The sequence below is a fragment of the Bubalus bubalis genome, chromosome X (assembly GCF_019923935.1).
Source record: "Bubalus bubalis isolate 160015118507 breed Murrah chromosome X, NDDB_SH_1, whole genome shotgun sequence".
Classification (NCBI taxonomy): Eukaryota; Metazoa; Chordata; class Mammalia; order Artiodactyla; family Bovidae; genus Bubalus; species Bubalus bubalis.
In genome coordinates, this window is record NC_059181.1 from 137524039 (window position 1) to 137652948 (window position 128910).

The window sequence follows — 128910 nt, forward strand, 5'->3', positions numbered from 1 at the left end:
CTAGAGGAAGATAAAAGAGCAGCAGCCAGAATGATCCAACTTCAACTTGGATGTTGAAGCATTGATCTGATGGGCTTTTCTTGGTCAGAATCAACCCATGAGCTTAAGATCAAGAACCAAAGCCCCCAGCAGAAAGTTGTGCTCTATTTGGTGGGCCTTGAGGTCATCTCTGGCCAAATTAGCATCAGTCTTATAGGAGGCCAGTCATGAAGAAAGGGACTCTCCCTAAGATTTGATTTCTTAAGGCCAAAATCTAGAGGAGGTCTCACAGTCAAATAATTCACATTCCTTGGAAAGAGAGGACAGGCATCAGACGTGTCCATCGAAGGGGGACACGGACCAGGAATACCCTGGACTTTATTTGAAATTTCTGTGTTGCTTCTGCATCTGAAAGATATGAAAAATAGAACAATGACAGACAAGGAATGAAGAAAAAGATAACTATCTGACCTAAAAATGCAATGCAATCTCCTAAGAAACTAACTAAGAAACCAGACAAAAGAGACAAAAAAGATGAACAGTCACATCATTTGGAATGCAGTATTCTGAAAGCAAGTATAGCGGAGAAAAACACGAATTATTTTAAGCAAAGCAAGAAAAGACCATAGCAACAAAAGTTATTTCTGAAGAGAGCCAACAGGAAAAAAGGTTATGTTAAGGTATGTTAACCTGACACAAAGATAAGGTGGAATAAGATTCTAGTGCCATCCGACAGCTGAAAAGAGCTGAATAACGAGAACTAGTGTCATGAACTTTGCTGTTTAATTGCTTTTTTATGAGAAAACACATCAGAACTTTGAACTTAGGAAATTCCAACTTTTCTTGCACCAGGTTGCACGAGCTCCATAGAGCAGGAATCTATTTCAACAAGAGGCTTTAAAAACAAAAACAGAAACAAAATATTTAATATTTTTCATTTCTATTAGTGATACATTCAATAAATGCAATACTGCTAAAATCCATCAAAGAAAAATGCACTGAATGAATATTAAACTTACGCAGAAATGGGTTCACAGCTGAGGTACCTTCAGGAACTGAAATTAGAAAAAGTTCTACATTTAAAATAGAATATATGAGGAATGAGAAGGGGAAAGGGAAGGAAAGGATAAATTAGGAGTTCGGGATTAGCAAATATAAACTACCATATACAAAATAGATAAAGAACAAGGTTCCAACTGTATAGCACTGGGAACTATATTTATATCTTGCAATAAACTGTAATGAAAAGAATCTCTCTCTCTCTATATATATATATGTATAATTAAATCAGTCAATTATATATGTGTATGTATAATATATGTGTATATATATGTATAATTAAATCATTAATTATATATGTATAATTAAATCACCAGAGACTACTATAACATTGTAAATTAACTATACTTCAATATAAAATAAAATGTTTTTAAAGAATGTATGAGGAATGAAACTATTAATATGTAAGAGCCTGTTCTGTGGTTGATCAAAACCACTGGAATAAATATCAGAAATCTAAAGTAACACAATTATATATACTTACGAGTCTCTATAATAACTTGGCAAGTGTGAGTTTTACGTTGACTTAAGTGTTTAGCCATACGATCCAGAGTAGAAGAATCAGCCAGGAAATCACATTTAAGGCACACTAGAGTAATGCCCCTATTAAAAAAAATAAGACAGAAAGAAAAGGTTTTTGTTTTTAAAAAAAATCCATACACAAATTCAATTATTATTTTTCCACATAATAACTTTTTTGTGTGTGTGTTGTGACCACCACTTCCAAATTTTGTTATATAAGCCCAATACATATGAAAGGGTATAACTATGTCTCTAGAAAATGGCATAGCTATGTCTATATTATGTGAACATTTAATGCTCTATATGCTGTTCCCTCTCCTCGCTGTTGTTTAGTTGCTCTGTTGTGTCCAACTCTTTGCAACCCTATGGACTATAGCCCGCCAGGCTCCTCTGTCCATGGGATCTCCCAGGCAAGAGTACTGGAGTGGGTTGCCATTTCCTTCTCCAGTTCCCTCTCATGTGGTTTCTAAAAGCTATGAGTGAAGAGAGAACTAAAACCCAGTCAGGACTCCACTAACAACTTGTATAACTTGTGCAAGGCACAATCTTTCTCTGCCTTTGCCCATCAGCAAAGCAAGATTCATCCATTCACTATACATTTGCTGAGAACCTTCTTTATATACTCTGTACCACTAGAATGTATTTGTGTTACAAGCATAAGAATGAACAAAAAAGGATACTCTGTGAAGCCTACAATCTAACGTCCTATTTAAATGATAAAATCAGAGAAGAAATGAGGTCTTAAAAATAAATTATGTAAACATAAATCATGCAATTATCAGCTTATTAACAAAGCATAAATATACTTTTGCAGTTCGTTTTAAACTTAAATACTTTAAAATTAAGTACTTTACCTGTATAGGAATAAATTCATAGCATAGTTTAGACTAACTTCTCCCTTGCAGCTCTACTCTTAACAGCCTGCTGGATATTTACACTTGAGTTGTCACATTAGAAATGATCTTCATGAAAACTAAAGTCATGTACTTTCCTCCTTACCTGGGAAAAGTCATTCCTCCTGACTGGTCTCCTTAACGATGCCATGCCCCTGACATAAATGCTCAAAACTGTAGCTATTTCTGACTCTTTTTTCCTTAAGACAGTCACTATTTGAAAAATTTTATAATATTCAATATTAGCAGTTTATTGAGCACTTACTCTGTGTAGGCTGAGGGTTTTAGATATATCATCTCACCTATATCATGTAACAACCCAAAGAGGTAGGTGCTGTAATTTTAACTTTTTTTTATAGAGGACAGGTTCAGGTTTAATAACTTACCAAGGTCAGGACCAGGTCTGAAACTGAACCTTTTGATTCTAGAGCCCATATTCTTAAATGTGGTGTGATACCACTTCAACCCAGATTATCTTATTGAATCAGTCTTAACTACTGCAATAGTCTTAATCAGTCTATGTGCCTCACATGGGCTTCCCAGGTGGCTTAGTGGTAAAGAATCTGCCTGGCAAGGCAGGAGACGCAGGAGACGGGTTTGATCCCTGGGTGGGGAAGATCCATGGAGAAGGGAATGGCAACCCACTCCAGTACTCCTGCCTGGAAAATTCCGTGGACAGAGGAGCCTGGCAGGCCAATGGGGTTGTAAAGAGTTGGACACGACTGAGCGACGAAGAATGCACATGCCTCATGTAGCTACAACTCACCTTGTATACCCCTCCAAATTGATCTTCCTTTAGTATCCTTGATTCCACATGAAGTACCAATGGCTTTCCCAACATCTTCAAATTAAGTCCAAATTCCCTAGGCTTTTTCAAGGATTCCACAATCTGGATCTAAGCTCTAAACTATTCCCAGACTCTGAACTTAGTACTATGTTATATGAACTTCATGCTTCATCCAAACTGTACTACTTGTCATTCACTGTGTTTATCATTTGCTTTTTTCCTTTCTTAATTTTCATTCATGCTGTTTTTCAAACCAAAATGCCCCTGTGCCTGTTCTTAAAAGTAGAAACGTCTCTTTCTCTTCAAATCAGTAACTCTCATTACACTTATTACAAACCTCCCTGTATTAATTTTTGTAGTTACTTATGTTCACATCTTATAAATTGTACATTCCTTTAAGGTTGGTACCAAGCCTACTTCATCACTGTCATCTTCACAGAATTTGCTACCTTGTGTTATACATGATAGATGTACAATGAATTTAAAAATGAACACTGAATTTTAATAAAATAATTATAAATTGACTATTCTTAAAATCTTAAGTATGAAAATTCCCATACACAGAAAATCATCAATTTTCTATTTATATTTGAGACCCACCCTATGTGAGAAAAAAAGTCATACAATTCAATCTAAGAACCAAGCACACAACTCAGTTTGACAATAGTGAGATAAAAATCAAATTAAATTCTCATCTTTAGAATAAATCCTTTTCATTATTATAAAAATTTTTTAGTAAATGTTAACATCTAGATAAAGTTAATTGGTATTTCCTAATTCCTTGAATTTAGCAATAGTTTTAAAATTTCACTGATATATTTTTAAAAAATGGAATAAAACTTTTCTCTTCCTATGAGCTATTATTGGTCTATCATCTACACACTCCACATATGTCACTTTCAATATTAATTTACTCAGTAAATATTCACAGAAGCCTACTATATGCCAGGCCACTACTGAATGCCCAGCAAATGTCTGGCATAGCCAAATATCCAAATCATACACATTCTAGTGAGAAGATACAGACAGTAAACAAGAGGATGAAATATACAATCTATTGAACAGTAAAAAGTTGCCATGAAGTAAAAACAAAGCAAGAAAGGGAGATAGGGAGTGTCAGGAGTGGGGCTGGGGAAAGGATGGTATTTTAAATGGGGTGGTCTAGGAGAGACCTAAAGGAGGCGACAGAGCTAGCTACCCATGCAGATATCTGGGGAAGAGCAAATGAGGCAGAAGAGATCAAAATATAAGATCCTGAGTCACAGCATCCCCTCTTCTCCTTTTCCACTAACCCAAAGCATTAAAACAAGTGTTGGCTAAACTTAAGTCTATGTCTTAGCCTGATGCTATCAATATAAAGACTTTGACACTGGTATCTCAAATAGCAATGATAGCAATAACAAAATAATTAACCAAAGGAAAATGGAGTGAAAAGGAATTAGAAGAATGTGAAAAAACGGTCCTTAGTGAATTCTGAGCTAATTGTGTGTGGTAGCACCAACATTAATTATCAATCCTTTCAGAAATGTTCACAATTCCTCAGAATAGTAAACAAGTTGTGTATTTTTATTTCAAAAATAAAAGTGTGTTAGTCACTTTGTCAACTATCTTAAAAGTCTTTTAAATATTCAAATATTTCTGGAGAGCCTTATTTTTAAATCTTATAATGCAAATTCATGAAAGTTTCATCTTAATGCCTAATATCACTGAAACAAAGTTTAGCTGGAGAATATTAGGTAATCCGCTCTTTGATCTAAGGATATAATGAATAGAACTCTATTATATCCATTAGCAATCATTTTCCCAACTAGGCACTCCAGCATCAGGTTAAAAAGTTACTATAGAGAGAATTAAAAAAAAAATTACTTACCTGAGAGTTCTACAACGCTTCTTAAAAATAGAGACTCGTTTAGCTGGCTGGCTGGTATGATAGCTAGAAAGACAAGAAACAAATGAAATTTTATTATACAGTAAGTCATTAATTAATTTCATAATTTTTCAAGCCTATGCTTAGTTTCCTAGTTTTGAATAAAAGACCACAATTTAAATTATAAAATTCTATTAGCATTTGTTTAATTCAAGATTTTTATCTTACATTTCATGTTATCATTGTATTTAAATATTTTAACATATTTCCCTGAGAATAATCTTAAATTATACTTCCCTGCTATAAAAAAAATAACTTGAGTTAAACATGCAAAGAGCATCAAATTAATTTTTTCACTTAAGAGTTGAGAACAATTTAAAAGTTACTTGCTAATGATATATTTTGCTGTAATATAAACTGTTAGGAATAATTATTATTTATTACTTTCTAATCAATATACTTAGCCTGGGGACCCTGGAAGAAACTGTTTCTTAGGCCAAGTGACACTACCATCAGTAAAATTAAACACTTAAAGAATCTTCTGCAATTACTGGAAGAGCTTTTAAAGAACATCAATTAAAGGAAGCAGAACTCGAGTTAAAACAATACTTCCTCTATGCACAGAACAGAAAACCACTAACAAAATTTTGCAGTCAATGTTAACAGCTTCTATATTGCCTTTTAAGTTGATAAGGAAAGCTTTCCTGTATTAGAAAGTCAGGCAGAATTAGCCAGGATCCTTGGTGGCTCAGAAGGCAAAGAATCTGCCTGCAAATGCAGATCTGGGTTTGATCCCTGGGTTGGAAAGATCCCCTGGAGAAGGGAGTGGCTTCCCACCCTAGTATTTTTGCCTGGAGAAGTCCATAGACAGACCCTGGCAGGCTACAATCCATGGGGTTGCAAAGAGTCGCATATGCCTAAGCGACTAACACTTTCATTTTCTTTCGGCATAGCACAGTATTACTCAAAGTGTGGTCCATAGGACCAGCAGCATCTGCATCACCTGGGAGCTTATTAGAAATACTGAATACAAAGTCTCAGCTCCCACTCCAGACCTACTGAATTAATCTCTGGCGGTGGTGCCCAGAAATCAGTTTCAATAAGTTTTTCAGATGATTCTTACACAAACTAATCATCTGAAAAACTTACTGAAATTGTACTAACCCTAGTTTGCACTGACAGACCCAAACTAGGCAACACATCAATTCAATGGATATCCTTAAACACATGTTAACTATCCATCAACATACCATGTATACATGGGAAAAGAATGACTACCTATCCCCCCAAGAAAAAGTCCTCAGAATAGATGCCATGGTGAATACAAAGAACCACTCTCTCAGGTAGGTAAGACAGACACATATTTAATATGAGGCAGAATAGCTGAATAGTATAGAACTTAAAAAATAACAACTGATTCCTATGAGGGGCCACAGTGATCAGATACTTCACAGAAGGTAAAATGAGAGGGAAGGAGAGGAGCATGCCAAACAACAATGAAGAATAAGAAAAAGTCACTCTATGGAATATGGGACAAACTATACATTGGAGAAGATCAATTATTTTGAGGGGCTTGACTTCTGAGGGGGCCCTGTATGAGGGGCCCATACAGAGTTGGTATGGGCTGAGAATAAAGGTACTTGACCTCTGAGAAAACGAAGCTTCTGTATGTACAGGGCTCAATCTTATGACAAAAGTCCACACTGAGGCAGAGTGAGGGTATCCAGTTAAGGGGAGGTACCTGAGGCAACCAAGGAAGCAAGGCATGAATGAAGTAGGGGGGAAACACAGAGAGACTTACAAAGCCCTTAGAAGAGTAGAAGTGGACAATTTCAGTTCTATATGAGCCGAACGATGAGGAAGTGTGCCTGATGATGATGCAGTACAGGCTTGGGGCTCACTGGAAATTAGTAAGTTTATGAAGGAAGCCTAGGGCCAGTTGGGGATATTTTGGGGGTAGAATGGGGCCAGAGGTCCCACAATACAGTTGAGGACCCTATGGCAAATGGGAGAGGACAGAATGATCCACGAACTTAAGGAACACCAAAGATAATTTTCAATTTAATCTCCTATAAATTCAGGGCAGAATTAAAGCCCTGTTGGAGCAGCCATGTGTTTGGCACAGAATAAGAGACCAGCATTCCCCCCAGCAGTATACTCAGAGAAAGGGTGGCTGGAGTCTGGTTTGGAACAACTGAGGCATAGGTGCAGAACCACTGCAGTAGTCGTGAGGCAGAGTGGTAAATTATGGAAAGATAGATTTTCAGGAAGCCATGATGAATGGTGCCACATCAAGAGAACACCATAGGCTTCAGAAACTTAAAAGTGTATTATTTCCAGGTGATGCTCCACATTTATGCAAATGATGCACTGAGATAGATTGAGCTTAAAGGGGAGGGGGTAATAATAGCTTGGATCCTAGACAGACAAAAAATGTTTGACCATTTGTGTCCCGTGATCTATCCAATAGTTTTAGATGAAGAGTTGGATCTCAGGAAAACTCAGCATTGACACTGGAGGATTTACAGTTGAAAAGTAGAATATGAAACTCTCAGAGTGGTTAAGGTACCAAGAAAAGAAATGCAAAGAGGCAAGAAGAGCTGAAGAAAGAAAAAGTAATGAAATAGAGGAGCAGCAAAAAAGAAAAAAAACTGTGGTAATCATTTAGGAGAACTTGAGAAGAGTTTCAAAAGTGAGTGATCAAAAGTATCAAATACTCAAAGAAGTCATAGAAAAGTATTCTTGAAAAGCAGTGAATACATTTAGTGATTAGGACATGATTGATAATCTTGAAAGGGGCAGCTTGAACTGATTAAGATGGGGGTGATACTCAAATTACAACAGGTAAAGAAATGACAACATAAGATATAAAAAAATACGTTTTACAAATGTTGACAGTGAAAGGAAGACAAGAAAATATGCAAATTAAAGGCAACTCTCCCTCATACTAAAAAAAAAAAAAAAAAAACCTGAAAAAATTTGTAGGCAGAAGGAATGTGGTACAGAGAAAAAGATGAAATGAGGGTGCATAAGATTATGGAGGAAATAGAGGAGATGAGGGGCAAAACAAACTTTGAAAAAGTGGGCATGTCTTTTTCTGAGATTAATGTCTGGATGAAGGGGAAAAGATTTGAGGTAGAAAAAGGTTAACCTTGGGAAAAATGAAGAAGATGACCTCTGAGTAATTAGTAATTAAACCACTAGACCATTCAGGTATGACCTAAATCAAATCCTTTATGATTATACAGTGGAAGTGAGAAATAGATTTAAGGGCCTAGATCTGATAGATAGAGTGTCTGATGAACTATGGAATGAAGTTCATGACATTGTACAGGAGACAGGGATCAAGACCATCCCCATGGAAGAGAAATGCAAAAAAGCAAAATGGCTGTCTGGGGAGGCCTTACAAATAGCTGTGAAAAGAAGAGAAGCAAAAAGCAAAGGAGAAAAGGAAAGATATAAGCATCTGAATGCAGAGTTCCAAAGAATAGCAAGGAGAGATAAGAAACCCTTCCTCAGCGATCAATGCAAAGAAATAGAGGAAAACTATAGAATGGGAAAGACTAGAGATCTCTTCCAGAAAACTAGAGACACCAAGGGAACATTTCATGCAAAGATGGGCTCGATAAAGGACAGAAATGGTATGGACCTAACAGAAGCAGAAGATATTAAGAAGAGGTGGCAAGAATACACAGAAGAACTGTACAAAAAAGATCTTCACAACCCAGATAATCACGATGGTGTGATCACTGAACCTAGAGCCAGACATCCTGGAATGTGAAGTGGGCCTTAGGAAGCATCACTATGAACAAAGCTAGTGGAGGTGATGGAATTCCAGTGGAGCTATTTCAAATCCTCAAAGATGATGTCGTGAAAGTGCTGCACTCAATATGCCAGCAAATTTGGAAAACTCAGCAGTGGCCACAGGACTGGAAAAGGTCAGTTTTTATTCCAATCCCAAAGAAAGGCAATGCCAAAGAATGCTCAAGCTACCGCACAATTGCATTCATCTCACACGCTAGTAAAATAATGCTCAAAATTCTCCAAGCCAGGCTTCAACAATACATGAACCATGAACTTCCAGATGTTCAAGCTGGTTTTAGAAAAGGCAGAGGAACCAGAGATCAAATTGCCAACATCTGCTGGATCATGGAAAAAGCAAGAGAGTTCCAGAAAAACATCTATTTCTGCTTTATTGACTATGCCAAAGCCTTTGACTGTGTGGATCTCAATAAACTGTGGACAATTCTTCAAGAGATGGGAATACCCGACCACCTGACCTGCCTCTTGAGAAATCTGTATGTAGGTCAAGAAGCAACAGTTAGAACTGGACATGGAACAACAGACTGGTTCCAAATAGGAAAAGGAGTACGTCAAGGCTGTATATTGTCACCCTGCTTATTTAACTTATATGCAGAGTACATCATGAGAAATGCTGGGCTGGAAGCAGCACAAGCTGGAATCAAGATTGCCAGGAGAATATCAATAACCTCAGATATGCAGATGACACCACCCTTATGGCAGAAAGTGAAGAGGAACTCAAAAGCCTCTTGATGAAAGTGAAAGTGGAGAGTGAAAAAGTTGGCTTAAAGCTCAACATTCAGAAAACGAAGATCATGGCATCCGGTCCCACCACTTCATGGGAAATAGATGGGGAAACAGTGGAAACAGTGTCAGACTTTATTTTTTGGGACTCCAAAATCACTGCAGATGGTGACTGCAGCCATGAAATTAAAAGATGCTTACTCCTTGGAAGAAAAGTTATGACCAACCTAGATAGCATATTCAAAAGCACAGACATTACTTTGCCACAAAGGTCCGACTAGTCAAGGCTATGGTTTTTCCTGTGGTCATGTATGGATGTGAGAGTTGGACTGTGAAGAAGGCTGAGCGCCAATGAATTGATGCTTTTGAACTGTTGTGTTGGAGAAGACTCTTGAGAGTCCCTTGAAGACTCCAAGGAGATCCAACCAGTCCATCCTGAAGGAGATCAGCCCTGGGATTTCTTTGGAAGGAATGATGCTGAAGCTGAAACTCCAGTACTTTGGCCACCTCATGCGAAGAGTTGACTCATTGGAAAAGACTCTGATGCTGGGAGGGATTGGGGGCAGGAGGAGAAGGGAACGACAGAGGATGAGATGGCTGGATGGCATCACTGACTCGATGGACGTGAGTCTCAGTGAACTCCAGGAGTTGGTGATGGACAGGGAGGCCTGGCATGCTGCGATTCATGGGGTCGCAAAGAGTCAGACGACTGAGCGACTGAACTGAACTGCACTGAAGGTTAACAACTGAGAGACTAGAATAAAATCCTGAAAGTACTGAAAAGCATCTACACAGATGTTGTAGACAAAACCAAGTAAGTAGTCTTGAGAGATGACCACATTAAAATTAAAGGTCATAAATTCAAAGCTGACTAAATCAAGCGCAGTCTAGAACTGAGCAAAGAGAGAGATCAAAGAGGGTAAGAGTGTCAAGGATAGCAAGGTAAGCATGGCTGTATATATGAAGGATTCTAGAAGAAAAAACAAAGCAAGATTCACAACAGATGACTTTGAGGCTAAAGTTAACTATAAGATTAGATTTAGTGATACTGGACTGAAAAGTGGAGCCAAGACTAAAAGTAATGAGATTTCAAAATGAATGAATATTGTATACGTACAAGGTAATATTGGATGGTGGCATTTTTTAATGCCTTACAGATGGATGTGAAGTGCTGGCAGTAAAGTCAAGGTACAATGAAGTTGGGCTGGGGAATCATCAAGGGGAAAAAATCACTGAGAGTTAAGTGCTGAAGGCATTAAAAAATGTGGGCAAATTCTTGAAAGTGGTAGCTAACTATGACCATAAAGTAAGACAGGCAGAATAAAGGTACTTGACCTTTATTATAAGCTCCAAGAAACCACTTTTATTGGTTTTATCTTATTTCTGACTGAAAATAAATGGACCTACCTCCATTTGAATAATCAACTTAGCATATTTGTATCTGAACAATTTTTGTTTATTTAGAAAGAAGGAATAAAGTACTAATAAGATTCAAACGCAAGTAATGTGGGCTTTGAAGTCTTTCTCTAGCATAGAGTACATGGTAGGTGCTCAAATAATGTAAAATAATTGACATATGAAAAAGAATTCCAACAGTAATGTCATGACTGGACTATTCCTACAGTCTCATTTCACATTTCATCAAATGAACGAAAAGATGGAGGCCTTGAAAAACAAATGGACAGAGGGTTAGAGGGAGAATGAGAGATAAAGAACACAAGAGAGTGAGCATGTGAGCACTGATGATGTTCCTAGCATTTCTGACAAAGCTGAGGTCTCTAAGAGAGATTGCTTTGAAGTGGGGAACACTGCATAGTTACATGCACTTATTTGATAAGATATTTTGGAACATTTGAAATTTTATGGATCACTTTTTGAAAGACTTAGAAAAATAACTTCCCTACCAAACCTATTCTAATTTCATTAGCCTAACTGTTCCTAAAAAATTTTGTCCCACTAATTTCATGAGTTATTATGCTGGAAAATAGTATTGGGTAATATCCTAGAAGTTCCCTGTTGCTAGATCTATTTAGATCCTTGATGTGACAAAGTGGCTTTGTTTTCAAAAACCAAGTTATCTTGAATGGTAGTTTTGACTGGCCGTGTACATGTTTAACTCACCTCAGCATATGATTAACAAAGGCTTTGTTACAGTTAGTGCTGTATTTGCAAAAATTACAGCGCGTAAATAATGAAAAGTGGCTTGCAAAATCTTTTATTTTGGTATGACATTCAATGCACGTGTATACTCCCCGACACCTTATGGAGACAGAAAAAAATTATTAAAATATATTGTAAAACCAAAAAATAAGGTAAAGACTTATTCATGTTGTATTAATTGGAGTCAAGATGTTTAAACTAAATCTTTAAATAGAGACTTGGAATTTGAAAATCTGCTTTGAAACAATAAGCTAGAGTAAGTAAAAACTCTAATATCAATTAACGTTTCCTTGGAATAAAAAGGATCACATAAACCAATTCAACTATCATAAGATATAAGCACAAATTATAAGATTAGTGTAGAAGATGGCAATTATAAAATAAGTACAGTAATTCAAGTTCTGTTCAGGACTAGTAAAAAGTATCTTTTTATTTATTTTCTTGGCCTTTATGCCAGATAAGTGATTATCATGTAAATGTGCATTATCTGGTGATATGGTAAGCTATATTAAAATAACCTTGAATATTTAATATTGAAATAGGAATGTATATCAGGAATAGAAGATATTACCTTAAGTTCTTCAAAGCTACGCTGATTTTATTTCTCCTGTTGCGCTTTTTCTTTGGCTTGTAAGAGGTTCTTGCTCTGCCTTTACCTGCACCTTCCTTACTTGTACTAGGCTTACTTTCAGTGGATGTAGTTGCACGAAACTTTCTTGTCTTATATTCATTTGCATTAGATCTTGGAGAACTTCCAGTAATTGTAGTTTTAGACGTTGAAGGTGAGACCTGAAGAGACGTTCTTGAAGAAGTACTGGAAGATAGAATACTCTTGGAAGTTGATGGTCCTGAATGAAGAGATTCAATTGAAGCTCGGATAGTGACCTATAAAAATAAAGGTAATATATACTTTTAGAAAATTAATCATCACATTAATATTAAAAAATCACACTTTATGCAAAGCATAATTGGTTTTTGACAAGGGTGCCAAAAGAATTCAAGGGGGAAAACAATAGTCTTACCAACAAATGGTGCTAGGACTGCTGGATATCTACCTGCAAAAGAATGAATTTGGACCCTACCTCATTCTAAATACAAAAATTAATCCAAAATGTATCAAAGACCAGATTGTAAGAGCTAAAACTGCAAAACTCTTAGAAGAAAACATAGGAGTAAATCTTCATGACCTTGGGTTAGGCAATGATTTCTTAGGTATGATACTAAAAGCACAAGAAACCAAAGAAAGAACAGATGAATGGACTTCATAAAAATGAAAACTTTTGTACTTCAAAGGACATTGTTAAGAAAGTGAAAAGATGACCACAGAATGAGAGGAAATATTTGCAAATCGTATCTCTAATAAGGGACATGTATACAGCATAACTTACAACTCAATAAAAGACAACCCAATTAACACATGGGCAAATGATCTGAATAGGCATTTCTTCAAAGAAAATATACATATGAAACAAGCATGTGAAAAGATGCTCAACATCATTAGTCAGTAAAGAAATGGAAATCAAAACTCCAGTAATATACATCACTTTAGACCAACTAAATGGCTATAATGAAAAAGACAGGTAGCAACATGTGCTGACAGGAGGGTGGAGAAATTTCAGCCTGCATATATTGCTGGTGGGAATGTACAATGGTACAGCAGCTTTGGAAAACAGTTTGGCAGTTCTTTAAAATGTTAAACATAAGAATCATTATATAACCCTTAGGTATTCCACTTCCAGCAATTTCACTCAAAGGAAATGTCCATACAAAAATTTGCACATGAAATTTCCCGACAGCATTATTCATTATAGCCAAAAAATAGAGACAAACCAAATGCTCGCCAATTGATGAGTGAATAAATAAAATATGGTATACACATACAATGGAATAATATTCAGCCATAAACGTACTGATACGTAAGTACTAATACAGCCTTAAAAGAGAATGAAGCACTGATACAAGCTACAGGATGAACCTCATGGATGAACCTCAGAAACATTATACTAAGTGAAAGAAATCAGCCATAAAGGACCTCATATTGTAGATATTATGATTCCATTTATATGAAATGTCCAGAACAGGAAAATTCATAGGGACAGAAAACAGGTTAAAGTTTGTCTGTTGTTGTGGAGGGGAAATTGGGAGTGACTGCTAATGGGTATGGGGTGACAAAATGTTCTCAAATAGATTGTAGTGATGTTTTCACAACTCTGTGAATATGCTAAAAACTAATGTATTGTATACTTTAAATGGGTAAATTGTATGCATGGTATATGAATTACATGTTAACAAAGCTGTTACCGGAAAAAAAAATCACAGCCATACAAAAAGTTAAATATCTAAGTATAAAGTGAAGTCGCTCAGTCGTGTCCGACTCTTTGCGACCCCATGGACTGCAGCCTACCAGGCTCCTCTGTCCATGGGATTTTCCAGACAATAGTACTGGAGTGGATTGCCATTTCCTTCTCCAGGGGATCTTCCCAACCCAGGGATTGAACCCGGGTCTCCCGCATTGTAGACAGACACTTTATCGTCTGAGCCACCAGGGAAGTCCTAAGTATAAACTACAATCAAAGAAGTCTCCCATTCACTTTAAATTTTTGTTGTTGTTCAGTCACTGAATCATGTCTGACTCTTTGCAACCCCATGGACTCCAGCATGCCAGGCTTCCCTGTCCTTCACTCATCTCCTGGAGTTTGCCCAAACTCATGTCCAATGATTCGATGATGCCATTCAACCATCTCCTCCTCTGTAGCCCCCTTCTCCTGCCCTCAATCTTTCCCAGCATCAGAGTCTTTTCCAATGAGTTAGCTCTTATTCTATAGTCATACCAATTAAATGAAATTCACCTCAGTATTTATTTACTGCTGTAATACTGGTTTTGTATTGATGGCATTTATATGTTAACAGAAATTTTAATAGGTCAAAAGAGCTCATCCTATGGCTATTTTATGTTCTGATATAACTGAATAACTAGAGGTCAAATTTTACATCTCAAATCCTGAGATAACTCTGGAAAGGCCTGCATTATTCCTTGGTAACTATAAAACAGATCTCCAGAATCACTGTCACACTTGAAACAGATAATATTGTACATCAATTATACTTCAATTAAAAAAAAAAGTACCTACACCCCTCTAAAAACAAATGAACAGATCTCCAGTAAATGTGACCTGCTCTCTCTGGGAGTTCATCGAGCAGGATTTATGGTTCCAAAGGTTACTGTGGTAGTTACAGCAATTCATCATACAGCATGGAGAGTTTAATTAATACTCAATTTTCTTGGAGCTAATAAAAAATTTATCATTTAATATTCAGAAAAATAAATGTTTGATTATACCCATTTGATTAATAGTGAAAAACAGTTACCTATTAACATTTTCTTTAATAACTTGATTATACCACTGCCATGTACTTAAGGAACAGCAAATGAGGAAGGCCTATGAAATACTTGTGGCTTAGTATCATACAAAAAGCGCTGAAATAGGAGTCAAAAAACCTGAGGTTAACTTTCAATACTACCTCTTCCTAGCCATGTGACCTTGAGTAAGTAACTTATCCTAAGCCTCCTCATCTGTACTATGGGAATAATACCTGCCTTCTCTACCTCATTGGTTTGTTACAGGGATTAAATCACGAATGAATGAAAAAGCACACTGAAAACGCAATTCTGAAGTGCTAACAAGTGGGGCACCGAAGAATTGATGCTCTTGATCTGTGGTGTTGGAGAAGGGACTCTTGAGAGTCCCTTGGACAGCAAGGAGATCCAAGCAGTCCATCCTAAAGGGAATCAGTCCTGCCGAAGCTCCAATACTTTGGCCACCTGATGTGAAGAACTGCCTCATTGGAAAAGACCCTGATGCTGGGAAAGACTGAAGGTGGGAGAAAAAAGGGACAACAGAGGATGAGATGATTGGATGGCATCACTGACTCGATGGACAGGAGTTTGAGCAAGCTCCGGGAGTTGGTGATGGACAGGGAGGCCTGGCATGGTATAGTCCATGGGGTCACAAAGACTGGTACACTACTGAGTGACCAAACTCAACAAGACACTTAGTATCATTTTTAATATTATTATACTATACTAATTATTACTATTATTATTAATAAGGGAAGATATGAGAGAGGATTTCACTGCTTATACTAATATTAGAATTCTGCATGTCTTCTTCCAGCATGGAATGAATGGCCTATAGGGAAAGATACTGGATAGCTTCTCTCCCTCTAGAGCTTCAGAGCCCTGCTTTCCATTATTTTAATGAACTCAAACAACAGACATACTCACATTCAAAGGTTAGTACTCAAAATACGTAAAGGTTTGGGAATTATTTCACTTTGGATTATGTATCTCTCCACTGGAGCAAACAGTCAAAAGCTGACTTTATATAAAGAAGTGAGAGAAAACAGATGTACATAAGGCAAATAGGGAAAATGAAATTTGTAGTTAGATGTATGTTTGCTCACTTAACACAGCAATGTTAATCAAGAGAACTTGCTTCTCTAAGAGTAGTTTCAGTAATACTAACTTCAACAAACCGTGGCATTCCAGGCATTATAACAGATGTTGGAGACACAAAGATAAATTAAACATGATTCCTCACCAGCTGAAGCAGACATATAAGCTGCCAACTGGAAAAGCTCAAAAACAGACTATGGAATATTGAAACAACACACTGACTCAGTCTACAGTTAATCTAGTTGCACTCACTACAAATGAATATGCTCCAATATAGCACATTTCAATCAACTCAGAAAACAATGGGTAGAAAATTTTCTAAGCATAAGAATGATAAAACCTAAAAAAATTTTTTGATGACAACCAGAAGTCAATTTTTAATATTATAAGGGGTTTATTTCTATTGTCATATAACGTTAGAATACAACCTATTTAAAATTCACTTTTTGGGGGATGCAGACATAGAGAACAGACTTGCAGACACTGGAGAAAGGAGAAGGTGGGACAAACGGAGAGAGCAGCATCTGTGGCTGATTCATGTTGATGTATGGCAGAAACCAACACAGTATTGTAAAGCAATTATCCTTCAATTAAAAATAAAGAAGCCAAAAATAAACATTATAAAAAAAGAACACCAGGGGGGAAAAAACACAACTTACTTTTGTACCAGGAGGCAATCCCTCCAGCTCTTTAGGCTTTATAAATGTCCGATGTTCGAGCTTGTGAACCAGTTTCTCCTTGTAGGTCAAAAATTGTAGTCTGCACTGTGAGCAACGATGAATTCCTTTCTTCTGTTTACAGAAAATATTAGAAATAATATTAGAAAGAATAATTTCTACCACCACAAATTCCAGGATCAGAAATTGCTCTTAATTCTAAGAGCTTAAGAATTTAAAAGCCAGAATTTTACCACTTTGTATCATAATACCAAAACATTTCATTTTTAAAAAGTACTTCTTTTAAAGTACTTCTTTAAAAAGTCCTAGTATTTTGGTTTCAAAGTATTTGTTATCATACAGGTAATCAATATGATAATTATATCAATTAGATTACAATGGGATAAGTCCTATGCTATTTGTAGTATGAGTTTATTTAAATATAAATGTGAAGTATAAACTATTCAAACATATGACATGTGAAAATGAGCTAGCTATATTACATTTTATTTTTGAAAAGATCAACAATGTTATTTCCATTTGTTTTGCAAGTTGGTAAAATAAAGTGAACTTTCTAAAATTAAGCAAATTTAACCAGATAACTCCCAAAAAAGTTACGTTATAGAAATGGTTGTATAAAGCAATGTTTGTCCAACAGAACTTTAAACAGTGATGTTTTACAGCTGCACTATCTAAAGTGGTATCCACTGCCACATGTGGTTATTGAGCACTTGAAATGTGGCAAGTGCAACAGAGAATGGAGTTTTACATTTTATTAAATTTTAAATTTAAACTAATTTAAATTTAAATAGACACATGTGGCTAGTGATATTGGACAGCATGGCTATAGAAGCATAAATCAGAACTACTGATCTGAGTCTACTCTTTGAGAACTCCTTGACCATGTTCCTTCTCAAAGCTGGTCCTTTTATTATTTTACCAATAGGAAACAGGACCCGAGAGAGATGTAAGACGCTTGCTCATAGCTACTTAGTGGTTTTTCTACTACATATTAGCAATTCCAATTTTTATGTACATGCGCTTGTCCATTAAAAGATGCATTTTATATTTATTTGTAAATTTGGAACAACATAAAAATACAAAAGAATGTTTTCTCTAGAAGTGTGTTTCCACAGGCTCATCATTTCCACTTAAAGCACAAGTAACCATTTACGAAAATCCAATGAAATCACATATATGAAAGTATCTAGACATTACTGGTGCATTGGAGAAATACAAATTCTTTACTAAGTTCAAAGCACTATGTAACTATAATGCATCTGTATTACTATTTTGGTTTCGTCTTATTTAGAAGTAATGTTAATTGGATCATATCACAGGTACAGCCAACATAAATTCACCTGTATGTGCTCAAGAGAGGGGAAAGAGGGAAAAAAAAGTGAAGCAGATGGCAAGACAACATGACAGAAAACTGCTCAGATATAGCTGCCGGAAATCTCTTCTCTGCTTGTACTTATATCTCATCTAATTTCATGATTTCAAATAGCATTCATCCAACTGCCTACTCAACATCACTATTTGATATCTAGCATGCATTTCATTCACATGGACAGAATTAAACTCCAGATTTCCCCCCATCCACCCTGCAAAAAATCTGTTCCTTCCCTAGTCTCTCCAATATTTCAATATATGGGAACATCACTCTTTTGCAGCTGCTCAGGATGAAAGAAATTGGTCACTCAACTCTTTCTCTCATGCCCCACACCCACCCCATTGATAAAACCATAGTCTTTCCACTTTTCATCACCTCCTACCACTGCCACCAGATCAGTTCAAGTCACTCACCTGGACTCTCATGGCAGTCTCCTACCTTCTCCTGGTTTCTACTCTTTTCTCCCAACAATCTCTTCTCTCCACGGCTGCCAGAATGATCTCTCATGTGCTTAAACACTCTAACGGCTTTCCGTAACACCCCCAAATCCTGACTGTGGCTTCCAAGGACCTACAATATCTTCCCCACATTCTCTCGCTACAACCTCATTTCCTACTACTCTTCCTCTCACTTGTTTACCATGTGCCAGACACACTGGCCTCCTTGTTGCTCCTTGAACATCTAGATATATGCTCACCTCACTGCCGACTGGTTCCTCTGCCTGCAACATTCACTTCCAGATGGCCACATGGCTTACTCCCTTATTTCCTCTGGTGAGACTTCTTTGACCACCCCATATATACATTAAAAAAAAAAAAAAAAAACAACCCAAGAAACTGCTCTTTCACCTCTTAAGCCCTGGTATTCCCTCGCCTCCTGTATTTCCTTCCTATGGTACTTATCACGTGCTTGAATACACATACATTCAGACATAATATGCATTCTCTTTTTGTCTGTCTTTCCCCCCCATAATGCAAATTTCAGAAGGCACAAACTGTTTTGGTCACTTCTGTAAAACAGTCCTTGGCATGTATTAGGCACTAAATAAATATCTGTTAAATAAACAGTGAGGCAGGCAGCAAGAGAATGACAGTACATACGAGAAGCAGGCACAATTAAACTAGTTTGAAATATCTGCCATTCCATTCATTGAGCATTTACCCAGAGCCCTGAGATGAGGACAGTGACGATTCCCTTAGTTGGACTCAAGTCTTTCATATCTCTTATTACATGTATGCTTGTGATGTGCTAAGAATAATACAGTACATTTTTAAAATAACATGATGTTCAACCAAAAAATGGTGACCTATCCCAAGGAAGAGAGAAAAAACTGTATTGAACTTTTTGACAAAGATATTATATTGTCTGGGTGATCTGAGGGTCTTCAAGGCTAATTCTGACTATCTGACTATCTGTAATAGATAATAATTAGATCTAATGCCAGTCAAGAATGACTCTTCAGTAGAAGTTTGGGACATAGGTCAATTTTTGGCTTTGCCAATTATTAGAGAATGTGACATTGGGCAAATTAACTTACTCTCTATAAAGCTTTGTTTCCTTATATGTGAAATGGAAATGATTACATACCTGCTTCATAAAGTGGTCGTGAGGATTAAACAAGATAAGCCAAGTAAAAGCACTAGTGACGGTCACACAGCAAGTGATAATGTTAACTGCTTGTTATTACTATAAAGACCTAATGAGGCTATTTAACACAAGTGAAATCCTTCAGTATTTCTTACAAGTTGTACAAACTATTGCTAGCTCTAAAATCACTCAATACGTAACAACATATTATTTTAAGGAAAAGGTTACAACCAAAGTCTTCAAAAAGAACAAACTGATCCATATTTATGTCAAGAATTCAACAATTTTTATTGTCTAAAATTGCCCTAATAGTATCTTAATTACAAGCTTATAAACTTGCTCAGCTATAATTTTCAAGTCTTTCATGAACAATTATACAAACTGCAAATACTTGGAAGGATGTCTGATGATCCTTCTTATTAAAATATATTCTTTCCTCTACTGACTGCTGACCACCTACCTGGTAGGTATGCCAAACTTACAAAACAAATGGGCACCTGTGGTGTGTCAGTACTCCCTGGTTTGATGATTCAGTAGAAGGACTTATAGGGCTTAAAAGTTGTTATACTCACAGCTATGATTTATTACAGTGACAGGATACAGAACAGGATTAATACAGGAAAAAAGTGCATGAGGTGAAATCTGGTGGATACTGATACCAGTTTCCAAGTGCCCTCTCCTAGTGGAGTTGCACAGGACATGCTCATCAATCCTCCAGCAAATAATTGTAGTAACAAGTGTGAATTTTTTTGGGTTTTGTTTTGTTTTCTAAGGAAGGTATTTTGAGTCTAAAAGTCCAGGTTTTTTATAAGCTTCAGTCACCAAATCTTCAGACTCCCAGAAGAAAAGCAGGAATTCACCACAATCATATTCTTGCACAAATGATCTAGAAAAGCTGGTACAACATGGCTCAAGGTTTCAGGCATGTAAAATACTTATCAGTTAATAACAAAGGCTCAGTTTCCAGGAGTTAGCCAAGGGCCAGTTATACAAGTAGGCCCTTCCGAAAATGTGCATGATTTGAGCAACTCAGACTTGTTGGGTTAACACTTTCCTATTTACGTGGCAAGTTAAGACACACAACTCACACTACGAAGACTGATTACAGATCAGGTTAAACCACTTGGGAGACATAGTCCACATAGCAGGCCTATCCATCTCTTTACCTTTCTAAGCATCTATTACTCTTTTCACATCCACACCTCACTCTGGAGCTTAGTAAATGACAGGAAAAACAGTTATGTTAAAAGTTTCACAATAAAATAAAGCTACTGCTTTACATCTCTTTGTTGTTGAGTCTCTAAGTTGTTTTTGACTCCTTGAGACCCCATGGGCAGCACCCCAGGCTTTTGTGTCCTTCACTATCTCCCAGAATATGCTCAAACTCATGTTCGTTGAGTCTTTCTTTCAAAATCAAAGGTCAAAAGATAAAATAGCACCAAGATCAGTGTTTCACAAGCTCTATTCCTCAAGAGATATTAAAATGTATTGTGCAAATAAAGGATTTAATGGTTATATAAGTTTTGGAAACAATATATACCGTATTCTTTGCTTGGAAATTTATGATCTTTTAAGTATTTTTTAGCATGTGAAAAGCTCTGAAAAATTCTATTAAAAATAAAAAGCTATTTTTTAAGTTCAGCCATTGACTGAATTTCTTTTTCAAGGATCAGTTTTAGAGTAGACCATCTATCTACTTGGTATCTGACGGAACACTGCTGGGGAAACTTGAATAGAAAGATTTTGCTATAGGTTTGTAACAGTATTGGAATATATGTGTATATTCCATTATTTTAATTATTATTTGCGTGACAGTGTAACTGTCATTTGTCTGGGGTTAACCTTTGGTTTCTCTTTTTTGGATATTTATTTTAATCTAACTTAATGCCATAACAAAGCACCTGTTGTAACACTGTTCCTGGCCAGTGATCCAGCCCTGAGCCTTTGGAGTGGGAGCACTGACTCCAAGACCCTACACAACCAGAGAACTCCTAACCCTGCTGCTGCTGCTGCTAAGTCACGTCAGTCGTGTCCGACTCTATGTGACCCCCGAGACAGCGGGCCATCAGGCTCCCGTCCCTGGGATTCTCCAGGCAAGCATATTGGAGTGGGTTGCCATTTCCTTCTCCAGTGCAGGAAAGTGAAAAGTCAAAGTGAAGTCGCTCAGTCGTGTCAGACTCTTCGCAACCCCATGGACTGTAGCCTACCATGCTCCTCTGTCCATGGGATTTCCCAGGCAAGAGTACTGGAGTGGGGTGTCACTGCCTTCTCCACTCCTAACCCTAGGGAGTATCAAATAGTAAGAACTCACTCACACAAAGTAAACCACTTGAATACAAGACCTGGAATCACCCAACTACCAGTCACACCCAGTGTAGGACACCTTATCCAAACAGCAAATAACAGTGAGGTGAAATACCAGGACAAAAAAACCCAAAAAAACAAAAAGCACCACACACACACACAAAACCAAGCGTGTTGACAGAACAAAGGTGATCCTGAATGTATCTGGATACTCTGTTTTTATGATTTTTTTTTCCAATTAACACCTATAAGTTGATTTCATGATCATCTAATGACTGGAACTGAAAGCAACATTAGCACAAGTGCTGAAAAAAATGACCATGGATAATGCATTTGATAATAAGAAAATGTGATGAACTGATCAGTGAGAAGACAAAAACTTGATTATATTATCAGATTCAGTAAATTCACTGACTTCTGATTTTGGCAAATGTGTGACTGCTCTTTCAGACACTTAAGAATAGGCTCACTGTTTTATCAAAGTTTTCAGCCCACATAAAAGATAGTCTAATTGCGTCAGGAAAAAGAACCAGCAAGCATAAAATGAAAATTTAAGGGAAAGGAGCAAGCACTAGTACCAATATCCCAGAAATTACCAAACAGAAGTGTCCAAAGTCATCCAAGAAACAAGTTACAAGCTAAACACAGTTCTTTGTTATAGTTCACATCTACAAATGTGTCACTGCTGTTTCCTTTGTCACTGGCTGCTGCAAGAGACCATTCTGGATCTCTGATGACAACCACATGTCTTCTCATAATAAAAAATGAGTTAGAAAGTGGAAATGAAGTTTGAAAAGAGGAAAACAGAATATTATGAATCCTCAATATTACCTCAGTTAAAAACTTATCCTTTTCCTTGATCTTGATTGTACTGTGCTTAATCGCTCAGTCATGTCTAACTCTTTGCAACCCCATGGACTATAGGCTGCCAGGCTCCTCTGTCCATGGGGTTCTCCAAACCAAGAATACTGGAGTGGGTTGCCATGCCCTCCTCCAGGGGATCTTCCCAACCCAGGCATCGAACCCAGGTCTCCCACATTGCAGGTGGTGTCTTTACCGTCTGAGTAACCAGGGAAGCCCGTGATCTTGATTAACTACCTTTAAAATCATTCCTATTCTTACCATTCTTAAACCCTTGAAATATCCAACATAAATATTCCATTCATCTTTCCTCTTCCCCTCCACTTTAGGCTGCTTACTTCTACTTACCTTTTATAAATTTCACTATTAGTGAGCCTCATCATGACCAGGAAGCAGACAAGGAAAAGAAGTGGAAGCTTCACAAGTATTTCAGCATAAATTGTAAATTGTGTTATTTGGAACAACTTTGCTTTCCTTCTGCTTCCCTGGTGGCTCAGACAGTAAAGAATCTTCCTGCAATTCAGGAGACCTGAGTTTGATCTCTGGGTTGGGAAGATTCCCTGGCGAAGGGAACCCACTCCAGTATTCTTGCCTGGAGGATCCCATGGACAGAGGAGCCTGGCAGCCTCTACAGTCCATGGGGTCGCAAAGAGTTGGACACCTGAGCGACTAACACTTTCACTTCACTTTCACTTGCTTTCCTTCTAGAATGAATCTAACCAATGTTCTAAGTTTTAGATATATAACCTTTTCACTAAGGCAAAATGAACAAATAAGAACTGCTGCATCTTACCTGATGCTTCATGTAATGATTCATGTAGGGAGTTGCCATCCTACTAACTTTGAGGCAAAATGGACACAGCAAGTTCTTAGTATTTTCATGGGACACTCTAAAATGAGTTTCTACATCAGTAAATGATGATGATCTAAACTGGCAAACCTAGAAATATAAAGAAGAGTTAATTTAAGTTGAAAAATTATAAATGATATGCAATTATATAAAAGCAGGAACAATAACTCATTTGTTTAGAATAATATTATGTACTACAAATTCAGCTCTGCTGCTTATACAACCACGGATCCCGATACTACAAGTAATACAGATGATTTCTGAAACAGAAAAATTGTCTTGCAAAGTTTAGGAATATATTTCTAAACATCCATAGATTCCCTCCTCCTTTTCAAATCTACTATCCCCCAGCTTGACTTGAATTTTCAAGCTCTGATACCCCTTGATCTATACAGTTTTTCCTGTTAACATGAAATGGAGCATTCTCTTCTTTGGATTTTAAATAGCATACAGATTATAACACAGGCAGTTTATCTTTATCTTGCTATCTTATTAGGAACCACTTCAAATTTTGGAAAAATACTGGCCTAAAAGCCTTTACTTGAGTTTCTCATAACTAACAGTAATTCCTATTTCTCTATCATATCTATAGTCTTCCCTACAGGGGTAAGAAAGCCTATATGTTTGTCTTTCTCCAGCAGGGCTTTTTGTCTGCCTAGTACAGGGGTCAGCAAACTATGGTCCAACGATCAAATCCAACCCACCACCACACATACATGGGTTAAACCAAGAGTTTCAAATACTAAAGAGGTTCTTCATTTTGGTAACTCATTTTTATTTAAATGGTTAAAAAAAATCAAAAGAACAGTACTATTTCACGAAAATTAAACAAATACCTAGATATACAATAAAATGTCTGTGTACCTGGCAAATATATGGCATTTCACCAGGTTTATGAGTGTCCTTCATATGTTGCAGAAGAATATGTTCAGTGTCAAATGATAATTCACAGATTTTACAAATAGCTGCAAGTGGAAAAACACACATTACACGTTTTAAAGATGTATATAAATCAAAGATTCAATTTGTACATCCACAGCAACAGCAACAACAAATAATAATAGTAGTGTTGACGGTGGTTCCAACCATTTTACAGTTGTTAACTTTGTGATGCTGTTCTGAAGACTTTACTTATTATTAGTTTGCTTTATTCTCATACCATCACTGAGAGCAGTACTGTTAACCTTATCCCCTTTTGTCAGATAAGGGACTTGAGGCCCAGAAAGATTAAGTAACTTGCCTGTCATCTCACAGCCGTTTTAAGAGGCAGAGCTGAGATTTGAATTCAAGCTAAGTCCAGACTCTGTGATTTTAACTATCGCAATAGGCAGTTACTTTTCTTATTAGAATATAAATGAAAATCACCTATTTCATATCCCCACGAAGTAGAGGATCTGAGTTTTCTAATTTGCCACCTATGTACAATGCATGAGTTATGCCAAGGATATTACAAGCAGGACTTCAACTTCAGTAAGTAATTGTATTGAAAAGTTTATACAAGTTAAAATATGCTTTCAAGCTTTCCCCAAATTACCAAATCTATTTCTTATTCTTATTTTTCCATCAGAATTCTTAAGGATGCCGATAGGTTAGCTAATCAAAATCATTCATGTTCAAGAGTTAAGAAAACTGTGACTTACTAGAAAACTCAAGGGGAGTATGTGTACTCTCAATATGACACTGCAGTTGGAATGGCGTCGGGTACTGGCGGTAGCAGTGCTGGCAGGTGGTGTGGTTTTCCCAACTCTCAGTGTTTTGCTTCTCAAGTTCCAAATGATGCTTCATGTGGTTCATAAACCTACACACGATAGTCAACAGGTACAAATATTCAAATGTATAACCAAAGACAAATCTCACAAGTAAGTATCTGAACTTACATGTTAAAAATGCAGGTGCATTACTCAAAATAACACCTCCAAAGCCATCAATCCTCTCGATATTTTTTTCACACTTGCTATTCAAATTATTTGCTTTTACAATTCATAATTCCAAAAGCTTTACAATCTCACATTTTCTTCACTTGTTTTTTGACATAATGCTTTAGCAGTTCAATCAAGAGAGATCACATATGATTTAGCTCTTCCTTGAAGCGGGAACTCAAGCAATTTGTTTCCTCTAGAGCTGCTGGATATTTTCTACCCTTTATAACATCTGACTCCGGTCTCTGTTAATTTGTAAGGGACCTTGGTTTTTGATCTCTCAGTTACATTCCACTGATTTGTGAGAGGCTCTCCTGGACTGCAGTCTCTTCGGCTTGGCCATGGTGGGTTTACTTCGGAGCCTGACACCAGTGCTTTAACAGCCATCCTGTCGTTTATACTGGTAAACTGCAGGGACTCACTCATATTCACCACGAGTTAGTAATAACTTGCACTTGTTTCTGGTGGGCCACTAAGTTGGGGAGGGACAGAGCTCTCAGGTGGCACCCTGATTATGTAAGACCTTTCTTTGGAAGATGTCAGAGGGCTCTGGGGACTCACTTCGAGTCCTCTCAAAGTGTGCACTTCAAATAATCACTTTCATTAAGTGCATCAGTAAACAGTTTGCATCTTTTGTTTTAGAATAACCCCCTGAAACTCCAATACTTTGGATTTGTTGACTCATTGGAAAAGACCCTGATGCTGGGAAGGATTGGGGGCAGGAGGAGAAGGGGACGACAGAGGATGAGATGGCTGGATGGCATCACCGACTCGACGGACCTGAGTTTGAGTGAACTCCGGGAGTTGGTGATGGACAGGGAGGCCTGGCGTGCTGCGATTCATGGGGTCGCCAAGAGTCGGACACGACTGAGCGACTGAACTGAACTGAACCACTAATTAGCTTCACCATTATTTCAGATTAAATTTTTTTTTGTAAAGAAAAACAGGCCTCTTTTCTGTACATGAAATACTATCTACATTTTAAAATAAATACTTAAAAGATGGAAACTTTACCACCAAAAGCAGCTACAGAATCATGAGATGGCTTCAGCAATATACAATAGCTTTCAGATGCTTAGAAGACAAATTATTAGTGTTTTTATTTGTGTCTTGGTTTCTAAATGCATGTTAATAGCGATTTTAACACCTATAATTACAAGAATCTTTTTATTTAATGACACATTTACTGTTAGAACAAATGGTTCTTTCTAACTCGCAGATTGTTCCCTCTGTAGCACCTACTGTCCATTTTTCAGTTCTACATTCTGCTCTGTCAGATTCCCTAAAAGGTTTCTTATGACAACTATGACCTTCAATGGCACAGAGTACAATATAAACAGGCTTATCTATTTCAAAGGGCTTACTGAAATGTTTTATTGAATTTCAAAGTAAAGTTATTTAATCAAAATTACAATCTTTAGTCTGGGTCAAATATTAACAGCTAGTCACCGAGTCCCCAAAGGAAATAATCATGAAATGAAGTAATAATGTCTGTAACCTAGACAATAATCATTACGGAGGTTTTAACATTTATCTCGTCACATCTATAAAACATCACTTCTGTTTAGTTGCTCATGGTTTGCTTTGAAGTATCGTTTAGTCCTCCTTTCATTTTAACATAATCTCTATTTAAATATTTTTTAAAAATCCTAGTCTTGCCTAAAAATTTACATTTAAAGATCATTAGCCATTAACTTTTCAGCTCATAACTTCAGTAAAATTTATTCGTATAAATAATGTTAGGAAGTCTCTGATGGTCCAGTGGTTAGGACTCTGACTTTCACTGCAGGGGGCACAGGTTCAATACTTGGTCAGGGAATTAAGATCTTGCTTGTTTCACAGCACACCCAGAAAAAAAAATTCTGTTAACCAGTTAGCTATCCCTTAGTTATTACCCTGCCCTTATCAGCAGCTCACACTTCTTAAACCAGCAGGTGGAGATATGAAAAAAAGAAAACCCCTCATGAGTCTATTCTCAGAATAAAATAGCTCTAACTGGTTTTGGTGACACTCATTGTAGGAAAAAATATCCTACCATTTTTCGACAGGGCTGAGAAAATCTTGAGCTGTTAGCATCTACCATCTTTTAAAACCATCAATTTGCCATCCTAGTTTTTATCATTAAGGTAAATAATGTTACTTAATACATATAGCATCTTTGGTTATCCAGTGTTTACTGGTTCAGTTTCATTTACTAAAAGTATGTCCAAAATGCCACAACATTCCTAGGTTTTACAAAATATGCTTAGTTTAAAATTTCCAGATATTCTGATAATCTAGAAATCTGTAGTCAGTCTTTTGAAATGAAAATAAAAAAACAAAGCAAACTTCATGTTAATATTAAATGGGCTAATCTCATTAAAGAAAAGCCAAAAAGCTAACAATGGAAGAACTTCTAATATCAGATACATAATATTTCAGCTTTGCAGGTGGCGCTAGTGATCAAGAATCCACCTGCCAGAGCAGGAGGTGCAAGAGACACAGGTTCGATCCCTGGGTTGGAAAGATCCCCTGGAGAAGGAAATGGCAATCTGCTCCAGTATTCTTGCCTGGGAAATCCCATGGACAGGACAGACTGGCAGGATACAGTCCATGGGGCTGCAAAGAGCCAGACATGACTGAGTATACACATACACATAACAAGGAACTTAACTAGTGAACCACTTTTCTATGCATTTTGCCAGATCTACTAATATTATTTTCTAATGTATTTTACTATAAGAGTGATAATATGGAAGGAGGTCAGAAAGTTCTATCATAATATTGTTTCAGTGTTATATCTCAAACCACAACTTCTCTTCTATTAAAGCTACTGGGACCCTTAACAACTGATAGCTGGTACGGCTTGATAAAAGGAGGTAAAGAAGTATGAAAATGCATATGAATAATATATGTCAAAGGTCTCTCAAAACTATAAAGTGCTATCATAAATGTAGCATTCATAATTGTTCTAGGCTTATATCGTGAAAGATGATGCTGTGAAAGTGCTGCACTCAATATGCCAGCAAATTTGGAAAACTCAGCAGTGGCCACAGGACTGGAAAAGGTCAGTTTTCATTCCAATCCCAAAGAAAGGCAATGCCAAAGAATGCTCAAACTACTGCACAATTGCACTCATCTCACATGCTAGTAAAGTAATGCTCAAAATTCTCCAAGCCAGGCTTCAGCAATATGTGAACCGTGAACTTCCTGATGTTCAAGCTTGTTTTAGAAAAGGCAGAGAAACCAGAGATCAAATTGCCAACATCCGCTGGATCATGGAAAAAGCAAGAGGGTTTCAGAAAAACATCTATTTCTGCTTTATTGACTATGCCAAAGCCTTTGACTGTGTGGATCACAATAAACTGTGGACAATTCTGAAAGAGATGGGAATACCAGACCAGCTGACCTGCCTCTTGAGAAATCTGTACGCAGGTCAGGAAGCAAGTTAGAACTGGACATGGAACAACCGACTGGTTCCAAATAGGAAAAGGAGTAAGTCAAGGCTGTATATTGTCACCCTGCTTATTTAACTTATATGCAGAGTACATCATGAGAAACGCTGGACTGGAAGAAGCACGAGCTGGAATCAAGATTGCCGGGAGAAATATCAATCACCTCAGATACGCAGATGACACCACCCTTATGGCAGAAAGTGAAGAGGAACTCAAAAGCCTCTTGATGAAAGTGAAAGTGGAGAGTGAAAAAGTTGGCTTGAAGCTCAACATTCAGAAAATGAAGATCATGGCATCCAGTCCCATCACTTCATGGGGAATAGATGGGGAAACAGAAGAAACAGTGTCAGACTTTTATTTTTTTGGGCTCCAAAATCACTGCAGATGGTGACTGCAGCCATGAAATTAAAAGATGCTTACTCCTTGTAAGGGAAGTTATGACCAACCTAGATAGCATATTCAAAAACACAGACATTACTTTGCCAACAAAGGTCCGTCTAGTCAAGGCTATGGTTTTTCCTGTGGTCATGTATGGATGTGAGAGTTGGACTGTGAAGAAGGCTGAGCACCGAAGAATTGATGCTTTTGAACTGTGGTGTTGGAGAAGACTCTTGAGAGTCCCTTGGACTGCAAGGAGATCCAAGCAGTCCATTCTGAAGGAGATCAGCCCTGGGATTTCTTTGGAGGGAATGATGCTAAAGCTGAAACTCCAGTATTTTGGCCACCTCATGCGAAGAGTTGACTCACTGGAAAAGACTCTGATGCTGGAAGGGATTTGGGGCAGGAGGAGAAGGGGACGACAGAGGATGAGATGGCTGGATGGCATCACTGACTCGATGGACGTGAGTCTGAGTGAACTCTGGGAGTTGGTGATGGACAGGGAGGCCTGGCGTGCTGCGATTCATGGGGTTGGAAGAGTCGGACACAACTGAGCGACTGAATTGAACAGTGTATTCCAGTGTTTTTATAAGTACTTCATTTTGGACCCAAGAATTCAGCAGAAAATAAATGCTAGGCTTAGAAATTACCTACCTATAGAATACTTAGGGATGCTAGTTATAAATTATGGTTTTCAAGGGTAAATATTTTTAAAAGTTTATATGCATGTGTGTCACAATAGAGGTACCGACATACGTATACATGTATGCATCTCACCTAAGGGAAGTGCATTGATGTCTGCAATTCACTCTGAAAATTATAAAAAATCAGATGGGTCTATTGATAAATAGATATGTAGCAATGTACATATAGTAAAATGTTAATGGTAGAATTGAGTTGGTAAATATACAGGTATGTTCATTAAATTTTTTCCATTTTGCTACCTGAATTTTTTATAATATTGGAAAAATGTCAGGATATATAGCCAATTAAAAAATGCTAATCAATAAGCCTTGTTACTATCTCACTTAGGATAACAGATATGTAATATGCCATATAACTCAAAGACTGTAATGTACAAGTTTCTAAAATTTAAAGCAAACATGTATAATTTCAGAATTCCATTGAGAGTTAAATCTCTACTTTTAAAATGTGTTAAATTATAAAATCAAAGCAGACATGCTACTTAGAACTAGTACTTCTTTAAAGAAGATTTTAAAAAATCACTGTTTCTCAAGGCAAATGTACTAAAAATTATAAATATGAATTGTAAAATTAGAATATTAAATAAGACAGACATGGAGAGGTCAAGTTGGATAAAGTAGTTCTTCCTTTGATAGGAAAAGTAAGACCAGAAGCATTTAAAAAATAAATAGAATTTCCCCTAGCTTAAAATAAATTTTGTCCTTTCTTAAGGTATCTGAAAGAAATACAACCAAATGGATCCAAGTGTCAAACTCCTAAACATGGAAGAAAGGATGAGCTTTTCAACATGAAAATCTCCCTTTATTCTTAGTAAAAAGTTAAAATTGCTTTCCTAAGATGGCACAGAAGAGGAAATACAATATTTACATCTGTAGCACTCAATTTTCAAGTCGAAATAGAAATATTTACGTACCTAATATTATTTTTAAGAACTTTCAAGCAACTGAAGCATTTAAAGGTTGTGTAAGTCTTTTCGTCATCAAAATTTCCTTCATGTCTTCCATAGTAAAAGTCACTAACTAACATAATCAATTTTCCTGTCTCTGCACCAGTCGTATTTTTTTCAATGTTTGAAAGCTCTACTTTAATCATTTCCATAAATACATCTACCATGTCTGGGCAACAAACCTGAAAGAGAAAAAAAAAGCCTCATTTATATTTCTTTTAAAAGTGAGATACAGGCTTGCTCATGTGGAAATATAGTCTCCCATAGTTTTAATAATAAACAAACAAACAATAAATAAAAGCTACAAGTTAGAGAATGTTTCCCACTTTCCCTAGGTGCAGAAGTATATATAATATGCTAGGATTTCTGTATAACAACAAATGAAAAATAAGAACATTCACGTGTGCCTGTATGTGCAGAGAAAATCAAAGAAAATACAAAACAAGTTAATATTTCCTTTGTGAGCTATACTGGGAACTAGGCAAACAGGAGTCATGGGTAATGTTTTTCACTGTATTCCCTCTTATGCTTTTTGAATCATGTGACCATATTACTTCCAAATTAAATAAAGATAACAAACTTCTTTTCTCTATTTATTATGAAAAACATAAAAACACCAAGTGTCTCCACACAATATTGCATAAATAGAAAATCTGAAAACATTGTAGAAGTTACTTCTTTACTTAAAAAACCAAAGCCCAAAGTCCAGTTAACAGAGGTCATACTCAGGGAGTTAGGAACAGTGGTAGAAACCAAATACAGTTCTGCCCAAGAATAAAGAGACTGTATTTGGAATTCTAGGATGTTTCTTTTCTACATTTTTTTGGCAAAATGTTGAATTTGAACGAAAAGTGAGCAACAACTTTTCCTACATAGCTTCCTTTGCCTTGCTTTCTTCTCAATTTTCTTTCCTGCATTATTTTCTACACTGCCATTTTTCTTCCTTCCTTTTCCGCTTCCTGCCATTTATACTGGGCATACAAAAAGAATACAGACTGTCTTTGCACAGATGCATAGAATGGTGCAGTATCTACTAAAATATTTTTAAAATATTTTCATTAGCACTTTGAAAATTACCTAAAACTTAATTTCAAGAGCTTCTTACACCAATATAAAGCTAGAATTAATTTATAACACTACACAAACTGTAATCTGTGAGTTAAAGCTATCATTTCATATGAAATGCTCCACCATAAGGAGTTTATGGCTGAGTGCTCAAAGTCATACATATATCACCGTGGACAGAAAATAATGTAAAAAAAAAGAATTAAATTACATGGAAGATTGAGCATCAATAAAAAGACCTGTTTTATAAGAAATTTGAAGAATGGCATGATCTAATCAATAAAATATTCTGATTAATATATTTCATTAAAAATTAAACTATAGTATGTAGTATATATAAATCTAATTTTTAAAATTTAATTATTTGGAAGGATTTTTAAATCTCTTATAAAGGTATCTTTATGAATATCAATTTTTACTTAAGTTATATGAAAATACCAGTGAGAAGATTTCTTATCTAAATATCTGGACAAATTAGCATTTACTATACATCAATTCTTAATATTTTAATACTAAAATTTTCAGACATTTGTGAATATTTTTAAAAATCAAATTTCAAAAATGTTTTACCTTCATGTGGTATTTCAAAGGATCCAAAAGATTGAACTGAACATTGCACTTCGGACAAGCTCTTACAAAAAATGTTCCAGTTCTAGTGGCAGTTGATAAGGTATGTGTACCTAAAATAAAGGAGTTTTATGACTCAAATTCTTCTTTTTTAACCTTAAATCCAACCAGTAACAGCAGTTTTAAAATTTATCATCATTTCTGAAATTTATGTATAAATAATACAGCTTCTTTTTTATGCTCCAGATTCATATTTACCTTTTGACCCCATGAGATAAGAAGATGTTGCTGAAGAACAATTAATTAAAGACAGTGAAGCACAAGGATTTATTTCAGAAACACTTTCGCTGGTCTTTGGATTAACAGTGATTATTTTAATAATATCAGAATGTTTTATTCTAGGCAGAGTTTCATCTAGACCTACAATGATTAAAATAGTGGGAAAGACATTTGAAATTGGTTTAGAATACTGCTTACAACTACTACTAAAATGGCCTTACACTTAAAATTAAGTAAGAATACTTTGGAAATAAAGGTAATATAATTGAACTACGATATCATACAACTGAAAATAAAGAATGATCAAAATAGAAACTGCACAACAGCCATTATGGATTACACAGTTTGAACAATTCATGAGATAAACTTTTTATGCAAAAGAATTCTAAAAATGCTTTCAAATAAACTTATATTCTAATCTAAAAACATAGAGAAACTCCTTAAGATACTTAGAGAAAGTCCCAAGATATCTAATGGAAAACTGAGTTGATTCTTTTCCCACTTAACAACCTGATGGGTAGTTTACACTATCTATATAATTCCTATGGGCAAAGTAGAACCAACTAATCTCAAATATTTTGAATGTCGATACCTCAGTTATTCATATGAAAAGGTTTGGAGTTAGTATGATAGCTTTCAAACTATGTTTCTCTGAGCCTAATGGTTCCATTTTAGGGAATAGAGTGGGCACAGATAGAGACATTGTCCTCGTATTTTTTTAAATTAGATTTTTACGCAAAAATTTTGTTTGAATAGAGATTTCATTGCTAAGAATAACTTTGAGTTTGAAAACCATAACCTTAAAGGTTAAAGAATTATGCGATTGAGGGTATTTGCAAAAGTGGGGCTATTTAGGCTGTAACCAGATTCAGAAAAAGTCCCTTTTGAAAATACCACATAATTGGGCTTCCCAGGTGGAGCAGTAGTAAAGAATTCGCCTGCCAATGCAGGAGACACAGGTTCGATCCTTGGGTGGGGAAGATCTCCTGGGGTAGAAAGTGCCAACTCACTCCAGTATTCTTGCCTGGAAAATTAAATGGACAGAGGAGCTGGGCAGGCTACAGTCCATGGGGTCACAAAGAGTCCAACATGACGGAGCATACACAAACGTACTTTGTGATAAAGATTCTAAACCTGCATTTAACTTAATGCTTCCAACTCTATACTAGTAAGAGAAACAGAATAGATAATATGCAAGGAAAAGAGTATTGAATTAGTGGGTTCCTCTGTCAAAGCTACATTTCATTCTTTGAGATAACACAGAAATGATTCTTTCCCATCTTCAAACACATGATTACTGACAGTTTTATTGCAGGTACTTAGAACTAATTTCTGTGTAATCACACTAGCATTCTTCTCAGATGCTCAGGTTAACTGAACAACCAACGGGCACTGCTATTTGAACTAGGCAACTGTTATCCAACAGGCTGTTTTATATATAATAATTTTTACAGCATGCATAAATCGCCAAGTTAAACAAGATCACTCTGAGCTCAAGCTTTAAATTCTGATTCAACTTACATATCTCTGTTGGCTTTGGCTTGTGCTGTTCACTGTCTTCAACAGAACCAATAAAAATACTATTCTCCTCCTTCAAAATCAAGTTCAAATCCAGCCCTCTCCAAGAACCTATGGTCATCCTAGACAGGAGCCCATTAAGCATGATTCTGAACACATTGTACACATTATCATAATTATCATTCCAAGGCAGGAGACAGATGGGCTCCAGGCTAGGCATTTATAACTGGTCCCCTGTTCACACTTCCTGGGGTGAGAAGATAATGAGCTCCAGGCTGGACATTCATTACTAGCCCTTGTTTACACTTCCTGAAGCAAGAGACAAACAGGCTCTGGGATCACATATTTATAACTGGACTCCTATCTATACTTTGAATTCTAAACCATGATATAAAAACCAGCAACAAGAAGAGGGTAAATAACCAGACACTGGCAGGGACAGAGTGGAACTAAACCCCATTAAAAGATCAGGAGGTCATATATTTCCCATCCTCTGGGCAAGGGAGACATCTCACATGTACAGAAAGGCTCCTTGGGGGTCAAAAAGGAGAGGGCACCACCCCACAGTATGTGATGCTAAGGGCATCTGGGCCAGAAACCATCTTGGGAAAAAGTTGCTAATGTATGTTGAGGAGGGCCCTAGGGTAGGTCAGGTGTGGAAAAAGAAACCAGATAATTGGCTAAAGGTAAACAAAGACCCAGAAGAACTGACCTATATAAATGATTTAACCTCCTCTTTACTGCGGTCCTCCTCCTTAGGGGGACACACTCATACTCTTTCTCTCTGGGTGTGCATCATCTCTGCCTTGCTTCCATCTCAACTAAACAAACTGTTTATCTATGTGCTCTCTGACTTGTTGCTGTACTGTCTCTAGTAATAAACTTTGTACCTGCATATTTTTGCCTCTGTGATAACTGCATTTTTCATTGGGGGACAAAGATCCAAGGAAAAATAGCTTCTAGCCTCTAGCCCTTGCTGGTCTGGTGGCTAGGATTCCTGGCTTTCAACCCAGGCTACCCAGGTTCAATTACTGGGCAGGGAATTCCAATCTCACTTCATGCCACCACTCACTGCTGCCTCACTGACATCAATTCTAACAATGTTTATTGTCTTTTAAAGCTCTAATGCATTTCTCACTTTTCACATATCTGAGCCTCAAAAAAGCCCCGAGATAAGTCGAGCAAGAATCAAAATTATATAGCTAAATGGTTGATTCCAGGTCTGGAGAATGAATGCATTATGTGAGAAAATAAAAATATCTATTTTAATAATATGAGAGAATTGAGGTGTAAAGAGATTAGTTAGGTGACTTAATAAAGGCTACAGAAATACAGAGGCTCAAGCCTCTATCTTTCTAATCAACTATAACCCATTTACCATCTGGGCAAAGTTTCACTCTTGCAGTATGGTAACAGAGAGAGAGAGTAGAAGCTTTAAGAATTCAGATTTTTTTTCTATGATTAAAGACTATGGTGCTTCATAAAACGAAATTCAGACATCTATTTCATCTCCTTATTTATTTTGGTCCTTGGCTATTTTACTAACTAGGTAAGTGATGCCTACATAAGTGAATATCAAACCAAGTATTGTCAAGGGAAAATATTTTTGGCACACATATTACTATAAATTTTTTCTATTTTGATTTAGTAAATATATACTGATTTGTTTGTAAACAATTTAAACAGTCACAAAAATTTCTGTGTACCTTTCTCCACTTAGTGATATACGTCTAATTTGCTAACATAACTGCTTTGATAACAGGGAATTTTTTAACTAGGTAAAACTCCTTCATGGCATACGATTTCAGGTTAATGAAGACCTCTGTTATCGTATAAATTGAAGAACTGTAATTCTTCTTTAATTGAAATCACCTATAACCATGTGCTTTTTCTCACACTAATGGTCTTCCACCTAATATGTTTTTTTTAAATTACAGTATTAGGGTATCAGGGACTTCCCTGACTCACAGAAATTATATTAAGATTTTTCAGTGCATGGCTGGCTCCAAGTGACAAAGTGCTCAAAGAATATATGTTAGCCGACTTAATAAAAAGAAAGAAAATATTCTATCATTAAATATGATTTTATAGAAAATCACTCAAGAAAAGCATTCAGGAACAGTTAGTGTCCCTTCTGCATGCATATGTGCTCATCAGACTGTTTGTGACCCTATGGACTGCAGCCCATCAGGCTCCTCTGTCCATGGGATTCTCCAGGGAAGAATACTGGAGTGGGTTGCCATTTCCTCCTCCAGGGGATCTTCCTGACCCAGGAAGAGAACCCCGTGTCTCTGAACCCGTGTCTCTTGTGTCTCCTGCATTGAAGGAAGATTCTTTACCCACTGAGCCACCTGGGAAGCCCTAGATTCCATTTTACAATATGTGAAAAATGTAACATGAAGATATAGGCTTCAAAATAGAAACTCACTGTATAGGTATATTCATCAAGTATCTTTTTTACTATGTTTACAAAAAGTGCCCAAACCAAACCTTCTATATAAATTGTTGATCCATCTTGGGACAGTGGTACTGTATTCTGGCTCCAGGAGAATGGTAAGTCTGAAGACTCAGCTAACTCAACTTGTGATGAATTCTTTGCAAAATCCTGCAATAAGTTATAAGGGTAAATTTAACTGTACATCAATACCGTAAATATACACTTAATGATTCAATTACTAATAAGTTATAAAACAAAAATAATTATTACTTGCTGTCACAGTCAGCATCTACTGAGTAAAGAGTACAAGAGAACTCTCTGGATTATATTTGTAATTTTTCTAGAAGTTAAGTTAGTTTTAGATAAACCATTAAAATGAAAAAATAATATTACCAACAAAGTAAAGGTTATATATTGGTACAACTTTTCTGCAAGAAAATTTTGGCAGTTATCTACTGAGGGCTTTATAAGAGTTTATATCCTTTGAGCCAATCATTCTAAATATTTCACTTCCAAGCATTTATACATGCTAAGAAAATGAGAATATTTAGTGGAGAATTATGTCCAACAATGGTGGAATGGTTACATAAATAAACTATCATGCAATATTATGATTTTCAGAAATAGCCAATGACAAAAAGAAATGTTTCCAATATAAAGTTTGGTGAAAAAAAAAAGGTACAGATACCTGTATTTAAAATATAGTCCTGATTAACAGACTCTATATATCATACTAACCATCCATAGAAAACAAAATTTTCTTGTTTCTTCTGAACCTCCCCCTCCGAACACCAAACCCCATATATATTACCTTTATCTTGGGAATATAAGGATCTTGCTTGCATGTTTTGTGCTAACAAGTTGAGAGACAAATCAAGTATTAAGAATTTTACTTTGCTACTAAGTTTTCTGTTGACAAAGACTAACTATTAAGAAGTTATGGAGACATATCAAAGTTACATAAACCATTCCATTCCTAGAATTTGAGGCATAACACGCAGATTTCTGCATTTCAGCCTTAAAACCTATTATAGAAAATCAGTAATAGCCATATCACTTAATTGTAACCAAGCACAATCTTACTCCAAGGTGTTTTCTCTAAATATTTGGAGAAATATGGAAAATATTCACCAGCAACTCCACAAATAGTTATTTAATATTTCTTCCAAAGTTCGTACTTTAAGTCCTTTCCTAGGTGATAATTCTGGTCAATTAAGCACCACCATTTCAGAGAGCAGATACATTCTTAAACCAACAAATAACTTGTTTTTAAAATAATTCTCAGATTGGGATTTTTAAACATCTCATAAAGCAGTTCAGAAAGATACCAAATACATCGGTAAGTACAAAAGGTGATGGACTGGGATTCAGAAGACCTGTCCATTTATTTGACTGTGGAACCTTTGGCAAGTCACTTCTGAGATTCAAATTATTCTTCTGCAACTGAAATAAAAGTCACCAATTACTGTTAACTTAAAATATACTTGCTTCTTTCACAGTACAGACCGTCCCAGACCTACAATGGTTCAACCTACGATTTTCCGCATTATGATGCTGTGACAGTGACAAGCATTCAGCAGAAACCGTACTTCAAAGTTTGATCTTTTCTCAGGCTAGTGAGATGTGGTTCAAGACTGGGCAGTGACAGCAAGCCACAGCTCCCAGTCAGCCACGTGATCATGAGGGCAAACAACAAATATACTTAAAATCATTTTGTTTTTCACTTTCAGTACAGTACTCAAAAAATTACATCAGATATTTAATACATTATTGCAACAGACTTTGTGTCAGATGATTTTGCCAAGCTGTAGGCAAATATAAGTGTTCTGAGCAAATTTAACATAGGCTAGGCTTGGTAAGGTTAAGTGTATTAAACGCATTTTCAACTTGTGATGGGTTTATTAGGATGTAACCCCATCATAAGTCAAGGAAGATCTATACAAGTATTCTATTAAGCAGCTGTCATAGCAGTACTAATGAAGACCTAAAATGATCTCCTATATTTATATAAATATTTACATTTATTTATACAAATAAATAGGCAAATTAAAGTTAAGTATGGTTAAGTAAGGTTCCCAATACAACCCAGCTTGTTATTGATGAAGCTGGATTATAGAACCCAAGTGAGCCTTATTACAAAGTCTGTGCCTTAAACAATATCACATTTACTTTCTTTCTTTTTTAATGTAGGTAAATATAAAATACTTTTTATTATTTAAAAATTCTTTAAATAATTGGCTTCTGAAAGCAAAAATAACAACAATATATTGAACGGTTTATAATATATCACACTTTTTTTCACACTTACTTTAAACGGAATAATCATCTCCCTGCCTGCCCCAAAGAGTTACTGAGGTTAAAGACAGGTTTAAAAATTTCAGAGAAAATTCCCTTACACAGGATTCTCAATTCATTTGAGAATATATGTCATCCTCAACTGTGGCTACATAATCACCTGGAGAGGTTATTTTTTTTTAATCTATTATGCCCAGGTCTCACTCCAGACCAAGTGACAAAAATCTCTATTTCTAAAAAGCTCCCTAGGATTGTGAACCTGATTAAGGAACTCTGATTAAACAACTGTGTCCACAGAAACAAAAAATTCTGAGTTTGGATGAGCTCTAGTTTTTAACTTTTGTAACACAAAAGATACCCGTGTCATATTATTCTTCCTCCCTGGGTCCAACAAAGGAATGATTTTCATATAACTGCATTTGTGTTTTTTTTTTTAACAGATTTTTTTGGACATTTTAAAAATCTTTATTGAAATTTTTACAAGATTGTTTCTGTTTTATGTTTTGGTTTTTTGGCCTGGAGATATATGGGATCTTAGCTCCCCAACCAGGGATCAATTCAGCACCTTCTGAATTGGAAGGCAAAGTCTCAACCACCGGGCTGCCAGGGAAGTCTCTATCTGTATTTAAATAATAATGTTTCCTTATTTTTTTTGTGTGTGTGGTTTGTTTTTCCTTGTTTTTTCCTCTTTTTTTGGCCTTGTTGTGCAGCTTATGGGATCTTAGTTCCCTGACCAGGCATTGAACCCCAGCTCATGGCAGTGAAAGCGCCGAGTCCTAACCACTGGACTGCCAAAGAATTCCTTGATTTGTTTTCCCTAAATGCCAAGCTGCTTACTAGAGCATGAGAAAATTACTGAATTCATCTGATTCTAGCTAAAATAAAATAATTTTTGCATTTCTTGTAGTCTGAAATCTTTAGGTACACCTATTCTTAAGAACAGTCTGTGGAGGGACTTCCCTGGTGGTTCAATGATTAAGGTTTGTCCTTCCAATGAAGGGTGTACGGGTTTGATTCCTAGTCCAGGAGCTAAGATCCCACAGGCCTCTCTGCCAAAACCAAGGCTTTGGCCCAAAATAAAACAGAAACAAATCTGTAACAAATTCAAATGGTCCACATTAAAAAAAAACAAACAGCCTGTGGATACTTAGAGGATCCAAGTTTGAGATCCAGTGGTCTGGGTAAAGGTTCTTATTTTACAAATGAAGAAAGTGAGGCTCATAGAGGTTGTGACAATGCTCTACTTAGGAACAAAGACAGAATCAGCATTAGAGTTTCATTCTCAATCCAGGTTCCTTGGAATATTAGTCCAGGGCTCATATTATTACTGATGATAATTTCAGAATAAAGATACTCGTTTTCAAAAAATGATTTTTTTTTGCTTGCAAGGCCAAATTTAATCATTGGCAAGAATACTATCAGTTTTCTTCCATGAGAGGCAGGTTTTGTGTATTTCTGAGTACTGAAACACCGTGTGTGCCAAACATCTTAAAGGTGGCCTCCATGATTTCCTCCTGATATTTATACACTTGTCTAATTTCCCCTTGAGTGTGGGTAGGACCTGTGGTTGCTTCTAACCAAGAGAATTTGGCCAAAGCAACAAGATGTACATGATTATGTTATAAAGCCCATCTTTGCCTTGCTGGCTTTGAGGAAGCAACCAAGTCATGCTAGGAAGGCCTACACAGCAAGAAACTGAGGACAGTCTCCAGTTGACAGCAGCAAGAATTGATGCCTTCAGTCTGACAACCCACAAAGAACTGGATACTGCCAACAACCATGTAAGCCTGGAAGCAGTATTAAATGATACTCCAGCTCTCTCTACCTGACACACTGATTGCAGCCTGCTCCAGCAGAGGACCCAGTTAGGCCATACCCTAATTACTGACTCACAGAAACCATGAAATAAATATATATCACTTTAAGCTGCTAAGTTTGTGGTGCTATTGTTATGCAACGGTAAGTAACTGCATGGTTCTTTGTCAGTCATCCTTTCAAGTAAAAGTTGAATTCTATTTAAAAAAAAAACAACCAGCCAGTTCAGTTTGTGATTCATTCTCACAAGTGCTTTTCCTCAAGGGAAACTTCATACTGCAGATATAGAAATGCTTTATGCATACTACCTATTTCATCACACAGAATATTTAAAAAAGAAGTATGTTCAAAGGTCAAAAGTTAATAAAATTAGAAACAATTTATTACTTCTTCAAGGATATTCTTAAGTGAAAGTGAAATTTTGCTATTGTGAGTGCCTGGTGATCACCAGTCCGAAAACTACTAGTACAGTTGGGTATCACTGCCTTGATTCATATTAAGCCACCAGCAGTTTCAGGTGCATTGCCTTTACACCACTAGCACAAATGTTGACAGAGTAAAAAGGGCAAAGGTCTTAGTGTTACTAAGACAACGGTTTTGACCTCACAGGCCTCCTGAAAGAGTCCCAGGGAACCCCAGTGGTCTGTGAAATACATCACTACTCTAAGATGCTTCTGTTTTTAAAAGCATATACTTATATGTACGTATGAAAGTAGAAGTGTTAGTTGTGCAGTTGGGTCTGACCCTCTGTGATCCCGTGGACTGTATCCCATCAGGCTCCTCTGTCCACAGAATTCTCTAGGCAAGAATAGTGGAGTTGGTTGCCATTCCCTTCTCCAGGGGATCTTTCCAACCAAGGGATGGAACTCGGGTCTCCTGCATTACAGGCAGATTCTTTACTGTTTGAGGCACCAGTATATACTTAAATGCATGTATGGATGTGCATATTTTAAAAACTTTGGGTTAACCTGGATTGAAATCCCAGATCCATCATTACCAGCCATGATGAATCATTTAGACTCTCTGAGCCTCAGTTTCAACTATAAAATGGGGGAAATAACTGTGCTTACCTCATAAGGAAGTTGTAAGAATTAAAACAGATTAATTTATATACAGCATTTAGAACTAAGACTTAACCATACTGACAGACTAACAAATGTTAAATATTACCATTATCGATTATTTCAGTTAAAAGTTTAAAAACATATGCAAATATGTTTTCAAAATAAACAGGTAATCTTCCCAATTAAGAATATCCAGTTCAGCTTACTATCTTAAGAATTTTGCCATTATGCAATATTCATTACTGATTATACTTTTAGATAGCATAGTTTTCAATATTATACCAATTTAAGCATACTATGTGATTTATTGACAGGTTGAATAGTTTCTGATGCTATTATTTTGGTATCAGTTGCACTATCATAAAAATGGTGACATTTTCTGACAGTGATTATGTTTCTACTGGGATGATGACTAGCTATGATAGTCCACAATTCTAACTGGGTATTATAACATCTATTGTGTCCCTGTGCTAATTGTGTAGTTTTAAAAACACTTACAGGTTTAGACACGTTCTGAACCATATCAGAGTTATATGAAGACCTAGACTCAGGATGAAATCTAGGAAAGGCAGCCTCTGGACTTGAAGATTGAGACTCAGGATGAAATCTAGGAAAGGCAGCCTCTGGACTTGAAGAGTCTTCGTCGAGTTCACCTAAAGGCATGAAAGCATCAGCAATACCTGTATTTTAAAATTACACAAATACTATTTTTCTACACAACAATTCTACCATGATATTTTACTTTAATTTTAAAGTAATACAATACTATACCTTGACTCTGTCTCATTCTTTATTTCCTTTGAAGATGAGCTGGGATTACCCCTGTTCACAATATCTATGAAAATTATCTTTATTTAAAAATTTATTTCAGTGAAAGTATATATTATGATAATAGAAAAACTTTCCCCCCAAAAATCTATATATAAGCAATACTTGAAGCATATTGCTTTCTTTTAATGGTTGACAAGGTTGTATACCGACTTGGGTTACTGTGACTTGAAATCAAGCCCTTTCCCAAACTCCATGTCACATTCACACCCCTGAAAGCCTGCAAGTTTCATCATGGGCAAGCTGATGGATTATCTGTACCACTGCTCTTGACTACTGACAGGGATACCATCAGAGACTAAATTGAATCTAGAGTTTATAAAAGTATCTCATATCTACTCACTACACCAAAAGTCAATTTGAGCCTGACATGATCTTCTGGATCAGTCTAAGATTGCTCACTGTTGTATGCATGTGAACCCATAACTTCTAGGTTATTGAGGAATCAAATGAAAATTTGGAAGAGTAGAGATTTACCTAAAATTGCTAGTCAAGAGAAGGTACAAAGCAGAAAAAAAATCCCATAAGACATCAAAAAATTTACCTTTTCCACTCCTAGTATAAAATAACTAGATCTCATAAAATAATTGTATACTCACACAAAAGTAGGGCTGTTTTAGCATATGAAGTGCTCTATGAGTAAGCACTACAAAAGTCTTTTAGAAGAAAAATCTGTTCATTCAAATAAGTTGGTATTGTTTTCATTTAGAAATTCAAGACACGTATATTTATCCAAGCCATTAAAGAATTTCTATAGTACTTTTTGGTGACTGTAGTCCATCAAACACAAGTTTTTATTCCCCCTTTTATAGTAGTTTCTTTTAAAATATTTAGCTCATTTCCATATGCTAAAATATTTTATGACTCATACATAAGACACTAATAGAATCATTTAAATTCTGGGTTATTTAGAAAAGAAATTTCACCAGGGTCAAATTTCTTTTTGACAGAATCACTACTAATACATATTATCTAATACACATTATTCTAGCTGAGTAACAGTTATTTCCAATTGATATATATCCAATGTCAATAAGATGATTTGAGTAACTTTTAACTATGGTTAATACTTCAATATAAAAATCATCAGTGACTAGGAAACATTAAGATAATTTAATATCCTGCTCCTCTATCAGCAGCAAATATATCAACATGCCTACTTCATTGAAGTGGCACTTCACTTAGCATCTCTCAGTTTGCCACAGGAAATGATACTAAGAATTAAACTAAATTATTCTACCTTTGATAACTGAATAGAAGTGCTATTCCAAGTTTAGAGACAGAGAAACAAGAACTAGGCTTTCAGAAAATTAATCTTTCTCTAAACCACACTAATATGCACAGCCATAATAAAATATTGGTATGATGGCTACATTCTTCGGTAAATTCTCCTGGCTTAACAGAATTACATATGAGAAAGACTCTGTTCCTTCATTCGCCACTAAAACTAAATATGTTGTTCCTCTGAATTTTACACAATCCTAATTAGACTTTTTGTTGTTGTTAGTTTTAGCATTAGCCACTCAGTTGTGTCCGACTCTTTGTAGTGACCCCATGGACTGTTTGGACTTCCCTGGTGGCTCAGATGGTAAAGCGTCTGCCTACAGTGCAGGAGACCGGGGTTCAATCCCTGGGTCGGGAAGATCTCCTGCAGAAGGAAATGGCAACACACTCCAGTATTCTTGCCTGGAAAATCCCATGGACGAAGGAACCTGGTAGGTTACAGTCCATGGGGTCGCAAAGAGTTGGACTAGACCGACTTCACTCACTCACTCATAGACTGTATATCCCACCAGGCTCCTCTTTCCATGGAATTCTCTGGACAGGAATACTGGAGTAGTGGATTGCCATTCCCTTCTCCAGGAGAATCTATCTTCCCAACCCAAGGACCAAATCCAGGTTTCCTGCATTGCAGGCAGATTCTTTACTTTCTGAGCCACCAGGGAATTGATTGGACATTTAACAAGTGTCATTAATATCTTCACTTTTACATTATAACAACATCAAATCTAATTAACAGAAATCCACAAAGGTATCTGACATTCTCCCAGAGCCATGAGGATTAAGTGTGCTGACTGCCTGCATCATCCTAGTATACTGGCTGAAAATCAAGCCACTGTATATTCTTCATGAATATAATCAGGACTTGCTGAAAGATGGGTGTGGCCAGAAGCTACTGCTCATGTTGATATACAAACCAGAGCCTTTATATTTTGTAGACATGAAGCAAGAAAACACTGATGAGGCAGTTGACTGGGTGTCAGAAACTCCATCAGAGACTAACACAAACTTATTTAGTAGTCTGATGTTTTAAACAAAGCATTCCAATACTTCCTTTTCTAGGTACATTTAGGCTTAAGGAAAAAAAGAAATATTAACAAATAAACAGGTAAATAGATGACTTGGCTCCAATAAAATTATGATTTCTAATCTCAAAAGGTCTACAATGCTGTTAGGCAATCTTAACGTTTAGGTAACTCAGTTACCTTTTCTCTCATGTATTTTTACCTCTCACACCTCCTTTTTCAAGTTCCTAACCATATTCTCCTTCTGATTCTCACAAATTGTTACTGACCACTATACTCTCCTCTCACGTCCAGCACCTTATAGTATAGCAAGGACATATAAGACAGTCCCACATTTTCCACTAGAAACAACATGTTAAAACTTCGCTTCACTGAAAATAAATGCTTACTTGAAGTGGGTGATTTTGAACCTGGTACTGCTCCAACAAAGATCAGCTCATCATCCTCTTCCTGTGGTGTTTCTTCTTTCTTCTGCCACGGTTCCAACTCCTCTTCTTCACATTCCATAAACAGTTCTGCCATTTTGGAACTATCTAATTTTAAAAAAGAGAATCCAATTTTATTTTTCTAAATATTTTCTTGTAATCCATAGTATGATATTTAAGATGTTCTTTACTAAATCTAATAGCAATTATTGAACTGACATTTTAAAAGTCAGAAATGGTAACAAAAGTATGAAACTCAGAACCCAATCTCTAAGATCTAAAACTAGTAAAATTAAGCTAGCTAGGAAGATAATAGATGACAGTAGTTATTTAGTGGCTAATAAATTTTAGAAACAATCAAATCCAGTCAAAGTGAGTTTTAATTTTATTGCTAGAATACAATTATATTCACAAAAGAGGGTACCTAACTCTTATCTGAAAAAAAACCCCAGACACTTCTGTATTATAGTAACAAAAGGGAGATAAACTGAGAAGCAGCAGCAACAGGTGAGAGAGATACTAGGAAAACTGAACCAGATTCAGGGATACTAGGCACAGGGCAACACAGGGATGAAGTGCTGGAACAAAAATAAGATAATCAAGTGAGGCTTATTCCATCCCTATGTAGCATTTCTCACTTGAAAAAACTAAGTAAAGAACGTATTGTGGGTACCACCAGTCTGTAAGTGCTGACCAATCACAAAGACCTACCAGGAGGCACCTTAGTGTCTCCTTTTTAAATATTGGACAGACACCCAATAAGCACCAGAAGTATGATTAAAATCTCCAGTGTGAAAGACCAAAGCAATAAAACAGATCAAAGGATATTAAAACACAGGTAATACTGAAAACAATAAAAAAATTAGAGATTATAATTAACATTTTAAAGGTGTAAGACAGGAATGCCATGAAAATTAATATTCACAAAGCTAAAAGATTAAAAACAAAATAGCCAAAATTCAGTGAAGAAAAATAAAGTGCCAAAATTGAGTAAATATCCCATGCTGTCAGCACATGCACACACAGTGCAGTGCTAAATCGCTTCAATCATGTCCGACTCTTTGTGACCCTATGGACAGTAGCCTCCCAGGTTCCTCTGTTCCAAGGATGCTCCCGGCAAGAATACTGGAGGGGGTTGCCTTGCCCTCCTCCAGGGTATTTCTCCAGTGGCTCCCACAGTGTAGGCGGATTCTTCACTGCTGAGCCACCCGGGAAGCCCCAAATAGCCCATAAGTGGAACTAAAAGACAAAAAATATACCTATACTAAATAAAGAATAAAAATTGCGATAAATCATTTCAAAACTACAATTCACCTAATAGAAGTCCCAGAAAAAAAAAAAAAAAAAAAAAAAGGACAGGGAACATAATAAAAGGAAAAATACAGGAAAAAAATTCCCAGTTCTGAAAGACATAAATTCTCCAAATATAAGGACCCACTAGCACCTAGCACAATAATCAAGAAAAAACCTACAGTAGATGGACAAGTCATGAAATTTCAAAATGCTGGAGATAAACAGAATATCCTAAAATCTGAGAGAGGAGAACGTTAGAAAAGTGATTTCAAAAATCTTAGTAAAAATAGTTTTTCAATTTAGCATTCTATACCCAGACACAATTTTTGTCAAGCATAAAATTATATACTCTTTCATCAAGAATTAAAAAAAAATAAATAAAGATTAGCAACGAGGAGTCGCTCTGCTCCATCCCGGCAGGAAGCGACATATTGGTGTCTCAGGTCTTGCTGATGCAGCACGAGATTCCCGTGATGAACCTGTTGGAGAGCAAGGCCTACTACTTCATCCTGTCGCTGTCCGTGTGGAACCTTGTCTCTGACAAACAGGACTCACTGCGCCAGTGCGCAGACTTCAGGAGCTGCCTGCCGGCCCTGGACGCCATGCTGTGCTACTACCGACCGTTAGCCACAGGCCAGGGCCGCGCCTCCACCTGCTGGGGAGTCAGGCGGTCTAGCTCTTCTCCGTGCCTTACATGGGGCTTTAAGAGACCACCCTAGCCTACCTGGACAGTCATGTCACAGCTGCACTAATCCTTCACTCCACCCTTAAGTACCGTCACTAGCTCTGTTAAGTGCAATATGTCCTCACACCGAACCGCCTCTACACGGGGTTCCCACTCTCGCACGGTACGTTCTCTCTCGCGCTACCCCTCCCTCCCTCGTGGTTCCCTACCTGCCCCCCCCCCCCCCCCGCGCAATAGCACCACTAGCCTATGCGCAGGATTTCCTCTCACATGGTACTGCCTCTACACGTGGTACCGCTGTCTCGCGGTACATCCTCTCTCGCTATACCCAACTCTCTCGCAGTATACCCCTCTTCTGCGGTACCGCCACTGGCCCTGCTATGCGCAGTATGTCCTCTCACGTGGTACTGCCTCTATAATTGGTTCCTGCTCTCGCACGGTACTTTCTCTCTCATGATATCTCCTCACGCTACCCCTCCCCCACCTGGCGCTACCCCTCCCTCCCTCCTGGTTCCCCCCCTCTCCGCAATGCCACCACTGATCTATGCGCACATGTCCTCTTCACATGGTACTGCCTCTACACGCGGTCCCGCTGTCGCGCAGTACATCCTCTCTCGCAGTACACCCCTTTTGTGGTACCGCCACTGGCCCTGCTATGCGCAGTATGTCCTCACGCGGTACCGCATCTACAATTGATTCCCGCTCTCGCACGGTGCGTTCTCTCTCGCGGTATCTCCTCTCGCCCTCCCCCTCCCCTGCGCAGTATGTCCTCTCACGTGGTACCGCGTCTACAATTGATTCCCGCTCTCGCACGGTGCGTTCTATCTCGCGGTATCTCCTCTCGCCCTCCCCCTCCCCTGCGCAGTATGTCCTCTCACGTGGTACTGCGTCTACAATTGATTCCCGCTCTCGCACGGTGCGTTCTATCTCGCGGTATCTCCTCTCGCCCTCCCCCTCCCCTGCGCAGTATGTCCTCTCACGTGGTACTGCGTCTACAATTGATTCCCGCTCTCGCACGGTGCGTTCTCTCTCGCGGTATCTCCTCTCGCCCCCCCCTCCCCCACCTCGTGCTATTCCCCCCTCCCCACCAACCGCAATAGCACCCCTGACCTATGCGCAGGATGTCCTCTCACACGGTACTGCCTCTACACGTGGTACCGCTGTCTCGCGGTACATCCTCTCTCACTATACCCACCTCTCTCGCAGTATACCCCTCTTCTGCGGTACCGCCACTGGCCCTGCTATGCGCAGTATGTCCTCTCATGCGGTACCGCCTCTACAATTGATTCCCGCTCTCGCACGGTGCCTTCTCTCTCGCGGTATCTCCTCTCGCCCTCCCCCTCCCCCACCTCGTGTTATTCCCCCCCCCCCACCGCCCGCAATAGCACCCCTGACCTATGCGCAGGATGTCCTCTCACAGGGAACTGCCTCTACATGTGGTACCGCTGTCTCGCGGTACATCCTCTCTCGCTATACCCACCTCTCTCACAGTACACCCCTCTTTTGTGGTACCGCCACTGGCCCTGCTATGCGCAGTATGTCCTCTCACGCGGTACCGCCTCTACAATTGGTTCCCGCTCTCGCACGGTGCGTTCTCTCTCGCGGTATCTCCTCTCGCCCTCCCCCTCCCCTGCGCAGTATGTCCTCTCACGTGGTAACACTTCTACAATTGATTCCCGCTCTCGCACGGTGCGTTCTCTCTCGCGGTATCTCCTCTCGCCCCCCCTCCCCCACCTCGTGCTATTCCCCCCCCCCCACCGCCCGCAATAGCACCCCTGACCTATGCGCAGGATGTCCTCTCACAGGGAACTGCCTCTACATGTGGTACCGCTGTCTCGTGGTACATCCTCTCTCGCTATACCCACCTCTCTCACAGTACACCCCTCTTTTGTGGTACCGCCACTGGCTCTGCTATGCGCAGTATGTCCTCACGCGGTACTGCCTCTACAATTGATTCCCGCTCTCGCACCGTGCGTTCTCTCTCGCGGTATCTCCTCACGCTACCCCTCCCCCACCTCACGCTACTGCTCCCTCCCTCGTGGTTCCCCCCTCCTCGCAATGGCACCACTGATCTATGCGCACATGTCCTCTCACACAGTACTGCCTCCTCACACGGTACTGCCTCTACACGCGGTCCCGCTGTCGCGCAGTACATCCTCTGTCGCAGTACACCACTTTTGTGGTACTGCCACTGGCTCTGCTATGTGCAGTATGTCCTCTCACGTGGTACCGCCTCTATAATTGGTTCCCGCTCTCGCACGGTGCGTTCTCTCTCGCAGTATCTCCTCTCGCCCTCCCCCTCCCCCACCTCGTGCTATTTCCCCCCCCCACCGCCCGCAATAGCACCCCTGACCTATGCGCAGGAGGTCCTCTCACACGGTACTGCCTCTACACGTGGTACCGCTGTCTCGCGGTACATCCTCTCTCGCTATACCCACCTCTCTCGCAGTATACCCCTCTTTTGCGGTACCGCCACTGGCCCTGCTATGCGCAGTATGTCCTCTCACGTGGTTCCGCCTCTACAATTGGTTCCCACTCTCGCACGGTGCGTTCTCTCTCGCGGTATCTCCTCTCGCCCTCCCCCTCCCCTGCGCAGTATGTCCTCTCACGTGGTACCGCCTCTACAATTGATTCCCGCTCTCGCACGGTGCGTTCTCTCTCGCGGTATCTCCTCTTGCCCTCCCCCTCCCCTGCGCAGTATGTCCTCTCACGTGGTAACACTTCTACAATTGACTCCCGCTCTCGCACGGTGCGTTCTCTCTCGCGGTATCTCCTCTCGCCCTCCCCTCCCCCACCTCGTGCTATTCCCCCCCCCCCACCGCCCGCAATAGCACCCCTGACCTATGCGCAGGAGGTCCTCTCACAGGGAACTGCCTCTACATGTGGTACCGCTGTCTCGCGGTACATCCTCTCTCGCTATACCCACCTCTCTCACAGTACACCCCTCTTTTGTGGTACCGCCACTGGCTCTGCTATGCGCAGTATGTCCTCACGCGGTACTGCCTCTACAATTGATTCCCGCTCTCGCACCATGCGTTCTCTCTCGCGGTATCTCCTCACGCTACCCCTCCCCCACCTCACGCTACTGCTCCCTCCCTCATGGTTCCCCCCTCCTCGCAATGGCACCACTGATCTATGCGCACATGTCCTCTCACACAGTACTGCCTCCTCACACGGTACTGCCTCTACACGCGGTCCCGCTGTCGCGCAGTACATCCTCTGTCGCAGTACACCACTTTTGTGGTACTGCCACTGGCTCTGCTATGCGCAGTATGTCCTCTCACGTGGTACCGCCTCTATAATTGGTTCCCGCTCTCGCACGGTGCGTTCTCTCTCGCCCTCCCCCTCCCCCACCTCGTGCTATTTCCCCCCCCCCCACCGCCCGCAATAGCACCCCTGACCTATGCGCAGGAGGTCCTCTCACACGGTACTGCCTCTACACGTGGTACCGCTGTCTCGCGGTACATCCTCTCTCGCTATACCCACCTCTCTCGCAGTATACCCCTCTTTTGCGGTACCGCCACTGGCCCTGCTATGCGCAGTATGTCCTCTCACGTGGTTCCGCCTCTACAATTGGTTCCCACTCTCGCACGGTGCGTTCTCTCTCGCGGTATCTCCTCTCGCCCTCCCCCTCCCCTGCGCAGTATGTCCTCTCACGTGGTACCGCCTCTACAATTGATTCCCGCTCTCGCACGGTGCGTTCTCTCTCGCGGTATCTCCTCTCGCCCTCCCCCTCCTCCACCTCGTGCTATTCCCCCCCTCCCACCGCCCGCAATAGCACCCCTGACCTATGCGCAAGAGGTCCTCTCACACGGTACTGCCTCTACACGTGGTACCGCTGTCTCACGGTACATCCTCTCTCGCTATACCCACCTCTCTCGCAGTATACCCCTCTTTTGCGGTACTGCCACTGGCCCTGCTATGCGCAGTTATGTCCTCTCACGTGGTTCCGCCTCTACAATTGGTTCCCGCTCTCGCACGGTGCGTTCTCTCTCGCGGTATCTCCTCTCGCCCTCCCCCTCCCCTGCGCAGTATGTCCTCTCACGTGGTACCGCCTCTACAATTGATTCCCGCTCTCGCACGGTGCGTTCTCTCTCGCGGTATCTCCTCTCGCCCTCCCCCTCCCCTGCGCAGTATGTCCTCTCACGTGGTACCGCCTCTACAATTGATTCCCGCTCTCGCACGGTGCGTTCTCTCTCGCGGTATCTCCTCTCGCCCTCCCCCTCCCCCACCTCGTGCTATTCCCCCCCCCACCGCCCGCAATAGCACCCCTGACCTATGCGCAGGAGGTCCTCTCACACGGTACTGCCTCTACACGTGGTACCGCTGTCTCGCGGTACATCCTCTCTCACTATACCCACCTCTCTCGCAGTACACCCCTCTTTTGTGGTACCGCCACTGGCTCTGCTATGCGCAGTATGTCCTCACGCGGTACCGCCTCTATAATTGATTCCCGCTCTCGCACCGTGCGTTCTCTCTCGCGGTATCTCCTCACGCTACCCCTCCCCCACCTCACGCTACTGCTCCCTCCCTCGTGGTTCCCCCCTCCTCACAATGGCACCACTGATCTGTGCGCACATGTCCTCTCACACAGTACTGCCTCCTCACACGGTACTGCCTCTACACGCGGTCCCGCTGTCGCGCAGTACATCCTCTGTCGCAGTACACCACTTTTGTGGTACTGCCACTGGCTCTGCTATGCGCAGTATGTCCTCTCACGTGGTACCGCCTCTATAATTGGTTCCCGCTCTCGCACGGTGCGTTCTCTGTCGCGGTATCTCCTCTCGCCCTCCCCCTCCCCTGCGCAGTATGTCCTCTCACGTGGTAACACTTCTACAATTGATTCCCGCTCTCGCACGGTGCGTTCTCTCTCGCGGTATCTCCTCTCGCCCTCCCCCTCCCCCACCTCGTGCTATTCCCCCCCCCACCGCCCGCAATAGCACCCCTGACCTATGCGCAGGATGTCCTCTCACAGGGAACTGCCTCTACATGTGGTACCGCTGTCTCGCGGTACATCCTCTCTCGCTATACCCACCTCTCTCACAGTACACCCCTCTTCTGTGGTACCGCCACTGGCTCTGCTGTGCGCAGTATGTCCTCACGCGGTACTGCCTCTACAATTGATTCCCGCTCTCGCACCGTGCGTTCTCTCTCGCGGTATCTCCTCACGCTACCCCTCCCCCACCTCACGCTACTGCTCCCTCCCTCGTGGTTCCCCCCTCCTCACAATGGCTCCACTGATCTATGCGCACATGTCCTCTCACACAGTACTGCCTCCTCACACGGTACTGCCTCTACACGCGGTCCCGCTGTCGCGCAGTACATCCTCTGTCGCAGTACACCACTTTTGTGGTACTGCCACTGGCTCTGCTATGCGCAGTATGTCCTCTCACGTGGTACCGCCTCTATAATTGGTTCCCGCTCTCGCACGGTGCGTTCTCTCTCGCGGTATCTCCTCTCGCCCTCCCCCTCCCCCACCTCGTGCTATTCCCCCCCCACCGCCCGCAATAGCACCCCTGACCTATGCGCAGGAGGTCCTCTCACACGGTACTGCCTCTACACGTGGTACCGCTGTCTCGCGGTACATCCTCTCTCGCTATACCCACCTCTCTCGCAGTATACCCCTCTTCTGCGGTACCGCCACTGGCCCTGCTATGCGCAGTATGTCCTCTCACGTGGTACCGCCTCTATAATTGGTTCCCGCTCTCGCACGGTGCGTTCTCTCTCGCGGTATCTCCTCTCGCCCTCCCCCTCCCCTGCGCAGTATGTCCTCTCACGTGGTAACACTTCTACAATTGATTCCCGCTCTCGCACGGTGCGTTCTCTCTCGCGGTATCTCCTCTCGCCCCCCCCTCCCCCACCTCGTGCTATTCCCCCCCCCCCCACCGCCCGCAATAGCACCCCTGACCTATGCGCAGGATGTCCTCTCACAGGGAACTGCCTCTACATGTGGTACCGCTGTCTCGCGGTACATCCTCTCTTGTTATACCCACCTCTCTCACAGTACACCCCTCTTTTGTGGTACCGCCACTGGCTCTGCTATGCGCAGTATGTCCTCACACGGTACTGCCTCTACAATTGATTCCCGCTCTCGCACCGTGCGTTCTCTCTCGCGGTATCTCCTCACGCTACCCCTCCCCCACCTCACGCTACTGCTCCCTCCCTCGTGGTTCCCCCCTCCTCGCAATGGCACCACTGATCTGTGCGCACATGTCCTCTTAGACAGTACTTCCTCCTCACACGGTACTGCCTCTACACGCGGTCCCGCTGTCGCGCAGTACATCCTCTGTCGCAGTACACCACTTTTGTGGTACTGCCACTGGCTCTGCTATGCGCAGTATGTCCTCTCACGTGGTACCGCCTCTATAATTGGTTCCCGCTCTCGCACGGTGCGTTCTCTCTCGCGGTATCTCCTCTCGCCCTCCCCCTCCCCCACCTCGTGCTATTTCCCTCCCCCCCCCACCGCCCGCAATAGCACCCCTGACCTATGCGCAGGAGGTCCTGTCACACGGTACTGCCTCTACACGTGGTACCGCTGTCTCGCGGTACATCCTCTCTCGCTATACCCACCTCTCTCGCAGTATACCCCTCTTTTGCGGTACCGCCACTGGCCCTGCTATGCGCAGTATGTCCTCTCACGTGGTTCCGCCTCTACAATTGGTTCCCACTCTCGCACGGTGCGTTCTCTCTCGCGGTATCTCCTCTCGCCCTCCCCCTCCCCTGCGCAGTATGTCCTCTCACGTGGTACTGCGTCTACAATTGATTCCCGCTCTCGCACGGTGCGTTCTCTCTCGCGGTATCTCCTCTCGCCCTCCCCCTCCCCCACCTCGTGCTATTCCCCCCCCCCACCGCCCGCAATAGCACCCCTGACCTATGCGCAAGAGGTCCTCTCACACGGTACTGCCTCTACACGTGGTACCGCTGTCTCGCGGTACATCCTCTCTCGCTATACCCACCTCTCTCGCAGTACACCCCTCTTCTGTGGTACCGCCACTGGCTCTGCTATGCGCAGTATGTCCTCACGCGGTACCGCCTCTATAATTGATTCCCACTCTCGCACGGTGCGTTCTCTCTCGCGGTATCTCCTCTCGCCCTCCCCCTCCCCCACCTCGTGCTATCCCCCCCCCCCCCACCGCCCGCAATAGCACCCCTGACCTATGCGCAGGATGTCCTCACACGGTACTGCCTCTACACGTGGTACCGCTGTCTCGCGGTACATCCTCTCTCGCTATACCCACCTCTCTCGCAGTATACCCCTCTTCTGCGGTACCGCCACTGGCCCTGCTATGCGCAGTATGTCCTCTCATGTGGTACCGCCTCTATAATTGATTCCCGCTCTCGCACGGTGCGTTCTCTCTCGCGGTATCTCCTCTCGCCCTCCCCCTCCCCCACCTCGTGCTATTCCCCCCCCCCCCCACCGCCCACAATAGCACCCCTGACCTATGCGCAGGAGGTCCTCTCACAGGGTACTGCCTCTACACGTGGTACCGCTGTCTCGCGGTACATCCTCTCTCGCTATACCCACCTCTCTCGCAGTATACCCCTCTTCTGTGGTACCGCCACTGGCTCTGCTATGCGCAGTATGTCCTCACGCGGTACCGCCTCTATAATTGATTCCCACTCTCGCACGGTATGTTCTCTCTTGCGGTATCTCCTCTCACGCGCTACCCCTCCCCCCCTCACGCTACCCCTCCCCCCCTCTAGGTACCCCCCCTTCTTGCAAAAGCCCCACTGGCCTATGCGCAGTATGTCCTCTCACACGGTACTGTCTCTACACGCGGTACCCACTCTCGCGCAGTATGTCCTCTCACGGTACCCACCTCTCTCGCAGTACACCCCTCTTATAGTACCGCCACTCGCTCCGCTATGCACAGTAATGTCCTCTCATACAGTACCACCTCTACACTTGGTTCCCGCTCTCCCACCATACGTTCTCTCTCGTAGTATCTCCTCTCTCGTGATACCCTTCCCCCCTCTCATGGTACCCCCTCTCTCACAGTACCTCCTCTTGCGCGCATTACCTCGTGAACAAAGGGTTTGAATACCAACTCCCAGAAATAGTGCAAGGTCTTACTGGGGCTGGATCAGTTTCACTGAAGTCAGTGGGCGTCCACAGAACTTCTGCTTCCAGCACCTGTTCACTGAGTGCCAGGAGAAGCTCAATCTCCTTACGGACAAGTAGCCTGCCCACTTCCTCCGTGCACACAGAGGGCAGGGCTGTACTGGCCACCAAGGCCACAGGAGGTGGGCTGTCCTGCACAGAGCCCCTGTCCTAGGCAGCTCTGCCCACAACTCTTCCCTCCTTCCAGGGCTTGGAGTGGAGTTGGGTCTCTGCCCTGCTTCCCCCAGACCAGTGATGCATGCCCAGGCCTGCTGTCTTCAGCATGGGCCCAGGCAGACCCAGCCCAGACACCATCAGGGGTGCCAGACTGCTTCAGCTATGATGAATGAACCATTTGTGAAGAAAAAAACCCCGAGACATTAGGGGATTATGTAGACTAACCTGAGGCCTATGTAAGTGAAAGTCGCTCAGTCGTGTCTGACTCCTTGCAACCCCACAGACTGTACAGTCCATGGGATTCTCCAGGCCAGAATACTGGAGTAGGTAGCCTATTCCTTCTCCAGGGGATCTTCCTGACCCAGGAATCTAACCGGTGTCTCCTGCATTGCAGGCGGATTGTTTACCAACTGAGCTATCAGGGAAGTCCCTATGTAAAAGGAAAGCCTATTCCAGCACACAGGCTATTTTTGTACTAGAATTTGCTAACTTGTAATCAGGATTTCCCTATAAGTCACTTGGACATTGGGCTTCCCTGGTGGCTCAGACGCTAAGAATCCACCTACAATGTGGGAGGCCCAGGTTCAATCCCTGGGTTGGGAAGATCCCCTGGAGGAGGGCATGGCAACCCACTCTAGTATTCTTGCCTGGAGAATCCTCAGGGACAGAGAAGCCTGGTGGGCTACAGTCCATGGTGTCACAAAGAGTCGGACTGGACTGAGCGACTAAGCACAGCACTTGGACATTGGTCACTTGTAAGAAATTTAAACTCTAATTATGACAGCTTCATTAAAAATAATTGTACTGAAATTAACTTGTCTATCTTCATTTGGTTTTAGTTTTTATGTGTTTGTAAAAAGAGACTGTTTTGGGGGGATGGGGCAGAGGGTGGGTGACTTCTTTTGTAATTGTAAAATAAATGGATGTGCATTAGATAGCAAAAAAAAAAAAAGAATAAAGGCCAGTAACATCACACAAAATTTACCTCCCATTCACCCTTATTTTCTTAGGAAGACCATATCAAAATATGAGACTTAAGGAGGAAGACAACGGAATGCAGAAAACATGACATTCAACACAATCAAAGACAAAGAAAGTCCCAGGGCAATAGCTTTTTCAAGTCTACAGAGCAACCAGCCAGAGTAGAATTGAACATTACTCCCAGGAGGAATGTCTCTAGGAGACCAAACGCATGCACGCGCGTGCACACACATACACACACACACAATCAAATTGTTAGATTATCTGACAAGTTTTACCATGTAGAAAATCAAGAGGTGCCAGAAGGGTGTGAGAGGACTTGGCTATAGATTCTAGTAAAATTTAGTGAATTTTAAAAACCAAAAAAATTTAATTTGGTGGATATATCAGCAAACAATGTTTGTTATGTGGGCATCACAATAAAAACATCAAATATGATTTAACTAGAAATTGAGAAATAACTACATTGGGAGATGCTTACTGCTGCTGCTAAGTCACTTCAGTTGTGTCCGACTCTGTGCGACCCCATAGACGGCAGCCCACCAGGCTCCCCTGTCCCTAGAGTTCTCCAGGCAAGAACACTGGAGTGGGTTGCCATTTCCTTCTCCAATGCATGAAAGTGAAAAGTGAAAGTGAAGTCGCTCAGTCGTGTCCGACTCTTAGCGACCATGGACTGCAGTCTACCAGGCTCCTCCGTCCATGGGACCCTCCAGGCAAGAGTACTGGAGTGGGGTGCCATTGGGAGATGCTTAGGTGGTGGTTAAGTGTAAGAAAATTAAAATCCTGCTATTTCTTGATGGAAAAATCATTAGATAATGGCAAAAACTGATGATTCAAGAGACAGTGGTATTTCAAAATTTTAGAAACATGGAATTAATTATTTCTAACAACTAAACTATTGAAAGTGGATGTTGTGAGAAAAAAAAAAAAACAGGGAGTACAGAGGCCCAGTATGCACACCTCCTCTATTGCTTGCTCTCTCACTCTTAGCTAGATATATGAAGTGAGATGTGGATGGGGTGACAACTCTGAAAAGATAAAAACAAAACAAACTAATAACTCCAGAGTTCTGACTTAGATGATGATATCCTTTTTTTACATTAGATAATGCTATTTAAAATTTATCTTTCATTTATTTTTTAATCTAATCAATTTTATTTATTTGGCTGTGCTGGGTCTTCATTGTTGCACATGGGCTTTCTCTAGTTGTGGTGAGCAGGCTTCTCATTTTGGTGGCTTCACTTGTGGCAGACCATGGGCCCTAGAGGGCCCAGGCTTCAACAGTTTGGGTGAGCCATCTTAGCTGTCCCCATTTTCCTGGACCAGGGATCGAACCTGTGTCCCCTGCATTGGCAAGTTGATTCTTAACTACTGGACCACCAGGGAAGTCCCTCACTGTTTCTTTTTTTAAATTTATTTATTTTTAATTGAAGGATAATTGCTTTATAATATTGGTTTCTTTTCTGCCATACATCATTGTACATGTCTAACTCCAAAGTAAGCTCCTTGGGAGTAAAGAACATAGTTTCTTCTTCCTTTACATTTCCTCCTACACACAGCAGTCTATTGGATATGCAATAAGCACTTAACATATGGTAATATAAGGGGTAAGAAACTAGGCAAAGTCAGGGAATGCCAAATTTAAAAAAATGAGAGACCCATGTATACTGAAAATAAAAAAATTATATCTGTGCTAATACCATGGTCTTAATATATAGATACGTAAGTCTTCCACATTTTTATTAACTGGGTACTGACACTATCACTATATTCAAGATAGATTGATGAGTAAAAAATTTTAAGGGCACGTAATAGTATATATACTATGATCTTATTTAGAAATAATTTATATTTGTGTCTACACATAGAAAAAAGTTTGTGATTATGTATACCAAACATATATAATAGTTAACTCTGGAGATGAGGAAGAAACACCTTATTCCTATTTTATTGACATTTTTATTGTATGTAGTTTTTTTTTTACTATAGTATTACTACAATCCTGGAAGAGGACATGGCAACCCACTCCAGTATTCTTGTCTGGAGAATCCCATGGACCAGGGAGCCTGGCAGGCTACAGTCCATGGGGGTTGCAAAGAGTCAAACACGACTTAGCAACTACACAGATTACTACAATAAATTTAAGAGGTTTTTTGTATTTTTTTTTTCAATATGCCCACCTCCGTCTCTCACATTTTCTCATGAAGCAAGGTTATCAATACAAGAGCCAAGAATACTAGTATCACTTGCAGCAGCAATACTTACCTTTTGGTTGAAAAGAGGTGTCGTTGTCCATCAAGTTGCAGAGTCACCTAAGCACTAACACATGACATCAATCAATTTTATGAGTCACTTTAAGTAACACCAAATATACTGAAACATGATATTCAGGTTTCAAAAATCTTTGGGTATAATTTAAATTTCCAGAAACTCACCGTGTGACTCCAGACAAGGTAGCAAGTTAGGTCTTAGTTTTCTGCCCTACAAAGTAAAGATACTTACTATTAGGGTGGATTTGTTACATGTTCACACATTAAATATTTTTCTCTATAAACAGTCTACCTTTTGAGTTTGATATATACATACTACTCACTTTTCATAACTGGTTCATTCCTGAATGAATGAAAAAATTTTAAATAAAATCCTGAATGTAAATAGCATTTATTACTTGAAGAACTCTGACAAAGTATTTAATTACAAATAATTTTTGAAAGGCATCCTATAAAAATGAGTAATCACCCTGTAATACATGTTTTAGTAAATCTGAGTTTGAAATGGTAAGTAACATTAATTTTTAACTATTATTCTTCACACTTCAGAAATAATATTATTTTAAAAATGCATTCAAAAGAAACTTTTAGGCCTTTTTTTGGTCTCTTACCAATGCTAACTGAAAGGAACAGAAAACTAGTTGGACACATTTTATCATAGATTAATTCATTAAAAAATTACTCATTGCCTTCTGAACTCAATATAATGTGCTCAATTCTAGGGGAAATATTGATAGCTAAATCATAGTACTTACTTTCACAAGTTTATGACCTAATGTCTATGTTTCTTTGGGCTTTTTAAAATATTTAAACATTTTCAAAAAACATTTAAATTGGTTTTTTAAAACAGTAACTTCTGTTCTGAATTCTCATGCACATACCATATTTTTTACATACAAGATAAGTATGCTTAAAAAATTTTCAGCTATTTAAAAAAGTTAAAACTTAAACATCAATAATCTAAAGTATTAAGATAGACAGTTAACTGAGTCTCCACATATTTCTTTATCCTCAGACTAGCAAAAGCAAGCTTTCTTGCTTCTTCCAATTCCAAATCATTTCCTTTAATCATTAGATCAAAGGAAAAAAAAACTAACTCCAGAAGAAGTAACTGGTAGAAATGTCTGAATTACCATTATAAAATTCTCTAGTGAATCCCTAGTTCTGAGGTGTGGCTACTGAAACCTCTGAACTGAATTATTTGAATAGTTATTGCTTGTCCCTAAACTAGAATTAAGGTTAATGCATATGTCAAGTAGATAGATTCATGACAATTCTTGCTCAGCATTAAGGACCTACTGCTATGAAGAATAGAAAGTATTTTTTAAGAGTCACCACTGTACAGCCTTTGAAATTCAAACAGAACCCTTTTATTAAACAATCATAAACAACATTGTTTGGTACAAAAGGTCTACATTAGTACTAAATGTATAAGTAGTCTATATAAACAAGTCATATCTACTGCCTATGACTACAGAGATAGTTTCTGAGGCCAATAGCAGCCACCAAGGAGCCTCAATCAGTATGTTCATAAACACTCTCAGATGCCATTAGAATCATAACTTCAGTCTAAAGCTACGTTACCCAATAAAGCAGTTAAGCCTCCCCAAAACGATCACCACAAAAAACTCTCAGATCATCCCTTCAGAGCTTTGGTGGCAAGGCAAAGAATTCTATGAGAAATTAAGTCATTTGTTAGAGAAATGGAATATCTAGCAAAATATGTATGGAGTATCTTAGCATTCCTATAATAGCAACTCCAAATGGTATCCCTGTTCTGCAACCCAGAGTTTTTTTTTTTTTTTTTTTTTTGCAACCCAGAGTTGACACCAAAATAAGCAGAAGAGAACTCTCCACCTCAGCTACTGACTCAGGTAGGGATGCTGCTGCTGCTGCTAAGTTGCTTCAGTCGTATCCGACTCTGTGCGACCCCACAGACAGCAGCCCACCAGACTCCCCATCCCTGGGATTCTCCAGGCAAAAACACTGGAGTGGGTTGCCATTTCCTTCTCCAATGCATGAAAGGGAAAAGTGAAAGTGAAGTCACTCAGTCGTGTCTGATTCCTAGCGACCCCATGGACTGCAGCCTACCAGGCTCCTCCATCCATGGGATTTTCCAGGCAAGAGTATTGGAGTGGGCTGCCACTGCCTTTTCCATCAGGTAGGGATACTATGCCCAAATTCAATAGACTGGTCTTATGTGGGGGAAAATTAATTTCAAGTAACTGACTAATGAAAGACCTCTTGGAGCATAATCCATTCAGTTTTTGGAGACTGCATGTATAAATAATTATAATTTATATATATATATATATATTTCTTGTTTCAGCTCTTATACATCTAAAATTCAGCTATCTTTTAAGAGTTAATTCTACAAAAATTAAAAAAAAAATCTGTGGATTAAAAGAATTACAATAGTAAATTGTATGTTATGTGCATTTTACAAGATGAAATACTTGAAAATATTAAGATGCCATTTCATACTCACTAGGATGGTTGTAACTAAAAACAGATTAATTAACGTGTTGGCCAGCATATGGAGAAACTGGAACCTTCATATATTGCTGGTAAGAATATAAAATGATGCAGACACTGTGGAAAAAACTTTGGCAGTCACAAACTTAAGACTTAAAATTAACATTTGTTCTTGTTTCCTTAGCTAAGTCGTGTCCAACTTTTTGCAACAACATGGACTGTAGCACAACAGGCTTCCCTGTCCTTCACTATCTCCCGGAGTTTGCTCAAATCCATGTCCACTGAGTCAGTGATGCTATCTAACCATCTCATCCTCTGCTGCCCTCTTCCCCCTTTTCCCCCTGAACAGTATGAAAAGGCGAAAAGTTAACACATAACCCAGCAATTCCACTACTAGCAAGAGAGAACTGAACACGTTTGTCCACGCAAAAACATGTAGATGAACATTCATAGCAGTACTATTGATAACAGCAAAAAAGTGAATGACACAAATGCCTGATTAAGGGAGAAACAAAATGTGATATACCTATACAAGGGAATAATATGGTCATAGAAAGAATGAAGTACTGGTACATACTACAAAATGGATGGATGGATGGATCTTGAGATTATACTAACTGAAAGAAGCTAGTGAGAAAGACTACATATTGTATGATTTCATTTATATGAAATCTCCAGAAATGGAAAATTCATAAAAACAGAAAGTGAAGTAGTGGTTGCTTACAGCTGGGAGGATTGGGGGTAAATGAGTGACTCCTAATGGATATGAGGTTTCTTCACAGGGTGATGAAAATGTTTTAAAATTGATTGTGGTGATAATTGCACAGCACCGTGGATATACTAAAATCACTGAATTGCACACTTCAAATGGGTGACTTGTACACTATGTGAATTATAGCTGAATAAAGCTGTTAGGCATATAATGAGCTGATAGGATATAAGCCTGGTGGTGATGGAAATCACTACATGGAGAAAGACTACCTAAGAAAGACACCAACAAATAGCAAAGCCATAAGATTACAGAGTAGATAAAAAGAAGGTAGAACAGGGAGACATTAAGTTCTGATGTGACACGTGTATATATTGCAAAAGGATCACCAGAGTAAGTCTAACATCTATCACTACAGTTGTTGTGAGTGTGTGTGTGTGTGTGTGTGTGTGAGATGAGATCTTTTAAGAGCTACTCTCTTGCAGTAGCACGTGTGCTCAGTTGTTTCTGATTCTTTTCAACCCCATGGACTGTAGCCTGCCAGGCTCCTCTGTCACGGAATTTTTCAGGCAAGAATACAGGAATTGGTTGCCACTTCCTACTCCAGGGGATCTTCTCCACCCACTGATTGAACCTGCATCTCCTGCATTGGCAGGAGGATTCTTTTACCACTGGGAAGCCCCCTGCTCTCTTAGCAACTTTCAAATACCCAGCACAGTCTTATTAATTGTAGTCACACCACACTATATTACATCCCCAGGACTTATTCTGTAATTAGAAGTTTGTACCTTTTGATCACCTCCACCCAATTTTGTCCTCCCCTCCCCCAATCTGTGTTCTGTATCTATGAAGTGTGCATATGTTTTAAAGATTCCACATACAAGGGAGATCACAAGTTATTTGTCTTTCTTTGTCTGACTTAGCATAATGCTCTAAAGGTCCATTCATGTTGTTGCAAATGGCAGGATTTCCTTCATTTTAATAGCTGAATAATATTCCATATTTTCATTCATCCAAATTTCATATTCATTCATCCAAAGACAGACACTTAGATTTTTCCATGTCTTGGTTATTACAATAATAACATTATAATAATGCTGCAGTGAACATGGGGGTACAGATATCTTTTTGAGTTAGTGTTTCTGTGCCCTCTGGGTAAACACTCAGAGTTGAATTGGTTTATTATATCAGTACTCATGTTTTTGTCTATATTTACTACTGCATTGTCATCAAGTACTATTACTTTTACTGCTGGTACCTAATAAAAGAACAGAGATAAAGAATATCTAAATGATGTATTTGTACTAAATAAAAGGAAAAATAACAGTTTGTACAGAGAAATGAAGGTACTGAAAAAGTTTAAATAGAAAAATCTTGCTACTGCCTAGATAGATAGGAATTATGGGTGTGAAAAACTCAATTGAAGTAGTCAGTGACATTGTTTCACCAAAGTGTATTATTCAATGTTGTAAGGTTGATTTGAATAGCATTGATTTTGCAGTCCTGATTATTTTATGACTGTACAAGAATTCTAAAATTTTTTAAATATTTTAAGTAAGAGGGTATCTGTGAAAATGTTTTCCTTATAATAGGAATTAATTGGTACTGTACTCAAATCCAAGAAACACTGTATTATACCTTGGTTTATTAGACAACTTCACTGGCACCTAGAAACAATTCAAACTCTCAAACCAGGTCTTAGGAACAAATCACATATAATTTAGAAGAAAAACAGACTCATCATCTTGTCTTTGTCCAAGTTTTTATATTGTGGAAGTTATTTTTTGAAAGCCTGAACACAGGTATATTTTGAGTCTATGTACATTTTTGAGCAGATCTTTAATAATTTTAATATTTCTTCCCTAATTTAAGTTTTCAATTTTCGTCTCAGTTTACTTTCATAATTCATCTATATGTAGAAAACAGCTACTTGACATTAAGATTTAAAATCATTAGCATAATATTTTGCAAAGCTTGTCTATATTTTAAAACATTTTAACATTAGCTTTTGAGATGGACCACCATTCTAATAAAATATACTTTCTGCAAAGTAATTTTTATATCATATTCAGAGTAAAGATTTTATCTATAAGGAGATGTTTTTATTGCAATTCATATGTAAAAGATACAACCTGGAGAAAAGACTAGTGCATAGTGGACCTTTCAAAGCCAAATTATATAACAAATACTTCATTGAAGTTTCATAAGATATTCTATAATCACTAATTTCTAAAGTAACCTCAAGAAGTATATATTGTTAATTCATATTTTATAGGAGTAAAACTAAACCACTAGGGAAAATATCAAGTAAAGATATGGAGCACAATTATGGGAACACTAGACATAGGAGCTGAACAACTGAGAGGGAATTTGAAGTCTACCACTTTCTGGTTGCCAAACCTATAGGATATTTAATTGATCTCTTTGAACTTAGTTCTTCTATCTGTAAAATGAAAACAGTAATACCTTCCTTGCAGCACTACTAGAAGATTAAATAAAGCACATGAAAAATTATTATTATACAGTAATTTGCCTTATTTTGCTCAACATTTCCTTCTTTACTAAAAGTCATACAAGTTGATGAATATAAACACTAAAAAGAAACAAAAATTCTAGTTCATGTATAGAACTGATAAAATATTGTCACAAATAAAGAACGCCAGATTAGTAGTTCTCAAACTTTTTATCTCAGGCCCACTCTTCATTCTTAAAACTTACTGACAACTCCAATGAGCTTTTTGTTTATGTGGATTATATCTATTTATACTTACCATATTAGAAACTGAAACTGAGGAAAAAATTAAATATATATAACTTATTTAAAGTAACAAAAAGCCCATCACATGCCCATATACATACTTTTAATTAAAATAACTATTTTAAAAAACAAAAAATCTAATAAGAATAACACTGATTTACATTTTTGCAAATGTCTTTAGGATCTGTCCTAGTAAAAACACAATTGGATACTTTTAGCAATTTCTGAAATGTTTTTTTGTTTTTCTAAGAACATACAAAGGAGTACACCATGTCTTGTTAATACTTATCTAATAAAACTGGTTTCACTATTTTTTATTCTTATGCTATTATTTCTAAAATGACTTAAAATACAAAAGATGAAAGAAAAATAGTCCATTGGACCCAGATGGTATGTAGGGATGGCTACTTTTCTTGATATATGGTTATTAAAAACACTTCTTAAAAGAAAACTGCTTTGCAAGGAATGAATTAAAAAGGCCTAGATACACTTTTGATACAAATCATGGAGAAAACCAAGTCCTTCTTGAGTCACTATTTAAAACAACCTGACTGAAAATCATGTATATTTTAAGTCCTTCTCTGAAGCAAAAAGAAAAATATTCAGGGTTACATATTTAGTGAATATGTGAAATACTTCTGACCTTCAAAAAAGCACTTCTGAAATAAAACATATTTTCAATATAAATATCCAATAAGTATCTTATCTGTCACTAAAACTATGGGTTATTTTCTATTTACAAAAATTGCTAATCATTTAGGTATTTTCCCTGTATAATAAGAACAACAGAAATATTTGGGTATGGTTCTAAATGCTCTCTTGAATAAAGAAAACAAATTGAAGAGAAGAGGAGGTACAGAAATAGACATCCATTCCCCTACTCTTTTTCCACTAAAAAAGCTGTTGCCAAGGAGTAAAACCCTAGGCTGAAAAAATTAGATTGGACTAGAAAACTGAACTGATGAAAATGGGTTGAAGAGGAGAAGCTGAAATTTGGACCCCTTCAACACAGAACTTTTTTCAAATTTTCAACATACTTGGAAATAATACTATTTTAATACTAAAAAGTTGAAAAGATACATATTCTTTTTTTCAAATTTTTACTGAAGTATAGCTGATTTACAATGTTGTTTTGGTATGAAGTCTTAAATATTTTAAATATAAAGGAAAAGAAAATGGAAAAATGCTACCTATATGTTTTAGGTGAGTCTACTTGCTTTTCCTCCTTAATCACTTCACTCTCACAAAAAGTGGATCATAATACAGTGGACTGAGCATTGGCTAAGGAGTCAGAAGACCTAGGTTCAAGAATTGGTTCTATCACTCTTAACCACAGGACTAAGGGTAAAATCTCCTTGTGGTTGTTTCCTCAACTTCAAAACAGTTCTATCAACACCCCGCAGCCCACCTCAAAGGAGGTGATGGCAATGAAATGTATAAATGCAAGACACAACTGTAGTGGGATTTGTACCAATGTTAACACATCAAGGGCTTTGATTTTATAAGCAAATGGGTGTCTTTATAGGCTTAGTAAAGTTTCTGCTTAAGGATACAGTTTGAATTTTCACTGTAACCACCCAAAGCAGGACACATCACAAATGCTAAGACGAGAATTTTGTGGTTAAAACTCTACCTCTCAGTTTTAATTTTATATTTAATGGCACTAAAAGACATTAAAAATCACTGTTCAAACCTAAAAATAATAAAAGCAAAATTTAAGTTCACAGATTAAAAAAAAAACAACAACAAACCTAAAAAATCCTCGCAAACAAAGAGAACTCCTTGGATGTAGAAGAAGCTAGTTCACTTGACACTTTCTTCTCCGATCTCTCCTTTTAAAATAGCATTAAAACTTGAGATAAGTTAAGAGGAACTCCCTCCGTGTCTAGAGAAAGATAAAACCTCAGAATGAGATAATTTTTTCCGTCTCCTTAAGTAAAACCTGCAACGATCACAGTTAAAAAATTGTGTCTCTAACTCCACGTTTCTCCTCAGGGCTCTTCTCCTCTAGACAATAACGGAATGGAGCACGATTTCTACGACGGAGGAGAGAGGTTCCTTTGGCAAGAACAAGGGTGTAAGCACTGAATGACCAGTAACCTGGGTGGGGGGAATCAGCACAGAAAGGAGGGGCCCAAGAGGGCCAGGAGCCAGAAAGTTCGGGACCCTCTCTCCCCTCTATTCCCAACACTGAAGAGCCTTGAGGGTGGGCGGGTCTCGCCAAACATCGGCATCATATGTACAAAAGACCAAAGGGAGTTGCCTCCAGAAAGAAAAGCCAAAACCAGGCTGGGACAGACCGACACTTAGGCCCCCGAAGGTGAGGAGGGAGCAGCAGCAACCCGCGCGGCTCCGACCTGAGGGTGACCAAACGCTGTCGGCCTGAGGGTGGTCAAACGCTGCCGCCAAGCAACTACCTTTCCGAGATGCCTCCCCCGCCGGGCTGGCGCAAGATGGTGGCCCACCCGCCACCGCGCCAAGTCCGTCCCCTCCCCCGCACCCTGGGCCAGCCTGGCGACCTATGCCAGCATCCAGACCCTCGACCCAGTCCTCATAGCCGGGCCACCTAAACTGCCCTCAGAGCAAAGTGGCCACAGCCTCGCGGGAGAGCCCCTGCCTGCTTCCGCGCGGCGCAGGCGGGGGACACTTACCGCGAGCGGGGCAGGTCAGCCTGACTGGGACTCGGAGGAGGAGAAAGAGGAGGAGGGAAGGGAGGAGCGCGAAAACATTAGGCGGCGACTGCAGCCACAGCGACGGCCCGCGGCGACTCTCAGAGCGGAATGAGTGCCTCAGAAGAGGGCAGAAGTATATAACTAAGCGCACTGCCTCATGGGTAGACGCCAGCTTCTCCCCCCGCCCCCCAAACATCCGGGTTTCTTTTCTAATTGACCAGGGAGGGCGGGTGTAGACATGTGCAAGGCTTTACACATTCTCGAAGTCAACGGTCCACTGCTTGTGGGTGGTGGGCTGTGGGTCACAAGCCGTGGGTCAGGGCGAGGGTCTGGGGCTGAAGCAGATCACCTCGGTCAGCCCACTGTCCAACCCGCATTGCAAACCGGAAATCAGGGCTGCGCATCAAATCTGAGCACGTGGAAACGTGAATTCTAGGTCTTCCCAGTGTGTAGGAGCTGGACGCTCCAGTTTGAAAAATACTGTACCCAAGAGGTGAAGACATAAACCAGTTGAGTAAGAGGAATATTTATTTAAATAATTGATTAACTAAATTTGTTTTTAAAATATGATTTTGGTTGCATCTCTCAGTTATTCCTAACTCTGTCATATAGATGTCTATGATAATTAAAATGTTAAGAAAAACACTTGCCAAGATTCTGCTTGCAGAAACATATTCTAAACAATGTATAACAGTATATAAAGTTTCCTCTCCCGATTTTCCTCATAAGGTCTATGGCACTAGTGGTCATCCTCACAAGAGTTACCAAGACTTAAAACCTTGCCTCAATAGTTAAGGAACTACTATGCATGTAAGTTTAATCAGCCACTGAACTGTACCAATTCTATTTGAGCAAATGTCTTCTTTCTCACCTATACTGCTCTTTGCTACTGGTTCTGATAATAAGCTTTACAAGGAAAGACAGAAAATAATCAAAATAACCAACACGGTTTAAAGTTTAAAGGTCCAGAATCTTAAAGTATTCATAGGTTGTTCCCACCTCTTTTTTTTTTAACTTTAAATTTATTTTTTAATTGAGGGATAATTGCTTTACAGAATTTTTTGGTTTCTGCCAAATATCAACATGAATTAGCCATGGGCTTCCCTGGTGACTCAGCTGGTAAAGAATATGCCTTCAATGTGGGAGACCTGGATTCGATCCCTGGGTTGGGAAGATCGCCTGGAGAGGGGAAAGGCCAGCCACTCTGCCTGGAGAATTCCATGGACTGTATAGTCCATGGGGTCTCAAAGAGTCGGACAGGACTGAGCAACTTTCACTTCACTCCCTGGTGACTCAAACAGTAAACAATCTGCCTGCAGTACAGGAGACCTGGAAGATCCCCTGGAGAAGGGAATGGCAACTCACAGCAGTATTCTTGCCTGGAGAATTCCCATGAACAGAGGAGCCTGGTGGGCTCCTGTAGACTGGCGGGCTACAGTCCTTGGGGTCACAGAGTCAAACATGACTGAGTAACACTTCCATTTTCATACAGGTGGCCCCTCCTTCTCGATGGGCTGATAAGAAAGCTCAGTGCCCTCTCCTTTGTTGTCAGCAGGAAATTTAAAACTAGGAAGTTTACAGTCATGGTACGTTCTCTTTCAGTGCGGGTGGGAAATTTCAAACTCACAACTCTCCAGCCCTCTGCTTCTTCCTTTGGTGCAAGAGGGAAATTTAAAACTTGCAAATCTACAGCTAATGAGTCCCACCCCTTAGAGACAATAAAGGCCTAATGCACTCACTCTGCCTCTCAAGAAAGTCCTGACCATTTTGGCCCCTGTGTTTTCCGTGAGGGTCCCTTGAATAATGAAATTTTCTCAAATTCTGTATAAGTGTCTGAGCCTGCACATCTAAACTAAAATTAGGAGGAAGGAGAGTCAATCTGCCTTAGAGGGATGAACCAAACCAAAATTCTAATCCAATTTATCCTTTATTTTATTGAAAAATATAATAGCAAAGAAGATTGGGAAACTCTGATCAGCAAATTTTCTTTCAAAAGGAAATGTACATAAGAAACCAAATTATAATAAAAAAAGATGTCTGGTGAGAATGGAATAAGCACATGGGAAATTATTTGAATGATTTTGACTAGTCTGTCCTTAAAACTCCTCTCCAGGCTTCTGGTTCTTTTGACTAACTGTCCCCATGTTCCTTTATTTCACCCAGGACTACCATTAATCTTTTGAACTGTGGTGTTGGAGAAGACTCTTGAGAGTCCCTTGGACTGCAAGGAGATCCAACCCATCCATTCTGAAGGAGATCAGCCCTGGGTGTTCACTGGAAGGACTGATGCTGAAGCTGAAACTCCAATACTTTGGCCACCTCATGCGAAGAGTTGACTCATTGGAAAAGACTCTGATGCTGGGAGGGATTGTGGGCAGGAGGAGAAGGGGACGACAGAGGATGAGATGGCTGGATGGCATCACTGACTCGATGGATGTGAGTCTGAGTGAATTCCGGGAGTTGGTGATGGACAGGGAGGCCTGGCGTGCTACGATTCATGGGGTTGCAAAGAGTCGGACACGACTGAGTGACTGAACTAAACTGAACTTAACCATTAATCAGGATTCACTCTTGTATAGCCTTTTTGCGGGCAGTTTTTAAACTGAGATAAACTAACGTAAAAATCCACCATTTTAAAGTGTATAGTACATCGATCTCTAATATACTCACAATATTGTATAATTATCTCCATTGTCTAGTAAGAAAATTTCCATCATCCCCCAAAAGAAATCCCATACTTGTTAATAGCCACTCCCAAGTCCCTTCTACCCACATCCCCAGGAACAATTCTGTGTCTCTGCAGATCTACCTATTCTGGACATTGCACATAGATGGGATCACAGTATGTAGCTCTTTGTGTCTAGCTTCTTTTACTTACCATAATGTTTTTGAGGTAGGTTCATCATGTAGTACCCTGTATCAGTAGTCCATTCCTTTTTAATGACTGCATAATATTTTATTGTATAGATGTACCATTTTTTGTTTATTCATTCTTCAGCTGATGGATATTTGGGTTGTTTCCACTTTTGGTCTATTATTATTAATGCAGCTATGAACATTGGTGTATAAGACTTTTTAAAAAAAACAACTTTATTGAGATACAGTTCACATATACAATTCATTTATTTAAAGTGTACAATTCAGTTTTTGAATAATAATCACAGATATCAATGACCATCACCATGGTCAATTTCCAGAAATCCTCTACATATAAACTACCATGCATAGTTAAAAAGTAGACTAGTGGTAGCCTAGGACTGTGGTGAGGGGTAGTGGGTGGGTAGGGACATGGTAGTTAATATATATATGTAATATGTAATTACCCTCTCCTATAAAGAGGGTCATTGGAGAAGGAAATGGCAACCCACTCCAGTGTTCTTGCCTGGAGAATCCCAGGGACGGGGGAGCCTGGTGGGCTGCCGTCTATGGGGTCACACAGAGTCGGACACGACTGAAGTGACTTAGCAATAGCAATAGCAATAAAGAGGGTCGGAGAAGGCAATGGCAACTCACTCCAGTACTCTTGCCTGGAAAATCCCATGGACCGAGGGGCCTGCTGGGCTGCAGTCCATGGGGTCGCTAGGAGTCGGACACGACTGAGAGACTTCACTTTCACTTTTCACTTTCATGCACTGGAGAAGGAAATGGCAACCCACTCCAGTGTTCTTGCCTGGAGAATCCCAGGGATGGCGGAGCCTGGTGGGCTGCCATCTATGGGGTCGCACAGAGTCGGACACGACTGAAGCGACTTAGCAGCAGTAGCATAAAGAGGGTAATTTGAGTTTGAATAAAGTCACTGATTGCAATAAATAAATAAAGCATTAACACTTAAGCATTGTCCCACTTGCCTCATTTCTCTGTTCCCTTCCCAGGTGGTGGTAGTGATAAAGAATCCTCCTGCCAATGGAGGAGTCGTAAGAGACACGGGTTCAATCCCTGGGTCAGAAAGATCCTCTGGAGAAGGGCACTCCAGTATTCAGGCCTGGAGAATCCCATGGACAGAGGAACTTGGTGGGCTACAGTTCAAAGGGTTGCAATGAGTCAGACACGACTGACATGACTTAGCACATATTCTCAATGTCCTGATATCAATAACTTTATTGAGCAACTACAGCCTCAGTATAAGAAGAGTACTGATGGTTTATACCTAAATCACCTAATCCACAGCTTCATGGATATCTTTATACCTTTCATTGAGTTTGTTTACAAAAACAAACTTTCTTTCTAAAAAATAAATTTATTGAGTCATTTAAAGTAACTATTCATGGTTTGCTTGCTTTAAAAAATATTTATTTATTTATTTTATAAATAAATTTTTATTTATTTATAAATATATTTATATATTATTTATTTTTGGCTGCTCTGGATCTTCATTGTTGCACATGGGCTTTCTCTAGTTTTGATGCATCAGCTTCTCATTGCAGTGGCTTCTCTTACGGAGTATGGGCTGTAGAGCACTTGAGCTTCAGCAGCTGTGATGCACCTGCTTAGTTGCCATGGCATGTAGAATATTTCCAGACTGGGGATGGAACCCATGTCTCCTTCATTGGCAGGTGGACACCTATCCAGGACCACCAGGGAAGTCTGAGACATCCTTTCAATCTCACATTACTCTCCTTCCTATACTAAGAAGTGCCAAGTGAGCAGTTGAGTTTCCATTTATATATAGGAGAGGCTTACTCAACACTATTAGTTGGAAGTAGGTTTTAGATTTTGCACTCTACACAAAAAAGAGAAAAGGTCAGTTGTCAATACAAATGGAGGAGTGGCTACTAATAGGCAGGCTGATGGAGATTATGGAAAAATTAAATATCACATTGAAAAATAATGGTTGATAACATGAAGCAGGGCTTCAGCAAGTAATTGAATAGCAAAGCAGGAGAAGAAAACTAGTTACTCAACTTCTCCTGAGTCATGTCATATTTACTTTCAAGAGAACTCCTACAACATATATTCAAATGTAAATTTAAAAAATCCAAATTCAAGTAGAAAAACATTTGAATGTTGCATCTTTTGTGGGATACCCTTGATTCCATTTTCCCTCCACTAGTTAAAAAAGGCCATTTCCAAGCAAAATGGTGACATTGTGAAAGAAGTTTGCCTGCAATGCCTTTTTCTTCTTCCCTTTCCATGTCTCTTCCCCTACTGCCAACACACTCCAGTATCCTGGAAATTCATGATGCTTTTGTGTGTTTATGACACCTACCTGAGTTTGCCTTCTCCAGAGACTGTCTCTTTCTATGTCTTTTTATTCTTACCTCAATGGCACCCCACTCCAGTACTCTTGCCTGGAAAATCCCATGGACGGAGGGGCCTGGTAGGCTGCAGTCCATGGGGTCGCTGAGAGTCGGACACGACTGAGCGACTTCACTTTCACTTTTCCCTTTCATGCATTGGAGAAGGAAATGGCAACCCACTCCAGTGTTCTTGCCTGGAGAATCCCAGGGACGGGGGAGCCTGTTGGGCTGCTATCTATGAGGTTGCACAGAGTTGGACATGACTGAAGCAGCTTAGCAGCTTGCCCTTATTTTTCTCTGAAACCTCACCTACCTCTAGCATAACCTTCAGAGACTTGCTCTTTGCTAGGTAGGTATTGTAATTAGCTGACCTGGGCTCATGAACTGGTTTTATTCCTAAAGAGTGTTTGCACACAGTAGAGCATGGCAATTCTTATGCCTTGAAGGTTGGCTATGGTAGGAAAATTACTGATCAAGGTTTACTTTCTCTAGGAGAACTGATTTGCTAGCACAATACTGATTCAATTCTGTGGTTCCAGTGCCTATGGCCCAATGCCTAACTAACAGGTGTCTCTGGAAGCTCTTCATCTTCTCTTTAACTAAAGCAGCAACTCCATGTTTATATTTTGACCTTCTATCTAATATTTATGTGAAAAAAGTTTCCACTGATACAAATAAATAATAAACATTTGAAAACTATTGTTCTAGACCAACTAACTAATTTAAAAAATGAGTCAATGGAAAATTGCTGCTGTTCAGTCACTCAGTCATGTCCAGCTCTTTGCAACGCCATGGACTGCAGCATGTCAGGCTTCCCTGTCCTTCATAATCTCCCAGAGTTTGCCCAAAGTCATGTCCATTGAGTCAGTGATGCCATCCAACCATCTCCTCTTCTGTTGTCCCCTTCTCTTCCTGCCTTCAATCTTCCCCAGCATTAGGATCTTTACCAATGAGTCAGCTCTTCACATCAGATGGCCAAAGTATTGGAGCTTCAGCATCAGCCCTTCCTTCAGGACCAATTTCCTTTACAATTGACTGGTTTGATTGCCTTGCTGATCAAGGGACTCTCAAGAGTCTTCTCCAGCACCACAGTTCAAAAGCATCAATTCTTCAGCACTCAACCTTTTTATGGTCCAACTCTCACATCCATACATGACTACTGGAAAAAACCATAGCTTTGACTAGATGGACCTTTGTCAGCAAAGTGATGTCTCTGCTTTTGAATACACTATCTAGGTTTGTCATAGCTTTTCTTCCAATGAGCAAGTGTCTTTTAATTTCATGGCTGCAGTCACCATCTGCAGTGATTTTGGAGCCCAAGAAAATAAAGTCTTTTACTATTTCCACTTTTCCCCCATCTATTTGTCATGATTGATGGGACCAGATGCCATGATCTTGGTTTTTTTAATGTTGAGTTTTAAACCAGCTTTTTCAGTCTCCTCTTTCACTTTCATCAAGAGGTTCTTATTTCCTCTTCGCTTTCTGCCATAAGGGTGGTGTCATCTGCATATCTGAGGTTATTGATATTTCTCCCAGAAATCTCGATTTCAGCTTGAGCTTCATCCAGCCCGTCATTTTGTATGATGTACTCTGCATATAAGTTAAATAAGCAAGGTGACAATACATAGCCTTGATGTACTCCTTTCCCAATTTTGAACCAGTTTGTTCCATGTTCGGTTCTAACTGTTGCTTCTTTTAACAGAAAATTGAAAAGATTAAAAAGAGTTGTCCAATATCGCACAAAGGGCAGAGAAAAATGACAGGAAAAGTACTAGAACCGAGGTCTCCTTATTTCCATACACTCACTTGTGGCTCAAATGGTAAAAATCTGCCTGCAATGCAGGACACCCTGGTTCGATCCCTGGGTTAGGAAGATCCCCTGGAGAAAGGAATGGCAACTCACTCCAGTATTCTTGCCTGGTGAATTTCATGGACAGAGGAGCCTGGCAGGGTACAGTCCACGGGGTCACAAAGAGTCAGAAACAACTGAGAGACTAAAACTTTCACATTCCTTATTTCCAATCTAATTAATACTCTTCCTATTTGTACTCAATGATCACACATTAAAATTTTCCTGTTCTGTTTCTCATTGTATAAAGAAAAACAAAGATATCAAGTAGTACATCTGATTGAGTAACCAAAGCTCCCAGTAATGTATGCTGACTATGAGAGAGGGGCCTTCTAGAGAAAATATCCTCTCAGAACATTTTAGTGAATGGAAGAAGTTGTATGCAAGAAGAAGGGAGAAGCAGCAGTAAAAATAGTGGGTATATAGTAATGATTACAATTGTAATAGTTTATATAACTAAAAATTATATATAGCACTTGTTTTGTGCCAACACTGTTCTCAGCAATTTATAATATTGATTATTCAATACAATGTATGTATTCTTTTTTATTATCCCATTTACAGATGGCACAAAGATGCTAAGTACTTTGTTTGCATTCACACAACTAGGAAGTGATAAAGCCAGGATTTGAACCCAGACATTCTGGTTCTAGTATCTGGAACCTTAGCCATTATACTGACCTATCTCTTCAGATGTTCAGCAAATATATGTTGAATGAATTAATGACTGAATAGATCGTATATGCTGGGATCGGAGATTCTTGGGGGCATATTAAATAACAGAGGAATATCAAACAATGCTACCTACATGTAGAAGAAGTGTAATAGAGTAATTAGAATGAATCTCTCAATAAGAAAAAAATCAAAAGAAGAATGGAACTGGAGGAATCAACCTGCCTGACTTCAGGCTCTACTACAAAGCCACAGTCATCAAGACAGTATGGTACTGGCACAAAGACAGAAATGTATATCAATGGAACAAAATAGAAAGCCCAGAGATAAATCCACGCACCTATGGACACCTTATCTTTGACAAAGGAGGCTAGAATATACAATGGAGAAAAGACAATCTCTTTAACAAGTGGTGCTGGGAAAAATGGTCAACCACTTGTAAAAGAATGAAACTAGAGCACTTTCTAACACCATTCACAAAAATAAACTCAAAATGGATTAAAGATCTAAATGTAAGACCAGAAACTATAAAACTCCTAGAGGAAAATATAGGCAAAACACTCTCCGACATACATCACAGCAGGATCCTCTATGACACACCTCCCAGAATACTGGAAATAAAAGCAAAAATAAACAAATGGGACCTAATTAAACTTAAAAGCTTCTGCACAACAAAGGAAACTATAAGCAAGGTGAGAAGTCAGCCTTCAGAATGGGAGAAAATAATAGCAAATGAAGCAACTGACAAACAACTAATCTCAAAAACATACAAGCAACTCCTACAGCTCAATTCCAGAAAAATAAATGACCCAATCAAAAAATGGGCCAAAGAACTAAATAGACATTTCTCCAAAGAAGACATACAGATGGCTAACAAACACATGAAAAGATGCTCAACATCACTCATTATCAGAGAAATGCAAATCAAAACCACTATGAGGTACCATTTCATGCCAGTCAGACTGGCTGCAATCCAAAAGTCTACAAGCAATAAATGCTGGAGAGGGTGTGGAGAAAAGGGAACCCTCTTACACTGTTGGTGGGAATTCAAACTAGTACAGCCACTATGGAGAACAGTGTGGAAATTCCTTAAAAAACTGGAAATAGAACTGCCTTATGATCCAGCAATCCCACTGCTGGGCATACACACTGAGGAAGCTAGAATTGAAAGAGACATGTGTACCCCAATGTTCATCGCAGCACCATTTACAATAGCCAGGACATGGAAGCAACCTAGATGTCCATTGGCAGACGAATGGATAAGAAAGCTGTGGTACATATACACAATGGAGTATTACTCAGCCATTAAAAAGAATACATTTGAATCAGTTCTAATGAGGCGGATGAAACTGGAGCCTATTATACAGAGTGAAGTAAGCCAGAAAGAAAAACACCAATACAGTATACTAACGCATATATATGGAATTTAGAAAGATGGTAACAATAACCCTGTATACGAGACAGCAAAAGAGACACTGATGTATAGAACAGTCTTATGGACTTTGTGGGAGAGGGAGAGGTTGGGATGATTTGGGAGAATGGCATTGAAATATGTATAATATCATATATGAAATGAGTCGCCAGTCCAGGTTTGATGCACAATACTGGATGCTTGGGGCTGGTGCACTGGGACGACCCAGAGGGATGGTATGGGGAGGAAGGAGGGAGGAGGGTCCAGGATGGGGAACACATGTATACCTGTGGTGGATTCATTTTGATATATGGCAAAACCAATACAATATTGTAAAGTTAAATAAAATAAAATTTTAAAAAAATTAAAAAAGAAAAAAATCATTCTTGTCAGATAAATTTTGGTGGGAAAAATATAATTACGTAGGCCTCTAAGATCTCAGCGGAGAAGGCAATGGCACCCCACTCCAGTACTCTTGCCTGGAAAATCCCATGGACGGAGAAGCCTGGTAGGCTGCAGTCCATGGGGTCGCTAAGAGTTGGACACGACTGAGCGACTTCCCTTTCAGTTTTCACTTTCATGCATTGGAGAAGGAAATGGCAACCCATTCCAGTGTTCTTGCCTGGAGAATCCCAGGGACGGGGGAGCCCAGTGGGCTGCCGTCTATGGGGTCGCACAGAGTCGGACATGACTGAAGCGACTTAGCAGCAGCAGCAGCTAAGATCTCAGTTAAGTGTTTCTGTGTCCTTCACATTTCTGATCGAACCACTTGGCAGTAGAGGGCTCTTGAACAAGTTTCAAGGATGGTCAACCCACTTATATACAGTAATTTCTAGGAAAAGAGAGTTTCACACTCCTCTGGTAACTGTATGAGACTGACTTTGTTGAAAGGTTTAAAATTTTGTAATCAGTACTTTGCATTATGCTCTATATTAAAGGGAGGATAGGGAAGGGGGGATACAACATAGACCCTTCTCTTATGGTATTACCATCCAATTGGCAAACTAGGCTCAAAACCCCAGAAATAATTAGTGAGCAATGCAAAAGCTCTTATGATCACGTATATGGTTCAGACTGTCAAGTACAGTGAGAATTCAGAGAATAGGAAACTAGAGCAGATGGAAATAGATGTGAAAGACCTGGTCTTAAGCTGAGTTTAGACAAAGCACAGTCTTACAGGATGAACAGAACTCAATAAGACAGAGAAGAGAATTATGTAAGATGAGAGACATGAAGGAAAACAAGGAGACATAAACAAAAATAATGCTTCCATGACTCAATCAATGGACCAGTTTGCTTAGAGCAGATATGCATCAGGGGTAAGAGAATTGAGTTTGGGTATTTATTTATTAATTTACTCATTCATTCATGGAACAAATGCTAAGTGAGCACAAGGTCATATGTTGGGAATATTGTGAAAAATGGGACACATTCCTTGCCTTCAAGTTGCTTGTGTTCGAGTAGTAGAAACAGATTCATAAGTATAATAGTGCTATAATAGAACTATGCTCCAAGAGGGCTCCTGACACAGCCTGGGTGTGTCAGGGAATGCTTCCTGAAGGACCTGATGGCTCAGCTTAAATTATAGTAGTAGAGAGAAGAATGGACAAATCCTATAGGAATAAGATCATGTAGCAGTCACATCAATAGTCCACTCAGATCTCGCTGTGAGAGAACCTGCTTTGGAGATCATTGATGACCGACAGACTATAGCTATAGTACCTTGGAGTCCATTGCAGCTTTTCCACCAGGCCATGCTTCCCCCTGGGGAATTCTCAGAAAATGACTGGGCACAGCATGGTTACTAGTACCAGTCCATTCCTGCCTATTATGAGATTCTTTTAATGTGCAATTTTTGCTTGAGTACTCCGCATCCACCTTGTCCAAGACTTTCTTACAACTGCATCGCATTATAAGGCTCTTCCTACTTGATCTTTCCTCTTTTCTTTTACAAGTGTCAGACTTGTAACATGGTTTCTAGGCTCTTCCCACCTCTTCTTGCTTGCTCCCTTTTTATGCTTTAAAAATGGTTCTTCCAATAAATATTTTGCATGTCCAGTCCCATCTGACATTTGCTTTTCCAAGGGATTAAACTGACACAAAGCCACAAAATATATTCAAGAGAATGAGAAATCACACAGTATTACTTGTGAGTAAGGGCCAGTGGAGGGAAATTAGATGAAGACGTAGATGGGGGTGAGGGAGGGGTAGATGAACCAGGGCATTGAATACCTTGCACAGGAACTTGGACTTTAACCCTGTGGACAGACATAGGGAGCCATTGAAAATTTTTATGGAAGAATGAAGTGCAGATTTGTGATTTACTTTGATCTCTTTGGACTCAAAGTGGAAGAGAGACTTGAAGGAATTAAGGCTATATGCATCAACCAGAGACCTGATTTTAAATTAGACCTCTCCTAGTTATTATCCACATCTGTAATATGGTAGTATTTGTAAGTAATTTACTCTGAGTCTTTGTTTCCTCATTTTTAAAATAGGGGAAAAGATCTACTCCACAGGACCATTTTTAAATAACATATGATAATATAGGTAATATGTGCCTAGCACAGTACCTGATAAAGTGTAGAAACTCAGTAACTGATATCTTTCTTTTCCCTTTTGCTATTATTTTACACTTGTAACTTAAAAAAATTAAAGTATTGGTTAAGATAGCAGAAAAAAGGCTAGATTCTTGGAGACTAATTAGGATACCTTTGTGGTGGTGTAGAAGGAAATAAAAAGGACAGTGACAATAGGATGGCAGAAGAGAAGAACTTAAGTAACATTTAGGCAGAAAAACTGAGAGGATTTGGTGACTGCCTGGTTGTGGGGATTAAGTATGAAGATGGAACCTAAGACGAGGCCCAGTTCTCTAGTGTGGGCTTCTGGGTAGAGAATATGGGAAGAATAGCCAGTTTCAAGTTCCATTTAAGATATGTTTGGGTTGTTGCTCTGTGGATCATGAATGGGACATTGAGATGTCCAGCAATTTGTCATGTATAGAAGTCTAATACTCAAGAGATAATTCTGAGTTGGAGAAAAAGATTTGGGACAGATTAGCGTGTGTATGCGGAGAAGGCAATGGCAACCCACTCCAGTACTCTTGCCTGGAAAATCCCATGGACGGAGGGGCCTGCTGGGCTGCAGTCCATGGGGTCGCTAGGAGTCGGACACGACTAAGCGACTTCACTTTCACTTTTCACTTTCATGCACTGGAGAAGGAAATGGCAACCCACTCCAGTGTTCTTGCCTGGAGAATCCCAGGGATGGGGGAGCCTGGTGGGCTGCCATCTATGGGGTTGCACAGAGTCGGACACGACTGAAGCGACTTAGCAGCAGCAGCAGCAGCAGCTTGTGTATGAACTCACCAAGGAGAATGTGTCAAGTAAGAAGAGCAATGAGCTGAAGATGAATTTAAAACTGACACCCTTTGCATAAATATGTGTTACAGAATATTATATTTGAAATATAGTCAAACGAATCTGATTTCAACAGAGTTTGATATTCACCACTATCCATTTAAAAATACTAATACCAGGAGACCTAGCCATTCCACTTTTAGATATCTAAGAGCAATGAGTATATACATCCACCCTGAGATATATACAAAAATACCCATCGTATTTTATTTGTAATAACCAAAACCTCTAGAAAAACCAATTGTCCATCAGCCATAGAATAGATAGATAAATAATGGCACATAGAGACATTGGAATATTATATACATCAGTGGTTCTCAGAAGCCCTTTGCAACCTTAAAAAATTTAATTGAAGACACCAAGGAGTTTTTATTTATTTAAGTTACTTATAACATTTTTATATTAAAAATTTAAAAATATTTATATACTAGTTAATTTTAACAATAATAAATCTATCACGTTATCATACATTGCATAATGCATATATAGTAATGACAATTACAGCTAAAGGTTGTCACCATAGAGTCTACAGTGGTTAAAGGATAATAAGAAAACATTGTGAATGACATTATGTCAACATATTCAACATGGATGAAAAGGACAAATTTATTGAAAAATATAGTTTACCAAAATAGACACAAGAAGCAGAAAGTCTGAATATCCCTCTATCTATTAAACAAGTTAAATTTGTTACTAAAAACTTTTCCAAAAGAAAAGTGCATGGCTTCATCACTGAATAGCACCAATTTTACAAACACATTCCAGAAAACAGGAAGAGGGAATACCGTCTAGCTCATTTTGTAAGGCTAGCATAGCCTTAACACCAAGACATGAGAAAGATACTGTAAAAATAAAATTACATATCAATATCCTTCATATATATAGGCGCAAAAATCCTTAACAAAACATTACTAAATAAAGAATCATACTTCAAGACTCTGCTTGCAGGCATGCTCAATCCCTCAGTTGTGTCCCGCTCTTTGTGACCACATGGACTGTACCCCATCAACCTCCTCTGGACTAAGTAGGGTTTATTCCAGAATGCAAGGTTAATTTAGCATTCAAAAATCCATCGATGTAATTCACCATATTAACAGGATAGAAAAGAAAATCCACACAATCATTTCATTAGATGTAGAAAGAGCATATGACAAAATCCAATGTCCACTCATGACTACAATTTTCAGAAAATTAGAAATAGTAAAAAAAAAAAACTTCTTCAAATGAATAAAGAGCATCTATGAAACACCAATAGCTAGCATCATAATTGATGGCGAAAGATTGAATTGTTCTTTCTTAAGATGGGAACAAGGCAAGGATGCTACTATCTTCTCTTGTATTCAACATGGTATTGAAGGTCCCAGGCATTGAAAAGAAAGAAAGAAATTGAAAGCACTGAGATTTTTTAAATCCCTATTTGTAGATGATATGATTATTAATGTAGAAAATCCCAGAGAATCTAGAAAACAAATGTTAGAACTAATAAGTGAACTTAGCAAGGTCACAGAATACAGGGTTAATGTAGAAAATCAGTTGCATCCTTATATACCAACTTTTGCAAAAATGGTCAGTGTAGTCCTATGGTTTTTCTTATAGTCATGTATGGATGTGAGAGGTGGACTATAAAGAAAGCTGAGCACCGAAGAATTGATGCTTTTGAACTGTGGTATTAGAGAAGACTCTTGAGAGTTCTTTGGACTGCAAGGAGATCCAACCAGTCCATCCTAAAGGAAATCAGTCCTGAATATTCATTGGAAGGACTGATGCTGAAGCTGAAACTCCAATGCTTTGGCCACCTGATGCAAAGAACTGACTCATTGGAAAAGACCCTGATGCTGGGAAAGATTGAAGGTGGGAGGAGAAGGGGATGACAGAGGATGAGATGGTTGGATGGCATCACCAACTCAATGGACATGAGTTTGAGTAAGCTCCGGGAGTTGGTAATGGACAGGGAAGCCTAGCGTGCTGCAGTCCATGGAGTCACAAAGAGTCGGACACGACTGAGTGACTGAATTGAACTGATACCAACTCTAATGGCAGAAAGCAAAAGGAACTAAAGAGCTTCTTGATGAGGGTTAAAGAGGAGAGTGAAAAAGCTGGTTTAAAACTCAACAGTCAAACAACTAAAATTATGGCATCCGGTCCCATCACTTCATGGCAAATAGATGGGGAAAAAGTGGAAACAGTGACAGATTTTATTTTCTTGGGCTCCAAAATTACTGTGTACAGTGACAGAAACCACTAAATTAAAAGACTCCTGCTGCTTGGAAGAAAAGCTATGACAAACCTAGACAGTGTATTCAAAAGCAGAGACATCACTTTGCTGACAAAGGTCCATCTAGTCAGAGCTATGGTTTTTCCAGTAGTCATGTATGGATGTGAGAGTTGGACCATAAAGAAAGCTGGGCGCTGAAGAATGGATGCTTTCGAATTGTGGTGCTGGAGAAGACTCTTGAGAGTCCCTTGGACTGCAAGGAGATCAAACCAGTCAATTGTAAAGGAAATCGGTCCTGACTATTCATTGGAAGGACTGATGTTGAAGTTGAAGCTCCAATACTTTGGCCACCAGTTGTGACAAGCCAACTCATTGGAAAAGACCCTGAGGCTGGGAAAGGTTGAGGGCATTAGGAGAAGGGGGCAACAGAGGATGAGCTGTTCAGATGGCATCACCGACTCAATGGACATGAGTTTGAGCAAACTCTGGGAGATAGTAAAAGAAGGGAGGCCTGGCATGCTGCACTCCATGGGATCATCAGTCAGACATGACTTAGCAACTGAACAACAGCAACAATACCAAGAGCAAACAATTGAAAATGAAACTCAAAAAACAAATCTATTCACAATAGCACTAAAATGTAAAATATTTATAAATAAATCTGATTGAATTTCTCTACTTGGAAATTGCAAAACAAAACTGAGGGAAATTAAAAAGTACAGAAATGTACCATGATTCAATAATGTTTAAGTGACAATTCTCCCCAAATCTATAGGTATAACACAAATGCAAAACTCCACTAAGTTTTTTTTTTTTTAAACGCACCATTGAGAAAAAGAAAAGGCAAGCCAGATACTGGGAAAAATATTCACAATACATATATCAAACAAAGAAAATATCCAGAATATGCACACACACAGTCAATAATAATAAGATAAAATAACAATGCAAAAAATATTTCAACATACATTTGACAGAAAGAAGAGAGAAATGGCCAATAAGGTCATGAAAAAAATACTTGAAGTCATTAGTCTTGGGGGAAAGGAAATAAAAAGCCACATTGAGATACCACCACATATCCATTAGAATAGACAAAAATTTAAAAACTGACCATATCAAGTGTTAGCAAGGATGTGCAGCAACTGGAAATCTCATACTCTGCTTGTGGAAATGTACCATGGTTACGACCAATTTGGAAAGCATTTTGACAGTTTCTGAAAAACTTTAACATAAGCCTACAATATGATCCAGCTATTCCACTTCCAGATATGCATCTGTGAGAAATGAAAACATATGTTCAAATTGACTTGTATGCAAATGTTCATAGCAATTCTGTTTGTAAGAGCCCAAACTGGGAACAACCCAAATGTGTATCAACAGATGAATGGATAAACAAATTGTGGTATCCAATGGAAATTGGGGTATATCCTCAAAACAGAAAGCATCAATAAAAAGGAACAATTATTAATGCATGAAACAATATAAATGCATCTTAAAACCACCATGCTTACTGAAAGAAGTCATTAGAAAAATACATAGAGTATGACTCCATTTGGTTAAAATCCCAGAATGCAAACGAATCTGTAATGACAGAATGCACAGATCAATGAGTACCTGTACTTGAGCTGGGGATGGAAGGAGAGATTCAAAAGGTTGAGGCATGAGGAAATTTTGGGGAATGATGGAAATGTTTTATATTTTTCTTTCTTCCTTTTGAACTTACATTTTCATTCCATTTCTCTACAGAATTTTATCCTCATGAAATATATTTCTATTTTTGAAAGTCTTTAAACATCCTCAAATATTTCTCTGTGATAAAATCATAGGCATATTCTTAAGCTGGTAAATTTTAGGGAAGAATTCAAAATGAAGTTGAGAATCTGGAAATTCTAGTTTGAAGATGATGGATGATAACATTCATTTGGCGTTTACTATGTTAAATTACTAAATAACATTATCTATGAATGTCTTATTTGACTACATAATTACTAAATAGTTCATTGAAGGCAGGAATGTATCTCAGATGCCTGGCACATAGTAGATGGCTCATTGATTTATTTTCTCATTCATACATGCAATAAAGATTTCTTGAGCATTTATATGTAAAGTGCTTACCAGGACTTGGGCATATAATGAAGGATGTATCCAGGGCTCCATAAATTTCTCTTGATAATTGATTGACAATTATTAGGCACATTTCAGAAATAGTGTGATTCTCTTTTCTCCTATAAGTATAGGTGCATTTTGGTCCTACTAACCCTGTTGTAAAATCAAAGGCACTAAGTCACAGGGATTAAGTGACTCACGTGGGGTTGTGCACTTTGTTGTGAGTGAAGCAATCATTAAGACCCTTACAGATTTTTTCCTGAAGCAAGGTGCTAGAGGAATTCATTCAGATTGACTGTGGTTTATATTTTCATTTAAACGTTCTCATTTCACTTCTGCTGCATCCACCTTCTCAGACTCATATTTCTGAAATGCTTTACTTCCACTTTAGACACTGTCAGGATAAATTAGACACCAAGGGTCCATGATATTATCTGGAGCAGAAATACTATAAGTACAAAATACAACAAAGCAGTTTTTTATTTCTATATAGTGTAGTCCTTTTTTTTTCCCCTGGAGATTGTTTCCCTAAGAGCAAAAACGGAAATGATAACTGGGTGAATGTTGAAGCATAAAAAAAGAAAACAAACTTTTATTTTACTATATATCCTCCAGCAAGTGTAGCCAAAGGAGGGTAGGTAATAGTAAATATTTTATTGCCTGATGATGCATCTACAAATCATTCTGCTGAATAATCTGGTAGATTCCTGACTATGAGCAGATAAAGGGTAATGACTCTGATTATACATAAACTTGGATCACATACAGGCACCATTTTTGCTGTAATCACCCATCCATGGCCTAGCCCACTCAGTTGACATGGCATATTGTTAATAAAGCATTAGTACCACAAGTACCACCTTCCCAGGTGGGACTAGCGGTAAAGAACCTACCTACCAATACAGGAGATGTAAGAGACACAGGTTCGATTCCTGGGTTGGGAAGATACCTGGACAAGGGCGTGGCAACACACTCCAATATTCTTGGAGCATTATATATGTGAATTATATCTGAATTATATCATATCACATTTTTCACTGAGGCCATTGTTTCAGACAATTATAGTTTCCAACAAGATAAATGTAGTCTCAGACAATGTACTTGTGATGTGTGCATGCTAAGTCACTTCAGTTGTGCCTGACTCTGTGTGACCCTATGGACTGTAGCCTACCAAGCTCCTCTGTCCATGCGATTCTCTAGGCAAGAATACTGGTGTGGATGCCATGCCCTCCTTCAGGTGATCTTCCCAATCCAGGAAATGAACCCTAGTCTGTTATGCCACCTGAATTATATCAAGATCAAAATAATTTAGACTAATAATAGTAGCTGTTCATGAAGGATTAAAATATGGGTTTTTACTGTATAGAGTTTATGACTCACCATTGCTGTTAGGTTCTGTCTCCATTCTGGTCTCTCTGAGAGAGCCATGATTATTAAGTCAAATCTTTTTAAAAAATTATTTAATTTATTTTAATTGGAGGCTAATTACTTTACAATATTGTGGTTTTTGTCATACATTCACATGAATCAGCCACGGGTGTACATGTGTTCCCAATCCGGACCCTCCCTCCCACCTCCCTCCCCATCCCATCCCCCAGGGTCATCCCAGTGCACCAGCCCCAAGCATCCAGTATTGTGCATTGAACCTGGACTAGCTTCACATATGATAATATACAAATTTCAATGCTACCCTCTCAAATCATCCCACCCTCGCCTTCTCCCAGAGTCCAAAAGACTGTTTTTTACATCTGTGTCTCTTTTGTTGTCTCGCATATAGGGTCATCGTTACCATCTTTTTAAATTCCATATATATGGGTTAGTATACTGTATTGGTGTTTTTCTTTCTGACTTTCTTCACTCTGTATAATAGGTTCTGGTTTCATCCACCTCATTAGAACTGATTCAAATGCATTATTTTTAATGGCTGAGTAATACTCCATTGTGTATATGTACCACAGCTTTCTTATCCATTCGTCTGCCAATGGACATCTAGGTTGCTTCCATGTCCTGGCTATTGTAAATGGTGCTGCGATGAACATTGGGGTACACGTCTCTTTCAATTTTGGTTTCCTTGGTGTGTATGCCCAGCCATGGGATTGCTGGATCATATGGCAGTTCTATTTCCAGTTTTTTAAGGAATTTCCACACTGTTCTCCATAGAGGCTGTACTAGTTTTCATTCCCACCAACCGTGTAAGAGGGTTCCTTTTTCTCCACACCTTCTCCAGCATTTATTGTTTGTAGATCAAGTCAAGTCTTGTGGGAGAAACAAAGTTCCCCCACCAGAATGTAAACTGCATGCAGGTGTGGAACCTGATTGAATTAGCAGTGTCTTCCTAGTATATTGTTCTTAGAATGTGCATGCATGCTCAGTTGCTAAGTCTTGTCTGACTCTTTGTGACCCTATGGACTGTAGCCTGCCAGGCTCTTCTGTCCATAAGATTTCCCAGGTAAGAATACTGGAGTGGGTTATCCATTTAAAATACAGCAGTGTGTACATGCCCATCCCAAACTCCCTAACTATCCCTTCCCCCTATCCTTCCCCCCCAGCAACATAAGCTTGTTCTTGAAATCTGTGAGTCTGTTTCTGTTTTGTAAGTAAGTTAGGTTTTGTATCCTTTCTTTTTAGATTCCATGTATAAGGGATGTCATACTTCCCCTTCTCTGTCTGACTTACTTCACTCAATATGACACTCTTTAGGTCCATCCATGTTCCTGCAAATGGCGTTATTTTATTCTTTTTAATGGCTGAGTAATATTCCATTGTATATATGTACCACATCTTCTTTATCCAGTCCTCTGTTGATGGACATTTAGGTTGCTTCTGCTGCTGCTGCTAAGTCGCTTCAGTTGTATCTGACTCTGTGCGACCCCATAGATGGCAGCCCACCAGGCTCCCCCGTCCCTGGGATTCTCCAGGCAAGAACACTGGAGTGGGTTGCCATTTCCTTCTTCAATGCATGAAAGTGAAAAGTGAAAAGAAAAAAAAAAGAAAAGTGAAAGTGAAGTCACTCAGTCGCGTCCAAGTCTTTGCGACCCCATGGTTGCTTCTATGTCCTGGTTATTGCAAATAGCGCTGCAATGAACTTTGGGGTGCATGTATCTTTTTGAATTATTATTTTCTCTGGATATATGCAAAGGACTGATATTGCTAGATTATATGGTAGTTCTATTTTTAGTTTCTTAAGGAACCTCCATACTAGTCACCATAGTGGTTGTGCCAGTTTACATTCCCACCAACAGTGTTATGAGGACTCACTTTCTCCACACCCTTTCCACCATTTATTGTTTGTAGACTTTTTTGGTTTGTGTGTAGACTTTTTTGATGATGGCCATTCTGACTGGTGTAAGGTGATACCACATTGCAGTTTTGATTTGCATTTATCTAATAATTAGCTATGTTGAACATCTTTTCATGTGCTTTTTGGCCATCTGCACATCTTTGAAGACATGTCTATTCAGATCTTCTGCCCATTTTTTGTTGGGTTAACTTCTTTCTTTCTTTTTTTTTTTGACACAGAGCTGCCTGAGCTACCTGTATATTTTGGAGATTAATTCCTTGTTAGTTTCTGTTTGCAAATATTTTCTCCCATTCTATGGGTTGTCTTTTAGTTTTGTTTATAGTTTCCCTTGCTGTGCAAAAGCTTTTAAATTTAATTAGGTCCCATTTGTTTATTTTTGTTTTTATTTCCATTACTCTAGGAAGTGGATCAAAAAATATCTTGCCGAGATTTATGTCAAAGACAGTTCTGCCTATGTTTCCTCTAAGAGTCTAGCCTTACATTTAGGTCTTTGTACCTGCTTGTTTTGATAGCACTTTCTTTACTCCCTCTTATTAGGCTGCTAATTACCCATACCAATGGCATGGGCCTACAGGTAAGCCACAGTCTCAGGAGAATATAATGCAAGTGAGAAAACAAGGCACAATTTAGTGTTTGCCTCCTTCAAACGTGTATATCAATTGCCTCATAGGTCTGCAAATGTGTGCAAGAGGTGGTAGTGCTGTTTTTCCCCCCTCAGATATTAAAAAAAAACAACAAGATATCAAATGTTCTGAATGAACCACAGCCGAAAACCAAGTGAGAAATTTACCAATTTAAGACTCTCTTAAAAGACAACACTCAAGAATGTTGAAAGAGTCCACGGAGTCTCTAAAGAATTATGAAGGGTACAGTCTTTTTCCTCAATGAGAAGTGTCCATGGCACCGCTTTACATGTGGTCTGTTAGGAAAGCCTGGACGGTGGTGGAATGCTTAGTGTAAACCTTGGCAAACATGCTAATTACTATTTTAACGAACACTCTTTTTGCTCATTCATCTTCACTTTAGAGAGAATTATAAATGTGTTTAGAAGACAGGGTCAACAATTGGAGAAGGTTCAAAGGAGAATCGGTGAGGAAGTTAGAAAGAAAAACAGAAAAAGAGAGAAAGGAAAAAAGGCAAGCAAACAAGCTGGTGGGAAGGGGAGTGTCCGTGGGAGTTGAGGCTGCTCGTATGAGACGATTCTGGATTAGCCCTATGCTAATCTCCTGCTTCCCTGGTAGCTCAGACGGTAAAGCGTCTACCTACAATGCGGGAGACCCAGGTTCGATCCCTGGGTCGGGAAGACCCCCTGGAGACGGAAATAGCAACCCACTCCAGTATTCATGCCTGGAAAATCCCATGGACCGAGGAGCCTGCGGGGCTACAGTCCATGGGGTCGCAAAGAGTCGGACACGACTGAGTGACTTCACTTTCACTCTCCTGCCACTCTTTCCGGCAGACAACTGGGCTTGGGCCCCAGACCCTCATACCTCCGGCTGCGCAGGACCAGGCGGAAGGACAAGTAGTCCCCTTTTAGGGGCGGCTCGTTCTCTGAGAGGCTAGGGCAAAGGGAGGCAAGTGGACTGGACCGCAGCTTCTCTCCTAGTGCCGCAGTCTTCCTGGGTGGATTCAGCGACCCCGGGGAAAGCATTCATTCTTCTATGGTTAAGTATGCTGTTCTGTCACTGTGAAGCATAATGTTAGCTGTAGGTTTCTGTAGATATTCTTTACCAAACTGAGAAAGTTCCTCTCTATTCCTTTTTATATGAATGGGGGTTAAATTTGGCCAAATGCTTTGCGATGTCAATTGACATGCTCATTGGATTTTTCTTCTTTAACCTATTGATATGGTTGATTACGGGGCTTCCCAGGTGGCTCAGTGGTAAAGAATCCTCCTGCCCATGCAGGAGATGTGGGTTCGATCCCTGGGTCGGGAAGAATCCCTGGCGAAGGAAATGGCGACCCACTCCAGTATTCTTGCCTGGAAAATTCCATGGACAGAGGAACCTGATGGTCTACAGTCCCGTGGGGTTGCGAATAGTAGAACAGGAGTGAGGGACTGATCACATGGCTGGTTACATTGAATGATCTTTAAATGTTTAACCAGCCTTTTGTACATGGAATAAAGCCCACATGGTTGTAATTTGTTTCATAATTTTTTAGTCTATTGTTGGAAGATTTTGTTGAAGATTTTTGTGTCTAAATTCATGGGAGATATTGGTCTGTAGTTTCTGTTTTGTGCTCGTTGACTGGTTTTGGTATTAGGGTAATACCAGCCTCATAAAATAAGTTGAGAAGTGTAAGCTCCTGTTTTCTTTTCTGGAGGAGGTTGCATAGAAATGGTATTTTCACTTAAATGTTTGGTATGATTATTCAGTTCCCAACCCAGGGATCGAACCTGGGTCTCTTGCATTGGCAGGCAGATTCTTTACTGTCTGAACCACAAGGGAATCCCCCGTAATTACTCAGTAAAACTATCTGAGCCTGGAATTTCTTTTTGAGAAGGCTTTAAATTATGAATTAACATTCTTTCATAGTTATAGGAGTATTCACAGTAACTTTTTTGTCCTTAATGAGTTTCGTTTGTGATTTTCAAGCAATTGGGCTATTTCACCTAAACTCTAGAATTGCTTGCAATATTTGCTTTCTCTCCTTTTGATGTCTGCAGGATCTGTAGTGATAACTACCTGCTTCATTCCTGATATTGGTAATTGTGTCTTTTCTTTGTCAGACTTGGTAGAGGTTTGTGAATTTGATCGATCTTTTAAAAGACCCAGCTCTTTGTTTCATGGATTTTCTTTATTGTTTTCCTGTTTTCAGTTTTATTGATTTCTGTCCTTAGATACACGCCTTTTGGAAACTGGTTGTAGAGCAGAAAAACCTTGTGTAACAAATAATTATGACTGTATGGTTCTATTTATTTAAAATGGCCAGAAAAAGCAAATCTATAGACACAGAAAATAAATTAGTGGTTGCTCAGCCCTGAGGGTGATATGGGGATGAACTAACTGTAAATAGGCCTGAGGGACCTTATTGGGGAGACGAAATGTTCTAAAACTAGGTTATGGTGATGGTTGAACAATTTGGTAAATTTACTAAAAGTCATTCAATTGTACACTTGAAATTGGTGAATTTTATTTATAGTTTAAAAAAACTTTTTATTTTATATTGGAGTATAGCCAATTAACAATGTTGTGATAGTTTCAGTTGGACAGCAGAGGGACTCGGCCATACATATACATGTATCCATTCTCCCCTAAATTCCCCTTGAAATGAGTGAATTTTAGAATATGCAATTTGTATCTCAATAAGGTTGTAAAAATAATTATGAAGTAATGTGAATAAGTGAATAATCAGATAATCTTGTCCTCCTTTAACAGTCAAGGAAATGGAGACTAAGTGATTTGCCCCAAATCACATAACTAACTAGTTAGTGACAAGGTTAGCATGTGAATGAATCTAGTTCTATTAAACCAAGACCAGTCATCACCAGCGTGCATGTGTGCTAAATTGCTGTGTGTTAAGGCTCCCCTGTCTATGGGATTCTCTAGGCAAGAATACTGGAGTGGATTGCCATGCCCTCCTCTAGGGGATTTTCCTGACCAGGGATCGAACCCAAGTCTCCTGTGTTGGCAGGTGGGTTCTTTACCACTAGCGCCACCTGGGAAGTCCAGCCATCACCAGAGGTACTAATAAAAGAAGGGACAGAGACGTGTGTGTCAGGAAATAGATACCCTATCACAAGTGGAGGTTGCCCCTCTTCAGAAATGTCTTCACTCTGTGAAGCAAAGATCTCACTTGAGTGGTGACCTAGACCTCATCTCACATACCAGTTGGTGGGGCTGTGCAAGCCAGCTAGCCTCTGGCAGACCCTTTGACTTGATCAGAGTGCTTAGTTTCAAGCAACAAATACCAATTCTGAGTGATTAAGGTAAGAAAAGGAAATGAATAGCTTACAGAATCATTATGAGGATTAGGAAGTAAGCTCAGAGCTGGGCAGCTAGGAACAATGCTCAAAATCACACTGCAGATTCCACCCAATGGGAAGACTGCTGTTCCTGATGTTCCCAGGTATCCTGGACTCTGCCCCTTCCTTTATCACCACTGCCACCTTGGGTTTACAATTTGGCCAGTTCGCAACTGGGGCTGTTGCAAGACAGAAAACTCGCTGCTTTCCTAGTTAATTTGTTACTAGTTCTTGACTTAAATTCCTATGTAGGTGCTTCTGATTGGCCCCATGTTTTCGTTGTTCAGTTGCTCAGTCCTGTCTGACTCTTTGCGACCCCATAGATTGCAGCACGTCAAGCTTCCCTGTCCTTTACTATCTTCCAGAGTTTACTTGCGTCCATTGAGTCGATGATGCCATCCAACCATCTCATCCTCTGTCGCCCCCTTCTCCTCCTGCCTTCAATCTTTCCCAGCATCAGGGTCTTTTCAAATGAGTCGGCTCTTCACATCAGGTGGCCGAAGTATTGGAGCTTCAGCTTCAGCATCAGTCCTTCTAATGAATATTCAGGACTGATTTCCTTTACGATTGGCTGGTTTGATCTCCTTACTGTCCAAGGGACTCTCAAGAGCCTTCTCCAGCACCACAGTTCGAAACATCAATTCTTTGGCGCTCAGCTTTCTTTATAGTCCAGCTATTACATCCATACATGACTATTGGAAACACCATAGCTTTGACTAGACAGACTTTTGTCCTCAAAGTGATGTCTTTGCTTTTGAATACACGTCTAGGTTTGTCATAGCTTTTCTTCCAAGGAGCAAGTGTCTTTTAATTTCATGGTTGCAGTCACTGTCTGCAGTGATTTTGGAGACCAAGAAAATAAAATCTGCCACTATCTCCATTTTTTCCCCCATCTACTTGCCATGAAGTGATGGGACCGGATACCATGATCTTCATTTTTTGAATGTTAAGTTTTAAACCAGCTTTTTCATTCTTCTCTTTCACCTTCATCACGAGGCACTTTAGTTCCTCTTCACATTCTGCCATTAGGGTTGTATCATCTGCATATTTGAGGTTATTGACATTTCTCCCAGCAATCGTGATTCCAGCTTCTGCTTCATCCAGTCCGGCATTTTGCATGATGTACTCTGCATATAAGTTAAAAAGCAGGATGACAATATACAGCCTTGACGTACTCCTTTCCCAATTGGGAACCAGTCCATTGTTACATGTCCAGTTATAACTGTTGCTTCTTGACCTGCATGCAGATTTCTCAGGAAGCAGGTCAGGTGGTCTGGTATTCCCATCTCTTTAAGAATTTTCCAAAGTTTGTTGTGATCCACACAGTCAAAGGCTTTGGCATGGTCAATAAACAGAAATAGATGTTTTTCTGGAATTCTATTGCTTTTTCTATGATCCAACAGATGTTGGCAATTTGATCGCTGATTCCTCTGCCTTTTCTAAATATAGCTTGAACATCTGGAAGTTCTCAGTTCATGTACTGTTGAAGCCTAGCTTGAAGGATTTTGAGCATTACTTTGCTAGCGTGTGAGATGAGTGCAATTGTGCGGTAGTTTGAACATTCTTTGGCATTTGCTCTTCTTTGGGTTTGGAATGAAAGCTGACTTTTTACAGTCCTGTGGCCACTGCTGAGTTTTCCAAATTTGCTGGCATGTTGAGTGCAGCACTTCCACAGCATCATCTTTTAGGATTTGAAATAGTTCAGCTGGAATTCCATCACTTCCACTAGCTTTGTTCATAGTGATGCTTCCTATGGCCCACTTGCCTTCACACTCCAGAATGTCTGGCTCTAGATAAGTGACCACACCATTGTGCTTATCTGGATCATTAAGACCTTTTTTTTACAGTTCTTCTGTGTATTCTTGCCACCTCTTCTTAATCTCTTCTGCTTCTGTTTCATTCATACCATTTCTGTCCTTTATTGTGCCCATCTTTGCATGGAATGCTGCCTTGGTATCTCTAATTTTCTTGAAAAAAAATCTCTAGTCTTTCCCATTCTATTGTTTTCCGGTCCCATCACTTCATGGCAAATAGATGGGGAAACAGTGTCAGACTTTATTTTTCTGGGCTCCAAAATCACTGCGGATGGTGATTGCAGCCATGAAATTAAAAGACGCTTACTCCTTGGAAGGAAAGTTATGACCAACCTAGACAGCATATTTAAAAAGCAGAGACATTACTTTGTCAACAAAGGTCCGTCTGGTCAAAGCTATGGTTTTTCCAGTGGTCATGTATGGATGTGAGAGTTGGACTATAAAGAAAGCTGAGTGCCAAAGAATTGATGCTTTTGAACTGTGGTGTTGGAGAAGACTCTTGAGAGTCCCTTGGACTGCAAGGGGATCCAACCAGTCCATCCTAAAGGAAATCAGTCCTGAATATTCATTTGAAGGACTGATGCTGAAGCTGAGACTCCAATACTTTGGCCACCAGATGTGAAGAGCTGATTCATTGGAAAAGACTCTGATGCTGGGAAAGATTGAGGGCAGCAGGAGAAGGAGACGACAGGGGATGAGATGGTTGGATGGCATCACTGACTCAATGGACATGGGTTTGGGTGGACTCCAGGAGTTGGTGATGGACAGGAAGGCCTGGCGTGCTGTGGTTCATGGGGTGGCAAAGAGTCGGACATGACTTAGCGACTGAACTGAACTGCATTCAGTTGGGTATATCTTTTCCTTTCTCCTTTGCCTTTTGCTTTGTGTATATCATAGAACTAAATCCCCGTGTAGATTATGGAACTAAATCCAGGCTGCAAAGCAGTCTGGTAAAATGAGTATTTGACACCTTCCTTCTGCTTTCATAGTAAGAGCCAGGCTCCACGTTCCTTCAAGAATTATGTTGGTGAATTCCTTATGCTCAGAAAGGAAGTTCATATGCTGGGCAGCCAAAACGCGCGTGCACACACACACACACACGCGCGTGCACATGCACACACACACACACACTCACACACTCAAATTTCCACTAGAGCCTTGCTCAAACTGTGGTCCGGAAACCAGCATCATTGGCATCAACTGTTAGAAATTCAGATTCTGCTGCAGATCCTCAGAATCAGAATCTGTTTTTCAACGAGCATTCCAGATAATACATATGTACACTCTATTAAAGTTTTAGAAGTGCTACGCTACCTTGTACAATATGTAGTCCTTTTTAACTTCCCGAGATTAGTCACTGTTACTCTCTACTGATCCTTAGGGTTGTCAGATTTAACCAATAAAAACACAAGACTCTCAGTTAAATTTGAATTTCAAGATAAACAATGACTCCTTTTTTTAGTATGAGTATGTCCTGTATTTTATCTGGCAACTCTGCTCATCCACATGCCCCTCTCTCTGCAGTTAAGAAAATGAACAAAAAGGAAAATGAACATAATGGCTGAGAGGAATACATGTACAACAGTTTTGACATGGTAGATAATAAATAGCGTAACAGCAGAACATGTAAACTCTACACAGTTTCCAACACACTGAGTTCTGTGCAAGCATTCCAAGCCTGAGGTCTTTATAATTTGAGGGGTGAGTGGCTTTCTCTTTTAACTATAGAATAAAGTCTTTTTTCCCCCAATAGACCTATGAATTGCAACTACTTATACTTAATTAACTTTGACCAACACCTTTAACCCATAGAATCGGACTTGCGTTCCTTTCAAAATATGGATTAAACAAATCCTAAATAAAGAAAATACACGGTAAAAAAAAAAAGAAAATTTGAAAATATGTGCTGGCTTTCCTCTGGAGAGTACTTCAAGTATAAGACAGCTTAATTCACTCTAACATTTCAGCCAATACACCTATTGCCAAGCAACCAAATAAGGAATTTGGCATGGTTGGGAGAGAGTGCTTTCTGTTTATAATTCTTAAGAATAAGGGATAAGTTTCCTAGGTAAAAGCTTCTTGCATAGGTGAACAAGAAGTGAGCTCCCTCCAATAAAGGTTAACAAAAAACACCTTTCAGTTATATTCCTACCCAGTGTTATCCTCTACTGTACTCATTTTTGCATGGTTTATTTCACTCAACACTTATTTTGAAATTCACTCAATCTTATGCATGTATCAGTAGTTCTTCCTTCCTGCTGCTGAATAGTATTCTGCTAGACACTTCAGTTGTTCCAGTTTTAAGCTATTACAAATAGAGCTGCTCGGGACAGTTGTATACAAATCTTTGTGTAGATATATGGTTTCTTTTATGTTTGGTAAATACATAGGGTAGAATAGCTGGCTCATATGGTAGTAATATGTTTCACTTCAAAAAATATTTCACTGCACCAGGTCTTAGTTGTGACATGTGAAATCTTCGATCTTTGTTGAAGCACGTGAGATCTTTAGTTCGGGCATGTGGAATCTAGTTCCCTGACCAGGGATGGAACGTGGCCCCTCGCATTGGGAGCACAGAGTCTTAGCCACTGGACCACCAAGGAAGTCCCCCTGTTTCACTTTTAAAGAAACTACCAAACTATTTTCCAAAATGGTTGAGTGATTTTACACTCTCTTCAACAATGTATGAGAGCTCCTCCACAACTTCACTAGCACTTGGTACAATCAGTTTTTCAATGTTAGACCTTCTTATAGCGTGTAGTGGGCTTCCCAGGTGGCACTAGACGTAAAGAATCCACCTGCCAATGGAGAAGACATAAAGAAATCTGGGTTTGCTCCCTGGGTGGGGAAGATCCCCTGGAGGAGGAAATGGCAACCCACTCCAGTATTCTTACCTGGAAAATTCCACAGACAGAGGAGCCTGGTGGGCTACAGTCCATGGGGTCACAGAGTGGGACATGACTGAGCACGCACATACAGTTATCCTCTTGACTGGTGATGAAATGTCCAGGGCTGTTAGAGGGATTATAGTTCCAGGAAAAAGCAGAATATCCTTCGAGGCTGATGAGTATTAGGGCCTAAAATATACTTAATTTCCTCTCTGGAGGTTTTATTTCATGTTTGCTGCTACCTTTTATTTTCCTAATTATTTTTTTCTTCCACCTTTTGATTCATTGTTTGCAAGTCCCACTGTAGAAGCAAATGTCTATAGTAGGTGAATGTCTATAATAACAAATATTTATCATTATAGAATTGATAGAATGTCATCATTTTGTTATCCTTAATGAAGCGGTACAAGGAGGAAAAGATCTTCAGAGACTGCTAACTTCAGGAAAACAATAGGTTAGGCCCCAAATGGGTCAATTGACTAGGCTTTTGTTAAATATCAATGTTAAATAATAGAGAAAACAGTTATAAGGTTATTATCAGTCACTTGTACATGCTATTTCTATAAAATAGCTCAGTATTTAATTTATAATATAGAATAGTTACAGAAACTATCTAAAGCTCTTTCCCTCCAAATAGCAGACTAGTTGAATAAGCAGTACATTCAAAAGATGTAGCCATTAAAAATCATCTTTTCCAGGTCTCCTTGGAGGTATAGTTGTCTCTAGGATTGGAGCAGGAAATTACAGTGTGATCCTGAAACATCTTGTCATATCAGAAAAGTATCAGTGATCACTGGATCTTGCTAAAAAGAATTCAGGAGCAACCTGAAGATTCCTCCTGTTGTTCAAAGAGGGGGAAATCTGAATATCAATGAGAATAGTAACTCTATTGGATTGAAACGTATCAAATCTATTTCAGTGCTTTAGGTCAGATTGATACTGTAAAACAACGCTAGGGAATCAACTCATTTTAAAAACTAGAAAATAAAAGAGAATGAGGATGTATTTATCTTGCCTTTCATAGGGCATATTGTACTTGAGGATAACCACAGAGTTATAAGAGGATGTTTCTCTTTATAAAATATTCTAGTTGATAAACGGAGAAGAAATGATAGAATGTCATCATTTTAATATCCTTAATGAAATGGTACAACTAGGAAAGGATCTTCAGGGGCCATTAACTTCATAAAAACAAACATTGTTTATTTTGATGAAGTCCAAGGCATTTACTTTTTCTTTTCGTGCTTGTACTTTTGGTATCATAATTAAGAAATCATTTCCTAATCCAAAGTCACAAAGATTTAACTTATGTTTCCTTCTAAATTTTTATAGTTTTAGATTATATTTCAGGTTTTGAGCCATCTGAGTGAATTTTATATATGGTTTGAGGTAGAGGCTGAATATCAGTATGTTCTTTTGTATATAAGTATCTATATTGTCACAGAATGATATGCAGAAAACACTATTTTTTCCCATTGAATCAGGGTCACCCTTGCTGATATAGCTTACCTCCGGATTCTCATTTTATTTCACTGTTATATATTTTCCTTCCTTATAGAGAAACAACACTGTTTTGATTATTGCAGCTTTATACTAAGTTGTGTAATTGAGTAGTATGAATCCTTCACCATAGTTCTTCTTTTCCAAAATTGTTTTGTCTAGTCAAGGTCTTTTGGAATTCCACATGAAATTTAGGATAAGCTCATCTACTTCTATAAAAAAGGTATTTTGATAGTTCTTTCATCAAACTGAAGATCAATTTGGGAAGAATTACTGTCTTAACCATATTATCTCTCTATTAAATTGGGCTGACTTTCTGCTTATTTAGATCTTTGTTAATTTCTTTCAAGAATAGTTTGCATTTTCCAGTGTACAAATCTTGCATTTCTTGATTAAATATATAAATATATTCTTAAGTACTTTTTTCCTTGATGATACCTTTTTAGAAGGAGTGATAATGGATTTTTCAAAAGAGCTTTATTGAGATGTAATTTGTATATAGAGTACCGTACAGTGGTTTTTGGTGTATTATGCTATTTTTAATAGTGGCAAAATATGTATAACATAAAGCCATTTTATCCATTTTAAGTTTATGATACAGTGGCATTAAATGAATTCATATTATCGTGTTACCATCACCACTATCTTATTTCACAACTTTTTCATCAACCCAAACAGAAAAACTGTAACCCTTAAGCAATAACTACACATTTCTGTTGCCTCTCAGTGCCTGGTAACCTCTATTGTACTTTCTTTTTCTATAAATTTGTGTAATGTAGATAACTCATATAAGTGGAATCACATAGTAGGTGTCCTTTCGTGTCTAGCTTATTCACTTAGTGTAGTGTTTTCAAGTTTTGTCCATGTTGTAGCATGTATCAGAATCCCATTCGTTTTTTTTAAAGTATTTATTTATTTTTGTCTGTGTTGAGTTTTTGCTGCTGTGCAGGCTTTTCTCTGGTTGCGGCAAGCAGGGGCTACACTCTAGTTGTGGTGCGTGGGCTTCTCATTGTGGTGGCATCTCTTGTTGCACAGCACGGGGCTCTAGGGCATGCGGGCCTCAGTGGTTGTGGCTCCTGGGCTCTAGAACATAGGCTCAATAGTTGTGCCCCACAGGCTTAGTTGCTCCGCAGCATGCGGGATCTTCCTGGATCAGGGATCCAACCCATGTCTCCTGCATTGGCAGGCAGATTCTTTACCACTGAACCACTAGGGAAGTACCCCTCCTTTGTTTTTTAAAGCTGAATAATATTCCATTGTACATGTATACCATATTTTGTTTGCCCATTTATCTTCGATGGACATTTGACCTTTTGGCTATTGTGAATAACGCTATCATGAACATGAGTGTACACACACTTGTTTGAGTCTCTGCTATCAATTCTTTTGAGCATATATACAGAAGTGGAATTGATGGATTGTATGGCTTTGCTATGGATTAAATATTTGTCTTCCTAAAATTCATACGTTGAAACCCTAACCCTCAATGTGATGGTATTTGGAGGTGGGGGCTTTGAGAGGTAAGTTTAGATGAAGTCATGAGAGTATAGCCCACATGATGAGATTAGTGTGTCCTTATAAGAAGAAACCTTCTCCTCTTGATTTCTCTCCTCCTATGTGAAGAATACAAGAAAGCAGCTGTCTGTGAGCCAGGAAGAGGGCTCTAACTGGGAATGAAATTGCCTGGCACCTTGATCTTGGACTTCACAGCCTCCAGAATGGTGAGAAATAAATGTCTATTGTTTAAGTCAACCAAGCAGACTGAGAAAATAATTATGTGTTAACTTTTGAGGAACTGTCAAATTGGTTTCCCACAGTGACTGCATCATTTTACTGTCCCGTTAGCAATGCAAAGGTCTTCCAGTTGCTCTGCATTTTCACCAACTTGTTATTTTCTCTTTTCTTTTGAATATGCATGGTAGTGGATGTGAAGTGGTGTCTCGGTGTAGTTTTGATTTGCATTAGAATGATGTCAAACATCTTTTTATGTGTTTATTAGCCATTTTTGGTGAAATGTCTGTGTAAGTTCTTTGCCCAGTTTTTTCCGTTACCCATTTTTTAACATGACTGTTTACCTTTTTGTTCTTGAATTATAATGCCCAATGAAAGAAACTAGACAGAATGGTCATATGTATTTTTTATTTTTTTCAAACTTTAAACTTTTTTATTTTGTATTGGGGCATAGCCAATTAACAATGCTGTGATAATTTCAGGTGAACAGCAAAGGGACTCAGCCATACATACACATGTATCTATTCTCCCTCCAAACTCCTCTCCCATCCAGGCTGGCATATAACATTGAGTAGAGTTCCATGTGCTATGCAATAGGTCACAAAGGTCATATATTGTATGATTTTTCTTAATGTGAAATACCCAGAATATCAAGTGCATAAAGATAGATAGCAGATTAGTGGTTGCCAAGGCATGGATGGAGAGGTGAATGGGGAGTGAGTGTTTACCAGGTATGGAGTGTTCTTCTGGGATAATGAGAGGATTTGAAACTGGATGGGGGTGATGACTGCGTAGCATCGTAAATGTACTAGATGCCACCAAATTGAACACTTTAAAATGGTTCATTGTATGTGATGTGAATTTTACCTTAATAAAAATAAACAAGAATACTAGCAAGGTTTACAGGAATCTTTGTATCTACCAATGTTCAGAGAGTAAATCTAAATAAGTTTTATAGCAGGGAATCCCAGAGATGGGATTTTCTTGCTGGCTGATAGAGGAGAATAGTTGGGAGTCAACTGGCTTATGATAACGTAGATTTAAATCTTGGATTTTTTTTTTAACTGACCTCATAAGTCTTCTTTTATATATATATAGTTGCTGTGAGGGCTTTTCTCCAGTTGTGGTGCACAAGCTTCTCATTGTGGTAGCTTCTCTTGTTGTGGAGCACGGGCTCTAGGGCATGTGGGCTTCAGTAGTTGTGGCACATGGACTCAGTAGTTGTGGCTCCCAGGCTCTAGAGCATAGGGTATAGTTGTGGCACAAAGGCTTAATTGCTCCTTGGCACGTGGGCGTTTCCCAGATCAGGGATCAAACCTGTGTCCCCTGCATTAGGCGGATTCTTCACCACTGAGCCGCCAGGGAAGCCCCCTAAATCTTGGATTTTAGTTCAGTGATAACTGACATGTCATGAACTGAAGGGTTTGATTGCTATTAAACAATTTTTTTAATCATATTGTTCCCTCTAGTCCCAAGCGTACAGAGTTATTATAGGAAATCCCCTGGTGGGAATAATAAAATGTGTCATTAAAAATACTTTAAAATGACACATGCAAAGACTGCATTGTGGCATAAATTTTTTCTGTTATAATGTCAAATGATTGATAGATTTCATTCCAGCTCCCTTTTTTTGAGTGTCTGCTTTGTAGTATGTTATACAAAAATGCCTGGCAACCCCAGCTTTCATGGGATTTGCAGTATACTAAGAAAAAGAAAGTATAAAATAAAAATATTGTGAGCCACAATAGCTATGAAAAGTTCTACCAGTCTGTCCCTCACAGGAGTCACTCGCCATGACTGAGGATTTGGGTAGATGGCTGTTTCTTCTTCTGAATCAGTTGTCTGTAAAGGGTGAAAAGTTGGCTGTTCATTACTCTTGAAAGCAGACGTGAATCCCTCAGATCAGGTTACAGGCTTCCTCCTTCTCCAGGATTTCCTTTTAGCTCTACCACTCAAATGCGGTAGTCTCTTATCACTGGGATAGGGCCTCAAAAGTTATTTAATCCATCTGCCCATTTGATGCTTGGGTCTTTGCTATCAAAAATGATCTTTGGGCCTGTATTAGAAATGCAAAATGACAATGTAACAGAAAACTCAAATCTCACTACCCTAATCAATGAGGGTAGACCTAGACTCAAAAGCTGCTTGATTCAGAGGCTCAAAAATGACACCAGGGTCAGATTTCTTCCTGCTTGTGCTTCTTGATGTGTGCTTTATTTTGACTTGGCTCTTTCTTACTACCGATACATGGCTGCCCGCAGTTTTCAAGGGCTCTTTGTTTCTTTGAGCACATGAAGCGGAGGCGGTTGCTTGCTTCTACACTCCTCCAGATAATGAAAGAAAAAGTTCCTCCAAAGCCCCGGGAAATTGCTACTCTCACCTGCCCCAATTAGATTATGCTCAGAGCCAGCCAGTGGCAAGGAATGGGACAAGGCTGATTAATTTGGATTGAATTATGCTAATTTGCTAAGATTGGAATCATACGTTCCAGGAGGGAATTAGGGCAAGGATGTGACATTAAGGAACAGGAGGTGGCCACCAAGATAAGGAGAGGATATTGGGGAAGTTACCACAGGGTCTGTCTGGTACAGGGTCTTGGGTTAGCTGTTGACAGCATCATGAAAATCCCCTGGAGAAGGGAATGACAACCTATGCCAGTATTCTTGACTGGGAAATCCCATGGACAGAGGAGCCTAGCGGGCTACAGTCCATGGGGTCGCAAAGAGTTGGACACAGCTTAGTGACTAAACAACAACAAAGCTACAGTTGCCTTCCCTGCTGGACCATTCCCATTTTAAGAAAGTATATTTTCCATTGGATCAACCTCCTTGTTTCCATCCAGCTCAGAGTACCAATGGCTCCTTCTTGCCATGCTGTTTCTTGAATTCATTACTCTGGATGTGTTTTCCTTCTCAGCAGCCTATTCTGCCTGGGCCTTACCATTCTGTACTGAATTCACTGACCCCAAAGGACTGTATGTCACTGGTATTTCTTCCTGAATTCTGAATTGAACTGAATGGAGATTCAGTTATCTTTTCTTTCTCCTCCGTTTTCGGGTTCTTCCTCAAGCCAAGTTCAGAAGTTGTGCCAGATAGTGGCTATGTAATAGAACCTATCTCGTTCTCCGTGGTAAAATGAAGAGGACCGTCCTGATCCATTTCCAAGGACTGGTCCCACTGCAAGTTCTGTGACATGTTAACTATGAAAAATTCTCCCAGTCAGTACCCACACATAAGTCCCAGTGACTGCGGTTATGGGGAGCTGGCTATTTCTCCCTCTGAATCAATTGTTATTCAAAGGATTAAAAGTTGGATTCTGGTGGGAGGAAATGATTCTGGGCGTGAGGGGCTCAGTGAGTGCTGTGTTTGGAAACCTGAAGCCCACATTGCTTTGTCGAGTTTGAGGAGTTTCTGCCCTTTATTCTGCACTGGGCTCCGCACCGAATGTGATCAACCTAAACCTACTCCGAGGGTAGGCCGAGGTAGCCTGGCCTCCCTTCACTCATGCGCGCATCTTCTTCGCCAAGCGCAGCGTAGCCGGCCTAGGCCTGAGTCGCCAGCAGCCAGAGCCGCTGCCTCGGGGACGGCAGCCATCAATGGCCTGGGCTGCGGATCCAGATGCGTCCGCAGCTGCATCTCCTTCTGGCTCCGCTTCGGGACAGAGGAAGTAGCTGGAAGAGCAGAAGGCTGGAGGCGCCCCGGTGCCCGTCGCCCCGCACTCCCCAGGGGCCTACAAGCCTCTCGGCCGCCCCGCCCTCCCCTACAGGCGGCTTTGTCCTCCGGCTGTGCAGCATCTCCCTTCCCCTCCCCCCCGCTTCAGATTCCCGCCGGCCTTTCTGCGCCCCCCGCCCCTCAGCCTCCGGCGGGTCCCTACTTCCCCCGCGCAGGTGGCGCCAGCGAGGCGGGGACTAATGGGTTAACCAGGGGTTCTTCTAGGCGAAGAGGGCCTGCCAGAGCGGGCGCTGGGGCCAAACCGGTGCTGAGACCACCCCGGCGACAAAAATGCCCGCCCGAGGCGGCCCACCAGCTCTGTTCCCGGGGACGGCCCCCTTGCCCTGGAGGAAGGGGCGACCCGGACGGTGGGCCGCCTCCCTCGCCTGGACTTAGAGCCCCTACTCTGGGTGAACCAGAGGCGCTCTCCCCACTCAAGGAACTGGAATCCGGGTGGCTGGATGTGACTGTGGGGCGGCTGGCAGTTTCGGGCTGGCGACGGGGAGAGGAGTGACCCTGGCCCGCGCCCCCACTCCCGCGCTACCGCGGGGAACCCCTGGCCCGGTCTGCACTGGGGAGGGATGGGGGCCGTGAGTCCGGGATCGCGAGTCTGCGGGCGACGTGGGGGTCTGGGGCCGGGGCCTGGGCTCGGGGGCGCGTGGGCCAGAGCACGGTTTTCGAGCCCAGCGAGCCTTGTGGTCTCGGTAGGTGCCGAGCTGGTCGGCCGCGGGCACGACGGCAAAAGTGGGAGGAAGCCAAGCCAAGGGAGGAGGATGCTGGGCGACAGCGAGACGTTGTTTTCTTTTTAACAACGCTCCTTGGACCCGCTTTCCGACTCCAGGGCCCCGTTGAGGATATCCGGCGGCCGCTCGGACCTGGCCCTGCCACAGGCGCCTTCCCAGCATCAGGGCCATTCTATCCTTGAGGGGCGAAGGGGTCACTTCTTGTCTCTCCTCGCCGCCGCTGCTGCCCAGCTGGCAGGGATGCCCAACTGACCTCTCACCCGGCCTGGGCTCTTCCGCCTCCCGCCCGCACCGCTTTGGGAACTAGTAGGGGACTTTGGGAATCAGCCCGGAGCCCCCAACCTTCTTCCTCTTTCCTGACGCCCTGCTCCATCTGCCCACTCCCCACTCTGGCTTTGGTGGTCTCTCACTGAACCTCTTTCCCCAGTTTAGGACCTGCTGGAAGGGGTCCTAAGATGAAACTCAGCAGCAGCGCGTGGCCACTGTAGGGACCTAGGAGCTGAACAACCTGCTCCACTTCATTTCGTTATGAGAACTTTCCGCGGCATCTTGGAATGCTGCGGAAGTTTACAAACAAAAAAAGGAAAGAAAAAAGTGGGGGAAAAAAGCGATCTGGAGGTTATGCAGCTTGAATTCCATCTGCTTTGAGCAGTAGTTCTCGGGGCCAGAGTCCAGCTTCCCTGACTCGGACATCTGAATTTTGATGTAATGTCTAGACTTGCAGATTTAAAACTTGACTGCCAGAGGGGTCATTTGATTTAACCAGTTGAAAACAGTGAAATCATGAGTCACTCTCTGACTCTGATACTTACTAGGAATTTAGGTATTTGAGGTATTATCTGAAAAAAAGGTTATTTTTTTTTTTTCAATATCCCTTTCAATTCCCTTCTCCAAGATCAGATTAATACAGTTAATGCTATCTGGGCTTCCCAGGTGGCGCTAGTGATAAAGAACCTGCCTGCCAATGTAGGAGATGTAAAAGACCCGGTTCGATCCCTGGATGGGGAAGATTCCTCCGGAGAAGCAAATTACAGCCCACTCCAGTATTCTTGTCTGGAGAATTTCCATGGACAGAGGAGCCTGGCAGGCTATGGTCCATAGGGTCGCAAAGAGTCAGACACTACTGAAGCGACTTAGCAGGCATGCAGGTGACATCTGAAAGATGTCAGTTATAAGAAAGTACAGGGCTAGAATTTTCAGCCAGTTTTAACTGGGCACTTTTATTTTAAGACTGTTTTGGCTTTTTATTTTTGACACAGGAAATAATTTAATACCCTAAAACCCCCTTGGTTTTGGCTGATGTTTTTTGTTATTAAATGGTTGAATTTTGTTGTTAACTGCTGCATAAGAGGCAGAACCAAGACTTGTTCTATCGAACTGTCATATGGTGAATCTTTACTGTGTGTGGTAGTGTCATTGGACACAATTTTGACTGCATATATGTAAATGTAGAGTAAATGTAGTGAGATTTTCTTTCTTCCGAAATGAAGCTCAGAGGCAAAAAATTACAATGCAAATTTAATGATCTTAAAATCTCTCATGTAAGTGACTAGTTTTTCAAAACAGAACCACCGTATTGTTGGGAAATACTATCACTCAATGCGTTTGCCATATATTTGTGGACTATTATTTAAAATGTTAATGAAATAAATGATACAAATGAATAGAAATTTAGATTTAAAATTAAATGAGATTTTTATTCCTAGAGTAGTGCTGTCTTGAAGTTTACTTTCTGTGTATTTATGACTAACTCCATTATTAAACATTTAGCCCCTTTTTGTACTTTGTTTTTCAAACTTTTGAAACGTAAATTTTTATCAACATTCCAGAAGCAAGGTCTGTCTTATCTGTAAGGGGAGTGTGAGAATTACATAAAAGAAGCTTTATAAATTGTTTAGTAGGATATCTGGAATTTATTAAGCACTCTATAAACACTCATTCCTCTTTTTACTTCTGTTCCCATGAAAAGTTACAAATTGATTTTGATACAAACCATGTTGGGAACTCAACAGTCTTGGATGCTCCTTGGAGAGGCAGCTGTTTTGAATTCCTGCAGTTTGTTCTGAGCAAGATATGGACCTCTTAACCATTTTTTTAAAGTGCTCAACCAAAGGTTGTGTAAGTCAGGAAAATTAAACTGTAAAATTAGAGACATTGGAGAAGCTCCCTACATTAAGAGGTTTTTCTTGGTTTGGGGAATTATTGAGAAAAAAACTGGGTCAACCCAGATTCTTATGGCAGAATGCAGATTCTTAGAAAACAGAACGCCTCAGTTTCTCAAATCTTTTTAAAGGCAAGGGGAGATATTTACCTCACAGGGTAGTTATGAGGCCTAATGGGGTATGTCTGTCAAGAGTTTGTCAGGCTCAATAAATATTAGTTTCTTTCGTTTCTTTATTTTTGGTTGCACTGACTCTTTGTTGCTTCCTGCAGGCTATCTCTAGTTGTGATGAATGGGGGCTACTGGTCGCTGAGGTGCGTGGGCTTCTCATTGGGGTGGCTTCTCTTGTTGTGGAGCATGGGCTCTAGGTAAATGGGCTCCGTAGTTGTGGCTTGCAGGCTCTAGAGCACAGGCTCACTAATTGTAGTCCATGGACTTGAGTTGCTCTGCAGGCTTGTGGAGTCTTCTCGGCCAGGGATTGAACCTTTGTCCCCTACATTGACAGGCGGATTCTTATCCCCTGTACCACCAGGGAAGTCCTTCTTTTTGTGATGTGCTTTTGTTTTCATATATTCTAATACTTTTATTTTGAGAATAACAAGCTTGAAATGATTTCCCTCAATATATTGAATCTCTACTTATGATATATATCCAATGTTACCTAACTGAAATGATTATTTTAATGTTATTATGTCTTACTGTGCCTTTTTTTTTTTTTTTTTGCATGGAGCAAGGCATTTTCTTGGCCTTTAGCATAGCTAATTATGCAGTAAGGTACCAGCTGTCCTGAACCAAATATCTTCTCTGAATTAAAGATACCACTGTATCTAATTGTTTCTTCTTTTCCTGATTTCTTGCTGTGCTGTTCTTAATTTCCCACCAATCCTATCTCCCTCCGTGGTATCACTTTTGCTCAGTACCTTTTTTCCATCTTGGAGTCTTATAGTCTTAGATAGTCTTGTCCAAGGACAAGTTCTCTTGTCCTTGGACTGTTTACATAGAAATCTGCCCCCTCCTTTCATTTGTGAAACATTTATTGATATTCTGTTGTATTCAAGTCACTGGAACTGTGTGGACAAAAGAAAAATGATTAGTCCACATTCCCTGGGCAGGAGTGCTGAAGTCCATGGGAAAGACAAGTGATTGTACTATATGCTGATAAGTGATATAATACAGACAGTCCATGGAGTAGTGGAAACACAGAAATACAAGCAACACTTGTTTAATGAAGCCTTCAAGGCATACACTAAACTGAAATAAAATGATAATCTGTTGTGTAATACAGGGAGCAGAAGATTTCGGCCTGGAGACATCTTCCATTATTCAAGTGGTCTTGGTCAAGTGAATCACTCTATCTAGATATCCCATTCCTCGTGTGTAAAGCAAAAGTTTGGAACAAGACCATGGTTTCCAAAGTGTATTTTATAGAATATTACTAGTGTGCTAGTATCACACAGCTCCATGATCAAATATATTTGTGATTACTGGGTGAAACCAAATTAAGCAGATTTGTTTACTGTTGAATTTCTCAGTTTTTGATTGGATATTGTAAATTATTCATCTTCAAGAGAATAATCTAATTCTTTACATTTTTTATACCATAGAATCCTTTTGTATCAAAAATTAACTGCTACATAACATTTCAAGAAATATTTAACCTTTAGGTCTATGATTCATTGCGAGTTTATTGCTATATGAAACATAAAATGAGTGAAGTAATTTTTTTGTGTGTGTAAGATTATCCAATTTTACAGCATCATTTATTGAAAATATTATCCTTGTCACCTCAGTGGAAAATCAGTTGACCATACATGTATGGGTCAACTTCTGGACCATCTGTTCTGTTGATCACTGTGTCTATCCTTCTGGCAGTACTAATATGTCTTGATTACTGTACCTTTATGATAAATCTTGAAATCAGATAATATAAGTCTTTAACTTTGCCATTCTTTTTCAAAATTGTCTATTCTAGATCCTTTGCATATCAATTTTGAATTTTAGAATCAGTTTATCAATTTTTACTGGAAATCCTCCTAGGATTTTGGTTGGTATTGTGTTGAATCTATTCCTCAACTCGAGGAGAACTGACATCATATCAATATTGAGTCTTCTAGCTCATGAGGAGAGTATCTTTTTCTATTTTGCTTAGTGATCTTTCATAGTCTTATAGTTTTCAATGTCTAGGTCTTGCACATTTTTCATTCCATCTATCCCTAAGTATTTCATATTTTGATGCAATTTTAAATTATTTTGAAAATCTAAATGTCTGTCTAATATATGAAAATACAATTGACTCTTGTATATTGACTTTATATGCTGTAATGAGCCTTACAGCCTTATATGCTGTTAGTTGTTGTAGCTTTCTTGTATTAATTAATACATTCTTTAAAATTTTCAGTTTCAACAATTTATCATCTTTGAATAATAAGAACTTAACATTTTCCTTTCTACCCTAGATGCATTTTTTCTTGTCTTATTGCTCTGACTAGAATTTTTAGTATAATATTGAATACAAGTGGTAAAAGTGGATAGCTTTGATTTGTTCCTGATGTTAAGGGAAAATCATTCAGTTTCTTATTAAATATGATTTTCTAAATATGAAAATCTAGCTATAGGATTTTCTTCAGACTAAGGAAGACCCCTTCTATTCTAAGAGATTTTATGCTTTTGCTAAGAAATTTTATGCTTTTGTCCAATGCTTTCTGTGTCTAATGAGATGATTATGTATTTTCTTTATTCTTTTATTAATACAGTTAATTACAGTGATTGATTTTCTTTTTATAATTGAAGTATAATTTGCAATGTTGTATTATTTTTAAGTGTACAGTAAAGTGATTTAGTTATACATATACATATTCTTTAAATTTTTTGTTTTTAATTGATTTTTTAATTGAAGTATGATTGACTTCTAATGTCGTGTTAATTTTAGGTGTACTGCAAATTTATTCAGTTATATATATACATGTGTGTGTATATATTCTTTTTCAGATTCTTTTCCCATATAGGTTGCTACAAAATATTGAGTATAGTTCCCTGTGCTGTACAGTAGGTCCTTGTTATTAATTTGTTTAGTATATAATAGTGTGTATTTGTTAATCCCAGACTCCAAATTTATCCCTTCCCTCTACTTTCCCCTTTGGTAACCAAAAGTTTGCTTTCTATGTCTGTGAGTCTATTTCTGTCTTATAAACAAGTTCATTTATATAATTTTTTAAGATTCCACGAAGTGATATCATGTATTTGTTTTTCTCTGACTTACTTCACTTAATATGATAAACTGTGGGTCCATCAATGTTGCTGCAAATGGCATTATTTCATTCTTTTTTATGACTGAGTAATATTTTGTATGTACCACATCTTCTTTATCCATTTATTGATGTACATTTAGGTTGCTTCCATGTCTTAACTATTGTAAATAGTGCTACTATGAACACTGGAGTACTTGTATCTTTTCAAATTACAGTTTTCTCTGGATATATGCCCAGGAATGGGATTGTGGGATCTATGGTAGTTCTGTTTTTAGTTTCTTAAGGAACTTCCATACTGTTCTCAGTAGTGACTGCACCAATTTACATTTCCACCAACAGTGTAGGAGAGTTTCTTGTTCTCCACACCCTCTCCAGCATTTATTGTTGGTAGACTTTTTGATGATGGTCATCCTGAATGGTGTGAAGTGATACCTCATTATAGTTTTGATTTGTATTTCTCTAGTAATGAGTGATATTGAGCATCTTTTCATTTGGCCATCTGTATGTCTTCTCTGAAGAAATGTCTATTTAGATCTCCTGCCCATTTTTTGATTGGGTTGTTTGTTTTTTTGATATTAAGCTGTATCAGCTGTTTATGTATTTTGGAAATTAACTACTTGTTGGTCACATCATTTGCAAATATTTCTGCCCATTCTGTGGGTTGGCTTTTCATTTTGTTTATGGGTTCTTTTGGTGTGCAAAAGCTTTCAAGTTTAATAAGGTCTCATTTGTTTATTTTTGTTTTTATTTCCATTACTATAGGAGACAATCCCCCCCAAAAAATGTTGCTGTGATTTATGTCAAAGAGTCTTCTGCCTAGGTTTTCCTCTAGGGGTTTTATATTATCCCCTAGGTTTTACATGTAGGTCTTTAATGTATTTTGAGTTTATTTTTATATATGGTGTTAGAGACTGTTCTACTTTCATTCTTTTACATATAGCTGTGCAGCTTTACCAGCACCACTTATTAAGGAGACTGTCTTTTCTCCATTGTATATTCTTGTCTCCTTTGTTGCACACTGTGCTGTGTACTTAGTCACTCAGTCGTGTCTGACTCTTTTGTGACCCCATGGTCTGTAGCCCGCCAGGCTCCTCTTTGCATGGGGATTCTCCAGGCAAGAATACTGGAGTGGGTTGCCATGCCCTCCTCCAGGGGATCTTCTCAACCCAGGGATCAAACCCAGGTCTCCCACATTGCAGGTGGATTCTTTACCATCTGAGCCACCAGGGAAGCCCAAGAATACTGGAGTGGGTAGCCTATCCCTTCTCCAGGGGAACTTCCTGACCCAGGAAGTCCAACTGGGGTCTCCTGCATTTACCAGCTGAGCTACCCGGGAAGCCCTTGTTGTGCATTAATTGATCTTAAGTGCATGGGTTTATTTCTGGGCTTTCTATCCTCTTCTATTGATTTATATGTCTGTTTTGTGCCAGTGCTATACTGTTTTGATTACAGTGATTGATTTTTGATAGTCAAACATAATTTGCATTCCTCAGATAAATCCCATGTAGTCATGATGAAGCATCCTTTTTACATATTGTTAGACTTTACTTCGGAGAAGGCAATGGCACCCCACTCCAGTACTCTTGCCTGGGAAATCCCATGGACGGAGGAGCCTGGTAGGCTGCAGTCCATGGGGTCGTGAAGAGTCGGACACGACTGAGCCAGTTCACTTTCACTTTTCACTTTCATGCACTGGAGAAGGAAATGGCAACCCACTCCAGTATTCTTGCCTGGAGAATCCCAGGGACGGGGGAGTCTGTTGGGCTGCCGTCTATGGGGTCGCACAGAGTTGGACACGACTGACGTGACTTAGCAGCAGCAGCAGCAGACTTTACTTGCTAAAATTTTGCTAAAAATTTTTGCATATAAGTTCTTGACGAATCTTGTTCTTTGTTTTCTTTCTTATAATGTCTTTGATTTTGATTCTGGAGTAATGCAGGTCTCACAGAATGGGCTGGAAAGTAATTCGGTAGCTTCTATTTTCTGGAAGAGTTTGTGTAGAATTGCAATAATTTCTTACTAAATGCTTACGAACATTCACCAGTGACATAAGTTCAGTTCAGTTCAGTTCAGTCGCTCAGTCGTGTCCGACTCTTTGAGACCCATGAATCACAGCACACCAGGCCTCCCTGTCCATCACCAACTCCCGGAGTTCACTCAGACTCACATCCATCGAGTCAGTGATGCCATTCAGCCATCTCATCCTCTGTCGTCCCCTTCTCCTCCTGCCCCCAGTCCCTCCCAGCATCAGAGTCTTTTCCAATGAATCAACTCTTCGCATGAAGTGGCCAAAGTTCTGGAGTTTCAGCTTTAGCATCATTCCTTCCAAAGAAATCCCAGGGCTGATCTTCAGAATGGACTGGTTGGATCTCCTTGCAGTCCAAGGGACTCGCAAGAGTCTTCTCCAACACCACAGTTCAAAAGCATCAATTCTTCAGTGCTCAGCCTTCTTCACAGTCCAACTCTCACATCCATACATGACCACAGGAAAAACCATAGCCTTGACTAGACGGACCTTTGTTGGCAAAGTAATGTCTCTGCTTTTGAATATGCTATCTAGGTTGGTCATAACTTTCCTTCCAAGGAGTAAGCGTCTTTTAATTTCATGGCTGCAGTCACCATCTGCAGTGATTTTGGAGCCCCCAAAAATAAAGTCTGACACTGTTTCCACCCTTTCCCCATCTATTTCCCATGAAGTGATGGGACCAGATGCCATAATCTTTGTTTTCTGAATGTTGAGTTTTAAGCCAACTTTTTCACTCTCTTCTTTCACCTTCATCAAGAGGCTTTTGAATTCCTCTTCACTTTCTGCCATAAGGGTGGTATCATCTGCATATCTGAGGTTATTGATATTTCTCCCGGCAATCTTGATTCCAGCTTGTGCTTCTTCCAGCCCAGAGTTTCTCATGACGTACTCTGCATATAAGTTAAATAGGCAGGGTGACAATATACAGCCTTGACGTACTCCTTTTCCTATTTGGAACCAGTCAGTTGTTCCATGTCCAGTTCTAACTGTTGCTTCCTGACCTGCATACAGATTTCTCAAGAGGGAGATCAGGTGGTCTGGTATTCCCATCTCTTGAAGAATTGTCCACAGTTTATTGTGATCCACACAGTCAAAGGCTTTGGCATAGTCAATAAAGCAGAAATAGATGTTTTTCTGGAACTCTCTTGCTTTTTCGATGATCCAGCGGATGTTGGCAATCTGGGCCTAAAGTTTCTTTTGTGGAAAAGTTTTTAAACTACAAATTAATTTTTGCAATAGTTGTAGGGCTAGTTGGGTTGTTGATTTCTTCTTTTGGAGGTTTTTTAAAAAATATTTTAAGTTAATTTTTATTGGAGTATAGTTGCCTTACAATGTTGTGTTGGTTTTTGCTGTACAGCAAAGTGAATCAGCCACGTGTATACTTATATCTCTTTTTTTTCTTTTTTGGATTTCCTTTCCATTTAGGTCACTACAGAGCATTAAGTAGAGCTCCCTGTGCTATACAGTAGGTTCTCATTATTTATCTATTTTATCGTACAGTGTATATTTGTCAATACCAGTCTCTCAATTCATCCCACCCTCCCCACCAGTCTCCATATGTCTGTTGCTGATTTCTTTTTTTTAAGATTTATTGATTTATTTTTAGCTGCACTGGGTCTTCGTTGCTGCACTCAAGCTCTGTCTAGCTGTAGTGTGTGGGGGCTACTCTTCATTGCAGCGCATGGACTTTTCACTGCAGTGGCTTCTCGTTGCAGAGCACAGGCTCTAGAGCCTGGGCTCAGTAGTTATGGCACACAGGCTTAGTTGCTCTGAGGTATGTGGAATCTTCCCAGATCAGGGACCAAACTGGTGTCCCTTGCATTGCAAGGCAGATTTTAACCATGGGACCACCAGGGAAGCTCCTGATTTCTTCTTGAATGAGCTTTGATAGTTTGTGTATTTAAACAAAATTTTCCATTTATCCTTTTCATTGTCAAATTTATTATCATAAAGCTGTTGATAGTATTTTCTTATCATTTTACATTCATACTACTTAGCTATTTCTAAATAATAAATTACCCAAAACTTAACAGCTTAAAACAATACATATTTATTATCTCACAGATTCTGCAGTTCAGGAATTTGGGTACAGCTTAGCTGGGCTTCCCTGGTGGCTCAGACGGTAAAGAATCTGCAGTGTAGGAGACAGGAGACCCAGGTTCTATCCCTGGGTAGGGAAGATCCCCTGGAGAAGAGAATGGCAGCCCACTCCAGTATTCTTGCCTGGCAGGCTACAGTCCATGGGGTTACAAAGTTGGACACGACTGAGCAACTTAACACTTTCACTTTCACTAGCTGGATCCTCAGTTCAAGGTCTCCCATAAGGCTGTAATCAAAGTGTCAGCCAGGGCCAGGTTCTCATCTGAAGACTTGACTAGGGAAGAATCCAATTCTATGCTCATATGAGTGTTAACAGGATTCAGTTCCTTGTGGGTTGTTGAACTGAGGTCCTCAATTTTTTGCTGGATGTTGGCCAGAGGGGCCCTCAGTTCTTTGCCATGTTATCTCTCCAGCATGGCAGCTTGTTTCATTCAAGTCAGCCATAGAGGGTAGCAAGATGGAGTCATAGCCTTGTTATAGAAGTGACATCCCCCTGCCTTTGCCATATTTTACTGGTTAGAAGCAAGTTACTAGGTCACTTCACACTCAAGGGGAGAGGACTACACAGGGGCATGGATACTGGGAGGCAGGCATCAATGGGGATCATTTTAGACACAATATTTGTAGGATCTATGTATTACAGTTTACTGACATTCTCAAAGAACCAGCTTTTCTTTGTTTTTCTGTTTTCACAGTGTTTGAATTCTGTCATCTTTACTTTGGGTTTATTTTCTTACTTTAAGTTTAATTTGTTTTTTATCTTAATTTCTTTTTTGGCCACACCATGAAGCATGCAGGATCTTAGTTCCTTGACCAGGGATCAAGCCCATTCCCCCTGCAGTGGAAGCACAGAGTCCTAACCACTAGACCACCAGGGAAATCCTTTTTAATTTTTTAATGTGAAAGCTAAGGTCATTGTTTCCAAGTCCTTAATGTTTTCTAGTATAGGCATTTAGTGCTATACACTTTCTTCTAACAATTGCTTTAGCTACATCCTATAAATTTTTATGATTTCATTTTCTTTTTAGCTGTAGAATTTTTATTTTTATTGAGGTGTAATTGGCATATAACATACTAGTTTCAGATGTACAGCATAATGATTTAATATTTGTATATATTGTAAAATGCTCACCACAATAAGTCTACTTATTTGTGTGTTCATAATTTTCCATTGTCAACAACTTGCCATGACCAGAAAACTCAGCCCCCTAACATTCTAGTTGACTTAAGCAATGAAAACGGGTTCACGTCATCAATCTTGATATTTCTGTGCAAAGCAACCCTAACAAGATGATATAACAGTGACTGCTACTCCAGGTGTACACAACAAAATCATCAATCCATTGGTGATATAAAGAACACTCTGACACCACATTCTTTTGGGTTGGCTTGGAGACAGGCAAGGAGTAAGTTACCAAGCCTGCTGTGTGAACTCTCTACCCACAACATGCAAGCATGAGATTTCCCTATTGTTAACTCCTGCAGTTTGAGGCACAGGTATTAGTGATGGGGCAGTGAAAGAGGGTCAGGGATTGGGCAACATTTGAGTCTATAATCACATATAACCTGGGGCCATTTGTTTTAATGGAAATTACTCTCTTCTTCATTTAAAAATGTGAAGAATAGATACCTCCGTTTTTTGTGGGTTTGCTCTTTCCTGATAATGTCAACTTTCTCAGACTCTTAGAATAAAATCCAAAGTTGTTACCAGGATGTTACAGCCCTGCCTGGCTTGCCCCAACTCTTATGTTTCTGAGCTCATCTCCAACTGCTGTCCCTCTTTATCCATCTGCTGCAGCCACTCTGGTGATTTGGATGTTCCTCAAACACACCTGGCTCACTCCTGCTTAGCGGCCTTTGCTATTGCTGTTCTCTTAGCCTAGAATGATCTCAAAGATCCTTAGAGCTCCCTCTCTCACCTCTTTCACGCCTCTCTTCAAATATCATTTCATGAGAGAGGCCTTCCTGACCATTTAATCTAAAACAGCAGCCCCTGCCATTCTCTGTGTCCTTTCTTTGCTTCATTTTTCTTTACACTTAATAATATGTTATTAACCTGAATATTTCCTTCCTTTTTGCCTGCTCCTCCCTCAACCAGACTGTCTGTTCCATGGTGTGAGGGTCTGTTTTTAGTTCATCACTAGATTTCCCATGACCAGCAGAGTACCTGGCATACAGTAGGTGCTTGTAGGTACTTATCAGTGAATTAATGAATGAATCTGATATATAGACATATGTCTATCTATCTAGATGTATTTATATATGTATCCATAGATATAGAGAAGGAAAGCATTTAGAACATAAGATTCTTTATCCTCAGCTCCAGACTATAGAGGAAAAAAGCTCAACTAAAGCCAACTTTTCTTTCAGGATTTGAGTATGCAAATATATGTAGTATCATAAAATCTCTTTTATAAAGATGATTTTTTTTTTTTTTTACTGTTTTCAGATTAGAAGTAACACTTTCAGAAAAGAAAATGTAAGCAATGCAGAAAGGACTCAGATGGAAAGTGAAAGTCCTCTGGACTGAAGGTGAGGAGAGAGAGCAGGCCTGGAGACTGAATTGGACTGTGCATTGGGACGGAACCCTGGGGAAACCACAGCTGCACTAGAGCAGTTGTGTCAGCAGGGCTCATCAGAATGTCCCCGCAGAAAAACTGGCCACATCAGACTGTCTTGCTTTGCTGCTTATTATCTTCTGTCTACTTTTTCTAGGAAACTACCTTTCAGCGTTTGTATTGTTTTAAGTTAATGAAGCTCGTTGTATACTAAAGAGCTTTTAGTCTGTCAAATTTGTTAACAATTTTTTCCCTAAATTATTGTTTATCTTCTAACTTTTTGGTGTTTTCTGCCATTCAGAAATGATTTTTATTGTGTTGTCAGTTCTAATAATCCTTTTCTTTTGTTGTCTCTGCCTCTGATAGCATGCTTAGAAACTCTTCTTCAGCCCCAGGGTTATAAAAGTGTTCACTTGAATTTTCTTCTACTACTATCATAGTTTGATTTTCTTTTTCATGTTTAAATTTTCAGGGGACCTGGAATTTACTTGGTGAAAAGGCATGTCTGGAATGCTTGTGGTGTGCCAGGTTTTATTCCAAGTGCCTTACATGGATCATCACATTTGAATGCTTTGAAACTCAGGAGGTGGGTGATAATAGGAACGTTGTTTTCACAGGGGAGGAAATTTAGGAACAGGCAAGGTGTGTACTTGTCCAAGACCACACAGCTGGTGAAACCTGGCCCATCAGTGGGAAAGCCTAAACAGGGTTAAGGAATAGAGTCAGCATGTGAAAAGTTTCTGAAATATAGTAGTCAATAGAAGGTAGAGTTTTTTACTACTACTATTATTATTACACGGTTCTCATAAACATAATTTCTGATGGCTGCAAATTATTTGAAAAATCGTGTATATTTAAGACAAGCACAACTCTAAAATACTATTCCTTCATAAACATGTTTAGAATTCCATGGTAACAAAACCTTTATTTAGAGAAACAGTTGTCATAAAAAGAAATTCAGAAAGAACATTTATCAACATGTGAAGAGTTTTATAGGATATGGGATTATAGATTTTTACAAAAATCTTATCTTTGCACTCCAGCTTTCTTAAAAGAGCATATTTTTAAAATGTTCTGATCAGAAATAAAGCCACAATAACTGTTCTTGTTTTTTTTTTTAAAAACTATAACAAAATAATGAAGCTGCTATGAAAAGCAGTTTTGTAGTTCCTTGAAAAGTTTAATATAGAATTACCATATCGCCCAACAATTCCACTCCTAGGTGTAGGCCCAAGAATTCAAAGCAAGGAGTCAACCAATATAATTCAAAGCAAGGAGCCAAACAGATTCTTGTAACCAATTTTCAAAGCACCATTATTTACAGTGACTAAAAGGTGAAAACAACCCAAATGTCCATCAACATATGAATGGATAAGCAATATGTGGTACATATATCAGTTCAGTTCAGTTCAGTTGCTCAGTCTTGTCTGACTCTTTGTGACTCCATGGACCGCAGCATGCCAGGCTTCCCTATCTATCATCAACTCCCGGGGCTTACGCAAACTCATGTCCATCGAGTTGGTGATGCCATCCAACCATCTCATCCTCTGTCACTCCCTTCTCCTCCTGCCTTCAATCTGTCCCAGAATCAGGGTCTTTTCCAATGAGTCAGTTCTTCACATCAGGTGGCCAAAGTGTCGGAGTTTCAGCTTCAGCATCAGTCCTTCCAATGAGTATTCAGGACTGATTTCCTTTAGGATGGACTGGATGGATCTCCTTGCAGTCCAAGAGACTCTCAAGAGTCTTCTCCAACACCACAAATCAAAAACATCAATACTTCGGCACTCAATTTTCCTTATAGTCCACCTCTCACATCTGTACATGACTACTGGAAAAACCGTAGCTTTGACTAGACAGACCTTTGTTGGCAAAGTAATGTCTCTGCTTTTGAATATGCTATCTAGGTTGGTCATAGCTTTTCTTCCAAGGAGCAAGCATCTTTTAATTTCATGGCTGCAATCACCATTTGCAGTGATTTTGGAGCCCCCCAAAATAAAGTCTTAACTGTTTCCATTGTTTCACCATCTATTTGCCATGAAGTGATGGGACCAGATGCCATGATCTTAGTTTTCTGAATGTTGAGTTTTAAGCCAATTTTTTCACTCTCCTCTTTCACTTTCATTAAGAGGCTCTTTAGTTCTTCTTACATTTCTGCCATAAGGGTGGTGTCATCTGCATATCTGAGGTTATTGGTATTTGTCCTGGCAATCTTGATTCCAGCTTGTGCTTCATCCAGCCCAGCATTTTGCATGATGTACTCTGCATATAAGTTAAATAAGCAGGGTGACAATATACAGCCTTGACGTACTCCTTTTCCTGTTTGGAACCAGTCTGTTGTTCCATGTCCAGTTCTAACTGTTCCTTCTTGACCTGCATACAGATTTCTCAAGAAGCAGGTCAGGTGGTCTGGTAGTCCCATCACTTTCAGAATTTTCCACAGTTTGTTGTGATCCACACAGTCAAAGGCTTTGGCATAGTCAATAAAGCAGAAGTAGATGTTTTTCTGGAATTCTATTGCTTTTTCTATGATCCAACAGATGTTGGAAATTTGATCTCTGGTTCCTCTACCTTTTCTAAATCCAGCTTGAACATCTGGAAATTCTCAGTTCATGTACTGTTGAAGCCTGGCTTGAAGGATTTTTGAGCATTACTTTGCTAGCATGTGAGATGAGTGCAATTGTGCAGTAGTTTGAACATTCTTTGGCATTTGCTCTTCTTTGGGATTTGAATGGAAGCTGACTTTTTCTAGTCTTGTGGCCACTGCTGAGTTTTCCAAATTTACTGGCATATTGAGTGCAACATTTTCACAGCATCATCTTTTAGGATTTGAAATAGCTCAGCTGGAATTTCATCACCTCCACTAGCTTTCTTCATAGTGATTCTTCCTAAGGCCCACTTGACTTTGGACTCCAGGATGTCTGGTTCTCGGTGAATGATCACACCTTCGTGGTTATCTAGGGCATGAAGATCTTTTTGGTATAGTTCCTCTGTGTATTCTTGCCACCGCTTCTTAATATCTTCTGCTTCTGTTAGGTCCATACCATTTCTGTCCTTTATTGTGCCCATCTTTGCATGAACTGTTCCCTTGGTATCTCTAATTTTCTAGAATAGATTGCTAGTCTTTCCCATTCTATTATTTTCCTCTATTTTTTTGCATTGATCACTGAGGAAGGCTTTCTTATCTCTCCTTGCTATTCTTTGGAACTCTGCATTGAAATTGGTATATCTTTCCTTTTCTCCTTTGCCTTTAGCTTCTCTTCTTTTCTTAGCTATTTGTAAGGCCTCCTCAAACAACCATTTCGCCTTTTTGCATTTCTTTTTCTTGGGGACGGTCTTGATCACTGTCTCTTGTACAATGTCATGAACCTCTGCCCATAGTTCTTCAGGCACTCTATCAGATCTAATCCTTTGAATCTATTTGTCACTTCCACTGTATAATCCTAAGGGATTTGATTTAAGTCATACCTGAATGGTCTAGTGGTTTTCCCTACTTTCTTCAATTTAAGTCTGAATTTGGTGATAAGGAGTTCATGATCTGAGCCACAGTCAGCCCCCGGTCTTGTTTTTGCTGACTGTATAGAACTTCTTCATCTTTGGCTGATTTCCGTATTGACCATCTGGTGATGTCCATGTGTAGAGTCTTCTCTTGTGTTGTTGGAAGAGGGTGTTTGCTATGACCAGTGCGTTCTCTTGGCAAAACTCTACTAGCCTTTGACCTACTTCATTTTGTACTCCAAGGCCAAATTTGCCTGTTACTTCAGGTATCTCTTGACTTCCTACTTTTGCATCCCAGTCCCCTATAATGAAAAGGACATCTTAAGGGTGTTAGTTCTAAAAGGTCTTGTAGGGCTTCATAGAACCATTCAGCTTCAGCTTCTTCAGCATTACTGGTTGGGGCATAGACATGGATTACTGTGATATTGAATGGTTTGCCTTGGAAATGAATAGAGATCATTTTGTCGCTTTTGAGATTGCATCCAAGTACTGCATTTTGGACTCTTTTGTTGACCATGATGGTCACTCCATTTCTTCTGAGGGATTCCTGCCCACAGTAGTAGATATAATGGTCATCTGAGTTAAATTCACCCATTCCAGTCCATTTTAGTTCGCTTTTTACTAAAATGTCAATGTTCACTCTTGCCATCTCCTGTTTGACCACTTCCAATTTGCCTTGATTCGTGGACCTAACATTCCAGGTTCCTATGCAATATTGCTCTTTTCAGCATCGGTCTTTACTTCCATCACCAGTCACATCCACAAATGGGTGTTGTTTTCACTTTTGGTCTGCTGCACCCAGAGCCCTTGCCTATGCGGCAGGCCACTGCTGACCCGTACCTTCACAGGAGACACCTAAACCCAGTTCTGGCTCAGTCTTTGTGGGGTCTCTGGGTTTTGGTGTGCACAAGGTTTGTTTGAGCCCTCTGAGCGTCTCTGGGAGGTAAGGGGTTTGATTCTAAACGCAATTTTGCCCCTCCTACTGTCTTGCTGGGGCTTCTCCTTTGCTCTTGGACATGGGGTATCTTTTTTTGGTGGGACCCGACATTCTCCTGTTGATGGTTGTTCAGTAGCGAGTTGTAGTTTTGGCGTTCTCACAGGAGAAGATGAGCGCACGTCCACCATCTTAATTAATCTTGCTCTATAATGTTGGTACATATATACAATGGAATAATTATTGTACAAAGGAAGGAAATTCTGAAATAGAGTACAACATGGATTAACATTGAAACCTTATACTAGGTGAAAAAAACTAGATACAAAAGGACAAATATTGTATGATTTCACTTATATGAGATACCTAGAACTGTCACACTCAGAGAGACAGAAAGAACAGTGGATATTAAGGGCTGCAGGGAGAGTAGAAGGGGAAGTGATTGTTTAATGGGCTTATGTTTGAAATAATGGGAAGTTCTGGAAATTGATAGTGACTCATCCCAGGTGGCAGTGGTAAAGAACCTGCCTGCAATGCAGGAGAGGCAACAGGAGCCACAGGTTTGACCACTGGGTGGAGAACATACCCTGTAGAAGGCAATGGCCACTCACTCCAGAATTCTTGCCTGGGAAATTCCATGGACAGAGGAGCCTGGTGGGCTACAGTCCAGGTGGTTGCAAAGAGTCAGAGACAACTTAGCCACTGAGCATGCATGCAGTGTTGTTTGCACAACATTGTGAATGTACTTAATGCACTGAACTATTAAAACGATAAATTATATATATTTTACCATAAACAACAATGACAGCAGCAACAATGACAAAAGGAGTCAAAATTAGGCTATTTCATAGAGTTATTGTTCAGTTGCTGAGTTGATTAAGTTTGTTCAATTTCATATGCATTGAGTCGGTGATGTTATTTAATCATCTCATCCTCTGCCACCCCTTTCTCCTTTTGCCTTCAGTCTTTCCCAGCATCGGGGTCTTTTCCAGTGAATCAGCTCTTCGCATCAGGTGGCCAAAGTATTGGAGATTCAGCTTCAGCATCAGTCCTTCCAATGAATATTCAGGGTTGACTTCCTTTAAAATTGACTGGTTTGATCTCCTTGCAGTCCAAGGGACTCTCTAGAGTCTTCTCCAGCACCACCATTTGAAAACATCAATTCTTTGGCACTCAGCCTTCTTTATGGTTGAACTTTCATGTCTGTCCACGACTATTGGAAAAAACATGGCTTTGACTATATGGATGTTTGTCTCAGAGTGCTGGGCTTAAATGAGATAATTCTTGTGCTGTGCTTAGTATAATGCTGCACTTACGAATAAATTTCTAATACTTGGAACCATTTGAAGATGGAATGGGCTTCCTTAGGGATGGGATAGTGAGTGAGTCCATGCTACTGGATGTGTTTAACAGGAGGTGGATCAGACTTAAGTTTTGTATGCAAATGAATCACCTGGGGATAGTGTTTAAATACAGATTCTAATTTAAATAGGTCCTCTGTGGGGCATGACATTCTGCATTTCTAATAAGCCCCAGGTGATGATGAAGATGCCTAGTGATCAAATTTGAATAGCAGGGAGCTAGATGATTCTTTGGAGTGAGGGGATGCTGGAGAAGGTCTGTGATACTCCATCAGGTGGAGCATTGAATTAGATCTCTGCTGTCCATTATGGTGGCCACATCACCATATGTAGCTATTTGAAATGTATCTTGTCTGAGATGAGTTGTGGGTGTAAAATACACAAGAACTCAGTATAAAGAAAAGAAACTGTAAGACAGCTCATTAATACTTTTTATATTGATTACATTCTGAAATGATATTATTTTAGTTATATTGGGTTAAGTAAATATTGTTAAATTTTTTACAAGGGCTGTGAATAGAAGGTGATTGGGCAATAACTAGAGGGTATCAAAGGATTAGAAGAGGATTTTCTTGATTTGGCAGCCTGGAAAGAATATGAAGCCAATAAGAAAGGGAGACTTTGGCTCTCCAGGATCAGCAAGGTGGGTGAGTGAGGGAGTGAGGTCTATAAGAAGGAAAGGAGGTTAAGACAAGGTTTGTGTGGCTTGTATTGTTGTTTAGTCGCTAAGTGGTATCTGACTCTTTGTGACCCCATGGACTGCAGCACGCCGGGTTTCCCTTTCCTTTACTCTTGTGGCTTGTATACAGGTGTATAAAAGATGGAAAGACTGGAAGGAAACATGTAGAAATGTTAACGCCAGTATCTAGGTAGTGGGGATGACGTTTGTATTATATTTTTGTGAAAGTGAAAAGAAATGTTACTCGCTTCAGTTGTGTCTGACTCTTTGTGATGCCATGGACTGTAGTCCGCCAGGCTCCTCTGTCTGTGGATTTCTCCAGACAAGAATACTGGAGTGGGTAGCCTTTTCCTTATCCAGGGGATCTTCCCGACCTGGGGATCAAACCCCGGTCTGTTGCTTTGCAGGCAGATTCTTTACCGTCTGAGCCACCAGTACTTCTTTGTATATGTTTTTGTATTTTCCTTTTTCTTCCATAAAGATGCATAACTTTTAAAATTGGGGAAATGTAGAGGGACCAGAAATTAGAGGTAGCTTGAAACACTGACTTTAGCACATGAGGCCACCCCAGAGGAACGTGTGACAGGAGCACACAAATCACAAGAATGATAGTATAATAAGCAAATGTGTAGGCATAGAAAGAAGACTAGGAAGAGGTGCTCCACCCTGTTAAGAGGAGTATCTCTGGATATTAGGATTTCAGGTAATTTATTTCAGTAATCTTTTCACTCCCAATCCAGGGATGGAACCCAGGTCTCCTGCATTGCAGGAGATTGTGGATTCTTTACTAGCTGAGCCATAAGGGAAGCCCTAAATACCATCTTTTGACTTTTGTGTATAATTCACTTTTTGTGTATACAGTTTTAAAATGATTATGTACTTTTTTATAATCAGAAAAAGAAGCTATTGTACTTTTGAAAAATAGGCATGTTCTTGCCTCACAGAAAATAATAGTCCCACTATATCCTGTGTTGATAAAACCACATCTTAGGCTCTCATCTTCTTCTGGCTTGGAAGAAACAAGTGGCCTGTAGAACCGCTTGTGAACTGCCTATGCTGCTGCTGCTGCTGCTAAGTCACTTCAGTCGTGTCCGACTCTGTGCGACCCCATAGACAGCAGCCTACCAGGCTCCCCCGTCCCTGGGATTCTCCAGGCAAGAACACTGGAGTGGGTTGCCATTTCCTTCTCCAATGCATGAAAGTGAAAAGTGAAAGTGAAGTCACTCAGTTGTGTCCGACTCTTAGCGACCCCATGGACTGCAGCCTACCAGGCCCCTCCGTCCATGGGATTTTCCAGGCAAGAGTACTGGAGTGGGGTGCCATTGCCTTCTCCCGTGAACTGCCTATGGAGAGGGCCAAATCACGGGAAACTGGGCCTGCTACAGTGGCTGGGAGTGGCCTGTGGCCAACAGCCAGCAAGAAAGGGAAGCCCTGGTGGTACAGCTGCATAGAAGTGAATTCTGCAACAACCTGAGTGAGTTTGGACATGAATTCTTCCCCAGTCAAGTCTTGAGATAAAAACACACTGGCTATTTACAGGATAGGAGGCAGGCGGTCACTACAGGTGGGTCACTGCAAGATTATTGCATAACATGCAACAATCCGGAGAGAAAAGGGAGGACGGAATGTCTTTTAGGGCTGTTTAAGAATCACTGAAACAATGGAATATTACTCAGCCATAAAAAGAATGAAATAATGCCATTTGCAGCAGCATGGATGGACCTAGAGACTGTCTAGGTCTCCTAAATGAAGTAAGATAGAGAAAGATAAACAGCTGATTCTTAAACAGCCCTAAAAGACACTCCTGCCTCCTTTTTCTCTCCAGACTTTTATGACATGTCTTTCAAATATTTTTCCTATTAAAAAAAAAATGAGTTGCCTGTCTTTTGATTGCTGAGTTTAGGAGTTCTTTATTTATACTGGATATGAGATTTGGTGGGATACATGGATTAAAAATCTCTTCTCCCAGCCTGGAGCTTACCTTTTCACTCTTAATTGTGACTTTTAATGAAAATAAAAATGTTATCAATATTATTTCTTTTTTTCCCTCAGTTTTATTGCAATATGATTGACATAATATTGTATTAGTGATGTGAACTTCACCTCAATTAATTTAAAAAAAGGGCTTCTGACTCCAAATAAAATTCTTTTTTCTTTTTTTTTAAGACGAGGTGTTTCTCTTGGGAGAGTAGAAAGATGAAAGCACTTTTTGGTTCAACATAAGTGAGAGTTTTCAAACAGAACTATCGAAGAGCTTAATGGGTTGACTTGTGATCTATGCTTACACTGGAAATATTCTAGCAGGGACTGGACAACTGTCTGTAATGAATATTATAGAAGGGAGCTCTAAATCTCCTTCTGACTTGAAGATTCAAGGATTCTATTCACTTGAATAGCTGATCTCTTGGAGAGATCAGAATTTGAACATTCCTGGCACCCACAACTACTGCATAACCCAAGACAGAGTATACTCAAATGTGGGTCATGTGGTAGAGACTATACACAGAAAGTGATTAAAAAGTGGCCAACTTTGACAAATTAAATTTTTTTTTTAATTTGCAGTTAAAAAAAATTTTGGAAACTAAGCAAACAGCAAATGTGTTAAATAAAAGTGTGCTATGTTTGTAGTGTTGTTTCTACAAATGCTATTTTAAAATTAATCTATTGTAGATCTTTTAAAATAAGTCATTTGAAAACAATGCTTCTTTTAATGAAGTTTACCTAGGTGTTTGGTGAGATTATCTGGCAGTGGCTGAGGCAACAAAAGTGCAGTACAGTCTTGTAGCAAAGCTAAGAGAGTGATTTGGTCAAAAGACAGCTATAATTCTACAAGGTTGGGCAGTCTGGATGTGAGGGACAGGCCCAGGTCACAGCTACAGCTAGATATATACGGTTCATGTCACTGGAGAGAATATCAGATCAGATCAGATCAGTCGCTCAGTCGTGTCCGACTCTTTGGGACCCCATGAATTGCAGCACACCAGGCCTCCCTGTCCATCACCAACTCCCCGAGTTCACTGAGACTCACGTCCATCGAGTCAGTGATGCCATCCAGCCATCTCATCCTCTGTCATCCCCTTCTCCTCCTGCCCCCAGTCCCTCCCAGCATCAGAGTCTTTTCCAATGAGTCAACTGTTCGCATGAGGTGGCCAAAGTACTGGAGTTTCAGCTTCAGCATCATTCCTTCCAAAGAAATCCCAGGGCTGATCTCCTTCAGAATGGACTGGTTGGATCTCCTTGCAGTCCAAGGGACTCTCAAGAGTCTTATCCAACACCACAGTTCAAAAGCATCAATTCTTCGGTGCTCAGCCTTCTTCACAGTCCAACTCTCATATCCATACATGACCACAGGAAAAACCATAGCCTTGACTAGATGAACCTTTGTTGGCAAATTAATGTCTCTGCTTTTGAATATGCTATCTAGGTTGGTCATAACTTTCCTTCCAAGGAGTAAGCGTCTTTTAATTTCATGGCTGCAGTCACCATCTGTAGTGATTTTGGAGCCCCCCAAAAATAAAGTCTGCCACTGTTTCCCCATCTATTTCCCATGAAGTGGTGGGACTGGATGCCATGATATTCGTTTTCTGAATTTAGGCCAACTTTTTCACTCTCCACTTTCACTTTCATCAAGAGGCTTTTGAGTTCCTCTTCACTTTCTGCCATAAGGGTGGTGTCATCTGCGTATCTGAGGTGATTGATATTTCTCCCAGCAATCTTGATTCCAGCTTGTGCTTCTTCCAGTCCAGCGTTTCTCATGATGTACTCTGCACATAAGTTAAATAAGCAGGGTGACGATATACAGCCTTGACGTACTCCTTTTCCTATTTGGAACCAGTCTGTTGTTTCATGTCCAGTTCTAACTGTTGCTTCCTGACCTACATATAGGTTTCTCAAGAGGCAGGTCAGGTGGTCTGGTATTCCCATCTCTTTCAGAATTTTCCACAGTTTATTGTGATCCACACAGTCAAAGGCTTTGGCATAGTCAATAAAGCAGAAATAGATGTTTTTCTGGGACTCTCTTGCTTTTTCCATGATCCAGCAGATGTTGGCAATTTGATCTCTGGTTCCTCTGCCTTTTCTAAAACCAGCTTGAACATCAGGAAGTTCACGGTTCACATATTGCTGAAGCCTGGCTTGGAGAATTTTGAGCATTACTTTACTAGCATGTGAGATGAGTGCAATTGTGCAGTAGTTTGAGCATTCTTTGGCATTTCCTTTCTTAGGGATTGGAATGAAAACTGACCTTTTCCAGTCCTGTGGCCACTGCTGAGTTTTCCAAATTTGCTGGCACATTGAGTGCAGCACTTTCACAGCATCATCTTTCAGGATTTGGAATAGCTCCACTGGAATTCCATCACCTCCACTAGCTTTGTTCGTAGTGATGCTTCCTAAGGCCCACTTGACTTCACATTCCAGGATGTCTGGCTCTAGGCCAGTGATTACACCATCGTGATTATCTGGGTCATGAAGATCTTTTTTGTACAGTTCTTCTGTGTATTCTTGCCATCTCTTCTCAATATCTTCTGCTTCTGTTAGGTCCCTATCATTTCTGTCCTTTATCGAGCCCATCTTTGCATGAAATATTCCTTTGGTATCTCTGATTTTCTTGAAGAGATCCCTAGTCTTTCCCATTCTGTTGTTTTCCTCTATTCTTTGCATCGATCGCTGAAGAAGGCTTTCTTATCTCTCCTTGCCATTCTTTGGAACTCTGCATTCAGATGCTTATATCTTTCCTTTTCTCCTTTGCTTTTTGCTTCTCTTCTTTTCACAGCTATTTGTAAGGCCTCCCCAGACAGCCATTTTGCTTTTTTGCATTTCTTTTCTATGGGAACGGTCTTGATCCCTGTCTCCTGTACAATGTCACGAACCTCATTCCATAGTTCATCAGGCACTCTATCAGATTTAGGCCCTTAAATCTATTTCTCACTTCCACTGTATAATCATAAGGGATTTGATTTAGGTCATACCTGAATGGTCTAGTGGTTTTCCCTACTTTCTTCAATTTATGTCTGAATTTGGCAATAAGAAGTTCATGGTCTGAGCCACAGTCAGCTCCTGGTCTTGTTTTTGCTGACTGTATAGAGCTTCTCCATCTTTGGCTGCAAAGAATATAATCAGTCTGATTTCGGTGTTGACCATCTGGTGATGTCCATGTATAGAGTCTTCTCTTGTGTTGTTAGAAGAGGGTGTTTGCTATGACCAGTGCATTTTCTTGGCAAAACTCTATTAGTCTTTGCCCTGCTTCATTCCGTATTCCAAGGCCAAATTTGCCTGTTACTCCAGGTGTTTCTTGACTTCCTACTTTTGCATTCCAGTCCCCTATAATGAAAAGGACATCTTTTTTGGGTGTTAGTTCTAAAAGTTCTTGTAGGTCTTCATGGAACCGTTCAACTTCAGCTTCTTCAGCGTTACTGGTTGGGGCATAGACTTGGATTACTGAGATATTGAATGGTTTGCCTTGGAAATGAACAGAGATCATTCTGTCGTTTTTGAGATTGCATCCAAGTACTGAATTTCGGACTCTTTTGTTGACCATCATGGCCACTCCATTTCTTCTGAGGGATTCCTGCCTGCAGTACTAGATATAATGGTCATCTGAGTTAAATTCACCCACTCCAGTCCATTTCAGTTCGCTGATTTCTAGAATGTTGATGTTCACTCTTGTCATCTCCTGTTTGACCACTTCCAATTTGCCTTGATTCATGGACCTGACATTATATAGTCCTTCCAATTTAGAAAGACTCTAAGCTGTAACCCCCTTAGT

At 39.8% G+C, this 128910-nt stretch overlaps 1 protein-coding gene across 8 annotated transcripts; it reads right to left on the reverse strand.

Moving 5' to 3' along the window:
* Positions 1-740: 740 nt before the first annotated feature.
* ZNF280C (zinc finger protein 280C) lies at positions 741-68155 on the reverse strand. Of its 8 annotated transcripts, none has more exons than XM_025275970.2 (20): positions 68001-68144; positions 67101-67181; positions 59573-59618; positions 59403-59449; positions 45865-46008; positions 42840-42994; positions 37221-37335; positions 33192-33353; positions 32937-33046; positions 31269-31483; positions 25560-25717; positions 24784-24884; positions 23863-24009; positions 16928-17059; positions 12384-12697; positions 11774-11911; positions 5111-5173; positions 1523-1641; positions 999-1034; positions 741-874 (listed from the first exon to the last, which is right to left on the reverse strand). In XM_025275970.2, exons 4-20 carry the CDS (start codon positions 59431-59433, stop codon positions 864-866), a joined length of 2151 nt encoding a protein of 716 aa, XP_025131755.1. In that variant the 5' UTR covers positions 59434-59449; positions 59573-59618; positions 67101-67181; positions 68001-68144; the 3' UTR covers positions 741-863. The 8 variants fall into 8 exon arrangements, with proteins under 8 accessions (XP_025131755.1, XP_025131753.1, XP_025131754.1 ...); XM_025275968.2 differs by having other exon boundaries at positions 59403-59456; XM_025275969.2 differs by lacking the exon at positions 67101-67181 and having other exon boundaries at positions 68001-68155.
* Positions 68156-128910: the final 60755 nt, after the last annotated feature.

What these genes read in the sequence shown, in the direction of transcription:
- ZNF280C (XM_025275969.2), bottom strand. Translation starts at nt 59,433, where the DNA reads ATGGACAACGACACCTCTTTTCAACCAAAAG. An exon ending in GTAGCTTTGAAGAACTTAAG is followed by an intron (nt 11,912 to 12,383) that starts GTAATATCTTCT and finishes TGTCTCCATAAG; the next exon opens with GTGTCGGGGAGTATACACGT. An exon ending in CCAAGTTATTATAGAGACTC is followed by an intron (nt 1,035 to 1,522) that starts GTAAGTATATAT and finishes TTCTAATTTCAG; the next exon opens with TTCCTGAAGGTACCTCAGCT.